At 40.0% G+C, this 144,179-nt stretch overlaps 2 protein-coding genes across 5 annotated transcripts in view; both read left to right on the top strand.

Annotated features, from left to right (window-relative positions):
- The window catches only part of cpe (carboxypeptidase E), a 28,456-nt gene extending 296 nt beyond the window's left edge, over positions 1–28,160 (top strand). Inside the window, exons 1-9 of the mRNA XM_062026687.1 lie at positions 1–93; positions 21,016–21,212; positions 21,302–21,469; positions 22,982–23,099; positions 23,181–23,363; positions 24,945–25,084; positions 25,174–25,273; positions 27,259–27,377; positions 27,443–28,160. The exon at positions 1–93 is cut by the window's left edge and continues 296 nt beyond it. Coding sequence (XP_061882671.1) covers positions 1–93; positions 21,016–21,212; positions 21,302–21,469; positions 22,982–23,099; positions 23,181–23,363; positions 24,945–25,084; positions 25,174–25,273; positions 27,259–27,377; positions 27,443–27,541 — 1,217 coding nt within the window. The 3' untranslated portion in view covers positions 27,542–28,160. The remainder of the gene's footprint in view (positions 94–21,015; positions 21,213–21,301; positions 21,470–22,981; positions 23,100–23,180; positions 23,364–24,944; positions 25,085–25,173; positions 25,274–27,258; positions 27,378–27,442) is intronic.
- Positions 28,161–60,626: 32,466 nt separating this feature from the next.
- On the top strand, positions 60,627–142,457 carry tll1 (tolloid-like 1). Of its 4 annotated transcripts, XM_062026683.1 has the most exons (21): positions 60,627–61,029; positions 93,313–93,423; positions 93,508–93,588; positions 97,748–97,924; positions 97,998–98,115; positions 100,838–101,016; positions 105,414–105,519; positions 111,559–111,683; positions 113,514–113,629; positions 113,724–113,826; positions 115,016–115,132; positions 115,217–115,362; positions 115,712–115,907; positions 118,438–118,563; positions 120,086–120,246; positions 120,331–120,511; positions 126,486–126,611; positions 129,259–129,386; positions 134,855–135,068; positions 137,930–138,180; positions 140,991–142,457. In XM_062026683.1, exons 1-21 carry the CDS (start codon positions 60,861–60,863, stop codon positions 141,123–141,125), a joined length of 3,066 nt encoding a protein of 1,021 aa, XP_061882667.1. In that variant the 5' UTR covers positions 60,627–60,860; the 3' UTR covers positions 141,126–142,457. The 4 variants fall into 4 exon arrangements, with proteins under 4 accessions (XP_061882667.1, XP_061882666.1, XP_061882669.1 ...); XM_062026682.1 differs by having other exon boundaries at positions 120,086–120,511; XM_062026685.1 differs by lacking the exon at positions 60,627–61,029 and adding an exon at positions 84,692–84,801 and having other exon boundaries at positions 120,086–120,511.
- The last annotated feature ends 1,722 nt before the right edge of the window (positions 142,458–144,179 follow it).

Below are 144,179 nucleotides of genomic sequence, written 5' to 3'. Positions count from 1 at the left end.
CCATCACACGCATATACACCATCGGGGAGAGCTTCGAGGGCCGGGAGATGCTGGTTCTGGAGATGTCGGACAACCCTGGCGCGCACGAACCAGGTCGGTCCATTTTTTTTTTGTTTTACCAAAGTTGTCATTTTGGTGCACCTTGCATCGTGACTTGCACCTTTTTTTTTTTTTTTTTTTTTGCGCATAGCACAGGTGGCTGGCATTGGGTGGGATGCAGAGCGCAGGTGCGCTCTTATTTACGCAAAAACCGTGCGTAAAAATGGAGATTCGTAGAATAAAATATTTAAGAAGCCAATAGATCAGTTTGGCAAAGCCGCCATTTTGCTGGTCGATGACAATCTCTTGCTAGTAATCTACACTGGTGAGTGTATTAAAAGACACGCAGACCTGTGCTATTATTATAATAATGACTCTGCAGTCGCCATTGCTCCTATAATGCAGCTGTAATAATAACCCATAATTAATCACACCATTAGAGGAACAAGACATATATATATATATATATATATGCACATATATATGTATATGTATATATATGTATATGTATCATATATGTGTGTGTGTGTGTATATATATATATATACTGTATATAATGTATCTATATGTGTATCATATATATGTGTGTGTGTATATATATATATATATATATATATATATATATATATATATATATATATATATATATATATATATATATACACTGTATATAATGTATCTATAAATGTATACATATATATGAATATATATATACACATATATATACTGTATATAATGTATCTATAAATGTATACATATATATGTATATATATATACACATATATATACTGTATATACTGTATCTATATGTGTATCATATATATATATGTGTGTGTATATATATATACTGTATATAATGTATCTATAAATGTATACATATATATGTATATGTATGTATATACACACATACATATACTGTATATATATGTGTATCATATATATGTGTTTGTGTATATATATACTGTATATAGTGTATCTATAAATGTATACATATATATGTATACATATGTATTTATATGTGTGTGTATATATATATATATATATAGTATGTATGTATACATATATACATTGGGGCGGTATAGCTCGGTTGGTAGAGTGGCCGTGCCAGCAACTTGAGGGTTCCAGGTTCGATTCCCACTTCCGCCATCCTAGTCACTGCCGTTGTGTCCTTGGGCAAGACACTTTACCCATCTGCTCCCAGTGCCACCCACACTGGTTTAAATGTAACATAGGTATTGGGTGTCACTATGTAAAGTGCTTTGAGTCACTAGAGAAAAGCGCTATATAAATATAATTCACTTCACTTCACTTCACTTCACATATATATATATATATATATGTATACACACACATATATATATATATATATATATATATATATATATATATATATATATAGTGGTTAGAGTGTTTGCCCTGAGATCGGTAGGTTGTGAGTTCAAACCCCAGCTGAGTCATACCAAAGTCTATTAAAATGGGACCCATTACCTCCCTGCTTGGCCCTCAGCATCAAGGGTCGGAATTTGGGGTTACATCACCAAAAATGATTCCCGGGCGCGGCCACCGCTGCTGCTCACTGCTCCCCTCACCTCCCAGGGGGTGATCAAGGGTGATGGGTCAAATGCAGAGAATAATTTCGCCACATAATGTGTGTGTGACAATCATTGGTACTTTAACTTTAATATATATATATATATATATATATATATATATATATATATATATATATATATATATATATATATATATATATATATATATATATATATATATATATATATATATACATATATATAAAATAGACGTTCAGCGAAGTTAATACCCCATATAATTTGTGGCTTTATTATTTTGTAAAACGGACCAAACTCGCCACAAAATTGACTACAACAAGATTGGTTTTTCAAAAATAATTTTAAAGATTCAAAGATGCCATCAATCCCACGTGGGATGCTCGGGCCCCGAAGAAGCACCCACGGGATCGGCGCCTATGCATGTGTATATATATATATATATATATATATATATATATATATATATATATATATACATATATATATATATATATATATATATATATATATATATATATATATATATATATATATATATATATATATATATATATATATATATATACATATATACAGCCGTGGTCAAAAGTTTACATCCACTTGTAAAGAACATAATGTCATGGCTGTCTTGAGTTTCCAATAATTTCTACGACTCTAATTTTTTTGTGATAGAGTTATTGGAGCACATACTTGTTTGTCACAAAAAGCATTCATAAAGTTTGTTTCTTTTATGAATTTATTATGGGTCTACTGAAAATGTGACCAAATCTGCTGGGTCAAAAGTATACATACAGCAATGTTAATATTTGGTTACATGTCCCTTGGCAAGTTGCACTGCAATAAGGCGCTTTTGGTAGCCATCCACAAGCTTCTGGTTGAATTTTTGGACCACTCCTCTTGACAAAATTGGTGCAGTTCAGCTAAATTTGTTGGTTTTCTGACATGGACTTGTTTCTTCAGCATTGTCCACACGTCAGGACTTTGGAAAGGCCATTCTAAAATCTTAATTCTAGCCTGATTAAGCCATTCCTTTACCACTTTTGACGTGTGTTTCGGGTCATTGTCCTGTTGGAACACCCAACTGCGCCCAAGAGCCAACCTCCGGGCTGATGATTTTAGGTTGTCCTGAAGAATTTGGAGGTAATCCTCCTTTTTCATTGTCCCATTTACTCTCTGTAAAGCACCAGTTTTATTGGCAGCAAAACAGGCCCAGAGAATAATACTACCACCAACATGCTTGACGGTAGGGATGGTGTTCCTGGGATTAAAGGCCTCACCTTTTCTCCTCCAAACATATTGCTGGGTATTGTGGCCAAACAGCTTAATTTTTGTTTCGTCTGACATTACATGGACAAAGATAAGACCTTCTGGAGAAAAGTTCTGTGGTCATGACTGTATATATATATATATATAAAAGAGACAAACTACATTTCTATCCTTTCCAGTATTTTATTGAAAAAAACCAGCATACTGGCACCATACTTATTTTGATTATTGTTTCTCAGCTGTTTGTAAATGTTGCAGTTAATAAATAAAGACTTATTTTAAAAAAAAAAAAAAAAATTTTTTTTTTTTTTTTTAAAGCCTCTGCGCATGCGCATAGCATAGATCCAACGAATCGATGACTAAATTAATCGGCAACTATTTTTATAATCAATTTTAATCGATTTAATCGATTAGTTGTTGCAGCCCTAATATATATATATATATATATATATATATATATAGAACTTGAATACACCTCACGGTGATGCTTGGACACGTCATCAGTGATAAACCCGGGGTCATAGGGTGTTTCGGGTCTTTAATCATCAGACACCCTCGCCCGGGCGACCCAGCCGGGGGTGATCAGACCCCGGCCTGTGTCCAAGTAGCGCACCACGGATCCAGCCACGGATCCAGCCACCGGGAGGCCTTTTCTGCGGCCTCTAGGATGTTCTTGGTGGCTTTTCTCGACTGCAGTCCTCTAATGCCAAGGATTCTGAACACACGCTGTAGTGAGTGACCAGCAAAACCTCTGCACCCAATCTCGACTGGTTCACAGCGGGCTCTCCAGCCGTTACTCCGACACTCTACAGTGAGCTCAGCGTATTTGGCCCTCTTTCGCTCATTTGCTTCGTCAATTCGCTCCTCCCAGGGAACAGTCAGCTCGAGTAGCACCACTTGCTTGGTTGACTCCGATGTTAACACCATGTCTGGGCGGAGTGACGTGGAAGCGATATTGGCCGGGAACTTGAGTTGCCTTCCCAGGTCAACATGGAGCTGCCAGTCACGAGCGGTGGCCAGGAGCCCTCCTGAGAAGTTGGGCTGGCGGCTTGCCTTCTGTCCTGCTCTGATGAAGGTGATTGACTGCTTCGGGGCGGCCTGGGACTTGCTGTTTTGTATCGCTGCGCAGATAGAATCCGCCAGGGCTTTTAAAACTTGGTCGTGGCGCCAGCGATACCGCCCCTCCCCTAGTGCCTTTGGGCAACAGCTCAGGATGTGCTCCAAGGTGCCCCTCCTCTGGCACAGTTTACACTCCGGAGTGTCTGCTAGGCCCCAGATGTGCAGGTTGGCGGGGCATGGGAGGACATCGTACACAGACTGTATGAGGAATTTTGTGCGCAGAGGTTCAGCTCTCCAGAGCTCTGCCCAGGTGAGTTTTCGAGGTTCTGCATGCTCCCACCTTGTCCACGCCCCTTGTTTGGACATGCTGACCATCCGGCAGCAACGTTCTTCCTCCACCTCTGCACGGATCTCCTCTTGGACCAGTTGGCGCTTCTCCTTGCCACGGGCCCGGTCCCAACGTGGCTTTGGAAAGCTGCCGAGGCCTGCCCTTCCCCTTGCCACAGTACCCAACAAGGTTTTGTGCCTCAGCCGCGCCTCTGCTCTGCTTACGGCTTCTTGTGCCTGCCACTTCCTCCCGGTCTTAACAACAATTCCTGCCGAGGCGACCTTGACATCTGCGGAGTCTCTGTACATCATTACCTCTCTGGAGCGGGTGACTTTGAATTCCTCCAACAGTCCCCTGAGAGGGAGCTGCAGCTTGGTGGAATGGCCATAAAGAGCAATGCTGCTTAAGGACCGAGGGAGCCCCAGCCATCTCCTCAGGAACTGGCTGATGGTCTTCTCTAGTACCTCAACCGTTGTCATTGGTACCTCGTAGATTAACAGAGGCCAGAGTATTCTAGGCAAGACTCCGTGTTGGTACATCCAGGCTTTAAACTTTCCTGGGAGACCAGATTTGTCGATGGCTGTGAGCCATGAGGTCAGGTTGCTCTTTGTCTGCTGCAAGGCCACTGCGTCCTTCAGGGAGCTATCATAGATCTTGCCCAGGCTCTTAACAGGTCTTTCGGTCACCGTTGGAATCAAGTACCCTCCAACTGTAAAGCGGAAATGGTCGGCCACTTTACCTTTCTTTAGGACCAGAGACCTGGACTTTGCTGGCTTGAAGCTCATCTTTGCCCATGTGATGAGCCGTTCAAGCCCCTGGAGGAGCCACCTGCACCCAGGCACAGATGTGGTCATCACTGTCAAGTCATCCATAAAAGCTCTTATGGGGGGCTGCCGGGTCCCAGATCTTGATTTTGGCCCTCTGCATTCAACCTCCGCAGACTTGACAATCATGTTCATTGCCAAGGAGAAGAGTGACACTGAGATTGTACAACCAGTGATTATGCCCTTCTCTAGGCGGTGCCAGGCAGATGTTACTTGGCTTGAGGAGACTCTTGCTTCGAAGTTGTTGTAGTAGTCCATGATGAGGTTACAGATTTTCCCAGGAACATGGTGTCTTGTCAGTGCTATTTCAACAAGTTTGTGCGGGATAGATCCGTAGGCGTTGGTTAAGTCAAGCCAGAGAGTTGCCAAATCTCCTTTGTTCTCCCTTGCCTCCCGGATCAACTGTGTCACCACTCCTGTATGCTCCAGGCACCCAGGCACTCCAGGTACTCCCCCCTTCTGGACAGAGGTGTCTATGTAGGCGTTCTTCAAGAGGAACTCGGTAAGTCGTTGGGACAGGATCTTAAAGAAAATCTTGCTCTCAACGCTGAGCAGCGAGATTATACGAAACTGCTCGATGTTGCTGGAGTTCTCTTCTTTCGGGATCCAGACGCCCTCCGCGTATCTCCACTGAGCAGAGACTTTCCCTCTCCGCCAAATCACCTTCAAGATCTTCCACAGACGCTTGAGGAGCCGTGGACACTGCTTGTAGACCTTGTAGGGTACACCGCTGGGGCCGGGGACCGAACCAGATCTAGCAGCTTTCACAACTTCCTTAACCTCTGCCAGGGTGGGTTCATCACTGTTGAATTGGGACACTGGATCTGCTGGAGTCACCAGTGCCTCAGAAGGGCCAAGCTCTTGATCTCTTGAAGAGTCACTGAAGGTGGCATTGAGATGATGGTCAATCTCTTCTACAGGGCAAGCGAGGTGACCACTTCGCTTCTGGCCCAAAAGCTTCTTAGTGAAGGTGAAGGGGTTGCCTATGAAGGCGCTTCGCTTCCGTGCCTTTTCCTTTCCCCTCCTTCGGTGCCATTCGGCCCTCCTCAACGTGATGAGCTTCTTTCTTACGATGTTAGTGAGTTCCGACAGAGGAGTTCTCTCCTCTTCCTTGGCTGCCTTAAACTGACGTCTTAAGGATTTGAGTTCTTGCCTCAACTCGCTTATCTTGACTTCGCGCCGATTGAGTTTTGCTGGGTTTCTAGCTGCTCCTTGCTTCTGTTCCACTCCAAAACGCTCACCTCCTATGCTTATTATGAGGGAGCACATGGTTTGAAGTTTCTGGTCAGCGTCACCCTTCGAAATGGATTCCAGGGCTTCATCTACGTCCTCATCCAGCTTGGTCCACTCCTTGCTGTTAGCGACAGGCCACTTTACCCGGCGGTGTTCCGATTTTCTGCTTGGTGGGGGGAAACGTGTTGCTTGGAGGTTCCGGGTACTGTGGGGAGACTCCGGACCTGGCTCCTCCTCCGTCTGACCAGGTTCTGCAGCAGGCACAACAGGAACTGTTGCATCTGCTGCCGTTTCTGAGCGTCGCTTCACTTGTTCCCTCCCATGGCAGGCCATCTTAGTCTGGTGGATCTTCAGACCTCTCGAGTTCTTGCAGACCTTGCCGCATATGCAGACTGCGCTCGTAATCCGTTGTCCATTTGCTTGGGTCATAACCATTAAATCCGTCCTGTTGGGATGCTCATCCTCCCCCCCTCTCGGGCATCCCTGGGGGTATTTTCCTGTAGGGTTCTTCGTAGCAAGATTTGGGTGCCCCCTCGCGGGAGCTGTAGGTCAGGGGGCTGGCCTTCCCTACCCCGGTTGCCGTCTCTCCGGGCTGTCCACTGTCTCTCCAGTTGTCACCACTCTTTTCGTGGACGTCATCCAGCCTTTCCTGGAGGTCACTGGCTCAGCCAGATGTGATAGAACTTGAATACACCTCACGGTGATGCTTGGACACGTCATCAGTGATAAACCCGGGGTCATAGGGTGTTTCGGGTCTTTAATCATCAGACACCCTCGCCCGGGCGACCCAGCCGGGGGTGATCAGACCCCGGCCTGTGTCCAAGTAGCGCACCACGGATCCCCCCTACGGATCCACAGCCACCGGGAGGCCTTTTCTGCGGCCTCTAGGATGTTCTTGGTGGCTTTTCTCGACTGCAGTCCTCTAATGCCAAGGATTCTGAACACACGCTGTAGTGAGTGACCAGCAAAACCTCTGCACCCAATCTCGACTGGTTCACAGCGGGCTCTCCAGCCGTTACTCCGACACTCTACAGTGAGCTCAGCGTATTTGGCCCTCTTTCGCTCATTTGCTTCGTCAATTCGCTCCTCCCAGGGAACAGTCAGCTCGAGTAGCACCACTTGCTTGGTTGACTTCGATGTTAACACCATGTCTGGGCGGAGTGACGTGGAAGCGATATTGGCCGGGAACTTGAGTTGCCTTCCCAGGTCAACATGGAGCTGCCAGTCACGAGCGGTGGCCAGGAGCCCTCCTGAGAAGTTGGGCTGGCGGCTTGCCTTCTGTCCTGCTCTGATGAAGGTGATTGACTGCTTCGGGGCGGCCTGGGACTTGTATATATATATATATATATATATATATATATATATATATATATATATATATATATATATATATATATATATATATATATATATATATAAAACTATTCGAGATTTTAACAACACATCGGATTTTAACAATAATACTAATCCCATACATTTTATTTGATCTGAGAGGTGGCTCAGTAGTGCCCTGAGTCAAAAGAAAATGGTATTTTTGACAAGTCATTCTCAAACAGGCTGCAATGACTACATACAGTGTTTTATTCAAACACATTGTTACTGTTCAAACTAATGTTGTCCCGGTACCAAAAAGTATTTCGATACTTTTCGGTACTACTCTCTACTACTTTTCTAAATAAAGGGGGCCACAAAAATTGCATTATTGTCTTTATTTTTATAAAAAATCTTAGGGTACATTAAACATATGTTTCTTATTGCATTTTTGTCCCTAAATAAAATAGTGAACAACGATTTTTTTCCCGATTCAAAAGGATTCTCTATTCATTCAATACATAGGATTTCAGCAGGATCTACCCCAGTCTGCTGACATGCAAACAGAGTAGTAGATTTTTGTAAAAAGCTTTTATAATTTTAAAGGACAATGTTTTTTTATCAACTGATTGCAATAATGTGAATTTGTTTTAACTATTAAATGAACCAAAAATATGACTTATTTTATCTTTGTGAAAATATTGGACACAGTGTGTTGTCAAGCTTATGAGATGCGATGCAAGTGTAAGCCACTGTGACACTATTGTTCTTTTTTTTAATTTTTTTGATAAATGTCTAATGATAATGTCAATGAGGGATTTTTAATCACTGCTATGTTGAAATTGTAACTAATATTGATACTGTTGTTGATAATATTCATTTTTGTTTCACTACTTTTGGTTTGTTCTGTGTCGTGTTTGTGTCTCCCCTCAATTGCTCTGTTTATTGCAGTTCTGAGTGTTGCTGGGTCGGGTTTGGTTTTGGAATTGGATTCCATTGTTATGGTATTGCTGTGTATTGTTTTGTTGGATTGATTAATTAAAAAATAAAATAAAATACTAATTTAATAAATAAATAAAATTTAAAAAATCTATTTTTTAAAAATGAGAATCGATTCTGAATCGCACAGCGTGAGAATGGCGATTCGAATTTGAATCGATTTTTTCCCACACCCCTAATATATATATATATATATATATATATATATATATATATATATATATATATATATATATATATATATATATATATATATATATTACATATATATATATATATACAGTATATATATATATATTAGTCGTCGGATTTGCGGCCTCATGTTTTGGACGCTCGGGTAAAGAGAGGGGCGGAGCTTTCTACCGATCACCACCTGGTGGTGAGTTGGCTGCGATGGTGGGGGAGGATGCCGGACAGACCTGGCAGGCCCAAACGCATTGTGAGTGTTTGCTGGGAACGTCTGGCAGAGTCTCCTGTCAGAGAGAGTTTCAATTCCCACCTCTGGAAGAACTTTGAACATGTCACGAGGGAGGTGCTGGACGTTGAGTCCGAATGGATCATGTTCCGCGCCTCTATTGTCGACGCGGCTGATTAGAGCTGTGGCCGCAAGGTAGTTGGTGCCTGTCGTGGCGGTAATTCTAGAACCCGTTGGTGGACACCGGCGGTGAGGGATGCCGTCAAGCTGAAGAAGGAGCCCTATCGGGTTCTTTTGGCTCATAGGACTCCTGAGGCAGCGGACAGGTACCGACAAGCCAAGCGGTGTGCGGCTTCGGCGGTCGCGGAGGCAAAAACTCGGACATGGGAGGAGTTCGGGGAAGCCATGGAAAACGACTTCCGGACGGCTTCGAAGCGATTCTGGACCACCATCCTCCGCCTCAGGAAGGGGAAGCAGTGCACTATCAACACCGTGTATGGTGCGGATGGTGTTCTGCTGACCTCGACTGCGGATGTTGTGGATCGGTGGAGGGAATACTTCGAAGACCTCCTTAATCCCACCAACACGTCTTCCTATGAGGAAGCAGTGCCTGGGGAATCTGTGGTGGGCTCTCCTATTTCTGGGGCTGAGGTTGCTGAGGTAGTTAAAAAGCTCCTCGGTGGCAAGGCCCCGGGGGTGGTTGAGATCCGCCCGGAGTTCCTTAAGGCTCTGGATGCTGTGGGGCTGTCTTGGTTGACAAGACTCTGCAGCATCGCGTGGACATCGGGGGCGGTACCTCTGGATTGGCAGACCGGGGTGGTGGTTCCTCTCTTTAAGAAGGGGAACCGGAGGGTGTGTTCTAACTATCGTGGGATCACACTCCTCAGCCTTCCCGGTAAGGTCTATTCAGGTGTGCTGGAGAGGAGGCTACGCCGGATAGTCGAACCTCGGATTCAGGAGGAACAGTGTGGTTTTCGTCCTGGTCGTGGCACCGTGGACCAGCTCTATACTCTCGGCAGGGTCCTTGAGGGTGCATCGGAGTTTGCCCAACCAGTCTACATGTGTTTTGTGGACTTGGAGAAGGCATTAGACCGTGTCCCTCGGGAAGTCCTGTGGGGAGTGCTCAGAGAGTATGGGGTATCGGACTGTCTGATTGTGGCGGTCCGCTCCCTGTACGATCAGTGCCAGAGTTTGGTCCGCATTGCCGGCAGTAAGTCGGACACGTTTCCAGTGAGGGTTGGACTCCGCCAAGGCTGCCCTTTGTCACATATTCTGTTCATAACTTTTATGGACAGAATTTCTAGGCGCAGTCAAGGCGTTGAGGGGATCTGGTTTGGTGGCTGCAGGATTAGGTCTCTGCTTTTTGCAGATGATGTGGTCCTGATGGCTTCATCTGGCCAGGATCTTCAGCTCTCACTGGATCGGTTCGCAGCTGAGTGTGAAGCGACTGGGATGAGAATCAGCACCTCCAAGTCCGAGTCCATGGTTCTCACCCGGAAAAGGGTGGAGTGCCATCTCCGGGTTGCAGAGGAGACCCTGCCCCAAGTGGATGAGTTCAAGTACCTCGGAGTCTTGTTCACGAGTGAGGGAAGAGTGGATCGTGAGATCGACAGGCGGATCGGTGCGGCGTCTTCAGTAATGCGGACGCTGTATCGATCCGTTGTGGTGAAGAAGGAGCTGAGCCGGAAGGCAAAGCTCTCAATTTACCGGTCGATCTGCGTTCCCATCCTCACCTATGGTCATGAGCTTTGGGTTATGACCGAAAGGACAAGATCACGGGTACAAGCGGCCGAAATGAGTTTCCGCCGCCGGGTGGCGGGGCTCTCCCTTAGAGATAGGGTGAGAAGCTCTGCCATCCGGGGGGAGCTCAAAGTAAAGCCGCTGCTCCTCCACATCGAGAGGAGCCAGATGAGGTGGTTCGGGCATCTGGTTAGGATGCCACCCGAACGCTTCCCTAGGGAGGTGTTTAGGGCACGTCCGACCGGTAGGAGGCCACAGGGAAGAATCCCAGGACACGTTGGGAAGACTATGTCTCCCGGCTGGCCTGGGAACGCCTCGGGATCCCCCGGGAAGAGCTGGACGAAGTGGCTGGGGAGAGGGAAGTCTGGGTTTCCCTGCTTAGGCTGCTTCCCCCGCGACCCGACCTCGGATAAGCGGAAGAAGATGGATGGATGGATGGATGGATGGATATATATATATATATATATGTATAAGTAGTCACCTATTACACAGAGTTGACACAAAGTTTTGTCTTTAAATATATACAGTATAAATCTGTGTTGGCCCTGTGATGAGGTGGCGACTTGTCCAGGGTGTACCCCGCTTTCTGGGATAAGCTCTAGTCCCCCCGCGACAAACAGTAGGAAATGGATGGATGGATAAACAAATATCAACTTTGGACTTTTTAGTCTGCAGCCCTTGGTGGAAAAAGTTTGGAGACCCCTGGGTTAAACATGATTCTGAAGTGAGTACTAATACAGACTATCTTTTATTTCCTGTGGATGCAAAAGACACTGATTTGGTGGAATTGTCCTTTGAACAACAGTGGATTATCTTGTAAATGTGAGTGTGAATGTTGTCTGTCTATCTGTGTTGGCCCTGCGATGAGGTGGCGACTTGTCCAGCGTGTACCCCGCCTACCGCCCGAATGTAGCTGAGATAGGCTCCAGTGACCCCAAAAGGGACAAGCGGTAGAAAATGGATGGATGGATTATCTTGTTCAACTTAAATTAGGTCAGCGTTAGCTCCTTAAACATTGTCTTTTGTGTCTCCTGGTGCACATTAAGGTGTAGTTTTTTTCCACATATAGCGTGTTTGTGTAGATAAGCCCGTCAGAGCGTGGCGGTCGCACGCAGGCGTGAGTCACAGTCGTATTATCGCCGAGGCCTTCATCGCTTCCAGGCGAGTTCCTTCCGCTTCCTCCCCCCTCCTCTTTCCCCCCTTGTCTCCCTCATCTTGCACTTCCAACGTCTGAGGCACGACTTCAAAAAGGGGGGAAAAATGACAGTAACGCGGCCTTCAAGGCTCCTATGCCACTCGCTCTGCCCTAAGGCGGTGGCGGAAATAGCGGTTGCCATGGCAACAGATCGGCTTAGCGCGGCTGAGCCGACCGTGGGCTTGCGGTTGGCTCGGTCTGGCGAGGGACCGGCGGCCCTGAGCTGATGCATCTGTCGGTGAGCGGCCATCTGTCAGGGGCTGTTACACTTACGCTACAAGATGGCAGCTTTACGGCTAACGCTAGCAAATGTTGACATGTCAAATATTACTCAACACGCTGTTTGTGTCCTTCTAGGATTACTCTGGGGAATAGCACCCCAAAACTACAAGGCTCTTGGAAAACATTGGCTTCAACGTTTTTCACCAAAATACAGTAGTGCAGAAGGATTAAGTAGGCAGATGTTTTATTTAACAATTTTTTTCAACATTACACACAGTTTGAACAGTAACACTGTCTTCGAATATAGGAAAATAAAACACTAAATAGTAGGGCTGCAACTAACGATTAATTTGATAATCGATTAATCTGTCGATTATTGCTTCGATTGATCGATTAATAATCGGATAAAAGAGACAAACTACAATTGTATCCTTTCCAGTATTTTATTGAAAAAAAACAGCATACTGGCACCATACTTATTTTGATTATTGTTTCTCAGCTGTTGGTACATGTTGCAGTTTATAAATAAAGGTTTATTAAAAAAAAAAAAAATTGCCTCTGCGCATAGCATAGATCCAACGAATCGATGACTAAATGAATCGCCAACTATTTTTACAATCGATTTTAATCGATTTTAATCGATTCAATCGATTAGTTGTTGTAGCCCTACTAAATAGTGAATCAAAATCTTTGGCGCACCACTAGATGGAGCCCGCGTACCACTAGTGGCGCACTTGCCACAGTTTGAGAATCATGGCATAGTTCAAACACAATCTACTGGTTGATTGTATTTAAAAACAAATCATATTCCCTTTGGAACTAATGGAAATATAGTTAATAATCTGTTCCAGGGTCAAACTGGCACCTTCATAAAACCTTCATTAACTGCTCAGACAGTGTTAAGTCATATTTTTTGTGTAAAAAACAAAAACAAAAAAGAGAAACATGAAAAGACTAATTAACTACCAGTGTCCTCCAGTCTGCAATACCTCTGATTTAAACATTGGCACGAACAGCTGTGGCTGTAGGCAACCCCCTTTTTTTGTTTTTAATTAATTAAGAATTTACAATCATCAACCGACGTAACGTACATTATTTAATCAGCAGAAAAGAGAGTTTTGCATTGTAATGGATTTAAATGGGTGTAATTTAGAATTTTTTATGGTTCGTGGATGTTTTTTTTGTAGTATCCAAAATGTTCACCGAGCAGGTTGTGCCATGTGTGACCGTGTAACTTTTTGCATTGGTTGCCTTTTTTTTTTTTGCGCCATGACTAGGGAAGGTTGTCTGGATTGGGTCATATAAGTAATGCTGTGCTACATTCTCTTCAGGTCACAATTCTGGTCAAGTTGTCCACAAGCTGGTAGCAAAGTTGTAGCAATAATGTTGTCAGGTATCTAAAATGAATTAGAAAACACCCTGCGGGCCAGATTTCTTATTAAACCTCAGACGTTTCGGGGGCCAAATTGAAGACGCCGGCGGGCGGCTGTAGTTAGGACACCCCTGCTCTATAAGATATAAGAGTTACACTTTTTCAATTGAACTACTGAAATACATTTAATATTCAAATATGTTCCTCCTTTGTTCAGCTCCACTTGTACATACAAGTTCTCCCCAAGCGAGCTTTTCTTCCTGTCACTCCCACACAAGAAAATTGCCAAGACTTGCTCACAAAAAGTGTCTCAAAGGTTGTTAGCAGGCAACAATTGTATGTAATAAAAGGGAATAAGGAACTATTTTAGATATTGTGTTGATATTGTTACAGTGTCAATTAGAGATGTCCGATAATATGGGACTGCCGATATTATCGGCCGATAAATGCTTTGAAATGTAATATCGGAAATAATCGGTATCGGTTTCAAAAAGTAAAATTTATGCCTTTTTAAAACACCTCTGTACGGAGTGGTACACGGACGTAGGGAGAAGTACAGAGCAGTTGCGTCTCCCAGTCATACTTGCCAACCCTCCCGATTTTCCCGGGAGACTCCCGAATTTCAGTGCCCCTCCCAAAAATCTCCCGGGGCAACCATTCTCCCGAATTTCTCCCGATTTCCACCCAGACAACAATATTGGGGGCGTGCCTTAAAGGCACTGCATTTGCGTGCCGGCCCAATCACATAATATCTACGGCTTTTCACACACACAAGTGAACGCAACGCATACTTGGTCAACAGCCATACAGGTCACACTGAGGTTGGCCGTATAAACAACTTTAACACTGTTACAAATATGCGCCACACTGTGAACCCACACCAAACAAGAATGACTAACACATTTCGGGAGAACATCCGCACCGTAACACAACATAAACACAACAGAACAAATACCCAGAACCCCTTGCAGCACTAACTCTTCCGGGACGCTACAATATACACCCCCCCGCTACCCCCCAAACCCCGCCCCCCCAACCCCGCCCACCTCAACCTCCTCATGCTCTCTCAGGGAGAGCATGTCACAAATTCCAAGCTGCTGTTTTGAGGCATGTTAAAAAAAATAATGCACTTTGTGACTTCAATAATAAATATGTCAGTGCCATGTTGGCATTTTTTTCTATAACTTGAGTTTATCTAATTTGGAAAACCTTGTTACATTGTTTAATGCAGTGGTTCTCAAATGGGGGTACGCGTACCCCTGGGGGTACTTGAAGGTATGCCAAGGGGTACGTGAGATTTTTTTTAAATATTCTAAAAATAGCAACAATTCAAAAATCCTTTATAAATATATTTATTGAATAATACTTCAACAAAATATGAATGTAAGTTCATAAACTGAACATCAAATCTGCTTTGCTCTGATTAGGGGGTACTTGAATTAAAAACATTTTCACAGGGGGTACATAACTGAAAAAAGGTTGAGAACCACTGGTTTAATGCATCCAGCGGGGCATCACAACAAAATTAGGCATAATAATGTGTTAATTCCACGACTGTATATATCGGTATCGGTTGATATCGGAATCGGTAATTAAGAGTTGGACAATATCGGAATATCGGATATCGACAAAAAAGCCATTATCGGACATCTCTAGTGTCAATAGCACTCACCATAAATCCACTTTTAAAGATTACAGAAACTATATGTCTTCAGCATCAGCCAATCTCACTCATGGATGATTAATATTCGAATCAATATCTGATCAAAATCTGTCTTTTTTGTGTTTTTGCACTCGGGTAAATTACTTCCTCGCGGCCCACACGGGTCAATTCATAAGGCACGACCTAATGAAATGCCATATGTAAATCTGCCCTGACACAGATAATATCGCTCCCTTTTACGTTTTTATGCTCATTCAGCGCTAACAATAAGAGTGACGCATGAAGCGGCAGTGATTGTGTTTTCACGCTGTCTCGCATAGTGTCGAACAAGCCCCCGCACCCTCACACCCCTCCTGCTCACTCAGGGTTGCCACGGTGACTCCGGATGTCCCCCTGGGAAACCTTAATGGCAAGCTGCCGTGTACAAAATGACACCTTGATGTTTGAGTGGGAAGTTAATAATAACATTAATCTAATAAACACTGATCATCAAAGATTGTCTATTTGACAGGAGCGTTGCTTACGAGTCAGCAGCAAGCAGTGCATAGACACATTTTCCTCAACAAAAATGCACAGGAGGAAGTTCTGCCTTTCCTCAAACATAGATGGTCTATTTAACAGAAGAGCCAACAGTCAAAGATCCTCTATATCTGTGGTTTTCCAATGATATGTTATATAAAGTTAATAAACACAATATTGTACATGATATGTTATATAAAGTATATAGACACAATATAGTACATATATTATATAAAGTATATAGACACAATATAGTACATATGTTATATAAAGTATATACACGATATAGTACACGTTATGTTATACAAATCAGTGGTTCTCAAACTTTTTTCACTAAGTACCCGCTCAGAAAACACCTGGCTCTCCAAGTACCACCATAGTGACCAACATTAAAACACATTAGCATAGTAGGCCTAAGTATTCATTAAAAACAAGGCAGAGGTTTTGCTGAATAAGTACATGTAATATTTTGGCCACTGGAACGTTACACACGGTTTGAACAGTAACACTGTGTTTGAATATAGGAAAATAAAACACTACTTTCATCAAGTGATTCTTTGGTGTACCACCAGTGGTACACGTACCACAGTTTGAGAACAACTGATCTAGATTGTGCACGTACTACACTTCGATTTACATCAAAACATTTGTAAATAAGTTATCGGTCTTGAGAAGCAGAAGGTTATTGGCTTGAAATAAAATAATCTTTACTAAAATGCTAATTGCCTATACATTTAATACAAGTTTTGATATGGTGAGTTTAACCCTGGAACAGATTATTTTTTAGAGATGTCCGATAATGTTTTTTTTGCCGATATCCGATATTCCGATATTGTCCAACTCTTAATTACAGATTCCGATATCAACCGATGCCTCAAAACAGCATATGGGAATTTGGGACATGCGGTGGGCGGGGTTGGGGGGTGGGGGTGGGGGTGGGGGGTGTAGCATCCCAGAAGAGTTAGTGCTGCAAGGGTTTCTGGGTATTTGTTCTGTTGTGTTTATGTTGTGTTACGGTGTGGATGTTCTCCTGAAATGTGTTTGTCATTCTTGTTTGGTGTGGGTTCACAGTGTGGCGCATATTTGTAACAGTGTTAAAGTTGTTTATACGGTCACCCTCAGTGTGACCTGTATGGCTGTTGACCAAGTATGCTTTGCATTTACTTGTGTGTGTGAAAAGCCGTAGATATGATGTGATTGGGCCGGCACGCAAAGGAAGTGCCTTTAAGGTTTATTGGCGCTCTGTACTTCTCCCTACACGGCGGCGCTTTAAAAAGTCATACATTTTATTTTTTGAAATCGATACCGATAATTTTGATATTACATTTTAAAGAATTTATCCGCGGATAATATCGGACATCCCTAATTATTTTTATTTCCATTATAACTTATGGGGAAAATAGTGTTTAAAAATAAGGACTTGTGCTGCTTCTGCATGGAAAAATGAAACATCTTAATGTGCAGGCAGGAAACCAACCATACAGCCTAAATGTATGTATGTGTGTGTGTGTGTGTGTGTGTGTGTGTGTGTGTGTGTGTGTGTGTGTGTGTGTGTGTGTGTCTTGGTCAGCTTTCCCGGGCCTCCAAAGTCTGTAAAAAGCATTGGAGCGGCCCATCTCACGACAGAAGGAGTTCATTGTGGCTTTGCAATCATTAGAAGCTGCTCACTTTTAAGGGGGAGCCAAATGGAAGGGTTTAAAAATAACCAGACCGCCAGATGTGCTCACTCCAGAAGCCGCCAGGATGGAGTTAATTAGTTGCAGTAACAGCCAGTAAGTAAAACACTACACGTTAGGTACAACAACAACAACATCCAGTGCAGACACTGTGCTTTGCAGCCCTACATAATACATAATAATATGACACATAATAAGTGTCATAATAAGTGTCATATTATATAATAATATGACACATGATAAGTGTCATATCATATAATAATATGAGTTAGCTGATACACAACAGCTAAGTACACATAGGCACACAAGCTAGACATAATAAGTGTCATAATATATGATAATAGGACACATAATAAGTGTCATAATAAATAATAATATGACACATAATAAGTGTCATAATACATAATAATATGACACATAATAAGTATCATAATACATAACAATATGACACATAATAAGTGTCATACTAAGTGTCATATTACATAATAATATGACACATAATAAGTGTCATAGTAAGTGTCATATTACATAATAATATGACACATAATAAGTGTCATAGTAAGTGTCGTATTACATAATAATATGAGTTAGCTGCTACACAACAGCTAAGTACACAATAGCACACAAGCTAGACATAATAAGTGTCATAATACATGATAATAGGACACATAATAAGTGTCATAATACATAATAATATGACACATAATAAGTGTCATAATACATAATAATATGACACATAATAAGTGTCATATTACATAATAATATGACACATAATATAATAAGTGTCCATAATTGAACAATATTGTGGTCTAAAACAGCACATTTAGTATAAAATAATTATAGCTGCATATTACTTACACAAACAAAGTCTACAAAGGAAGAAGTGTATTAGAAAGTATCCAGTAACAAACGTGTCCGCATCATTCAACTTGGTCACATTAGGGAATTATTGTGACTATTTGGCCAATTACCTCTTCACTTCAATTTAAAGACATCATAAGTCCATTCCAGACAGTTGATATTCAATAGGTTAGTGTTTTTCATACCTAGTGTTGTTCTCTGTCTGACTAATTTCACTTGATCAAACATTTTCTAACATTCCAGACTACAAAATAATAAAAGGATGTACAATGATTCCTGCTGATATCGTATTGGATTAGTATCGTTATCGGCCAATGCTCCAATGTCGGTATTATGTTGGAAGTGAAAAAGTTGTCTTTCTCGAGACTGCCAGCAGGAAAATGTTTTTCTCGGATGTAAGAATTGTTTTTAAAAATGTTTAGTTTTCTTACCTGACGATCGGCACTACGCTGTTCTTGTCACATCACGGATAGATGTTTACCCAACACAACGCAATTTGACACCGGTATGTATCTAATTATATCCAATTCTTTACAAAGGCTCGTGGAGAAGAATGCAGATTTAACCCCAGAACTTCAGATTTGTGGAGTATTTAGTTGAAAAAAATGTAGTTTTAAATGAAATGGGTATGTTCTCTTTAAAAAAATATGCTAATATTGTACAGTATGAAAGAGCTCTCAGGATCTATGGCCACAATGATATGTTACATGTCGCCCACAGGAGTTCTTGACTGATTCACAGCGTTAGGCAATGGAGTCCGGTCCGGTTTTGGACTTGTCGCTCAATTAGCCACAGCGTTACTCAATAAACCTTGCAGCGTCTCTCCCTTGTCGTCCAAATGAAGTTGTGAATCTGGACTGTGACCGTCAATCCCGTTTAACCTTTTAGACGGATGAGTCAGTCGCCGCTCGAGTGGTCAACACTCAGCGTGGGATGGAAGAAACCGTCCTCTTAGCCACGGGTGTTAGTCACTGAGGGTCGCACGCTGAAAAATCTACGCATGCGGAGGCCATTTTGGTAATTTTTCATTTTTAAAACCAATACAATATATACTGTAGACTTTTTCTTTTTTACTTTTAGGGCTACATTTGGTACCTAGGACTTAAAAGGGTCTGAGTCAGAAAACTGCTGAAAATAAGTCATATATTAATATTTTCAATCTTTAGAATACATTTCGATCTCTCCGTCTGTATGAATTATTATTATTGTTTCTCTTTTATGCCCTTTTTGTCAAATACAACCGTTTTTTAAATTTTTTTATGGGGATTTTTTTTTTAAAGTGGAATATTTGATGTGAAGAAATTGGAGCTTTAAATAGGTCAAACTCATGACAACATTGATTTTGATTAATTAATATTTTTGAGCAATGACAGTTTTTAGAGAAAAACATCCCACTATAATGATTGGAAATGTTTTCACTCATAAAAGTGTAAAAAATACATTGTTCATAAAAAAAACAAAAAAAACCCGTTTTACTTTTAACGCTTAAATCTCCAGATCAACTTCAGATCTATCCATTGATATCAAAACATTTTTTTGTAAAAAAAACAAAAACATACAAGCTATTTTTATGGCAAAAACAGAAAATATGGAGCATTTAATGTGACTTACTTGGATCTTTAAATACAGTAGGCCTATGATTCATAGCAACATTGATTTAGATCCATCCATCCATCTTCTTACGCTTATCAGAGGTCGGGTCGCGGGGGCAGCAGCCTAAGCAGTGAAGCCCAGACTTTCCTCTCCCCAGCCACTTCGTCCAGGTCTTCCCGGGGGATCCCGAGGCGTTCCCAGGCCAGCTGGGAGACATAGTCTTCCCAAAGTGTCCTGAGTCTTCCCCGTGGCCTCCTACTGGTCGGATGTGCCCTAAACACCTCCCTAGGGAGGCGTTCGGGTGGCATCCTGACCAGATGCCCGAACCACCTCATCTGGCTCATTCATTATTTTATTTTGATCAATGACAGCTTAAAAAATTGCACTAAAAGTCCTGGAGATCCAAATGGACGTGTTAAAAAATGTCATATGAAGAACACCTAAACACCTAAAATCTTCTTCAGATCTATTTGTCAATTATAAGTTATTATATATGTATATATATATATAATATATAATTTATCTAATATATAGTTTATAATTTTTTTTTGCCCTTTCTGGCACCAAAAAAATTTGTTTTTTTATATGGCAAACACACAAAATATGCAATATTTTCCCCAAAAAAATATTGAACACTGAGTGAAGCGTTTGAGTTATTTAATTTAATTACATTTCTTTTTGAGCACATTCAACAATACCGCGATATTAATGATATCAGTGATATGACACTTTCATACCGTTACATCCCAGCCTCACATAGACAAGTCACCGGTAGTCGCTAGAGTCGGCAGGTGTGTGGTCTATAAAAGCAATAACCACCAGGGTCTAATTTCTGCTGCGGCTGTAGGCAACCTCCCTCCCGATGCTGTTTTCTTTTCCATCCCCTCCACAAGATGGCAGAAGCTACATTTGAAGTGTCGTGAGTGTTCAGCACCCATGCACTTTGTCCAGCTTTTTCAAATGTTGTTTACAATCGCTAGGAATGCTGACTCAGCAGTTTGCTCCTTTTACAACATTGGTTGTGTTGCTGCTGTGTTGTGCAATATAACAAAGAAGGCTTTCTTCCCATGCACTCCAAATGAATGAGCCTCTCTCCATAAGCTAATACAGAGAGTGTCCGTGTGTGCAGGTGAGCCGGAGTTTAAGTACATCGCCAACATGCACGGCAACGAGGCGGTGGGCAGAGAGCTGCTCGTCTACCTGGCCCAATACCTGTGCAACCAGTACCAGCAGGGCAACGAGACCATCGTGGACCTCGTACACAACACACGCATCCACATCATGCCCTCTATGAACCCCGACGGCTTTGAGAAAGCCGCCTCGCAGGTGACCTTGGCAATGTTATTAGCGACCCTGGCGGTGCGTTCGAGAGCGCGTGCGCTCACTTCGGTGCTCTGGTTCTGTTGTCTCCTCAGTCCGGGGAGATCAAGGACTGGTTTGTGGGCCGCACCAACGCCCAGGGCGTAGACCTGAACCGCAATTTCCCCGATCTGGACAGGATTATCTACGTGAACGAGCGAGAGGGAGGCGCCAACAACCACCTGCTGCAAAACATGAAGAAGTCTGTGGATGAAAACACCAAGGTAGCAAATGTAGTAGTAGTAATAGTAGTAGTAGCTGCATACTTTACTTTGAGCTATTTTTTTTTTGTTACTTGTAACACAACAGAAAGAAGAAAAAGAAGCTCTAATGCATTTAAAATTACGTAAAAAAGTGATGTAGTATGCAGTTATAGTTATAGTCAAGAGTGCCACATGCTTCAAAACCATGTGATCTTCAACCAGCCAATCAAAAAAGGAAAGTAATAATAAGGCAAATGTGGTAATTCAATAAAATAAAGCAAAGTACATGGTGGTTTGTAATCGGTATTATTATTAATGTTATTATTGACTTGTTTTAAATGTATTATATTTATTTAGAATTGTTTTATTTTGTGAAAAAATTTAAAAAATAAACATAAATAAAAATACAATAAAAATAGTTGTGGTCTATTGTAATATTTCAAATAAAAATGAACTTTTGTTCATATTTACCTGAAAAAGCTTGCTTTTTATAATGCTTCTATTCGTTTATACAAGTGATTTTTTTTAATGCAACCATGTGGACTAAACATGTTGAAAGTTAAAAAAACAAAATCCTAGTAGTTTATTGCAATTTTTAAAAATTATAATCATTTCAAATTGCATTCATATTTACGCCAAGAAGCTTGCTTTTTTTTTAATGCTTTCATAATTTTTTTTTTGTATTTTTTAATGCAACCATATGGACTAAATAGTTTGAAAATAAAGGAAAAGATAGTCGTGGTTTTTGGCAATTTTGCCAATAATAATCAATTAAACTTTTATTTTTACCCAAAGAAGCTTGCTTTTTGAACAACCATTGCAACCATTTGGACTAAATATTCTTAAAGTAAAAAAAAAAAAAAAATCCTAGTAGTTTATTGCAACAAAAAAAACAAAAAAATCAATTAAAATTCTATTAATTTTTACGCCAAGAAGCTTGCTTTTTTAACGCCTTTATTTTTTCTTCTAGTCATTTTTAATGCAACCATGTGGGCTAAATACTGTAGTTTGAAAATTTGAAAAAGATAGTAGTGAATTATTGCAATTTGCCCAATAATAACCAATTAAAGTTTTAATCATATTTACCCAAAGAAGCTTGCTTTTTTAAATGCTTGTATTTTTTTATTCTAGTAATTTTGAATGCAACCATGTGGACTTAATAGTTTGAAAATAAAAAAAAGATAGAAGGGTTTTTTTGTGTGCAATTTTTCCAATGATAATCAAATAACGTTTTATTCATATTTACCCAAAGAAGGTTGCTTTTTTAATGCTTTAATTTTTTTCTTCTGGTGATTTTTAATGCAACCGTGTGGACTAAATATTTTGAAAGTACAGAAAAATTAGTAGTGGTTTATTATAATTTTTCAAATAATAGTTACTTAAAATTGTACTAATATTTACCTGAAGAAGCTTGTTTTTGTTTGTTTTTTTGTTCCAGTGATTTTTTTTAATGCAACCCTGTAAATGTTTATTTTACTGTCGTTGCTTTATGTTTGATATCAAATCAAAGTTTAATTGTGTGTGTTTTTACAGCTGGCCCCAGAGACCAAGGCAGTGATCCACTGGATCATGGATATTCCCTTCGTCCTCTCTGCCAACCTGCATGGTGGAGATGTGGTGGCCAACTACCCGTATGATGAGACCCGCACTGGTACATACAAAAAACAACACACACATTTGCATACTACAACAGAATAAATACACAGGTTTTGCTAATTTGTTCATCCTGTAGGCTCCGCCCACGAGTACAGCGCCAGCCCTGACGATGAAATGTTCAAGTCCCTGGCGAAGGCCTACTCCGTTTACAACCCCGTCATGTCCGACCCTCAGAGAGCGCCCTGCCGCAAGAACGACGACGACTCCAGCTTCAAGGACGGCATCACCAACGGGGGGGCCTGGTACAGCGTGCCAGGGGGTAAGAAATAATATATTACATACGTAAAGAAACACGGCAGCAGCCTTGTGGCGGCGTAGCGAGCGAACAGCACGAACACGAGGTGCATTCACCGACATCGGGTCGTTTTATTTTTCCAAGCAAAGATTCGTGACCCACTTAAGACCCACCAGTTGAAATCTTTACGTTAACAAATGTTTTTCATTAGTCAGTGACAATATTAATATAATAATAATGATGATATTATAATAATATTGACAATAATAACTAAAGATAATAACAAAATAATATTGTTGCTCTTCTATGAAAAGAATGCCCCTCCAAATGTTATTTTCTAATTAATAATAATAATAATAGTAATAATATAAATAACAATAATGATAATAATATAGTGTTGCTCTACTAAGAAAAGCCTGCCCCTCCAAGTGTTATTTCTAATTAATAATTATAATAATAGTAATATTATTAATAATAATAATATAACATTGTTGCTCTTCTACGAAAAGCATGTCCCTCCAAATGTTTTTTTCTGATTAATGATAATAATAATTGTAATATAAATAATATTAATAATACTAATACAACATTGTTGCTCTTCTACGAAAAGCATGTCCCTCCAACTGTTTATTTCTAATGAATAATAATACTAATAATATTAATAACAATAATGATAATAATATAATGTTGCTCTACTAAGAAAAGCCTGCCCCTACAAATGTTTTTTTCTAATTAATAATAATAATAATAATAATAATAATAATAATAATAATAATAGTAATGTTATTAATAATAATAATATAACACTGTTGCTCCTCTACAAAAAGCATGTCCCTCCAAATGTTTTTTTTTCTAATTAATAATAATAATAATAGTAATAATAATAATAATAATAATATAACATTGTTGCTCTTCTAAGAAAAGCATGTCCCTCCAAATGTTTTTTATAATGAATAATAATAATAATATTAGTAACAATAATGATAATAATATAGTGTTGCTCTACTAAGAAAAGCCTGCCCCTCCAATTTTTTTTACTAATTAATAATAATAATAATAATAATATTAATATAACATTGTTGCTCTTCTACGAAAAGCATGTCCCTCCAATGTTTCTTTTTTCTAATTAATAATAAAAATATTATTTAAATATTTTGCCCTTCTAAAAAAAATCGAATTCATAAAATAATATTGTTGCTCTCCCAAAAATGTCCATGTCCCTCAAAATAGTAAAAAAAACACATTTATTTTTATCGGATGAAAAAAAAATTGGTGTTACAGTATATATTTTCTATTAATTCAAAATGATTGCTATTATTACTATACAGAATTTCATTTGTCAATATTAATTTTAGAAATGCGTGTATCTCAACTGTTTTTTTTATTGTATGTTAAAAAAGACTCAAAGTCTGAAGATACATTTTTCTTTACACTAAAACAAAACAGTAAAAAATATACAAACATCTGATTATTATTTTCATATTTTATTTTTAAAACCAAAAAAAAACGTGTTAGCGTTTCTACCGTCTTCATTAACAGGTGTTAAAAGAGTGCTGCTGCTGTGTTTGTTCACAACTAATTAGTGTCATCAATGTTGTTGTGCAGGAATGCAGGACTTCAACTATCTCAGCAGCAACTGCTTCGAGGTCACGCTGGAGCTCAGCTGTGACAAATTCCCCAGCGAGGACTCGCTCAAGAGCTACTGGGAGCAGAACCGCAACTCGCTGGTCAACTACATTGAGCAGGTCAAACACCTCGCTGGGAATATGAATATTGGATGTGTTAACGCTATCGATACATGTGTGTGTGTGTGTGTGTGTGTGTGTGTGTGTAGGTTCATCGCGGGGTTAAGGGCTTCGTGCGAGACCTGCAGGGCAACGCCATCACCAACGCCACCATTTCCGTGGAGGGCATTGACCATGACATCACCACAGGTGTCAGCCAATTAAAGCTGTCCATATATTGTACTGTTTACAGTCATTCAATACAGGAACATATCAGACGCTAAACCAATAGTATGTTGAAACTGTCATTGCACAAAGTGTTCCGATACAACCTTTTCACTACCGACACGATACTAATATTGGAGCCGATCCGATATCAGCAGGAATCATAGTGCATACTTTTAATAGGTTGTGGTGTGGAATGGTACAAAGGCTATTTATTATTACTGGCCTGTAATGGACTTATGTTGTCTGTAAGTTAAGGTGGGGTGGTAAGTGTTTGTCGGGACACAAAAATTCATGATGTTAAGCTCGTAGTGTGAAGGATGCGGACACGTTTGTTACTGGGTACTTCCTAACACGCTTCTGCCTTGGAAACTTTGTATGTGTAAGTAATATGCAACTATAATGATTTGGTATTTATTTTTATTGACAAATGCGCTGCAATATTGTTCAATTAAGAACACTTATACATGTCTCGCTTGTGTGCAATTGTGTGCTAAGCTGTTGTGTATAGAGATGACCAATAACATGGAACTGCCGATATTATCGGCCGATAAATGCTTTAAATTGTGATATCGGAAATTATCGGTATCGATTTCAAATAGTAAAATGTATGACTTTTTAAAACGCCGCTGTGTACACGGACGTAGGGAGAAGTACAAAACGCCAATAAACCTTAAAGGCACTGCCTCTGCGTGCCGGCCCAGTCACATAAAATCTACGGCTTTTCACACACACGAGTGAATGCAAGGCATACTTGGTCAACAGCCATACAGGTCACACTGAGAGTAGCCGTATAAACAACTTTAACACTGTTACAAATATGCGCCACACTGTGAACCCACACCAAACAAGAATGACAAACACATTTCGGGAGAATATCCGCACAGTAACACAACATGAACACAACAGAACAAATACCCAGAACCCCTTGCAGCACTAACTCTTTCAGGACGCTACAATATACACCCCCCGCTAGCCCCTACACCCCCCCCCCAACCCCGCCCACCTCAACCTCCTCATGCTCTCTCAGGGAGAGCATGTCCCAAATTCCAAGCTGCTGTTTTGAGGCATGTTAAAAAAAATGATGCACTTTGTGACTTCAATAATAAATATGGCAGTGCCATGTTGGCATTTTTCCCCATAACTTGAGTTGATTTATTTTGGAAAACCTTGTTACATTGTTTAACGCATCCAGCGGGGCATAATAATGTGTTAATTCCACGACTGTATATATCGGTATCGGTTGATATCGGAATCGGTAATTAAGAGTTGGACAATATCGGATATCGGCAAAAAAGCCATTATCGGACATCTCTAATTGTGTACCTGCTGGCTCGTAGTAGCTTCTAGCCTACCATGTTGAAATTTTTTTTTTATGACTTGACGAAAATACAAGAAAAGACCAACCTTGTGTGCTCATTCGAGGACATTTGAATGTTAACTCAGATTTTATATGCAAGCGGATACAATCTGATACTTGATCTGATGTCGGACCGATATCAATATACATTTCGGACACCACTAATATAGTTACAATTCAAAACTGGACAGTGTGTGATATAATTTTTTTGTTTTTTTCTTTGTTTATTATTCTATTTGTATTTAATTCCCTTTTTTTTCCAACCCTGCATGTTTTGCTGCTATTTGCTATTATAGTCTCAAATGTCATTCAAAATCATGGGGAAACAGCCATGTATAAAGTGGGTGTTTGTCTCCATCTTGTGGACACAGCTGGTATTGTTGCACAATACAGCAGAGATTCTAATGTAAAAGGATCTATTTGATAAAGGTATTGTTGAGAATGGCCTAATACCACTCTTCCATATCGGCCGATACAAATACCCATCTGACACCGATACCACTCTTGTTTTTTCTTGTACTTTTCCTAATATAGACATGAAAAAACCAAAAACAATGTTCTAACAATACAACAAATATTGCGTAATGACACAATTCTCTCATGTTTGCAGCCAAAGATGGCGACTACTGGCGCTTGCTGTCTGCAGGAAACTACAAAGTGGCCGCCTCCGCTCCGGGATACCTGACCGTCATCAAGAAAGTGGCCGTTCCTCCCAGCCCCGCCACCCGCGTAAGTAACCCGGCGTCCAAACGGGAAGACGTGTGAGGATGACATCACCATTGTGTGTTGCTCAGGTTGACTTTGAGCTGGAGTCTCTGGTGGAGAGGAAGGAGGAGGAAAGGGAGGAGCTGATGGACTGGTGGAAGATGATGTCGGAGACGCTCAACTTCTAAACACGTCCTCCTGCGTCCTGTCTTTCCTTTCCCTCTCTGGCATCCCTCGCTCCTGTCCTTTTTTTCTTGTTTTGTTAGTCGAGGTGACCACCGATACCCTGCAGACTGACGGACACCAGGCAGTAGTTGATTTTTTCGCCCTTCGTGTCGATTGCTGTGGTATTTTCTTGTTTTGTCGTGACTCGTAACCATGGCAACCGACCGTATAACCCATGAGAGGCTCCCCGATGTTGTTTCACACATGCACACAATAGAGAAAATAACACAAAAAGGTTTAAAAAAACAAAAAAAAACGTACTCTCAATGAGGCTTTGAGCACAGAATGACTTATTAAAAATATATTCAACTATTTATCAACGTAAACATAGCAAGAAATGTGTTTTTTTGTAACACCTAAAACATTCCTTTGTAAGTTTACTACACACACACCCTTTAAGGAACTGTGAAACTTTTTTTTTTTACGTTGTGTGCTTTCCATGAATCTGATTATTATAACGATTTGTGTGTGCGTCATAACCGCAGAGAGAAGAATAACTGAATGTATAACTGTTCAAAACATGTACTTAAATAAGAATGGAACTGATTAAAAACAATTAAAGTCCCTCTTTATGTTGTCAAACTGTGTGTGGTACACTTTGTTGTTGTTGTTTTTTTAAATATCAAACAATTGTTTCGTTGAAATGACATAATGCCTTCTACTAATAATCATGCCGATTGCAATGCTATTTAAGAAGGAAAGGTCTGAAATTAAAATAAAACGCACAAATAGATTTAATTAAATTTGTTAAATATACCTATATATTGAAAATATATGTATAAAATAACATGGATAATAGTGTATTAAATATCAACCACAATATAAAAGCATGTATTTAATTTCATAGTGTTGTCAGTGCTTCTGAAATAGTGTAAATTGTTTAATATACATATATTATATTTTAATGACTATTTACATTGTAGATTGTCACTGAAGGCATCAAAACTATGACACCTGTGAAGTGAAAAGTCTTTCAGGTCTTGAAGCTCATCGAGAGAATGTCAAGAGTGTGCAAAAGCACACAAAATCAGCGCAAAGGGTGGCTATTTTGAAGAAACTACAATGTAAAACATGTTTTCAGTTATTTCACCTTTCATTTCACCTTATTTCACATGTGTTCATTCGTAGTTTTGATGCCTTCAGTGACAATCTACAATGTAAATAGTCATGGAAATAAAGAAAACGCATTGAAAGAGAAGGTGTGTCCAAACTTTTGGCCTGTACTCTATGTATTACTATAAATGTTCTATTCTTGCCACAAACATGCTTTTTGTTTTGCACAATAACTTAAAATAAGCAACTTAAAATTGGTGTTGTTTTTTTTGTTTCATAACATGTCATTTATTTCAGGGTTTTCACGAGAAAAAAAAAATCTCACTTTTTCCTAGCTACAGTGTTCAGAAACATCATATACTGCATTAAGATATAAAATAGTTCAGTGACGAGCTTGTAACTCAAAATACTCGTATCTCAAAGTGACCTTACACATTGAAATACATCAAATCAATTGAATCTGTGTTTGGCCCATCCTAAACACCCCCATTTGTACATATTACAAGTCTTTTAAAGAGAAAAACTAACTTTTCGATTAATCAATCAAAGTCTATTTAATCACAAGTGACACAAATGGCTGCACATGAACTCGGGCAAGGAAAAACTCCAAAAGTCCAAGATGGGGGGAAAAAGACGAAACCTTGGTAAGGGCCCGCAGATGTGGGGACCCCCTTACTGGGTGAGCGGCTGCAATGGATGCCAAGTGGGTACAGTTATTGAATTATTCCTGATAATCTGAGAGTCCAGTCCATTGGGGGCTAGCAGAGGGTCATAGGAGGTCTTCGTCCATGTTATTGAAGAGTGTTCCACCCCGGGTCACGACTTAGAACAGCTAGCGCATCATCTAGACTGGTACCTCTCCAGGGATTCTCCGAAATAAAGGAAATATTGTATGGAAAACACGATAATAGAATGTAGTACAAACAACTACAGTAGTTTTATGTAGTACAGTCGTCCCTTGTTCATAACGGCTAATTGGTTCAAGGCCTGACTAGTGATTAAAATATTTTATTAATAAATCCAATATTTTCATAGTTAAAGTGTTAAAGAAACTCTTTATGATCTTCTAGTGTCAAATACATTTTAGCTCAGGGCCCACATGGAGGAAAATCAATTCCCAAGTAGGCTGGACTGGTAAAATATATGCACGATAACTTAAAAATAAAGACAACGTCAGATTTTTTATTTATTTTTTGCTTTGTTTTGTTTAAAAATAGCCCAAGCACATTCTGAAAATGTATAAATCATAATTTTTTTTACACTTACATCTAGGGCTTAATATGATTGTATCATCATTTGTCGTGTTTTATACTTTCCGAATAAATGATGTGATCATGTTCATCAATCAAATAGGTGGAATTGAGTGTGGCAGAGTTTTAAAACGCTCCCACTGGTGTTGATACTTAATCTATCAGAAGATGAAATAATTGATCATATCAAAAAAATTCATTACAGGATGTTATTAATGTCATTTTCTCATTTTTGTCAACTGATGTTCTGGTGGAGGGAACAGTGATAAAGTCATCTAAAATAATTTGTGTTAAAAAGGGGGCAGATAAATATAAGAATAGTATTCTTCCATATATGTATAATAAAATTAAAGTAAAATATATATATAGCTAGAATTCACTGAAAGTCAAGTATTTCATACATATATATATATATATATATATATATATATATATATATATATATATATATATATATATATATATATATATATATATATATATATATATATATATATATATATATATATATGTGAAATACTTGATTTGGTGAATTCTAGCTGTAAATATACTCTCCTCTTAACCACGCCCCAACCACGCCCCCCATCCCAACCACGCCCCCCCCCCCCCCTCCACCTCCCGATATTGGAGGTCTCAAGGTTGGCAAGTATGACTGCATATGACTTGTATATATGCATTTTCATGAAAGGAATAAAAAGAAATGAAATGATGACATCATGTGGGAAAAAAACTTGTGAAATTGGACTAATTTCATTAATCACACATGAAGTTAGAAGGGGATATTATTATACATATCATTTAAGCATATTTATGTGTGCACAGAAAAAGCGTCCCCCTTTCATAAGTACAACACGAAATAGACAAATCATCAAAAGCATTTTTTGGGGGGGGAGTTGAAATGTCACAGGTTTCATTACTAACAACATCTCTGACAAAAAAACATTTGTATAATTACTATCACTAATAAGCAGTTTAAGTAGGTAGTGTCCCAGTGGTGTGCCAGCAAGGCCTTCTCTGCTGGCCTAACATAACCAGAAATCATGATCATAATAATTATTATTATTTTATTTACTTTCCCTAAATATTTAAAAGTATTCATATTCTCTTCATGTCATATTATGTTCCTTACAGTGCTGTTCTCTTTAGTTTTAGTTTGTATCCAATCAGAATTCAGCTAGGTTATGTTGCCATGCTGTACCAAATCTGCCAGAGGCCTTCAGAATCAACAATGCGGGCGTCTGTGCATTGTAAGTGAACGGGGACATACAGTTGATAGACAATTGTGACAGCCAATCAGATCACGAGTTGTTGTCAGTAAGGCCTTCTAGATGGCCTCACGTTGAACGTGACGTTTACGCGTCCTGTGATTGGATACTCATCGGGACCGATAGCGGGTGAATTTGAGAACACATAGAGTTGATAGACAGTTGCGATAGCCAATCAGATCACAAGTTGTTGACAGTTGCCTATCTAGGTAGCCTGATGTTAACGAGACTGTAATTGGATACACACTTGTCACTCCAAAGTGAGTATCCAATCACAAGTTGCAACTTCGCAGGAAGCAGGAAGTGTTGCACCGTAGCCAGACCCGGATAGCAGAGAAGGAGACCAACACGCTGATTAGGTGGCAGATATATATCTGCAAGGCCATTTTCAAGAAGGATATTTAAAGAGAAACTACATCTTGTGAGACGATGTCGGCCAACCCCGGAAGCTAGCTCAGCTGTTCTGGCGATCAAATGCACGCCATTTCCACTCGAGTAAGCCGACGACGAGGGGTACCACTGGCTTATACAGCGTCGAATGGGTGCTACAAACTGTGAGTTCAAATATTGTATTTTTTCACTTTTAATATATTTTTTTGCCATTTTAATGTTGACGGTACCACATAAGATATGTTTTAATTGTTTTTTAAACGCGCCAGAAAATAACCTGTTTTGTACAATGTTAATGTGTTTCAATTGGAGATGTCCGATATTATCGGCCGATAAATGCTTCAAAATGTAATATCGGAAATTATCGGTATCGGTTTCAAAAAGTAAAATTTATGACTTTTTAAAACGCCGTTGTACGGAGTGGTACACGGACGTAGGGAGAAGTACAGAGCGCCAATAAACCTTAAAGGCACTGTCTTTGCGAGCCGGCCCAGTCACATAATATCTACGGCTTTTCACACACAAGTGAATGCAAAGCATACTTGGTCAACAGCCATACAGGTCACACTGAGGGTGACGGTATAAACAAATTTAACACTGTTACAAATATGCGCCACACTGTGAACCCACACCAAACAAGAATGACAAACACATTTCGGGAGAACATCCGCACCGTAACACAACATAAACACAACAGAACTAATACCCAGAACCCATTGCAGCAGTAACTCTTCCGGGACGCTACAATATACACCCCCCACTACCCCAAAACCCCGCCCCCCACCAACCCCACCCACCTCAACCTCCTCATGCTCTCTCAGGGAGAGCATGCCCCAAATTCCAAGCTGCTGTTTTGAGGCATGTTAAAAAAAAAAAATGGACTTTGTGACTTCAATAATAAATATGGCAGTGCCATGTTGGCATTTTTTGTCCATAACTTGAGTTGATTTATTTTGGAAAACCTTGTTACATTGTTTAATGCATCCAGCGGGGCATCACAACAAAATTAGGCATAATAATGTGTTAATTCCACCACTGTATATATCGGTATCGGTTGATATCGGAATCGGTAAGTTGGACAATATAGGAATATCGGATATCGGCAAAAAAGCGATTATTGGACATCTCTAATTGTAATACATAAATAACACTTAATTTAGGACTTAAATATGCAGGATATGCTTTTAACCCAAGTGGACTTCTTGGTATCTCCTTCCAGCTGTTTCGCCGTCAAACACACCATCAGCAGCTTCCCCATATTTTCATGGATAAATGCCTGACGCCCTTCTTCTTCTCGATGGCGCACGTTTGCAAAGTTGCTATATACTTGCACTGCCTCGCCAAGTCGGCTTGACGCACGCCTCGTTCGTATCTTTGAACGATTTATTTCTTTAATTCCATGGATATCCTCCGCTCCTCCTTCTCAGTACAGTCTCTGACACTCACGTTCTCCGTTCCCGTGGGAAAGCTAATGCTAACGAGTAAGAGTGGATGTTTAGAGCGACAAACTAGGAATCTAAAGAATACAAAAACAATTAGCCAAAAGACAGCTTCTATCCTGAAAAAAAAACATGATAGGAGTACTTTGAAGTACATTTTTACACACATAAATGTTTACTTTTTAATAAGTAGTCCCAATGCTTCACCACTTTTAGTCCAGCTTATACTAAGAAATGCTGACTCAGCTCTTTTTCGACACTGGATGCCAGCTCTGCAGATCAATAAGCCGCATAGCTTCTTAGCGATACTGCTGCTACTATTAGCATATTATCATCAATATCATCGATCTGGCTTTTTTTCCCCCCAGCCTTGGGACGCTAAATGGTATTAAAATGTATGCAGTTAGTCAGTGAGGACCGGTCCAAAAATCGATCCCATTGATACCAAAGGTGGTATCAGTAACAGATCGATACTGTTATGATGAGACTGATAGTCCTCGGTTCTCCATTATTCACTTGGTATCGGATTGATACCGATATTTGCAATAACCTCTCCGCTCGGGATGGTCTCCTGCTGGCCCCACTATGGACTGGACTCTCACTATTATGTTAGATCCACTATGGACTGGACTCTCACTATTATGTTAGATCCACTATGGACTGGACTCTCACAATATTATGCTAGACCCACTCGACGTCCATTGCATCCGGTCTCCCCTAGGGGGGGGGGGGGGGGGGGGGGCTCTCCAAGGTTTCTCATAGTCATTCTCATTGACATCCCACTGGGTTGTGAGTTTTTCCTTGCCCTTATGTGGGCTCTGTACCGAGGATGTCGTTGTGGCTTGTACAGCCCTTTGAGACACTTGTGATTTAGGGCTATATAAATAAACATTGATTGATTGATTGATTGATAACTATCCACTTAAATGTCGATCCAGTCAAGCGTTTTTCTGAGGTCACAGCTGTCATTACAGCGTACATCCTGCAGAGGTCTCTAGTTAGCTGATTAGCTGACAAATCAACGGAACTATTGAGGGTCCGTGCAGGGCCCCATTGAAATTGCTGTGTTTTTTCTTTTCTTCAAACGGCTTTTTGAGGCCCTTAAAATGCACGGAAAGTCCCCAAAAACTTTATACTTTGGGGTCCAAAAAATGAAATTTTCAAAATTGGCTCTCTAGCGCCACCTTTAAAATTTGACAAAATTAGCCCCTCTTACCAATTTCGCGTATCGACAGGAAAATTTTGAGTCACAGTTAAAATTACAGATCCTACACATAGAGGTGATGATAAATTGCGAACAAATTTTGCCTACGCCATAAGATGTGGGCGTGGCCTGGCGCCAAACATCGCTCCGATGACTCGCCACACAACTCGAAACGTTAATAACTCGGCTCCGCAAATTCAGATCTTGATCTTATTTGGTAGAAATGATGATGATGACACCCTGAAGTGCCCGATGGGTCAGTACCTGTTCATGCCTACTCGAAGTGGGCGGAGCCTAGTGGCGAAAACTGCCCCAGGCCATCGCCAATCTAACTGTCATTACTGCACTGTAGGTGATCAGAGACGGATACTAAACTGATGGGTGATGATAAATTGCAAAAATTGTTTTGCCAATGACAGGATGTGGGCGTGGCGTGGCGACAAACTTTGATCTGAAGGTTCGCCACAAAACACGAAACGTTAATAACTCGGTTTCGCACGTTCAAATCTTGATCCTAATTGCTACAAATGATGATGACAATGTGAAGTGGCTTCATTTAATTTAATTTAATTTTTTTATTTAAATAAAATAAAATAAAATAAAATAAAATAAAATAAAATAAAATAAAATAAAATAAAATAACATTAAGTACAATTAAATACAATTAAATACAAGTAAATAAAATTTAATAAAATGTAATACAATTTAATAAAATTACATTTTATTACATTTTTATTTATTTTTTATTTATTTATTTATTTTGTCCTGTCCAGCTTCTTAGGCAAATCATATAGTTGATGTAGATGCCCATATCGGCTGTGCAAATTTACTTTACAAAAGAGAAGTGTGGGATACTTCTCTTGTTGCCTAATTTGTATTTGAATTTATTAAATAAAATACAATAAAATAAAATAAAATAAAATAAAATAAAATAAAATAAAATAAAATAAAATAAAATAAAATAAAATAAAATTAAATTAAATTAAATTAAATTAAATTAAATTAAATTAAATTGAATTAAATCAATTTTAATTTAATTTAATTTAATACAGTCAAACTTAACATTTTAACAGCCAGGTTTTTGTTGAAGAAAAACAACATGAGTGATGGTTTGTTAGCAAGTTTTTTTTTTTTTTTAAATATGTGTAGCAAAGCCTCTTTTATTTAAAACTTAAAAGCAAGCGTTTGAGCACCTTGCGCAAACAAGTGGAGGAGATGATCGACTTTTCATATTTGACTGACATCAATGTTTTCGTCACGTCCTAAAATAAAATAAAATAAAATAAAATACAATTAAATTAAATTAAATACAAAACGCTTGCTTTTAAGTTTTAAATAAAAGAGGCTTTGCTACACATCTTTAAAAAACAACAACCTTGCTAACAAACCATCACTCATGTTGTTTTTCTTCAGCAAAAACCTGGCTGTTAAAATGTTAAGTTAGCACTGCCCCAGTGTGTGCACCTGCGCAATCTCGTCCTTCCAACGTGCACATTGCTGGAAGGCAACAAAGCTTCCATGCAGAGGGGACTGCGAGAGTTGAAAGACAAGGAGGAAATTAGGACGAGAAAGAATGCGAGTGGAGTGAACGGCATCAAAAAGGAGGATTTCCTCTCGTGGGCCTCAGCTTGACTCCTGGCTGTGAAATATTCCCTGTACTACGATGGCGGGTCTTTAGTGTGGAGGACACTTTAGCGCTTGGCTTGTTTACTGCACACAAAAATACCAAGTCACATGTAAATGTCATTAAAAAATACACAAATTCACTGTAAAATTGTTGCATATTTTAGACACTGCATCACCTTAGGTTGTGCAGGACACTACGAGACAGAAGTTTTCTTAACACGCTCGTAGTTGACTTTGTTCTACAAGATCTTCCAAAAATATACGCACTTTGAAAGATACAGTTTGGTGAAATGCTGTATAACTTTTGAAATGATCAAAAATGCAATCTAAGGACATTTTTTTATAAGACAACTTGTTATTAATGTATTTTAATGAATTAATTAGGTAGTTTAGTTTTTGAAAAACATTTTAATGTTATACTAGTGATATTTTTTAACACATGTCCCTCTATGATGCTGGCACTCAGCTTAAAGGGTTGGAATTGGGGGTTAAATCACCAAAAATGATTCCCGGGCGCGGCCACCGCTGCTGCTCACTGCTCCCCTCACCTCCCAGGGGGTGATCAAGGGTGATGAGTCAAATGCAGGGAATAATTTCTCCACACCTAGTGTGTGACAATCATGGGTAAATAATTTAACTTAATTATTTGTATTATTTTAATGCATTACTACGATAATGATTATGCTTATGATTGTAGTGATGATTGTGTGTGTGATTATGACTACTTAATTTATTTATATCATTTGAATTTTTTTTTTTATTTCAACCAAATTTCCAACTATTTATTTGTATTATTGTATTATTCTTGTTGCATCAAAAATTTAATTTAATTCATTCTAAATTCCTTTTCAGCTATGTATTTGGATTATTATATTAACAGATTATTACTATTATCATCATCAAATATTATGATTATGATTATTATTAGTAGTAATTAGGTTAATTATATCAATAATTTTTAAGATATATCAAAATGTGTCAATACAACATTTATATTTTAAGATCAATTAGTAATAATAATAATAATAATAACAATTGATTAATTACTTAACATATAAACTAGAACTTTATAATATTATAATGATAATGATAATAATAATTATTTTTATCATTACGATTATTATCATATACACTTATATAGCACTTTAGTCCACTGGTTATTTTTAAAGTGATTGGATTTTATCATAATTAAATAATTAATTGATTAATTAATTGATATGTATATAGTAAATAATTATCACACATATTAATTGTATATTATTAATTAATTGATAATAATGACTACTATTATCATGCCAATACATTTTTTATAATAATAATATTCATTATTATCATTCTAATGTAATTTTTTAAAAATAAAACCCTAGATACTCCAGATATTTTAGTTTTTATATATAATATTTATCTTTAAGTTAGGTGGTTTTTTTTATAATTTAAAAAGGAAAAATGTTTACATATATTTGAAAATACAGTAATTTGTTGTGTGTCATTTTAGACTGAATTTGCTTTCTCTAAAGCTTAGTCACTCTAGTCAACTGAATCGAGTTGAAAATAAAGATAAATACTGTGCCGATTTGAAGGATATTGGAGGAAAACAAACATTAAGAATGCTTGCAAAATCTGCCAACCACAGCATTTGTATGTATGGAGTCTTGGACGGCTTGTGTGTGTGAGTGTGTGTGTGTGAGTGTGTGTGTGAGTGTGTGTGTGTGTGTGTGAGTGTGTGTGTGTGATGTAAATGCTGCTGTGGTACTTTCAGGGATGCACTGATCGATAAAGTCTTTAAATAGGGACACAAATACCTGCACACAGCATTAATCTCAATCGCTGGATCCTATTTAAGAGGCGGGCGTTTTTTTGCTGATCAGGCGGATTGCAACACAAAAGTTTCACAGTAAAAGTTTGTTAAGGAACAATCACCAAACATTTGTTTAAAACATCACAACATAGCATAGCAACTTCCAGATAGCTTGCAAACATGCCCCCTAGTGGCTGGAAGCAGTGAAGCTGATGGACATAATCATGAGATTGGATGATGCATGTAGGATCTGACCTTTCACCTACAGAACCTTCGAGAACTTTCTTGAACATGAAATGGAGAACCAGGAAATGTCTTCTGTCAATAAAAAACAAGTATTTTATGCTATTACTATTGTGTACTGTAGATGATTGTAAAGTAATGCTGGTTTTGCATTAGGGGCAGTGCCCCACCTGGTCCGAAAAGATGGAGCTGTTTTGTTTTTTTTACAGATCATCGATATGTCATTATCAGTCAAAATGATTAAAAACCCATAAACTTTTAACGCTCACAGTGCTGTTTTTACTTCCTCCATTTTTTCTTGTCTGATCATGACGACGTTCCTTTATCTTGCTTTGTGGGGCAGTGTAGCCCTCTGACCCGTATTGCTATGGCAACATGATCCTAGTGAGTTTGACGACTAGTGTAGTGTTTTTTACACTATGTAGTAGGTTTCTCTTGCCTTTTTTAGAAGTCTGAGATGTGACAGTAGTGTGCTACCTTGAAAAAGTCACATCGTTTTGCCGTAGGGGCAAGTTTGGCAGTGCCCCACCTGATCCAGGAGGTGTCGCTGTGGCTTACAAATAAATTGCCATGCAAACAGGCTAGTAAGTGACTTGAATAGTCTCGTGTTTTTGTCTTTATGTCTTGGGTTTGGACTTTGTTCAAACTCAGAGATGTGCATTTTGTTTTTTACCTCGAAAGAGATAATTCATTTTGCTATAGAGAGGGCAATTTTGGCAGTGCCCCGTCTGATCCAGGAGATAGGACTGTGGCCCGATTTGAAAAAAAAAAAGCTCATAAACTTTTATCACTCACAGTGCTGTTTTTACTTCCTCCATTTTTTTTTGTCTGATCATGACGACGTTCCTTTATCTTGCTTTTTGGGGCAGTGTAGCCCTCTGACCCGTATTGCTATGGCAACATGATCCTAGTGAGTTCGACGACTAGTGTAGTGTTTTTTAAACTATGTAGAATGTTTCTCTCGCCTTTTTTAGAAGTCTGAGATGTGACAGTAGTGTGTTATCCCTAAATAGTGAAATAGTTTTGCTATAGGGGCAAGTTTGGCAGTGTCCCACCTGATCCAGGAGGTGTCGCTGTGGCTTACAAATAAATTGCCATGGAAACAGGCTAGTGAGTGACTTGAATAGTGTCATGTTTTTGTCTTTATGTCTTGGGTTTGGAGTCGGACTGTGTTCAAACTCCGAGATGTGCATTTTGTTTGTTACCTCAAAAGAGATAATTAGTTTTGCTATAGTGAGGGCAATTTTAGCAGTGCCCCGTCTGATCCAGGAGATAGGGCTGTGGCCCGATTTGAAAAAAAAAAACCAACCCCATAAACTTTTATCACTCACAGTGCTGTTTTTACTTCTTCAGTGTGTTTTCTGTCTGATCATGACAACGTTCCTTTATCTTGCTTTGTGGGGCAGTGTAGCCCTCTGACCCGTATTGCTATGGCAACATGATCCTAGTGAGGTCGACGACTAGTGTAGTGTTTTTTAAACTATGTAGTAGGTTTCTCTTGCCTTTTTTAGAAGTCTGAGATGTGACAGTAGTGTGTTATCCCTACATAGTGAAGTCATTTTCATGTAGGGGCAAGTTTGGCAGTGCCCCACCTGATCCAGGAGGTGGCGCTGTGGCTTACAATTTAATTGCCATGGAACCAGGCTAGTGAGTCTTTGGTCTCGGGTTTGGACTTTGTTCAAACTCAGAGATGTGCATAGTGAATTAGTTTTGCTATAGTGGGGCTCTAAACCAGGGGTGTCAAACCTACAGCCCGCGGAAAGGTTTTATCCGGCCCGCGTGATGAGTTTGCCAAGTACTAAAATGAGCTGCATTTTTTTTCAATGAAAGAAACTGCTGTTCTAAATGTGTCCACTGGATGTCACAATAGCAATTCTGTTAGGACTAGCAAGAGGTACAAAGTAAAGCGTGGCTGTGGCTCCTCTCCCTCGACCCAAATGAAACTTAAAACCTGCCGTTTTATGTCTTCTGCTTCGAACACATTGTAATACTGAAATTTCATGACATAGTGAATTTGCAAACAGCTAAAATTATGCACAAAGCAAACTATAACCTGCTACCCAAGAATATACAACAATTCTTCTCAAAAAAAGAAGAGAACTATAATCTTAGAGAAAAACGTAATTTAAAACATTTGTATGCACGTACAACACTTAAGACCTTCAGTATATCAGTATGTGGAATTAAATTATGGAATGGATTAAGCAAAGAAATCAAACAATGTACTAATATGATACACTTCAAGAAACTCTTCAAACTTAAAGTGTTTACAAAGTACAAAGAAGAAGAACCATGACAAACATTCTCAATTTATTTCATCCATTCATCCATTCATTCATTCTTAAATCTTACTTATCTCATCGTATGAAATATGACTTACTTCACCAATTATTATTATTAAATTAATACTATTATTTATTTATTTATTTTATTGTGATTACTTATGGAGTTTATTGTGAATAAATTGGGAACAGGAAGTGAACAAAAAGTTTTAGCAACTGTTATGTAAAGAAAAGGGGTAGAATTAAATAAGCTCTGCTTCTTCCTACTCCTTTTCGAACATGTTGAAAAGAGAAACTGGAAATTGTGATGTATCATGTTGTATGCTTGCATGTTCGAAATAAACTCAAACTCAAACTTGGCACCCTTACGCCCCCATAATGTCTCTGTCAAAAACGAGAAAAACGGAACCCTTTTGAATAGTTTTTACCTCCGTTTCTTGAGTTAGCACTGTATTGATACGTGGACATGACAAAGGAGGTATTTGATACCTAGAAGAGTTTACATGTTGTGTTTTTTGTTCAATCCCAGAAAGACTGTGACTTGAAGTTTAATCCTGGCTTTGTAGATACACTGAGATCAAGTCTAAGCTCATTGTGTTTTTGAAACTGCACCAATTTCTTCAGAATTTTCAACAAACTTGAAGTGTTTTGTCCAAAGGATTATTTGTGATTTGTACGTTTTCAGAATGTGCTTGTTCTATTTTTGGCCAAAGTAAAAAAGAAAACAACCTGTAGTTGTCTTTATTTTTAAGTTATCATACCATTCCGGCCCACTTGGGAATAGATTTTCCTCCATGCGGCCCCTGAGCTAAAATGACTTTGACACCCCTGCCCTAAAAAATAAAGTAGTTTCACGTAGTGGCAAGTTTGGCAGTGCACCACCTGATCCCGCATGTGGCGCTGTTGCTTACAATGTAACTGTCATGGAAACTTTGCATTGTAGTGTTTTTTTCGCCATTTTTGCTTGGGTTTGTTTGGACTTTTTTCAAACTCTGAGACATGCAAGTAGTGTGTTTACCTTGTATACACACTTGGAATACTTAAGCCAGTGTTTTTCAACCACTGTTGAAATACACTGATACAGTGATACAGTCTGGTGTGCCGTGGGAGATTATGTAAAATCACCTAATTGGGTTAAAAATATTTTTTGCAAACCAGTAATTATAATCCGCAAATGTGCCGTTGTTGAGTGTCGGTGCTGTCTAGAGATCGGCAGAGTAACCGTGTAATACTCTTCCATATCAGTAGGTGGCAGTAGGTAGCTAATTGCTTTGTAGATGTCGGGAACATGGTTTGTCGTGATCACAATATGCGGGAGGCAGTGTGTAGGTAAAAAGGTATCTAACGCTTAAACCAAAAATAAATAAAAGGCGAGTGCCGCTAAGTGGCGCAAAGAAAAGGCATTGAAGCTTAGGGATGACTAAGCAAAACGAAACTAAAACTGAACTGGCTGCAAAGTAAACAAAAACAGAATGCTGGACGACAGCAAAGACTTACAGCGTGTGGAGCAGACGGCGTCCACAAAGTACATCCGTACATGACATGACAATCAACAATGTGCCCACAAAGAAGGATAGCGACAACTTAAATAGCCTTGATTGCTAAAACAAAGCAGGTGCGGGGAATAGCGCTCGAGGAAGACATGAACCATCCATCCATCCATCCATCTTCTTACGCTTATCCGAGTTCGGGTCGCGGGGGCAGCAGCCTAAGCAGGGAAGCCCAGACTTTCCTCTCCCCAGCCACTTCATCCAGCTCCTCCCGGGGGATCCCGAGGCGTTCCCAGGCCAGCTGGGAGACATAGTCTATCCAACGTGTCCTGGGTCTTCCCCGTGGCCTCCTACCGGTCGGACGTGCCTTAAACACCTCCCTAGGGAGGCGTTCGGGTGGCATCCTGACCAGATGCCCGAACCACCTCATCTGGCTCCTCTCGATGTGGAGGAGCAGCGGCTTTACTTTGAGCTCCCCCCGGATGACAGAGCTTCTCACCCTATCTCTAAGGGAGAGCCACGCCACCCGGCGGGGGAAACTCATGTCGGTCGCTTGTACCCGTGATCTTGTCCTTTCGGTCATAACCCAAAGCTCATGACCATAGGTGAGGATGGGAACGTAGATCGACCGGTAAATTGAGAGCTTTGCCTTCCGGCTCAGCTCCTTCTTCACCACAACGGATCGATACAGAGTCCGCATTACTGAAGACGCCGCACCGATCCGCCTGTCGATCTCACGATCCACTCTTCCCTCACTCGTGAACAAGACTCAGAGGTACTTGAACTCCTCCACTTGGGGCAGGGTCTCCTCCCCAACCTGGAGATGGCACTCCACCCTTTTCTGGGCGAGAACCATGGACTCGGACTTGGACGTACTGATTCTCATCCCAGTCGCTTCACACTCGGCTGCGAACCGATCCAGCGAGAGCTGAAGATCCTGGCCAGATGAAGCCATCAGGACCACATCATCTGCAAAAAGCAGAGACCTAATCCTGCAGCCACCAAACCGGATCCCCTCAGACATGAAACTGCTACAGGAAAACATGACACACAGGAAAACACCAAAAAACTCCAAATAAGTCACGGCGTGATGTGACAGGTGGTGACAGTACACTTACTTTGAGACAAGAGCTATAGTGATGCATGCTTGGTTATGGTTTGAATTTCTATCCAACAATTGCGAGAACGACTTTTTATTGTCAATATCGGCTACTGAGTTTCATTTTTCAATGATTCCTGCTGGTGGTGTGCCTCTGGATTTTTTTCAATGAAAAAAATGTACCTCGGCTCAGAAAAGGGTGAAAAACACTGACTTAAGCCATAGGGGCAAGTTTGACAGTGCCCCGCCTGACCCTGTAGATGGCACGGCTGCAAAAAAAAAAAAAAAAACTAAACTTGTAACACATTCTTGCCAACCTTGAGACCTCTGAATTCAGGAGATGGGGGGAGGTGTTGGGGGCGTGGTTGGTGGGGCGGGGTTGAGGGGGCAGGATTGTGGTGCAGGCATCATACCCCTTCCCCTTCGAGCTGTCCTGGATGAAATTAAAATAATTTTTCCAATCATTTTGGAACTTGCAAGCGTATTTCTTTTTCTTACTCGTCGTCACCATGTCTCTTCTTCATTCTTCTGCTTCGTCTCCTTCTTGTTGTGTGTGCAGTTGTGCACTGAGCTGAGATGTTATTGTAGCGTCCCGGAAGAGTTAGTGCTGCAAGGGGTTCTGGGTATTTGTTCTGTTGTGTTTATGTTGTGTTACGGTGCGGATGTTCTCCCGAAATGTGTTTGTCATTCTTGTTTGGTGTGGGTTCACAGTGTGGCGCATATTTGTGACAGTGTTAAAGTTGTTTATACGGCTACCCTCAGTGTGACCTGTACGACTGTTGACCAAGTATGCCTTGCGTTATCATTAAACCAGTTAAAAGATCATATAGCGTTTCTTTACATCTAAGAGTAAAGACCATTGTTAAACCCGTCCAACGCTGCATTATTATGTGATTGGGCTGTTTATATAGAGGAAAAGTGGATGCCTGGACAGCATGCGGCTGTTAAGGGGTGAAGGATTCAGGAGAGAGAGGACGCTAAAGGCAGTGCCTTTAAGGCACGCCCCCAATATTGTTGTCCAAGTGGAAATCGGGAGAAATTCGGGAGAATGGTTGCCCCTGGAGATTTTCGGGAGGGGCGGTGAAATTCGGGAGACTCCCTGGAAAATGGGGAGGGTTGGCAAGTATGTTGTAACACTTTCAGCGCTGTTTTTACTTCTCAAATGTATTTTTTGTCTGATCAGCCACAGTTTGACCCTGCAACGGGTTATCTCTATTTCCATTATTTTTTATGGTTAAAAAAAACAAAACTGCTCCTGGAACGTATCGCGTTCGACCTCGGAGGCGTATTTTGGCGTTTGTGTGTGCGGGAGGGGATTTGCGCGGCGGTGCCCGAGGGCGGTGGACAGCTTGCTGGTTGGATTGATTGAGTGACGTCAGCTCGGCGCTCTTACCTACAGTACCTCTGCTCCAGGGCAGGATTAGCAGGGACAGCGTTCTGCTAATCCCCCCCCCCCACCTTGGAAGAACTCTGAGTGGTTGTGGCCATCGTGGTGCTGCTGCTGGTGGTGGTGGCGGTGGCGGCGGGGGGGGGGCAAGGTGGCGGTTCAAGAGCGGTACCAGTGCGATACCCCCCAGCCCATTACCGCCCCCACTATGCGTTCCCCCTCCTCCGGGGCTGCCAGGATGCGTTTGAGTGAGGCATGATGGGACTGTGCAGGTAAGCTGAGGAAGAAGGGTGGAAGGGGAGGGGAGGGGTGGGTCAATATGGCAGCCGCCTTTATTTACGTCGTGTTTTTTTCTGCTGTCGTGTGGCCTACGAGCGCGCGTGGCGGGAGATTATCGCCGCTCGTTGACAACTTTGAACCACATAAAAGTCTGGCGCGGCGGACCTGAGGTTCCATTTGTGACCCGCTGCTGGTTTTCTGTTGGCCGGCTGCATACTTAAAGTCATGTAATATTGTCAAAAATCTTTAACCACTGCCTGTGTGAGAACGTCACGAGTGATAATTAATATGATATGTGGCATTGTGGTTAGAGTGTCCGCCCTGAGATTGGTAGGTCGTGAGTTCAAACCCCGGCCGAGTCATGCCAAAGACTATAAAAATGGGACCCATTACCTCCCTGCTTGGCACTCAGCATCAAGGGTTAGGTAGGTAGGTCTTTATTGTCATTGCACGAGTACAACGAAACTTTGTTTTCAGCACAAAAGTTAAAGTTAAAGTACCAATGATTGTCACACACACACTAGGTGTGGCGAAATTATTCTCTGCATTTGACCCATCACCCTTGATCACCCCCTGGGAGGTGAGGGGAGCAGTGGGCAGCAGCGGTGGCCGCGCCCGGGAATCATTTTTGGTTATTTAACCCCCAATTCCAACCCTTGATGCTGAGTGCCAAGCAGGGAGGTAATGGGTCCCATTTTTTATAGTCTTTGGTATGACTCGGCCGGGGTTTTTTGAACTCACAACCTACCGATCTCAGGGCGGACGCTCTAACCACAAGGCCACTGAGTTCAAGATTAGACAAAACAAACAATGTACAGGGTTACAGAACAGGAACGCTGATGGGTCGCCACAAGGCGCCCCGTAAAAGATGGGGAAAAAGGTAAAACGCTGGGGGAGGATGAGTAAAAAAATACAATCTAGACTGGGCTCCTAAGGGGGCCCAGTCTGGAGTGGGAAAAAACCTCCATAGCAAAGCACATATACATATTACAACGTACATCTCGAGATATCTAGCAACAGAGGGAAGGGAGTGCGAGGTCATGATGGTAGGCCGCAGCTCTCAGGCGCTGACCATCCATTCATCATCCCTATGGGATTTGTGTCGAGGGCGTTGGATTGGGGGTGGGGTGTGTATGTGTGGCGTATATTTTTGTGGATGCATGTTTGTGTTTAAGCCCCGTAGTGTGTCTCTGTTCCGCGGCCTTGGTGTTCTTGCCAGTCAGTCCAAAGTCAACAACAACAACAGGTGTGTGTCCATGAGAGACAAGAAGGGAGTTTGTTGTTCCTTCGCTTTGTTAGAATTGGGGGTTAAATAAAAAAATTATTCCCGGGCGCGGCCACCGCTGCTGCTCACTGCTCCCCTCACCTCCTAGGGGGTGATCAAGGGTGATGGGTCAAATGCAGAGAATAATTTCGCCACACCTAGAGTGTGTGTGACAATCATTGGTACTTTAACTTTAACTTTAATTTTAATGATTGATAAAAAAACAAAACAATGAAAAAGTTAAAAAATGTTTTTGCCTTGATTGGATATTTAAGAATAATTAAACACAATGTTTTAATTTGGGCACATTATGATGTGATTTATATTGTATTTGATTTTTTTTTATTAATTTCACGTCATCTATTTTATTGTTTTAAATTTTTGCTATTATTTTTTATGTACAATTTAATGTGTTTTAATTTCATTTAAGATGCTTTAGAGGTAGGTTGTTGCCTTTCAGAGCTGTCCTTTGAAAAGTGCATTATTATGTGCCGTACTGGGTCAAATGCAGCGAATAATTTCGCCACACCTAGTGTGTGTGCAACAATCATGGGTACTTTAACTTTAATGATTGATAAAAAACAAAAAAAAAACAATGAAAAAGTTACAAAAAAAATTAGCCTTGATTGGATATTTAAGAATAATTAAACACAATGTTTGAATTAAACACAATGTTTTAATTTGGGCGCATTATGACGTGATTTATATTGTTTTTGATTTTTTATAAATTTTATGGCATCTGTTTTCTGTTTTTCATTTTTGCTATTATTTTTTATGTACAATTTATTGTGTTTTAATTTCATTTAAGATGCTTTTAGAGGTAGATTGTTGCCTTTCATGAGCTGTCCTTAGAAAAATGCATTATTTATGTGCCCTACTTTGGTCCACTGCTCGTTTTAAATGTTTTACAAATAAAGTTGGTTTAAATTTGATAAATTGGTCAACTTGAAAAAAAATCAATAAAAAAAATTGCCGTCAGTCATTTATATTTATAATTGCCTTTATTTGACAAAGAAAAATAACATAGTTAAAAAAAGATTTGGTTTCGACTGGAAAACGACTTTGTTAACACACACTCAAACAACAGAGAAATTGTATCAGGGGCAGAGCCACCACTGGCTACATTGGGGCCCTAAGCACAATTTTATTTTAAGGCCCCCACCTATTCCCGTGTTTTTTTTCCACACTTTGTTAATTTATTTAAAAGGATTTTTATACCTTTTTTTTAATCCATTTAGAATTTCATTTGATGTATGTTTTCAATGAAAACACACTCATAGAAAAAAAAATATTCAATAATAATTTTTACATTAAATCCAACAAATTTAGCACATTTTTTTTCTAAAAAATAAAATACCATAATTAAAAATTTGATATCACTATATCTGGCTACAAGTCCAGCGCTAATGCTGCGCACCATGAGGTGCAATGAGAATGTATGGGAACATTTGCCATTTTATTTTTATCAGTGACGAAGCAGGAAGGGGCTTGGAGTATGTTTGCAGTAAAATGTCATACGACGCGCCCTGTCATTCATTATTTGACATCTTACATTAGCTTATTTACACAAAACGGTCGCCCCGATGGATGGCAGGGCCCCACACACAGCCCTAATCAGGTGTGGAGCTCATAGCAAAAACAATACAATAATTTGAAGTTAGCAGAGGATTTATTAACAGCAGATGTCACCTGTTGCTAGGCAGATTTCCTAAGGTTGACTCATTCGCTGGTTGCTTGATTTAGGGCGGGGGTCAGCAACCCGTGGCTCTCCACCATCTTTAGTGCCGCCCGAGTGGCTCCATGGAGCATTTTTAAAAAAGGATTGAAAATGGAAAAAGATGGGGGGAAATCATTTTTTTGTTTTAGTATGTTTTTTGTTTAAGGACAAACATGACACAAACCTTCCCAATTGTTAGAAAGCCTACTGTTTAATATGTGTGTGCGTGTATGCTTCACTGATGAGAGTATTTGGTGAACATCGCTTCGTCCTACTAATTTCGGTGGTTCTTGAACTCACCATAGTGCGGACTGTGACGCAACAGTTTGTTTACATGTAAAATCTTCCACTCCTTCTCTGTCTCATTTTGGCCACCAAAAGTTTTATGCTGTGCGTGAATGCACAAATGTGCGCTTTGTTGATGTTATTGACTTGTTGGAGTGTTAATCAGGCATATTTGGTCAGTGCATGTCTGCCAGTTAATCAATGCTAACATGCTATTTAGGCTAGCTGTATGTACATATTGCATCATTATGCCTCATTTGTAGGTATATTTGAACTCATTTAATATCCTTTACTTTTATCCTCTTTGTATATAATTTAGATTTGCATGTCTCATGACACATTATATGTATTATAATATATATATATATATATATATATATATATATATATATATATATATATATATATATATATATATATATATATATATATATATATATATATATATATATATATATATATATATATATATATATATATATATATATATATATATGTTGTTCCAGACCACAGCAAACATTACGTAGCCTGCCAAAGATTGTAATAAATGTATTAAAAGAAGACAGCCTGCTGTTTCCTTTAACTTGGACACACACATCTATACCTTTGGCCATTGAAAGACAGTAATTTCCAGGAGTTATCTCACCTTCTGAGTAGCCTCTGATTTACTAATGGTTTCTAATGTTGTAAAAATGTGTAGAATAAATATTACATTTCAACATTTCTGTCAACGAAACTTTGCTTCAGCCTACGACATACAGTCTAAGGCTGCAGCTAACGATTATTTTTCTATCGATTAATCTATAGATTATTTTTTCGATTAATCGGTTAATCTATAGATTCTTTTTTTCGATTAATCTATAGATTATTTTTCCTTTTACCGATTATTTTTTTATTCAAAATGAAGATGAAAAAATTAATGTAGGCCAGTTTTTTCGAAAGGCATGGCTTTTATTTACAAAAAAAAAGAAGTATGGCCACTCAGTCAACATTGACAACAACATGACTAAATATTCTGTAACAATGTAAACATTTAAAACTTTTAACCTTTAACAAAATTAAAAGTAGCTTATTTGCTTTTTAATGTGCAAATATAAAAGTCAACATCCAGTGCAAATCTTAATATTCTGCAATAGTATAAGCATTTCAAAAGTAAAAGTATTGCTTATTTTGCTTTAAAATGTGCAAAAATAAAGATAAACATCCAATACAAAAAAGTGCAAAACGAAATATTCTGTAACAACAGTGTAAACATTTCAACAAAAGTGAAAGTATTGCTTATTTGCTAAAATGTGCAAAAATAAAGATAAACATCCAATACAAAAAAGTACCAATCTAAATATTCTGGAGCACTGTAAACATTAAGTATTGCTTTTAAAATGTGCAAAATAAACATCCAGTCCAACACAGTACACAATAACCAATTCTACTCATTCCAGTGAGTGACTAACAGTTGTAATGAAGAAAGGTTAGCATGTCTACATGCTATGCTTATTTTCTTGTTTACAATATTCCCAGCAGCTGAAAATAGGCGCTCAGAAGGGGTCGATGTGGCTGGAACTGAGAGGTAATTAGCCTTCACCTCAAGCCAGGACTGCGAGTGAGCTGAGCTGCAGTTTATATTTCTAGAAGGTCAACGGGCTTATAGTGATGTTACTAATAGTTGACTGGGAGGTGTTTATTATCATTTGGAGAGAGTCCGCTGCCTGATGCTCACCTGCTAAACACCTATCTGCTCGACGCTGAAGCCCTGACTACATGCGCTCTGAATACACACTGCTGATTGGCTGATAATGCTTCGTGTGTACCAATCAGATGGTTGTGTGGGTGGGACAATGCTGCGTGCTGAGACAGAGGCAGGAGCGAAGCAGCTTGTTAAGACTTTAGCAGCTAAAGTTAGCTTTAGCTTAGAAACTCGTTCGGTACACCCCCGTACCGAACCGAAAGCCCCGTACCGAAACGGTTCAATACAAAACACGTACCGTTACACCCCTAGCAGATACAAATAACACATTCATGTTTTTGTGTAATGATGACAACGTATGCTCACGCGGACGATTGACTAGTTGATGGTTTTCTTTTCAAATGTTCGTTCATAGCCGTTGTGCTGCTATGATAGGCCATTTACGCTCGACACAGTGTGCATACAACAACATTATTAGGCTGTGTATTGAAATACTTCCACACTTTTGACGACTTTTGGCGTGATTTTTCCCCCTCGCTCGCACCGCTCGCATCGTCTGCTTTGATCGTCTGCTTTGCGCTTTGCCATGACGGTAGTGTGACGTAAATATGCGACGCGTCGACGCACAAAAACGGCGTCGACGTATTTACGTAACCGATGACGTCGACTACGTCGACGCGTCGTTTCAGCCTTAATACAGTCATTTTGATAGTAGGCTATTATAGCTAAAATAGAGACACTTACGTCATGTGTTGCCTTCATTATAAGACTTATATACAGCTTTTAATTTTTTTGCGGCTCCAGACAGATTTGTTTTTCGTATTTTTGGTCCAATATGGCTCTTTCAACGTTTTGGGTTGCCCACCCCTGATTTAGGGTGTCTGACTTTTAGAAAACGTGTAGGATGGCTGTTGTGTTGAAATCAATTGTCCCCATCCAAAAAGTATTGTTATATGTCACCATGGAGGCCGTTATGGCTCTGATGCGGCTATTTTTTCAAAATTCCTTTGGGAAAGAGACTGCAGGGAGATTTATGGAGACGACTCAGAAAGACACAGTGAAAGAAACAAAGACACTGGCGAGACGGACATGGAAAGAGGCACAAAGAGAAACACAATAAACACACGCAGAGAAGGTCACACGTTTATATGACATGCTGACATGTGTCTCCATGTCAACGTCTCACGACACGTGTCTTTGTTGTGCAGTCTTCATCGCTTCTTTTCACACGGAGATTCAAGCAAACATGGGCTTATCACAGCCGCAAAAGTAATATTTATCCGCCGGCGCATTTCACACAGAACCCAACAAAGCGGGACACAGAGTGCTGTACAAAAAAAATATAAGAGAAGAACACACACACACACACACACACACACACACACACACACACACACACACACACACACACACACACACACACACACACACACACACACACACACACACACACACACTTGTATTTGTTACCTACTTGAGACCTCCTAAAAAGCCTACCTCTTTACGACCACCCTTTCTAGACATATAAAGATTTGTATTTACAACATTAAATATATATACATACTATGCCAATATAAAAAAGCTTGTTGTGAAAAAATAGTTGCAATTTCAAACTTTGAATTTTAGCAGTACTATAAGAAAAGTCGTAATTTTACTCAACGCAAGTCAAAATTTTTACAAGAAAAAAACATTTGTGCAATATTATGATAAAAGTTGGAATTTTACTCAATAACAGTCTCAATTTTACAAGAAAAGCTTAAAAATGTGGCTATTTTATGAAAACAGTCGCAATTTTACACGACAAGTCACAATTTTATAAGAAAACTTTAAAATGTTGGCAATATTATAATAATAATAATTGGAATTTGACTTTGCAAAATTGTGACAAAAGTCATAATTTTACTCAAAAAAGTTCACTATTTTACAAGAACAAAAAAACAAGTGGCAATAATGTGATAAAACTCAGAATTCTATATGACAAATGTCGCCATTTTGCATTAAAAAGTAATCATTTTGCATTAAAAAATAATTATTTTATGAGCAAATATTGTAGTATTACAGAAACAGAAAGAATATGAGAAATTGTTCCCAATTTTATAAGAAAAAAGTCGACACATTGTGAGAAAAAGACTGCCTTTAGTAAAGAAGGGTAGAAATACAACAACACACACACACACACACACACACACACACACAGGCGTACACACGCACACACACACACACACACACAAGCGTACACACACACACACACAAGCGTACACACTCGCAAACACACACATACACACTCTCACACACACACTTACACACTTACACACACACACAGACACACTTACACACACACTCACTCACATAAGCGTACACACAGGCTCACACATACACACACACACACACACACAAGCGTACACACACACACATAAGCGTACACACACAAGCGTACACACACACACTTGCACACACACACAAGTGTACACACACACACAGACACACACACACACACAAGCGTACACACTCGCAAACACACACACAGACACACACACACACTCACACACAAACACACACATAAGCGTACACACACACAGACACACACACACACACAAGCGTATACACACACACACACACACACTTGCACACACACACACACACACACACACAGAAACACACACACCCTCAAGCATACACACTCGCAAACACACACATACACACACTCAGACACACACACACTTACACACTTACACGCACACACACTTACACACACACTCACACACCTAAGCGTACACACACACACACACACACATACACACACACACACACAAGCGTACACACACACTTATACACGCACACACACACACACACACAAGCGTACACACACACTTATACACGCACACACACACACACACACACAGGCACAGACACACACTTGCACACACACAAGCGTACACACTCGCAAACACAAACAGACACACACACACTCACACACACACACACACATATAAGCATACACACACACACACACAGACACACACACACAAGTGTACACACACACACACACACACACTTGCACACACACATACACACAAGCGTACACACTCGCAAACACACACATACACACACTCTGACACACACACACTTACACACTTACACTTACACTCACAGACACACTTACACACACACACACTCACCATAGGTGGATTAATGACCGGGCCTACCGGGCCCAGGCCCAGGGGGCCAGAGGCCCCAAGGGGCCAGGCCAACTTGGCCCCGCGGCCGCGACCCAAGCAACACTACTTTTGCAAAAATAATAATCTTAAGCCCCAAGGGGCCAGGCCAACTTGGCCCCGCGGCCATGATCCATAGAGGGTAAGAGGCCCCAAGGGGCCAGGTCAACTTGGCCCCGCGGCCGCGACCCACAGAGGGCCAGAGGCCCCAAGGGGCCAGGCCAACATGGCCCCGCGGCCATGATCCATAGACGGTCAGAGGCCCCAAGGGGCCAGGCCAACTTGGCCCCGCGGCCACGACCCACAGAGGCCCCAAGGGGCCAGGCAAAATTGGCCCCGCGGCCATGATCCACAGAGGGCCAGAGGCTCTCAATCATTATTATCAAAGCTAATTCTCAAATTGGATGGATCACACAACCTCACTCACATATTCTTTATCAATTATTAAAGGTTGTTTCTGAATTTTGATCACAGAACTTAATGCAAATATTCTTGATTGATTGACAAAGCTCATTCTCAAATTTTGATTACACAACCTTACTCTGACAAATTATCATTATCAAAAAGCTCTATCTCGAATTTGGATCACAGAATCTCACTCAAGTATTCTTAGCTGTGCCCCTCCCCCATCAAGTCTTTCATAAACCGGTCTGTTCTTTTAGAATCTCCTCATTTGGTATTTTGAACTCGTGAGAGACTGCTCAAAATTTGGTTTCCTTTCCCTCAGTTCAGACTCAGAGATAATTTGAAATCATTCAACAAGAAGTTTAACGCGCGCACACACACACACACACACACTTGAGTTGAGCATTACTTGGAAATTCTTATATTTTCCATTTTGCTGTTATTATCAGCATCTTCCCATTTTGTCCTTTTCTTTCGAGAAAGTTTACAGTCTGACATTTGTCACTGCTGTCAGTTAATAACTTTTTGGTCTTTGACCCATTTTGTCATTTTCTCGATTCGATCGTCACTGACCACTCTCTCCTGTCTGGCAGACATCGTTGCTGCCATCATAGCTAGCAAGCTGCCTGCAGCGGGTCATCCCTATGTTCCCCGTCCCTATGTTACCCGGGTCCTATGTTCCCCTCTACCGGGGAACTAAGGACCCTTTTTAAAAAAAAGGGTTCTATGTTCCCCGCTGCGGGGAACGTACAACACTTTTTCCAGAAAAGGGTTCTATGTTCCCCGCTGCTTCCAATGCGCGACTAAGTAAGACGCACGCAGACACGCATGACAGAGACGCGTTTAAGTTGTCGAAGGAAGGAAGTTCGCGTTTGAGTTGCTCTATCTGCTGCCGCACGCCCTGTGACAGGTTAGGTTTAGGGATGGTTTTGGTCAGGGCACAATTTCGCCAAAAAAGTGCTCCACAACGCCCTGTGACAGGTTAGGTTTAGGGATAGTTTTGGTCAGGGCACAATTTCGCCAAAAAAAAGTGCTCCACAACGCCCTGTGACAGGTTAGGTTTAGGGATGGTTTTGGTCAGGGCACAATTTCGCAATTTCGCCAGATACAATGCAGGGAACATAGGACCCTTTTTTAGAAAAAGGGTCCTAAGTTCCCCGGTCGCATACAAAGACCCAGGAACAACCGGGGAACATAGGACCCGGGGAACATAGGACCCGGGGAACATAGGCACGCTCCCGCCTGCAGATAGCAACATTTTGGTGTCCTTTGGGAAAATATTTAGAAAGAAGACAAAATTACACACAGTTGTACAACTATTATCTTTATGATCTTTTTTTTGTTAGTTTCTCTGTTACTGTGTGTGGCCAATTAAGCGACTTTTGGCCATACCTGGCTGGTGACATTTAGCGACTTTCTGGTTGATGTTAAGATTAATAATAGCAACAGTTCTCTTCATCTTAATGCAATTTATTGTGTCTGTCTCTCCACATTTTGCCATTAGGTACTTTGAGCTCTTGTTGGTCAGTCACTCTAAGGTACATTGTTGCTGCCATCATAGCTAGCAAGCTGCCTGCAGATAGCGACATTTTGGTGTCCTTTGAGAAATATTAAGAAAGAAGACAAAAGTACAAGACATTGTACAATTACTATCTTTTTAAAATTATTTGTTTCACTGTGTGATTGACCGACTTTGCCGCTAGATTTCGCGTCTTTTGGCCATACCTGGCTAGCGACTAAAAACATCATTTAGCGACTTTTTGGTTGTGAAGATAAGTGGTAAAAGCAGATCTTCCTGTTGGTCTTCCCACATTTTGCCATTTGGTACTTTGCACTCTTCTTGGTCACTCCAAGGCATTTGTCCCTGCCTTCAGCTAGTCACTTGGCTCTTTTGGAATATATTTCACTGTAATTGGCTCTCTCTCTCTCTTTCTCCTCAGTACAAATCAGCCTGTTCCCTTGCCATTCATCACTGACCACTCTGCTCTCCTGTCTGTCAGACATTATTGCTGCTTGCAGATAGCTTGGGGTCCTTAGAGAAAATATCAGAAGAGAAAAGTACACAATTATCTTAATTATCTTTTTTATTCAGTCAGTCCTTCAGTGAGTCCCAGTGTGTTGGCGATTAAGCAACGTTGGCATTCAATTAGCGACTTTTGGCCATACATGGCTGGCGACTCAAAAAACTAGAAAAAAAGTACAAAAAGTTGTACAATTAATATCTTTATTATCCTTAATTCCCCTGAATCCTAGAGTGTGTTGCAATTAAGCAACTTTGCTGCTAGGTTTAGCGACTCTTGTTTTGGGCATACCTGGCTAGCGACTACAAACATTATTCAGCAACTTTTTGGCTGTTAAGATTAACGTTAATAAATTAAATCCTAATACAATTTATTGTGTTGGTCTCGCCATCTTGCTATTAGGTACTTTGAATTCTTGTTGGTCTCTGCTAAGGTATCTGGCTGTTGTCTTTGCCTTCAGTTAGTCACTTGGCTCTGGAATATATTTAACTGTACTTGGCTCTCTCTTTCTCCTCAGTACAAATCAGTCTGTTCCCTTGCCATTTAGACATTTTCTTGATTGGATCATCACTGACCACTCTGCTCTCCTGCTGTCTATCAGACATTGTTGCTCCCATCATAGCTAGCAAGCTGCCTTGGTGTCCTTTGTGAAAATATTTAGATAGAAGACTAAAGTGCACAAAGGTGTACAATTATTATCTTTTCAAAATATTTGTTTCACTGTCAGTGTGATTGACCGACTTTGCCGCTAGATTTCGCGTCTTTTGGCCATACCTGGCTAGCGACTGAAAACATCATTTAGCAACTTTTTGGTTGTGAAGATAAGAGGTAAAAGCAGATCTGCCTGTTGGTCTTTCCACATTTTGCCATTTGGTACTTTGCACTCTTGTTGGTCACTCCAAGGCATTTGTCCCTGCCTTCAGCTAGTCACTTGGCTCTTTTGGAATATATTTCACTGTAATTGGCTCTCTCTCTCTTTCTCCTCAGTACAAATCAGTCTGTTCCCTTGCCATTTAGACATTTTCTTGATTCGATCATCACTGACCACTCTGCTCTCCTGCTGTCTATCAGACGAATCAGTTGATTCTCTGCTCTCAATTGTCTATGCTAGTAAGCTGTTATTCTCTGCTTTGGAGTGTTGATGCTGGGTTGCTAGTTTTCTAAATCACCTCACACACTTGAAGGAAGCAGCACCGATCATAAACACACAAACAAACTCACACACACACACACACACACACACACACACACACACACACACACACACACACACACACACACACACACACACACACACACACACACACACACACACACACACACACACACACACACATAGTTGGTTTATCTGTTGTGATAGGCAAAGAGCCAATGTGCAAAGAAAGAAGGGAAATATGGATCATAAACGTTTAAGTGGAGGAGCTAGAAAAAAAATTCAGCAAGAAAAGAAAAAAAAGGAATCAGTTTTACTTGAGAGTGTTCCAAATATCTCCAGCTTCTTCAGTACAAAGACATCTGCTGAAAGCAATTCTATAAATGCTACTGCAAATTCAGCTAAGGTTAGCAATGCACCTGAGCTAGCATGTAGCTCCCAAGATCCTGAGACCACTACAAGTGTAGACACTGAACCAAATGCTTCTGATGCTTATGATTCAACCAATTCAGCAGTAGCCAGTTGCTCGGATGAATGTGAGGTCACTGCACCTCTGGACAGCATAGAAAATGAGCTGAATCTTTCTTCAACACCATCTACAGTGACAACTCTACCTAGTGATCCCGCTAAATGGGCTGAGACCCTCACTGAGTCAATGAAGGAAGTTCTTATTCAAAGAGGTGCAAAATCATTTCACAACCGTCACAGCCATTATCCAGCTTCTGTGAGGAACAGTGGGCTAGGAGGCAAAACCCGATGCCTAAACAATGAACATTTTACTTCACACTTGCCCAATGGACAACGAGTACAAAGAGAGTGGCTGATGTACTCTCCCTCTACTGGTAATGTTTACTGCTTTGCATGCAAACTGTTTTCCCCAAAAACGCATTCTTTTGTGACAGGCTATTGTGATTGGAAACACTCAGAAAGATTTGGTGAACATGAGCGAAGTGCTGAGCACATAACCTGCATGCAAGCAGTCTTGAACCGCGCCAAAGGTGCCACAGTTGATGCAGACCTGTTCAAACAGTTTCAGGCAGAGAGCAGCTATTGGAGGCAGGTGTTACAAAGAGTTGTTGCAGTCATTAAATTCCTTGCAGAAAGGGGCCTTGCATTTAGGGGTAAAAATGAATCGTTAGGGTCTCCTCTCAATGGGAACTACCTTGGTATTCTGGAGGTCCTGGCTGAATTTGATCCCTTTCTAAAGGATCACATCAGAAAGTTTGGGCAGATGGGTCGAGGTAATACCTCATATCTGTCCTCCACCATTTGTGAGGAATTCATTGAATTGATGGGTGCAAAAACCAAACAGGCTATAGCAGATGAACTGCAAGCAAGCAAATACTACTCTATCATTGTGGATTCAACCCCAGATTTATCTCATGTGGACCAATTGACATTCATATTCCGTTTTGTTAGCAAAGAGGGCAGTGTTGTTGAACGCTTTGTGGGTTTTGAGCCCATTACTAGCCATACAGGTGAAAGTTTGGCTAACTGTGTCATGTCTGTGTTGGAAAATCTAGGGTTAGAGCTGTCAAATTGCAGGGGGCAGGCTTATGATAATGCCAGCAACATGTCAGGGAGGTATAATGGGTTGCAGGCTCACTTAAAGAAAAGCAACCCATTAATACACTATATTCCATGTGCAGCTCACTCTTTGAATTTGGTGGGAGTCAACAGCATTGACAGATGTGGAAATGAAGTCTCTAAGTATTTTGACTTGATTCAGTCTATTTACAACTTCACAACTGCATCCACACACCGATGGGACAGGGTATTTGGCAATTCCAACATAGATCTCACACTTAAAGCTTTATCCAACACGCGTTGGAGTTGCCGTGCAGAATCTACCAAAGCACTGTGGCAGAACTACAGTAAAATAAAAGCAGCACTACAGGTTATTTCCACTGATGACACAGAGAAACGAGACACACGAACTGAAGCTGACAGTCTAGTGCGGAAGCTGGATTCACTTGAGATGGCCTTCATGGCAGGCTTTTGGGACACTGTTCTGTCCAGATTTCAGGCCACAAGTCTGCAACTTCAAAAAGCAGACATGGACCTTGGTACAGCAGTTAGATTGCTGGAATCTCTGCGCACCTTTGTTCTCTCCCAAAGAGATCTATTTGATCATTTTGAGCAGAAAGCCTTAAACATGTTGGGTGGCACCCCATCTTACAGGGCTGAACGGACGAGGAAACGTAAAAAGTTTGCTGATGAATCAGCATCCCCAGATGTTGTGCTTGAGGGAAGGCAACTGTTTCAAATAGAGACATTTATTGCCTCTATTGATCAACTGAGTTCAAGCCTTAATCACCGTCTGGAGGCCTACAAACATCTGAACAATTTGTTCAGTGTCCTTTTCTCTTTGGATACAGAGTCCAATGCTTCAGTCCTTCACAAGGCCAAGATTCTCACTGAATCATACCCATCTGACCTCAATGAAAGTCTTGGACAGGAGCTTATACAGTTCAAATCTTTTATACAGCTCAACAACACTGATGAGGAGAGGACCCCTTCAGGACTGCTCAAAACAATAATACATTTTGGACTACAGCCTACGTTTCCTAATACATACATTGCGCTACAGATTTTTCTCACTCTACCGGTCAGTAACTGTGAGGGAGAACGCTCATTCTCTCTTTTGTCAAGAGTAAAAAATGAGCTGCGCACAAGAATGACTCAGAAAAGATTAAATGCGTTATCTCTAATGGCAATTGAGAGTGAGCTGACAAGAGAGTTGGACTTCAATGATGTGGTGGATGATTTTGCAAAATTGAAAGCACGAAAGAAACCCCTTGCTTAAAGGTGCACTGTGTAAGATTTTTAGGTTATTTCCAGAATTCACCCATTCACTAATGTTAGGCTACCTGTTTTCATGAATACTTACCACCACCATAAAATTCTAAGTATCCATTATGACTTGGAGAATTGCACTTTTGCCATTTCTGGGAAGTGTCACCTGGATTGTGAAGATAGGATTGACTTTAGGCAGAAGCTTGGTGCTTTCTCTGGCAAACTGAACCTCAAGCTTCATTCTCTGCAGCTTTGCATTCTTGTGCAGACTTTCATCCACAAGGAACTTTTCAACTTCCCCACTATCGTGAAGGGGCCATCAAAAGATTTCAGTGTGTCCAGCATGTCTAGTCTCTTACTCTCCTTTCTTTGAGCCATCTCTTGTTTCTCATCTGCCCTACTCTCGAATTTTGCCTTCATGAATTTACTCCAGTTGAGTTCAACCTCCCTTTTTGCTTGTGCTGCTGCCTTGAAACCTCTGAAGCTCCTGGCTCTTCTGTAAAATTATTGACCTATTGACTGCGTTCAGTGTGCCCAACTTCTTCAGTTTGTAGTCCACCTTGCCACATTGTCTCTCCATCCCAATGTTGTGCACAGGGGTGCCATCAATGTTACTAGCCTGTTCACTGACAGGGTCCATTGGGAAGGTCTCCTCATCCATCCTCTGCCTGGCCAGGACAGTCTTCAGATGGGGCAGCATGAGATCTGTCAGCTGCTTCACTTCATCCAAGTATTCGGCAGCCACGTCTGACACTGAGTTCAGGACATGTCCAGTGCCTGTCCAGCCACTATAGCATTCTTGGAAATGGGCTATCTTGACCTGCATGCAGCCCTTGTACCATGAACTGGCCTACACCTTTCTTTGTGGTGCTCTCCGATGCATGTTATCATTTTACCTTTCTCCTTCTCCTCAAGCTTAACCACAAATAGATACAGACTTTGAGCCTCAATTTGCTGCACAGCTGCCGTTATGCCAATGTGTTTTCCTAAGATATTATTTTATTTTTAATGATAGAAGGGAGGAAAAGGGGGCAAAAATCATGTCCGATTTAGTTTTTTGGGTGGGTTGGGGGGTTTATTTCATGATAGCTACCAACTTCCAATACATAATATCTCTCAAATGACCCAATGCACCATCACTGAAGTGGGCGTAATCATTTTCAAAAATGTTTATTTTTAGGCCATTTATCCCCTCCCCCTGTGTCTGTGTGAAACCTGTGCTTGTCAGTGTCTGTGTGGTATACCTAATAGTGTGTGTGCAGTATGTGCACTCTTCTGTACAGTACAGTGTGCATGTCTGTTCACAGTATACAGTATTTCTTGCATAGTGCGTGCGTGTGTGTGCGCCCACACGCGCGGGGGGTTGAGGGGCCAAGACCATGTCAGGCCCAGGGGGCCAAAATTTCTTAATCCGCCCCTGACACTCACACACATTAGCGTACACACGCACACACACGCACACACGCATAGCATACACACACACATACAAGCGTACACACACACTTACACACACACACACACACACACACACACACACACACACACACACACACACACACACACACACACACACACACACACACACACACACACACACACACACACACACACACACACACACACACACACACACACACGTACAGTAGATAGAGAGAGAAGAGTCTTGGAGCGGATGTTTCCTACACTTGGCCGTGTTGCCTTCACGGACCTCTTCCCCGTGTGTGTGTGTGTGTGTTCCACAGCGGCAGCCTCACCTGCGGAGCCCCCAGAAGGACACTTTCTTCCTGACGCACCGGGGACATCCTGATCACCTCCGATCATGGACGGCCCACGGACAGCCTTCACCACCGTGAGCGACAACGAGTCGGTTTTACCGGAGAACACGTCCTAGAGACAACCAGGAGGAGCGGACCGGCGAGCGGCATACTATTTCTCAGATGGACCGCAGGACTTTGTCCGCCAAGATGCGCTGGATCACGCTGCTGCTGGCCGGGTGGACTTTTTGGGGCAAAGTGGTCTTCAGCGCGGACTACGACGATGCGGACTATGACTACTATGAGGACGAGAGAGCGGACACCATCGACTACAAGGACCCTTGTAAAGCTGGTGAGTCCACTTCACTAAAAAAAAACAAAAAAACATTTTTTTTTAAATCTTGCACTTTTTTGCCCTATACGTGTGTACGTGTGCGTGCGTGAGTGCGTGTGCGTGCGTGCGTGCAAGGATGCCACCTTCCTTCAGTGTTGTCCCGCTGCACTTTCACCTTTGCACCTTGCTTCAACCGCCTAAAAAACGCACTTTTAAACACATTTTCTTCCAAATACAAAGTTGTCTCTCACTACCACGCAAACGCATGTTTTAATTTAATCCCATAAATATTACAACCCAAAAAACACCTTTGCACATATTAGTTGAATGTATTTATCGCAGCAATGCGCACTGAACGTGCCTGGGTTGTGCGTAAAGCGTGCTGTAAATGCACCTAATTTCGTATTTAAAGCTTACATAAGCACATTTCTGTTCGTTACTAGCATAAACAAACTCTTATAATGCCACCAAGTGAACTAGTACTTTTGCACCCTTCATGTATTAGGATTAAAATCGATTTATCACAGCTGCAAGGTGCTGCAAAGCTTAAAAATGCGCATTAATAGTACTTGAATTGTGCATAAAGTGTGCTTAAGATTGCTGCAGCAAAACATATGTTTGTTTGTTGATAGCACACTAAATTGTCCTTTAACAACACATTTGCACCTGTGGCAATATTACAAATGACTTGTCCAGAGTCGGGACCCGGGGTGGATCGGTTGGGGCCGTCTCCGCTCGGGATGGTCTCCTGCTGGCCCCACTATGGACTGGACTCTCACTATTATGTTAGATCCACTATGGACTGGACTTTCACAATATTATGCTAGACCCACTCGACGTCCATTGCATCCGGTCTCCCTAGAGCAGGGGTCACCAACGCGGTGCCCGCGGGCACCAGGTAGCCCGTAAGGACCAGATGAGTAGCCCGCTGGCCTGTTCTAAAAATAGCTCAAATAGCAGCACTTACCAGTGAGCTGCCTCTATTTTTTAAATTGTAATTATTTACTAGCAAGCTGGTCTCGCTTTGCCCGACATTTTTAATTCTAAGAGAGACAAAACTCAAATAGAATTTGAAAATCCAAGAAAATATTTTAAAGACTTGGTCTTCACTTGTTTAAATAAATTCATACATTTTTTTACTTTGCTTCTTATAACTTTCAGAAAGACAATTTTAGAGAAAAAATACAACCTTAAAAATGATTTTAGGATTTTTAAACACATATACCTTTTTACCTTTTAAATTCCTTCCTCTTCTTTCCTGACAATTTAAATCAATGTTCAAGTAAATTTATTTTTTTATTGTAAAGAATAATAAATACATTTTAATTTAATTCTTCATTTTAGCTTCTGTTTTTTCGACGAAGAATATTTGTGAAATATTTCTTCAAACTTATTATGATTAAAATTCAAAAAAAATATTCTGGCAAATTTAGAAAATCTGTAGAATCAAATTTAAATCTTATTTCAAAGTCTTTTGAATTTATTTTAAAAATTTTGTTCTGGAAAATATAGAAGAAATAATTATTTGTCTTTGCTTGGTCCAATTTGTTATATATTCTAACAAAGTGCAGATCGAATTTTAACCTATTTAAAACATGTCATCAAAATTCTAAAATTAATCTTAATCAGGAAAAATTACTAATGATGTTCAATAAATTATTTTTTTAATTTTTTCAAAAATATTCGAATTAGCTAGTTTTTCTCTTCTTTTTTTCGGTTGAATTTTGAATTTTAAAGAGTCGAAATTCAAGATAAACTATGTTTCAAAATGTAATTGTCATTTTTTTGTGTGTTTTCTCCTCTTTTAAACCGTTCAATTAAGTGTAAATATCATTAATTATTAATAATAACATAGAGTTAAAGGTAAATTGAGCAAATTGGCTATTTCTGGAAATTTATTTAAGTGTGTATCAAACTGGTAGCCCTTCGCATTAATCAGTACCCAAGAAGTAGCTCTTGCTTTCAAAAAGGTTGGTGACCCCTGCCCTAGAGGATGGCGGTCACCCACATCTGCGGTCCTCTCCAAGGTTTCTCATAGTCATTCACATTGACATCCCACTGGGTTGTGAGTTTTTCCTTGCCCTTTTGTGGGCTCTGAACCGAGGATGTCGTTGTGGCTTGTGCAGCCCTTTGAGACACTTGTGATTTTGGGCTATATAAATAAACATTGATTGATTGATTGATGACATGGTAAATGGGTTATGCTTGTATAGCGCTTTTCTACCTTTAAGGTACTCAAAGCGCTTTAAAACACTATTTCCACATTCACTCATTCACGCACTGATGGCGGGAGCTGCCATGCAAGGCACTAACCACGACCCATCAGGAGCAAGGGTGAAGTGTTTTGCTCAAGGACACAACGGACGTGACAAAGATGGTAGAAGCCGGGGATCGAACCAGGAACCTTCAGGTTTCTGGCATGGCCACTTTCCCACATCACAGCTCGATGGGCATAGAAATCCACCTTCAAAGTGCTTGAATTCGGCAAAGATCTTGCATAAAAAACACATTTGCCTTCATTTAATTTAGTATTGCTTCTTCAAAACATATGTTTGCTTGTTTGCATTCCATATCTTGTGATATGGTGACATATATTTGATTAATAAGCATTTATGACTAGTGAGGTGCTACAAAACGTAACAATATGACGCATTTTAAAGGTACATTTTGCCTTAATTTTGTTTTTAAATCTTCTGCAAAACATATTTCTGTTTCTACAATGTTTTATAATGCATTGCACTAACACATTGTTACATTATTTGGGATAATATGCATGTATCTCAGTTACAATGTGCTCAAAAACCATGAAAATCCACCTTAAAAGTGCTTAAAAGGCACCTTTTCCTTTATTTATTTGTATTGCTTCTCCAATGTGAGCGCAGTGTTTTTCAACCCTTTCTGAGCCAAGGTACATTTTTTTCAATGAAAAAATCCAGAGGCGCAAAACCAGCAGAAATCATTGAAAAATGAAACTCAGTAGCCGATATTGACAGTAAAAAGTCTTTCTCGCAATTATTGAATATGAATTCAAACCATAACCAAGCATGCATGACTATAGCTCTTGTCTCAAAGTAGGTGTACTGTCACCACCTGTCACATCACGCCGTGACTTATTTGTAGTTTTTTGGTGTTTTCCTGTGTGTAGTGTTTTAGTTCCTGTCTTGTGCTCTTATTTTGGTGGCTTTTCCTCTTTTGTTGGTGTTTTCCTGTAGCAGTTTTATGTCTTCCTTTAACGCTATTCCCCGCACCTGCTTTGTTTTCACAATCAAGACTATTTAAGTTGTGCGGACGCTATCCTTCTTTGTGGGGACATTGTTGATTGTCATGTCATGTTCGGATGTACTTTGTGGACGCCGTCTGCTCCACACGCTGTAAGTCTTTGCTGTCGTCCAGCATTCTGTTTTTGTTTACTTTGCAGCCAGTTCAGTTTAACTTTCGTTTTGCATAGCCATCCCTAAGCTCCATTGCCTTTTCTTAGCGGCACCTTCTTTTATTTATTTTTGGTTTAAGTGTTGGATACTTTTTTACCTGCACACTGCCTCCCGTATATTGTGATCACAACAAACCATGTTCCCGTCATCTACATAGCAATTAGCTACCTGCTGCCACCTACTGATATGGAAGAGTATTACACGGTTACTCTGCCGAGCTCTAGACAGCACCGACACTCAACAACGGCACATTTGCGGATTATAATTACTGGTTTGCAAAAAATATTTTTAACCCAATTCGGTGAAATTACATAATCTACAAAGGCACACCAGACTGTATCTCACGGCAGACCAGTGTGCCGCGGCACAGTGGTTGAAAAAACACTGATATAGCACATAGCATCCCATTTCTTGTCACATATTGACATATTTGTATCAATAAGCATTTATCACTGCTGTAAAACGCTGGAAAAGTGGGAAAATCCATCATAAAGTCCACAAGCATCTATTATAATGTATGCATACTGTACACATCCCTTTTTAAAGATATCAAATAACGCACCTGTTTATGTTTTGATGAATAAGCATTTATTACAGTTGTGCAAAAATAATGAAAATCATTAGTGAAAGTACTTAAAAAGTATTAAATAGCCTGTTTAGAGTGCCTACTGTTGCATTTTAAAAATGTGTTTTGCATTTAATTAATCTGATTTAATCTTGGAATGACTTAAAAAGTGTTTGAAAATGTGTTACAGGCACAATTTCATTCATTGTTTGTGTTTTGTTGCATAAAAGCATCCCCTTTAATGCAACACAGCAAAATGATGTTGTGTGAGGAGGAATATAAAGATGCTCCATAGCCTATGATGTTGTGTGAGTGTGTGTGTGTGTGTGTGTGTGTGTGTGTGTGTGTGTGTGTGTGTGTGTGTGTGTGTGTGTGTGTGTGTGTGTGTGTGTGTGTGTGTCGTGATGTTAAATCAACCATCAAGACAGATGAGAAACATCTGGACTGTACACCACCAAAACATGTGGGGATGCTCTCACACACTTTTAATGACAGGCTGTGGAACATCACAAAGCCTCTCCATATTCTGTGTGTGTGCGTGTGTGTGTGTGTTTGTGTGTGTGTGTACTGTATTTACATCATAAATGAGGAAAAACAACCTTTTCGCTTCCTGTAAAAGAAATGGTCAGGCGTCCCAATACTTTTGCCCATTGTGCTGTACTAACAACATGTGAAATGATCAAGCATCGGCTGTAATAAAACCAAAGTTTTGCACATATTCCCATGTCGGGGTAATATAATCCCATTTTGCGAGCGCAGTAACGTCAATAAAAATGCAAAGATGAGGGGCGGCAACGTGCTAAAAGACAGCTGGAGACGTAAAGTGGGGCGGCTACGGGACTTGAAGGTAACCTCAGCGGGACAACAAGCAGCAAGAGTGTTACTTTTGGTCATCGTGACGAGAAAATCATTTTACAAACATTCTGGAGGCGGAGCTTGGAATCAATGGCTTGTCGCAGTGAGGTTAGCATGGATCAGACCTGGGTAAATTAAGGGCCCGGGGGCCACATGCGGCCTGTTAAGCTTTTCAATCTGGCCCGCCGGACATTCCCAAAAAAATTTTTTAGATCTTTAAGATGGAAACTGTAGCCGCCATTATGATGTGCAGTGATGTTTTCAAATGACCATAAGTCTTGAACTATACAAAGTATATTATCGGCCGATAAATGCTTTAAAATCTAATATCAGAAATTATCGGTATCTGTTTCAAGAAGTAAAATTTATGACTTTTTAAAAGGTCACTGTACGGAGCGGTACATATCCGGTAAAACACACAGATGTAGGCACTCTGGACTGTAGCTGTGTGCCTTCATTGTTTTTGTAGCTGTTGTTTTGAGGCATGTTTTAAAAAAAAAAAAAATAATGCACTTTGTGAAAGTCAAAGTATAGTATTTCCCATAGTTGTAGTGGGTATCAGGATTATGTCAGGGAGATCATGTCCCAAATTCGAAGCTGTTTTGAGGCATGTTAAAAAAATAATGCATTTTGTGACTTCGATAATAAATATGGCAGTGGCATGTTGGCACTTTTTTCCATAACTGGAGTTGAAGTTGTTCTCTTATTTTGGAAAACCTTGTTTTTGATTGATTGATTGAAACTTGTATTAGTAGATTGCACAGTACAGTACATATTCCGTACAATTGACCACTAAATGGTAACACCCCAATAAGTTTTTCAACGTGTTTAAGTCGGGGTCCACGTTAATCAATTCACGGTAAAGTTACATTGTTTAATGCATCCAGCGGGGCATCACAACAAAATTAGGCATAACAATGTGTTTCAAGTTGTTGCTCAGATTAAATCAAATAAAACTTTTCTTCTACATATAAAAAGTGCAACATTAAACAGTTTCAAGTCAACTCAGTCTCAGATTAACTTTTCTTTTTCCCCCCAGCCTTTAACCCTGGTGACTTTCACTCAATCTTCATGTTTTTAGTCAGAAAAATCAGTTTATCCACATTTTCTGCAGAAAGAGCAGACCTGCTTGCAGTTAAAATGTCTCCAGCTGTGGAAAATACCCTTTAACTGGGCACGGAGGTAGCAGGTATGGCGAGGTAGTGCCTGGCTAACTTGGCAGTAAGAGGATATATGGGCTCATTGTTCTTCCACCACAGAAGTGGGTCAAAATCTAGTTTCTAATGCAATATGGACTTAAATCTGCTGCTATAAAAACATCAACGGCATTTCTTATTGCTTTAGCCCTGCCTGACTTGCCGAGGAGAAGCTGCTTGAATGCGGTGGGAGCTTTGTTTGTTCGTCTTTCTCTTCGTTGAAGCGATGTTATCCATTGTTGTATCGCACCGCAAAGCCCAAATGTTCCCAAACGGGAGATCTTAACGAGGCAGGAGGGTCTTCCAGCTCTGGCTTTTGCATGTTGTAGTAGCCCGGTCGTTGCTAGCATGCCGTGTGTTGTGCCTCAGTGTGCATTGTTTACACAACGTGCAGTGCGCTACTTAATATGTCCGTGTGGAAACTCGTTTGGTACACCTCCGAACCGAACCACCCGTACCGTAACGGTTCCATACAAATACACGTACCGTTACTCCCTTAGTTGTCAATATTCAGTGTTTTATCGTTCATAGTTAATATTGTAAATCCCACATTCTTTATTTCCATGTACATTCTGGGTGTCTCATTCAGTAATAAAAAGGAAAATTCCATTCCGTTTTTTAAGGCGGTCTGTCATAACGTTTTTAGCTTTCAATCAGACATTACTGTGAGGTTTTGTATTAGCGTTCCTAAAAATAGATTTATTTTTTTTCCAGAAGTGGATGAAAACAGAAAGGAAGCAGTTGAAATAGGCAGAACAATGGTGCCTTCAAGACCAATTTTAAGAAAAGGAACTAAAAACGCTCACTCTGTGTGTTCACTGCAATTTGTGAGCGAAGGATATGGAGGTTAATTTGTTTCTTTATTATAAAAGTGTTTTTTTGACACTGAATTTATGTAACTGAATTTTTTGCATTTGAATTTTGTGAACTGAATTTTTTACATCAAATTGTGCTTGACAATTTCATTGGAAAAAAAATCAGTGTTTTAAAATTCATTGTAAAAAGAATCAGTGTATATAAATTCAGTGTAAAAAATTAATTGTATAGAAATTCAGTGTATACACATTTTTACACCGAATATTTTTACACATGCATTTTGCTGAAAAAATAATAAATTCAATGAAATTGTCAGCGTAATTTAATGTCAAAAAATTCAATTCACAAAATTCAAATGCAAAAAATTCAGTTACATAAATTCAGTGTGGAGAAAAAAAAAGCTTTGTAATAAAGACACACTCCATAAAGGACTTCTCTGCCCCACGAAAAAAGGGAAAGAAATAAAAACAGACTCAAACGGTACTAAGGAAATAAAGCCTTATGTCTGATTGGTCTGTAAGACAGTGTTGGATCACTGTTGCAATTTTTTTTTTTAAACAGGCAAAACACATACAATTGTCAATTATACAGTAGTTATTTTTTTGGCTGCTGTGTTTTGGATTTTTCGCACTTTTGGTAGTACCATAAAGTCGTCTGCCGCCACATCGCGCCTTCAATATTGCGGTTTTACTTTATCACAAATTTGTTTATTTCTTTTTAGCGTACTCTACGTATTTATGGCTTAAATTAAGCATTTTCAAGCATAAATATGGCCAAATGAACTAGAAATATCAATACTACAGTAGCATCGTGTCCCGATACAACTTTCTCACTTCCGATGTTGGAGCTTGAGTATTGGCCGATACTGATATTGACCCGATACGCTATCAGAACAGTAGTGTAGAATAAAAATCAAAATCGTTTGATCAGGTGAAACACAATGGAATGGATCAATATTTATTTTCAAATGTCTGGAATGGATTTATGCTGTCTTTAGGTTGAAGTGGAGTGGTAATTGTTTATTTGGGTACACCTACTGGCCAGAATAAGTTACATTTGTGACAAAGTAAGTTGAATGATGTGGACACGTTTGTTACTGGATACTTTCTGACACACGTGTGCCTTGGAGATTTTGTATAGTTATAAGCAACTATAATTATTTGATACATGTTTATATTTACAAATGTGTTGCTTTAGAAGGACACTCATTACATATGTCTAGCTTGTGTGCTATTGTGTGCTTAGCTGTTGTGTAGCGGCTGGCTCCTCGTAGCCTATAGACTACCTTTAGTAAATGACTTGACTAAAATTAGGGATGTCCGATAACATCGGCAGTCCGATATTATTGGACGATAAATACTTTAAAATGTAATATCGGAAATTATCGGTATCGGTTTCAAAATTATCTGTATCGGTTTCAAAAAGTAAAATGTATGACTTTTTAAAACGTCGCTGGACGTAGGGAGAAGTACAGATCACCAATAAACCTTAAAGGCACTGCCTTTACGTGCCGGCCAGTCACATAATATCTATGGCTTTTCACACCCACAAGTGAATGCAAGGCATACTTGGTCAACAGCCATACAGGTCACACTGAGGGTGCCTGTATAAACAACTTTAACACTGTTACAAATATGCGCCACACTGTGAACCCACATCAAACAAGAATGACAAACACATTTCGGGAGAACGTCCGCACCGTAACACAACATAAACACAACAGAACAAATACCCAGAACCCCTTGCAGTACTAACTCTTCCGGGATGCTACAATATACACCCCCGCTACACCATACCTCCCGCCCACCTCAACCTCCTCATGCTCTCTCAGGGAGAGCATGTCCCAAATTCCAAGCTGCTGTTTTGAGGCATGTTAAAAAAAAAAAAAGCACTTTGTGACTTCAATAATAAATATGGCAGTGCCATGTTGGCATTTTTTTCCATGACTTGAGTTGATTTATTTTGGAAAACCTTGTTACATTGTTTAATGCATCCAGCGGGGCATCACAACAAAATTAGACGTAATAATGTGTTAATTCCACGACTGTATATATCGGTATCGATTGATATCGGAATCGGTAATTAAGAGTTGGACAATATCGGAATATCGGATATCGGCAAAAAAGCCATTATCGGACATCTCTAACTAAAATACAAGAAAAGACCGAAATCCAAAATCAATATCAGATCCCAGACACCCATAGTGACCGAACCAATCAGAGCATGCTGTCTAGTACCGTGGCCACTGATTGGCTCAGCCTCATGCAACGTTACAATATCTGATGAATTGAGTGTAAAGATGACTACTGGGTGGTTTTTCATGTTCAGACGGCTCTCTGAAAGTTAAAAAAAAACACGTTTAGAAGGTTGAAAACAGAGTGTTTTTAATGCTCTCCTCATGAAAATATTCGATATGTAATTAATAATTCCTACTTATCGAAAATGCATTCATCAAAGTCAGACTTGGAGCCAATTAACAGTAGTAGTAGTAGTAGTGGTAATGCATTTGTAAAGTTTCCTCATGTTTGCATGGCCTATTGTTGCTAGGTGGATTTCCAATGGGGCAGAATGACTTGTGCCCCAAAGCTCCAGTTTCATGGGCTTTTGATCAGCCTCTCCACTTGTTCCACGCGCACAAGTGCACGTGTGTCTTTCTTGTTGTGAATAGGGCGCTGACGAGAGCGTCCACCAGCTGAGTGACACACACATTCCTCACATACCCGAATGCAACAATCTGACAACCTCTGGCTTGTGCGCACTCTTCATGTGGATGCTCAATCCTGGGACTTTAACTACTTGTGTGTGTGTGTGTGTGTGTGTGTGTGTGTGTGTGTGTGTGTGTGTGTGTGTGTGTGTGTGTGTGTGTGTGTGTGTGTGTGTGTGTGTGTGTGTGTGTGTGTGTGTGTGTGTGTGTGTGTGTGTGTGTGTGTGTCTGTGTAATGCCGGGAGACAGTCAGTCTACATATGTTGGATGAACGGAGAGGGTTAAAAAAATAGAAGCCATGTTTTTATTTGAGTGAGAGAGCGTACATAAAGGTTGCATTGATACTGATATGTTTGCATTTCTGCACGTATGCATGCTTTTTTTTAAAGCATCCTTTTTAAGGCACCGTGCTGAATATATAAATGAGACTTTCTGCACAATGTTGACCTCAAGTTGTATTTGTTAAAAAGGTATTACAGTACTTCATTTGGCTTCTCAATGTCACTCGACCAGGAAATGTATTCTTGGAATTCTGCACATTCCATCACCTGCAATGGAAGTGTGAGTTTAGCACAGGATGTACCAAAACATGCATAATATGTACCCATAAATACGTAAGGTACCATCACATACAGTATTTAAAGCAATGTCTCTACTAGATGTACAAATACATGCATGATTTATACTAACATGGGCTATATATGTACTAATATTGTACAGTATTGTACAGTATGTATACCAAATACCCATGCACACGTAGTATTATGGTCCAGCACATATCTTGTATGGACCAATACAAGCTGTATTGGTACCAGTGCATACATTATACCTACCAATACTTACCAATACATACTATTGATGCACCATATATACTCTATTTTCATAAATGCATACCGTATGTACCAATATGTGCAGTTTAAGTGAACATGTGTGAGGCATATGGATCAATACATGCACTATATGTACTAAAACATTGTCATTCTGTACCATTTCATGCAGTACAGTGTATATACCACATTTTGAGGTAAATCTAAGAATATGTCCGATATATGTACCAATGATACAGTAAATCTACCTTTATTTACAGTATATTCATCAATACATGAGTATGTGTACTATTTAAAGCAGGGTATGGACCTTCTATTAATAATAATACATGCACTATATGTACTTTACCTATCCATGCAGTATGTGTTCTAGCTCATGCAGCATTTGCACCAAATAAAACATGCGGTATAAGTACAGTACCAATATATTCAGGATACATACAAATTATCCAGTAAATTTACCACTACATTTGTACTGTATATGTACTAAAAAATAAAGTGTATGTACTAGTTTATGTAGTATATATACAGTATATAAATATATGTATGTATATCAATGCATACTGTATATGTACCAAGTATATGTACCAATTGATGTAGTGAATGGACCAATACATACAGTAAATGTACCAATGCAGGTACTCAGTTTGTACTATACAGTATGCATACTGTATATGCACTAATCCATGTAGTATATTTACTGCTAGTAAATGCATTCTGTAAATTTGTACCTGCATATTCAGTATATGTATCAATAATCCAGTAAATTTACAACTACATATTGTATATATACCAATCGATAAAGTACTTGTACTACTTAAAGTCATGTATGTATCAATACCTACAATTTATGGACCATGCTTGTGATATTTGTAAGCACTATGTATGTACTAATACAGTGGTTCTCAAACTTTTTTTTTTTTTACCAAGTACCACCTCAGAAAAAAATTGTCTCTCCAAGTACCACCATAATGACCAACCGTAAAATGCAGTTGCGTAGTAGGCCAAATAATTCATTAAAAACAAGGAAGAGGTTTTTATTTCAGAAGTATATTTATTACTTTTGGACACTGTAATATTACACACAGTTTGAACAGTAATATTGTGTTGAATTATAGGAAAATAAAACAGTGTATTTCAATCAATGGATATTTTGGCATACCACTAGATGGAGCCCGTGTCCCACTGGTGGTACATGTACCACAGCTTGAGAATCCCTGCACTAAAGCAGGCAGTATATCCCGTAGCAATGCATGTGATATATGCACAAATACATACTGTATGCACTAATACATGCAATATATGTACTATTACATGCAGTATACGTACTAATGCATGCAGTATATGTAGCGTGATGGACTGTATGCATAAATACATATACTGTATATGTAGCAATATATTGAATATATGCACAAATACATTCAGTGTAGGCACTAATACATGCGGTATATGTACCAATAAAAGCAGTATATGAAACAATGCATGTGATATATGCACAAATTCATACACTGTAAGCCCTGATACATGCAGTACAAATGCAGTATATGAAGCTATGCATGTGATATATGCACAAATACATTCAGTGTAGGCACTAATACATGCAGTATATGTACCAATAAATGCAGTATATGAAACAATACATGTAATATATGCAAAAATACATACACTGTAAGCACTGATACATGCAGTATAAATGCAGTATATGAAGCAATGCATGTGATATATGCACAAATACATTCAGTGTAGGCACTAATACATGCAGTATATGTACCAATAAATGCAGTATATGAAACAATGCATTTGATATATGCACATATACATACACTGTAAGCCCTGATACATGCAGTATAAATGCAGTATATGAAGCTATGCATGTGATATATGCACAAATACATACAATGTATGCACTATACCATTGCAGTATATGTACTGTATTAATACATGCAGTATATGAAGCAATACATGTGATATAAGCACAAATACATACCGTGTATGCACTAATACATCCAGTATATGTCCTGTAATAATACATGCAGTGTATGAAGCAATGCATGTGATATATGCATCAATACATATTATACATGCACTAATACATTCAGTATATGTACTGTAATAACACATTCAGTATATGACACAACACATGTGATATATGCACCAATACACACAGTGTATGCACTGCATGTACATATACGTGCAGTATATGTACTAAGACATGCAGTATATGCACTAATACATACAGTATATGTATCGTACTAATACATGCAAAACATGTGGCAATGCATGTGATATATGCGAAATACATACACTGTATGCACTAATATGTGCATTACATGTATTAACACATGCAGTTAAGGAAGCTATGCATGTGATATATGAACGCACAAATAACGCTGTACACACAAATACTCACAGTGCATACACTAATACATGCAGTATATGTACTCATACATGCTGTATATATAGCAATGCATGTGGTATATGCAATGCTCAAATATATATACTTATGAAATAATACATGCAATATATGCTAATATATGCAGTATATGTAGCAGTACAGTGCATGGGATATATGCACAAATGCATACAATGTATGCACTAAAACATGCAGTAAATGTACCAAAATATGCAGTATTATATACTACTGCATGAGTAAAAGTTGCGGTGACATTTGCTGCACTCATGCTCCAAAGATCAATTAGAGTAATTTGATTGGAGCTTGATTGTATTTCATGTTTTTAAAGAGTGTTTCCCTTGCTGCCATGGCAACACGTTTGATGGCATTAAAAGCCTTAAGACGTGGAAGCGCGTCTCATTCCAGGCGTGACCCCGTGGCATCGTCCGACTGGTTGGTATTCCGCCTCCTGTTTTCACTGGGAAAACACAACGGGAATATTTGGCGGTCTGCTTATCTCCTCCGAGTCCCGCACTGCGAGACGGGAGAACACACACACACACACACACATACACACACACACACATGCACACACACACACTTCCAGGCCTTTGTGAAGCGATTTCCCTACGCGGACACACACACAAACACACACTGGTAGAGCTCCCTCCATTCACCCGCGCTTATCTCTTCCTGGTTGTCTGCATCCTGCTGCTCAGCTGGAGATGACACACACGGGCTCATGCTCACATACACAACACTCCGCGGTCATTCATGCTTCCTTCCGAATCACGGCACTTATAAAGTGCTCACACACACACACACTCCAAGTGAAGCTGCGGGAGGTTCCTTCGCAGAGAACAAGTGCTCCTTCCAACACAACACACGTGCACGTAGTGAGTTTAGTGTGTGTTGAAGTGTCGATGCAGTAGTCTTCATGCAGGCCATACCAGGCTTGGAACATGAGAGCATCAGAGGTCATGTTTGCACACGTTTGCATCAATTAAATGAAGAACAGTAATAAAGTAACAATAATGTGTATAGAGCAGTGGTTATTAACCTTGTCGGAGGTACCGGACCCCACCAGTTTCATATGCGCATTCACCAAACCTTTCTTTAGTGAAAAATATATATATATATATTTTTTCGAATTCAAGACAAAGTTACATGTTTTTTTACTGGTGCACAAAATGAACCGTGCATGAACATCACCTTGTTCAAAGAACAAAACCAACGCAGTGCATGAACTCACAACAAATGACACACCTGCGAATCAGTGTGACTTCCGCTGTTGCCTTTGAGAGACCAGTTCAGATATCCTTGGCAAGTGCCACTCTCATGTCATGTTCACAGCATAGTCTGTTCCGTTTCTTCGTTTTTATGTCCAGCATCCTCGAAAAGGATTGCTCGGAAAGATACACTATATTGCCAAAAGTATTTGGCCACCCATCCAAATGATGAGAATCCGGTGCCCTAATCACTTGGCCCGGTGTATAAAATCAAGCACTCAGGTATGGAGACTGTTTCTACAAACATTTGTGAAAGAATGGGCCGCTCTCAGTGATTTCCAGTGTGGAACTGTCATAGGATGCCACCTGTGCAACAAATCCAGTCGTGAAATTTCCTTGCTCCTAAATATTCCAAAGTTAACTTTATTATAAGAAAACTGAAGAATTTGGGAACAACAGCAACTCAGCTACAAAGTGGTAGGCCACGTAAACTGACAGAGAGGGGTCGGCGGATGCTGAAGCGCATAGTGCAAAGACTTTCTGCGCAGTCAGTTGCTACAGAGCTCCAAACTTCATGTGACATTCCAATTAGCCCACGTACAGTACGCAGAGAGCTTCATGGAATGGGTTTCCATGGCCGAGCAGCTGCATAAGCCATACATCACCAAGTCCAATGGAAAGCGTGGGATGCAGTGGGGTAAAGCACGTTGCCACTAGACTCTAGAGCAGTGGAAAAGCCTTCTCTGGACTGATGAATCACGCTTTTCCATCTGGCAATCTGATGGACCAGTCTGGGTTTGGAGGTTGCCAGGAAAATGCTACATTTCGGACTGCATGGTGCCGAGTGTGAAATTATGGTGTGGGGTTGGTTTTTCAGGAGTTGGGCTTGGCCCCTTAGTTCCAGTGAAAGGAACTTTGAATACTCCAGGACACCAAAACATTTTGGACAATTCCATGGGATGGCACTTCAAGTTCATATGTGAGTAAAGGCAGGTGGCCAAAAACTTTTGACAATATAGAGTATGTTGTAACAAATGGTATAAAAAAATTCCAGGGCTTTCTTTGCAATAACTGGATACTTTTCCATTTGTCGACACCAAAACGTTGAGAGTGTTGTTCTGAAGAGTTGCTGTTGAACCTGGCTCTGCTGAATTTCAATGATTTCGTCGAGGTATTCATCATTGACATTTGCTGTCTCAACAGCAAACGGGAACGGCTGTCTCACCCATGCTGGATATGACTTTCTTGTGGGGAAATATCCGTCGAGAGACTTTGCAAGCTCATCTAAGTGCGTGGCAATTGTTTGCTTCAGTTCCATGGGTACAGAAATGTCTCTGATTCCAGACACATCTTCGATCTTACTTACGCAGTCGTCCAGAAGGGGAAAGTTTGCAAAGTTGGCCGAGGCTCCGCCAAACCCCTGAGGCCGACTCACCTTGGGTTAGATCGGACCCAGGTTAAAAACCAATGATATAGAGCCTCAAGGTAATGACGACTCTTCAATGTATATGATGTCTAAAAAACGTGTACTTTGGGCTAGCCCACTGCTTTTCAATCATTTTTAGTCACGCCTCCCCTTGTGGACTTTTTTTTTTCATGCCCCCGCCTCAATGAATTATGATTGAGAACCTGATAATATTTATTTATACATCCGTACAAACCACTCTGTTGCTAACACCAGCACCTACATGCCACCCAGCTGAAAACATATGTATTGTTCTTCCCCCACACACACCCGTGCATACGTTAGATTAGTTGAAGATTCTAAATTGTCTTTATGTTAACAAAAAAACGCAGGTTACGTTCATTGAAGACTCTTCAATGTGTTTGATCTCTAAAAATGTGCGTACATTAGATTAGTTAAAGACTCTAAATTGTCTCTATGTTTATGAAAAATTCAGGTTAGGTTTGTTAAAGCCCCTTTAATGTGTCTGATGTCTTAAAAAGTGCGTACATTAGATTACTTAAAGACTCTACATTGTCTTTGTTTAACGAAATCATGCAGGTTAGGTTCTTTGAAGACTTTTCCATGTGTTTGATGTCTAAAAAAAGTATGTACGTTAAATTTAGTTAAAGATTCTAAATTGTCTTTATGTTTACAAAAACATGCAGGTTACGTTCGTTGAAGACCCTTTAATGTGTTTGATGTCTTAAAAAGTGCATACGTTATATTAGTTAAGGACTTTAAATGGTCTTTATGTTTACGAAAACATGCAGGTTAGGTTCGTTGAAGACTTTTCAATGTGTTTGATATTTTAAAAAATGCTTACGTTAGATTAGTTAAAGACTCTAAATCAGGGGTCACCAACATTTTTGAAACCAAGAGCTACTTCTTGGGTACTGATTAATGTGAAGGGCTACCAGTTTGATACACACTTAAATAAATTGCCAGAAATAGCCAATTTGCTCAATTTACCTTTAACTCTATGTTATTAATAATAATTAATGATATTTATCTTTGTGGAAACACTGATCATCTTAATGATTTCTCACAATAAATATATATAGAAACAGATATATATCAATATGCAACACTTTATTTGTATATTTTCTCTAAGTGCACATTTTTCAAATTGAACATTTTCAAATGATCACTTCTAAGACAGTCTTGTGAAATCACAATATCCCATTTTAACTAGCCAGCCACTAAACATTTTTAACAAATCATGAATTGCTTTGCACCATGTTTGTACAAATAATAACTCATGTAAAATACAAAAGTCAACTCTCAAATTTTTAAATAAATCATGTCACACTTTGAACTGGACACCAAATCTGTTATCTGTTTCTTTGTCAGTTAGTGAAGACCAAGTCTTTAAAATATTTTCTTGGATTTCCAAATTCTATTTGAGTTTTGTCTCTCTTAGAATTAAAAATGTCGAGCAAAGCGAGACCAGCTTGCTAGTAAATAAATACAATTTAAAAAATAGAGGCAACTCACTGGTAAGTGCTGCTATTTGAGCTATTTTTAGAACCGGCCAGCGGGCTACTCATCTGGTCCTTACGGGCGACCTGGTGCCCGCGGGCACCGCGTTGGCGACCCCTGTTTTAAATGGTCTTTATGTTTACAAAAACATGTAGGTTAGGTTCGTTGAAGTCTTTTCAATGTCTTTTATCTCTAAAAAAAAGTGCGTACATCACACTAGTTAAAGACTCTAAATTGTCTTTATGTTTAGATAAACATGCAGTTTAGGTTCGCTGAATATGTTTGATATTTTAAAAAATGCGTACATTAGATTAGTTAAAGACTCTAAATGGTCTTTATGTTTGCGAAAACTTAATATATTTTATCTCTAAAAAATGTGTGTACATTAGACTAGTTAGACTAGTTAAGACTCTAAATTGTCTCTATGTTTAAGAAAACATGCACGCTCAGTTCGTTAAAGACTTCAACGTGTTTGATATTTTTAAAAATGCGAACGTTAGATTTGTTAAAGACTCTACATTCTCTTTATGTTTACAAAAACATGCAGGTTAGGTTCGTTGAAGTCGCATTTTACTGCGCGGATCGTTCTCCCAAGATGCAGCGGGAACTCTGGAGGCAAGGTGCAGGTGAGACAATGATTTATTGTCCATGAAACATGCAAAAATACAAAAAGACAGAAAAGTGTGCCGATAGCGTTGGAGCTATGGCGAAGCTTAGCACAGGAACAGGAATCAAAGATCGTAGAGTTACTTAACGTAACGTATTGCATGGAAGCAAATAGAAGTCATCGTCACTGTTGCGTAGTGCAAACAAGAAAGCCAGACTGAGCGTGGCAAAAAACGGGAATAAGTAGCTCTCTGACTAGTGCCCGGCAGCAGGTGAGCGTCCCGAACACTAATCAGAGGCAGGTGAAACTAGTCAGCACCCATGGTAACCAAAACACACAAACTCAAGGGTGCTGAAAACAGAACTGAGGCGGTCAAACTAACAGAACAAAACATGATCCGGGCAACGGATCATAACAGGTCTGACATTTATAAAAACGCATACAGTACATTGGGTGTGTATGCTCCAGGTGGTGATCAGTCCTCGGTTCCCAGCAGGCACAATACATTGACACAACGTTGATTATACATACATGTCCTTTAAAACTGACTTTGAAACATCCATCCATCCATTTTCTACCGCTTGTCCCTTTCGGGCTTGCGGGGGGTTGCTGGAACCTATCTCAGCTGCATTCAGGGGGAAGGCGGGGTACGCCCTGGACAAGTTGCCACTTCATCGCAACGTTGCAAAATAGTTGTATTTGTAAATTGAGACAACGTTGATGTCTACTGTTGGATCCACGTTTTTGGTTGGGAAATGACCAAATTTCAATGTTCAAATCAATGTCGCAACCTGACATTGAATAAACGTCGTCAAAAAGTATGCTGTTTCAACGTTGTATTTGTGTTGTAGAATATTGGTTGGGAAATGACCAAAATTCCATGGTCAAATCAACGTCAGAGCACAACATTGAATAAACGTCGACAAAAAGCGTGTTGTTTCAACGTTATGTTTGAGTTGCTCGACGTCAGGACCTAATTCAACGAGTTCTGAACGTTGTTTTAATGCATTGTGCCTTCTGGGTTTACCACGCCTCTAATTAAGTGTGCTGGGATAGACTCCAGCATGTCCCCCTAATCAATCATGGTCTATAAGGCTTCTGAAAGACAAAACCCAGCATGCAAAGGTATGAACGTACTTTGCATTTGAAGCCCATCGTGTTCGTGACAGTCCCCCTTCACCACCCCTTGCTACCGAGGAGGAAGGAAACCACAGAGACGTGCGCTCGTAGTGTGTGGTTGTGTGTGTGCGGCACAACCCACGCTCGCGCTCATATTATATTAAACAGGATTTTCCCGAGCAGAGTGCGGCTGCCACCGAGCTTCCGAAGTCTTCCTCAGGATTCCCGCCTCAGCACAAACACTGCGGCCCAATGTTTTGTTTTGGAAGCGTCATTGTTCCGCAGCGGGTGAGGGTGGGGAGGGGGGGGGGGGTTGTGGCATGGAGAACTACGCATGAGTCAGCGCTTTCATCAACGCCACTCACCTGCCACGCGCCGCTCAATTATTCAATGTGTGGAGGCTTTCATCTCACCTGGCCTTTACTAAGGGTTTTTTTCAAAGGTGCCATTAGTAGCAAAGTCACCTTCTGCTCGCAGTCAATATTGTATTATTTTGTTGCATTATTGTGTTGCTATGCACACAATATTGCAGCCAGACACACACACACACACACAGTGAATATGGATTTTTAAAATGTTTTTTATTTAGACAGAGCACCTACTCTTTACTAAATATTTTTACATGTATGTATGCATGTATGTATGTATGTATGTATGTCTTCCAATGAGGAACCAGCGCCTGGGGACTCTGTGAAGGACTTTCCTTCTGGGACTCAGGTTGCTGTGGTAAATAAGAAGCCCCACTGTGGCAGGGCCCCGGAGGTGGAGGAGGTCCGCCCGGAGTTGCTGGATGCTGTGGGGCTGACTCGGTTGACAAGTCTCTGCAGCATCGGGGACGGTGCCTCTGGATTGACAGACTGAGTTGGTTGTTCCTCTACCTAAAAAGGGGATCCGGAGGATGTGTTCCAATTATCGTGGGAGCACACTCCTCAGCCTTCCTGGTAAGGTATTCAGGTGTACTGGAGTAGAGGATACGCAGGCCAGTCGAACCTCAGATTCAGGAGAAGCAGTGTGGTTTTCATCCTGGTCGTGGATCTGTAGACCAGCTCTATGTACAGTATATTCTCGGCAGAATCCTTGAGGGTGTATGGGAGTTTGCCCAACCAGTCTAGATGCGTTTTGTGGACTTGGAGAAGACATTTGGCCATGCTCCTTGGGAAGTCCTGTGCTCAGAAAGTATGGGGTATCAGGTGACGGTTTGATACCTATATTATCGGTGTCAAAGCTTGTTCCGCATTGCCGGCAGTAAGTCAGACTCGTTTCCAGTGAGGGTTGGACTCCGCCAGAACTACCCTTTGTCACAGAGTCTGTTTCCAACTTTTATAGACAAGATTTTCTAGGTGCAGTCAGGACATTGAGGGGATCCAGTTATTGTAGGTCTCTGGCTTCATCTGGCCAGGATCTTCAGCTCTCACTGGATCGGTTTGCAGCTGAGTGTGAAGCGACTGGATGAAAATCAACACTTCCAAATCCAAATTCATTGGTTTTTACTCGTAAAAGGGTGGAGTGACATCTTCAAGTTAGGGTTGAGATCCTTCCCCAGGTGGAGAAGTTTGAGTACCTTAGGGTCTTGTTCACAAGTGAGGGAAGAGTGTATCGTGAAGTTGACAGGCAGATCGGTGAAGCATCTGCATTGAGGGTGGACACTTCATCGGTCCGTCGTGGTGAAGGAGTTGAGCTGGAAGGCAAACCTCTCAATGTACCGGTTGAGCTACGTTCTATCCTCACTTATTGTCATGAGATTTGGGTTGTGATCGAAAGGATAAGATCACGGGTACAAGCGGCCGAAATGAGTTTCCTCCGTCGGGTAGCGGGACTCTCCCTTAGAGTTAGGGTGAGGAGCTTTGTCATTCGGGAGGAGCTTAAGCACATGGTATTTGGATCTTAATAGATCAGGCCATACATGTACTCTGACACATACGTTAGGGTTGGGTTGAATAGATTTCAATGTTAAGAACAATGTCTTCCCTCACTCGGGAATGAAGCCCTGATGTACTTGAACTCCTCCAACTGGGACATCTGGTCAGAATGCCCTTCCAACTGATAGGAGGCCACGGGGAAGACCCAGAACAAATTGGAGAGCTAATGTCTCCCAGCTGACCTTGGAACGCCCAGGGATCCCCCATGGAAGAGCTGCATGAATTAACTGCTCAGGCTGCTGTCCCCACCGACCAGAATTAGAATAAGTGGAAGAAGATGGATGGATTGATATGGAGATAAATTAGGGCTAAAAGTTTTGTAATTAAAAAAATATAATCTTTTTTTTCTAAGATGTCTGTCGTAATTCCATGAGCCTCTCAGTTGATGGCACACACCCTATGTGAAATTTGTGCCAAAAGTCTGAATCTGGAAACAAAGGGATTTGAACCTGAAAAAAAAAAGATCTGCAACTGAAAAAGAAAACACAAAAAATGTGAAAAACAAGATTTGAATCTAAAAAAACAGAGGCTCAAATATCAAAATTTACAAGTGAAAAATAAAGATAATGAATCATTTCAAATGATTACCAGAATTAATCATAATTATATTTGACTTAACAACATAGTCTGCACTCATTTTTATTTTGAATACACAGATGTATTTTTCAAAATGATACTTCGAAACTTGTTTTTTTTATTCAAAAGTTATTTTTCAAGTACAACAGTTTTGGCCCTACTTTAATTTAGCTCTTTATGTATGAAAACTACGTTAAACCTCTCTCAGGTGACTAATACTCAAATATTGACAAAAAAACAAAACAAAAATAAAATCTAATAGTACATAACTTTAATAAAAATATTTTTTAAATAAAAAAAATAAAATGTAAGGTAATAATATAGATAATTTTAACATAAAATGGGTGACAGAGATGCAACCATTTGTTTTATTTTATTGTATTATCTATTTATTTATTTTTGTGTTGCAACATTAATTTAACTTTATTTATGAACTGAATAAAATGTGTGTTTTAATCATGCATTTTCTTTCAATGTCATTCATTACAACCAGATTTAATTATAAAACAAACAGTTTTCATAATCCAACATAAAACCTCACAATGGAAATGAAAGGCTCACTAAATCGAAAGGATCACGCTGAGCTTATTTTTCCTGGTGCAGGCTATGTGTTGCAAGGCAAACTTTCTCGTTGGCCCATTGAAGCTTTAGTGCCTCAAAACAGCACAACAAGGACAGGGAAAGTTGGCAGAAACAAGGAGTCCCACTAAGAAAATAACCTTAACAACAGCGGCCTTAGAGATCACGAGACAAGTGAATTGAAGCAATTTGTGACTCTGTATTAAGTATAAAATGCATACTGTAATCAAAGCAAACCTAATACGCAAAACATTTTTTATGCCACTTCTCTTTAAAGGTGCCATATGTAGTAATGTGGCCAGAAATAGTACTGCAATCAGGCATATATTTCCCCCGTTAGCCTATATGTTGATGTGTCATTGACCGGGCTAGCATGCTAAGCTACACTAGTGTGATGGTGCTTCGCTCCTAAGCATTGGTTGCACGAACATACTAGCTTTGTTAGACAAAATCATAGACTGTATTGGACAGTATAGTTTACATACGGAATGTACATTTCCATTTATTACAAGTTATAAGAAAAAGTAAATGCCTGACTTCCCTATCAAGGAGGAAATTAGCAAGTTTGGCGTCAGATCAAAAAATCTTCTCCGCCTTCAATCGTCTCCATCTTTCAAAGGCATCCCCGATACAAATCCTCGTTTTGTTCCTGGCTTTGTCATGAATAAGTTGAGAATCGTAACGACGCCTTTTAAATTTACTAAGGTCTGACATGTTTACTAACTTTACCAGTGGCAGTAGCTCGACGAAGAGGGCGGTGCGTAACTGGCAACCTGGATGTGATACACTCACAGACTTTTTAATTGGTCAAGCGGAGGAGGGCGGGGCATCGAAATGAAAACAATAACAAGATTTCGGGGCTGTAAATCTAATGTTGATATGAGCATATCCCGGCTGAACTACCTTTATCAGTTATAAAGGTATTCGAAAAGAACATGATTTATACATGTCTTTTGACATATCAGGGCCATTTAATGATGACTTGACATGGAATTATTACATTGTTCGTCCTTCCAGCTTGGAGTGTCTCACTCAGTTGCATCACGTTCTGTACTTTCTGCACTTTTTGTAACTCTTAGGGTCCGAGCTGCTCGCTGTCGGCCATTGCCGTGCACCGCTGCTACTGCCACGGCTCACGGCGGCTTCACGTGGATCAAGCAGCTTGCACAGTGATTACTTTCAGGGGGAAAATCCTCAAACGGGGCAAGAGATAAGCTCTTTTTAATATGACGCTACCTTCGCCGTCAAATGCGCTGCGATAATAACATTATATTATTGCACATGGAAAGGCACATGCAAACATTTTGCAGCGTGACCTTCTATTTCCCCCGTGCTAGCTCCAGTGGGCGAGTTGAATTTCCCACAGCTGTACGTGCACATGCGCATCAAATGCATTGACATCATCATGAGAGGCGATAAATGTGATTGGTGTGGGAAAAATGGACGTGTTCTCTTTTGTTATCGCCAATCATTGCAGGCATCGTAACACACAGCAAAGGTTTACTTTCCCACTTATTAGTCTTGAGCTGAACAGAATGAAATAAAATTGGGGGAAAAAAGCCTTTTATACAACCTTGGCAACATTTTTTAGAAGTAATGTTGTATAAAGGCACAGCAGATGGAGGACACCTTTAAGTGCTGAATATTTCATTACTGTCTGAGTGATTGTGTGTGTATTTCTCACAGTCAAAGGGTTCACTTCCAGAAATCTCACATCAATTGAGGTCACCACTATATAATAAAATGCACCAATGTCCAGAAGTCCTCTTTTGCTTGGACATGTAGTTTGAAGCTAAATGAATGGGAAATATTTTTGTAAAGTAGCCGTATTAAAAATATTCTGCTTTTGTAATCGGTCGAAATAGCTTATTTTCTATAACAAATTGATCCCTTTCACTTGTATTTATAATGTTTTCAACCAGACGTCAGCAGGGGGCGCACTGCTCATTGCATTATAAATATGTGTCTGACTAAACAACAGAAGAAGTAAACATAGTCATCGTAATGGAAGTACTACACGAAGCGCTCCTCGTCTTTACTTGTCAACAGGTAAACATAATGTAAACTAATCAAGTATTTAAAGTCCACAGTACATGTTTCAGTGTGTATATGGCTGTGTTGTTCAGAAGTGGACGCTCTTGTGGACCGCAGGGTTAACAAACATGGCGGATGCTAATTAGCCTAAATACATGTCTTCCTTCCTTGTGTAACAAAGTCAAAACCAAAATGTGTTTTTCACCTGTTTGTTAAACTCAAAGGGTCGCACTGTGTTTGCATTTGGTAGCAATTTAATTCAGCAATAAAAAATAAACAGCTTTGTAAGTATTCGAAATGAAGATTTCTTATGCTAACGTTAATTAGCAAAAGCGGAAATTCGCTAAAGCGCGACTATTAAACTAGTTTCGTTTTGTGTCGCTTCCGGTTTTAATGTAATTTCAAAGTAAAACCGTGTCGTAATGCTAGCTAGTCGAAGTAAAACTAAATGAGTAATGTTATGATGTGTTTCAGTTTTGTTATGTTATTCAAATGAATGTGCAGGTAATGTTAAGTGACAGCGATGAACTGTATAGCTGGGTTGTAGTAATCACATGACATAGAGCATTGGTTCTCAACCTTTTTTCAGTGATGTACCCCCTGTGAACATTTTTTTAATTCAAGTACCCCCTAATCAGAGCAAAGCATTTTTGGTTGAAAAAGTAAAATACAGCACTATGTCATCAGTTTCTGATGTATTAAATTGTATAACAGTGCAAAATATTGCTCATTTGTTGTGGTCTTTCTTGAACTATTTGGAAAAAAGATATAAAAATAACTAAAAACTTGTTGAAAAATAAACAAGTGATTCAATTATAAATAAAGATTTCTACACATAGAAGTAATCATCAACTTAATGTGCCCTTTTTGGGGATTGTAATAGAGATCCATCTGGATTCATGAACTTAATTCTAAACATTTCTTCACAAAAAACGAAATCTTTAACATCAATATTTATGGAACATGTCCACAAAAAATCTTGCTGTCAACACTGAATATTGCATTGTTGCATTTCTTTTAACAGTTCTTTTTGACAGACATTTAAAAAAAATCTCACGTACCCCTTGGCATACTTTCAAGTACCCCCAGGGGTACGCGTGCCCCCATTTGAGAACCACTGACCTAGAGTCACATCCGGGCACTTCCAGGTTTCAGGCAATGGTCAGAGTCCCTTTAGGCTACTGTTTATTTACCTGAATCAGTGCAGATTTGGGTGTATTTAGAAAGGTTCCATCCATTCATCCATTTTCTACCGCTTTTCCCTTTTGGGGTTGCGGGGGGTGCTGGAGCCTATCTCAGCTGCACACGGGCGGAAGGCGGAGTAGGGGCCTACACCTTGGACAAGTCGCCACCTCATCACCGGGCCTATTTTGAAAGGTTTAAAGGCAAATATATAAGCGATCATGAAAGAAGTCCAGGGTGTACCCCGCCTACCGCCCGAATGCAGCTGAGATAGGCTCAAGCACCCCCCGTGACCCCAAAAGGTGCAAGCAGTAGAAAATGGATGGATGAAGAAATTTGTATTTTAAATGGTTTAAAGCAAGGGTGCCCAAACTATGGCCCGCGGGCCGAATACGGGAAGTCTCAAGTTTTTTTGTTTTCATTTGTTCGACCACTTCTATGTTAGCTACCTCTCTTTGTTTATAATGTCTATTTTTTGCTGGTTCTACTCTCTATTTTATGCTGCCCTTTTTTTTGGCTGCAGTTGTTACATATACTGTAATACGGTACATCAGGGGTGTCCGACTCATTTTAGCTCAGGGGCCGCAAGGGAAATCTGTGCACACGCGGACCGGACTATTATAAATCTCAGCATTGAAACTAAAAAATAAAGACAACTTTAGATTGTTTTACTTTGGCCAAAAATAGAACGAACACATTCTGAAAATATTACAATAAAAGTATTGAAGAAAATACCCGGCAGCAGTAAAGTTTAGATAAGGGGTCTCCAAACTACAGCCCACGGGGCGAACACGGCCCGCCAGCGTCCAAAATCCGGACCGCGGGAAGTATTTTTTAAATTAATTTGGCCTTTCTAATCTATATTCTACCGCTTGTTACTCTCGGGGTCTCCTAGTCGCTCAGGCAAATCATATTGTCAAAAAATGCATTTTACCATCGATAATGTGACATCACGCTCGCGCCACAGTGTCGGGCGAGCGGGCGGCAAGTGCGCACTCTTTTAGTCAATTAGTGCGTGAGAAATATGCGGCCCCCGAGTCAAAAAGTTTGGGGACCCCTGGTTTAAAGTATTTATAATCATCAAGACGTTACTGCTCACTTCAACCTCACTTCATCTGACACTCACGGTATTGAGAGAAGAAAATAAATAGAGGCACATCATGTCTTTACATCTGGAGGGGTCCACAAATTAAGCATTGATCGGTGAAAGACAAAGGTAGACTTATTCGCCAATCGCTAAGTAACGTATTTGATTGACATAACAAGTGCTGTGCTGCTGTGATCGTGACGCTAATTGATTTCCTGCTGAATATTTTAGTCTCATCTCCAATTCATGGCTGCAGTTGTTTTTATGGTGTGAAGTTCATATTTTGTCTCATTATTTATCTATAAATGTCAAGGTTGTTCAGCAATGTTTGCTAGCGATATCAAGATTATGTATATGCTGTTGAGCCTACGAGAGATTTATTCATCTAGTTTATTAATACTATTAAGGACATTTTCTTCATGATAACAAATATCACCAAAGACGCTATAATGTGGTCATCCAGGTCGAATAAAGGACTTGGCTTTCCTGCACAACAACAACTAAGCTTTTAGTTTCTGTTATGAAAATGGACAATTAACATATGGTAGATTGGTCCAATAAATACAATAATTATTACTAGAACTTAACATGACATACATTTATTTGCACGACCAGGTCTTTCGTTATATTTAGGCATAGCAACCACAGGAGAACACAAACTAATGTGATTTCTTGTCTTTTCTGTACGTTTAATTCTGCTATCAAACACTACTAAAAAAATAGAGAATAAACTCGATTGCATCACAGAAAGTTTCTACATTTTTAAACAAACATTTTACAAAGCGATCCGATTGTATTCCACAAGATGATGAAAGTGATATTTTTAAGAGCCATTTCCTTGGACGCACTTTCGTTTTTTTCCCTGACTTTATTACCTCTATGAAATCTCTTTCCTATCTACCCTTTTAAGCGACTGGAACACCCAAGAATAGAACAGAATCTTCTGCTCAAACTCTACACTCACTCTCACTTGTTGTAATGCTACGATCAAGCTGCTTGACTATTGTCTGAGCCGTAACAACTATCATGTAAATTGAGCCTCGAAGAAGGAAAACGGATGTGATGTCATACACAACCCACCTATAGAGGTAGTTTTATTGTGAAAAGAGAAACAGTTGCCAGTGGAAAACTTTAGCAGAAGTAATGCAGCAGTCTTTTTTGTATTGTGAGCAATGTTTTTAAAATTATTTTAAAAAATGTGTTTCTCTCGGATGAGCTTCTCATCATTTGTCTATCTTTTGTCAGTGGGCTTGCTGTAGGAAAAGTGGCGCTGGACTCATATATGGGAACAACAGCTTCCCACTTTGTATTGGTGCAGTGCCCCTGCTGAAGGGCAAACAATGCGGCCCTGGTCAGCATGCTGCTGCAGGATTACTGGGAGTGTTTTTTGGGATCAATACATTTCCTCTTGCATCTCCTTGCCTCACTGTCCTCAGCCTTCATCTTCTTCAGCCACAAGTTTGACATTGTGCTATTTACGGCAACGCGATGGATTTATGCGATGAAAACAATCAATGGGGCCCAACTTACAACTCCTCGCGTTTTGTGCTTGTGTCAGCTTCTTTTTCTCTGGAAAACTTTTAGTTGCTGTTTTTTTTCTCTTTAAAGCTACTGCATCTTGGTTTTACTGGTAAAATATTTGCACCGCAGAAGCACAATCCTGCTATGCCTCCTGGGGTCATATTGTCATAATTGTGTTTGTTAGCACAAACTCACTCGTGATCCGTAATTAATGTGTCAGTGGGATTTGATATTTTCCATGCAACAATGACACTAAGTCAGGGGTCGGCAACCCGCGGCTCCGGAGCCGCATGCAGCTCCTTGACCACTCTGATGCGGCTCAGCTACATACATGCCGACCCCCCCCGATTTTCCCAGGAGATTTATGGATCTCAGTGTCTCTCATAGATTACTCCCAGGGAAAAAATAATCCTATTTACACTCTAATTACTAAATAAAGGGCGTGCCCTAATTGCACTGCAGTAATTGTCCTCTATAGCATTTACATACAGCGTACCAGTCCAGCCACATGTTGCATGTTGTTATTACTTGCACACACAGGAGACAGCAAAGCATACTTACTCATCAGCCACACAGCTTACACTGACGGTAGCCGTATCAAACAACTTTAACATTGTTACGTTACAAATATGCGCCACACTGTGAACCCACACCAAAAAAGAATGAAAAACACATTTCTGGAGAACATCCCACCGTAACACAACATAAACACAACACAACCATTACCCAGAATCCCATGCAGCCCCAACTCTTCCGGTCTACATTATACACCCCCGCTACCACCAAATCCCCCCACACATCAACCCCCCCCCCCCCCCCTCCGTGCGTTGGTTGAGCGGAAGAGTTAGGGCTGCATGGGATTCTGGGTATTGGTACCGTCAGTGTAAGATGTGTGGCTGCTGAGGTAGTACGCCTTGCTGTCACTTACATGAGCAAGCTGAAATTGCATTCTACATGTGGTTGAGCAGGTACACTGTTAGGGCAGACTGTAGAGGGCGCCAAATGCAGTGTCATCACGCTCTGATATTCGGGAGTCTCCCGGGAAAAATGAGAGGGTTGGCAAGTATGGCGCTATCAAGCGCCATTCATTCAAAACTCGCGGGCTGCACTAACATCAAATTTCCACATTAAAGTGCGTGCCGGTGTGTGTGTCGGAGACCCCTGGTTAACATAGCACAAAGCATTTAAGCTTTGTGTGCGGTGTTTTTCATTTTAAATTTAAAATTTTTTTTTGTGGCTCTCTTTACTTTCTTTAATTTGTGAAACTTGCCAAAATGGCTCTTTGAGTGGTAAAGGTTGCCGACCCCTGCACTAAGTGGAACATAATGACACGTTTCCCACATCCGCTGGTCTCCATTTGCGTTATTACCAACTTATTTTACATCATTATTGATGTTTTTTGTGTTTTGAATCCCTTAAGGAGGGCAACGAGTGTGCTTCGCAAATCATACGATGATGGTTATCATGTGTGTAGTTGTTGTTGTTGTTCAATGTTCAGGGAGGGATCCCAGTGAGGTAAAGAAAAATAGAGGAATTGAAAAATATTCAAATTCAAGTGGGCCCTTTTGAAGTTAAGGAGGTTTTACCATTTTTAAGATGCTTTGGAAGGCAATTTCTACATATTAATTCTGTAAAAATGCAAGAAAACCTACCAATGGTTTCTATTTATTAGATGCAAAAAACTGAAAACCAAACCTCCTTTAATAGTTAATTAGTTTTGTTGAGAAACTGTCTTTGCCATATCAATATTCGCCATTCCAAGAATGTACGACATCCATGGTTTATTTAATGAGTTTAACGTTTTGTCTGATTTGAGAAAATCTCTTCACTACATCACTGAAAGGCATTTCATGAATACATAAGATATGATGGCTATATTTGACAACGAATATTGTAATGGTAAAAACTAAAATATACATCGTAAAGTCATGGCTGTAAGATTGCATTCATGGTATCTGCTGCAAGTTTGTTTGTTCAATTATATCATAAAGCTTTTTATTTCATGTAATCTTAATAAATTCATGATTATACTGTAATGGTGGTGGTGAGATGAAGGAGGCAGAATGACTGTGCACAAGTCAGCCTTTTATTTATTTTCACAAAACAAGTATTGTATATAGGCAGGAACGCAACACACTGATGAGAACAGCTATTCGAACACTTACTCGTTTTTTCTTTGCGCCAAGACACTCTAACCATAAGGCCACAGCTAGCTTGCCACTGTGCACTGGAAAGCGTGACAAACATCACACATGGGCCAGTTAAGAATAGAATAGAATAGAGTAGAAAGTACTTTATTGATCCCTGGGGGAAATTCAGCACCACAGTTCGCTCACAATAGACAATAAATACTATACAGCATTATTCACATGTGAATAATATAAATATATTATACATATATTCTACATTTAAGTGCAGTCAAGAAGGAACATATGCATTATACAGTCTGATGGCTGTCGTTCTGTGTTGCATTTTGGGAGTCTGAGCCTTCCACTGAACGTGCACATTCTCTCCGCCAGGTTTAGTAAGTATAAACCGTTTAGTTATATTGTAAAACTTAAAAACGTTGCTTGGAGGGATGAATGAAGAATCCATAGGAGTCGATACACTATGGACGTCTAGAAGACTGAACGACACTTCGGTTGAAATTAAAAAAAAAGTGCTGCCGGTAAATGAAAGGACACGGCAGCACCTGCAGTGAGCGAACGTGTCCAAATACAAACAACAAAACACACTCTTAGTGTTTTTGCCTTTTTTTTTCTATAAAATTATTTTGATTATAGCTGCAAGCGAAGAAAAAAAATGAAAAATTAGCCGCTTTTAATTAAAAAAAAACTAAAAGGAATAGAACCACTGTTCAAAAGCCCACTATTTTGCATGTTTTGTGTTTCTTCACTGATAAGAGTGTTCTGGCGGGTGTTAACCATTTTTTTTGGTACCAATACAGCAGTCAATAATTCAGCAGTCTTTGAACACACTGTAAAAACGCCTCTGTGTTATATTGCTCTGAGTATGTATCGATTAGGATGTAACAATAACATGGTTATTGTGACCAATTAAAATCATTGTTATTGCAGTATTGTTGAATGTGATCAAAAAGTACTTATACACGCACTAAAATATTTTTACAAAATTATTATTTTTTCTAAATAACTAAAATAGATAGACACACTTTTAGGAAATACCCACTATTTTGCATGTCTATGAATGTTCTCATTCATCCAGGTCATTGTCATCTCAGGACATTCAATCGATCGCAACTGGACTGTTTGGTTTGTTTTAGAAGATGTTTCGCCTCTCATTTGAGTAGGCTTCATCAGTCCGTGTTCATAAACTTAGATTAGATATTTGTTACTTGTTGGAGGCTAAATTGCAGTCTATTTTGCATGTTTTTATGCTTAACTGGTAGTGTTTTAGTCTTAGTATTTTATCTATTTTAATGGCTAAGTTTTTATTTTAAATCTTGATTTGTACTGTAGAACTATGAGATGTATTTAAATGAAAAGTGCGTAACAAATACAATCCATTATTCAGCTGTCCTTGAACGCACTGTAAAAAACATCTCCATCCCTTTTCCTGTGAGAAAAGATCGATCATCATAATTCCGTGCTAAGAGAGCAGAGCTTGTAGCTTCAATGTGCACAATTGAATAACTTAGTTGCTCAGACAGTAATGTTTTTGCATTAGTTTACATTGGGGTATGTTGTTTCATAATGGGGAAAGACGTTAATGTCTCTTGTTTTTATGTTAACATTTAAGGTAGCGCGCTAGCGAAAGTCCGTCTGTGAGTTTATCAAATTGCTGCTATCAATCACGGTTTTTTGATCATTTTATTTGAAAATGGTTCTACCACGGTTATCAATAATACCGTTTATGGTTACATCCCTATGGTCAATTCATATCAATAAAAGAATGAAACTATCCGTTGTTCACCATCACAAAGCTCACTCCACCTTTTTAATGTGCGCTCTATTGCAGCTGCTGTGCAGAAACAATGTCCACATTTTAAAATGTTTATTTATTACACGCAAACGATTAAACAAAGCAATCGATGAACCGTTGCAGCCCTAGATGTGATTACTCCCCCAAACGAATAGTTGCAGCACTAAGGGGAACACTGCATGTATTGACTTACATTGTATTGTTTTTAGCATATTTAGTTAACACAATGTATGAAAGTGGCCTCTTTCCATCCTTTTTAATTTGCTGCAAAAAGTGTGGACACCATTGAATTAAAGAGGCGAGCTCTGACCTTTTTAGTACTGCACTGAAAAGGAAATACTTTGTAGTTTGGTACTGTCGACAGATGCGTTCAATGCGGCGTGGTTTTTGTAGTTTTCCCACAGGGAGAGTAGAGCAGGCAGCATGTACAGGGGGATGATGTGGGATGTGGGAGCAATTCAGGCAACCAGCAGTGGGGGCGGAGGAGGAGGAGAGGCAGGGACATCGGGGGCAAAAGGCTTAACACATGGCCTGATATCGAACCATTGTAAGACCACCGTAGTGCTGACAGGGTTCTGGCTGATGTCCAAAACAACTTTCTACCATGACTGCTCATTCAAGTGGAGGATAAATGTGCCTTTTTTTTCCAGGATTAGAAGGGCCCAGGTATATTCCCAAGCCGTGAAAGGTCAAGTGTCATTTAGGAATACTCATTAAAAATGTCAGAGAAATGTGCATATTACCTCGCTGCCCCAAAATTGACTGTGCATTAACGCTGGTTTCGCTTTTTGCAGCTGCGTTTTGGGGCGACATCGCGTTAGACGAGGAGGACCTGCGCATGTTCCAGATTGACAGGACGATAGACCTGTCGCAGCACACGCACACACACACACACCCCCTACTGGGTGAGTGATGCATTGTGTTTTAATCGTTCAGCGGTGCGCATGCTCGGTTGTGACGGTTGATTTTGTTGTATGTGAATGTGCCAGGAGGTCTGTACGAGCATGAAGTGTCAAATAAGAGAGGGTCTTTGTACCTGCTGCTGGAGAGGATACGGCATTTCGGTTTGGGTAAGGTGATGCTCACACACTCATTGACCACACTATTGGGCAACTTAATTAGATCTAAGTGCCGTTTGATAATGCACAATTTTGAATGATACTTTCAAAAAGTATTTATTTATAAATATGTTTATTATTTTGCTTGTTGCATGTGCAAACGCCCTGCATCATACTGACAGTTCTAATATTTAAGCTCAATGCTCTAAGATCCAGAGTGGCGTTAATAGACATCAAATAAGTAAATAAAACATTATAAAAAATCTCTGAATTTGCGCATTTCTCTGTCCAATGTGATGAGATGTGGGATCCAGGATGTGGGTTCTGACCAGTGCTGTCATTGAGGTTTGTGCAGCCCTTCGAGGCACCTGTGATTAAGGGCTATTTAAATACTCTTTGATTGATTGATTGGTTGAGATGAACCCCAAAGTGAATCAGCATAGGGCTGGGCGATAAAACAATATCAATATATATCGCGATAGACGCATAATCGATAACAATACAAAAATGTGTTCGATAAAACGTTGGAGATTTTTTTTTTTCTTCTACGTTTGAAGAAACCGGAAGTTGCAAAGCAAGGTTGGTTGCATGAACAAAGGCACTCGCTCTCTGGTAACTGAGCAACGCAGGAAGTGATCACTGATCAGTGGGAGTGACATGATAACAGCCTATCAGGTAACAATATCATTATGGTTGGGACACCTTGTTGTCTCGCGGTTGATTCTTTGCATGGGGTGAGAAGAAAAAGTAAAAATGAGTGCTGCAGAGAGGGAAGAAATTTTGGATATAACAGGAAAAGTCACCTCGGCAGTATGGCTGTTTTTTTTGTTTTGTTTTTTTAAACGGACCGTAGTCAGACCAATGTGGTCTGTAAATTATGCAAGGCGCTCGTCCCCACCAAGAGCGGTAATACCACACCACCTTAGCTGCGCTCACCCTTTAGAGCACAGCTGTAACTTCCTGGCAGAAAATAGTTCTCAGTTTTCTCTATGTTTACATTTTCACACTATTTTGTTACCCATTATTAGGCATTTTCTTACATATTCCTTATTTTTGCATCTTCATTTTAAGAGGTTATTGTTAAGTGTTCAATGTGGTTTTAGAATTGTTTACATTGTTCCAAATGTTTCACTTCCAATAGGATTTCGATATTGAAGCCTTGGTCGATACTGATATTCATCCATTGATGAAAATAAATTATTAAAATAGAGAACAATGGTAGGTATAAAAACACTAACCATTTTTTTAGGGATGTAACAGTATTCTAAATACTGCCATATTTCGGTTTTAAAGTCTTCTCAATAATACCGTGACGTGTGATGGTATCAAACGAAAACTTGGTGAGTTTAGTTTTTTCTGGTGTTTTAGCGTTGCCCGGATCTGTAAAAGAACTGCATCTCTCAGAATCCTCTGCGCAGCATGGGCCCATCAAGGTGGACTGTAAGCAGGAAGTGAAGTGTGTTCGTACTCGTCGTAGATAATGAGAATTGTTTTTTGGACCTTAAATCTGTCCATAACTAGTTGAGTTATGTTGCTAACAGACAGACAAGCACAGGCCAAAACGTAACCTCTTTGGCGGAGGTAAGAACGTCTGCTTTCTGGCAGAGCGAAGCGCGCAACTTTCGTTTGAAGCATTTCCAAGTCTACACAGAGCCAGACGGTCTAGTCGCACCGCCTGCTATACATCTTCAATCCAGCCATCCATTTTTCAACCGCTTGTCCCTCGATGTTGTGGAGGGCTGGAACCTATCCCAGCTGCACTCTGGCGGAAAGCAGTGCTGGACAAGTCGCCACCTCAAACCGTCACACTGAAAAAATATTTGAAGCCAAACATAAGTTTGTGAGTTATTCACATAATTAAGAATTATATTGTTAGTTTACTTTTCTGAGAAACAATGTTTGCCAGACTGATATAAAAAAATGACCATTGTAGAGGACACTGCTTCCCATAATGTAAAAGTTAAAAGACACTAAAGCGTACATTACTGTTTTACACTTGTTTACACACTGGATGTTTACATTGTTAATTTAAAGACATCAACTCTTAAGTTATTCTTAAATGAAATGCTTGAAATAGGAGATGCTCCTAAACAAATGTTTGCACTTATAGAAACTTGTTTGTAGTAATAAATATGACTAAAACATGTTAACATTATGTGTGTGTTCAATTACAGTAAGTGTGTTTATCCTAAACATTCCTGACACTTCATTTTACACACTATGGCATTTTTACCAAGCTAATTTTTTGGACATATACCGCAACGATATCGTATTGTGGCCTTAATAATGTGATAATATTATACCATGAGATTTGGTACCGTTACATCCCTTCTATTTATTAATAACTATCTCAAATGGACTTATTTTTTTAAGTTGTAGTGGAGTGGTAATTGTTTTTGGCGACACCTAGTGGTCACAATTTATCAAGTTAAACTCACGATGCAGTAAATTGAATAATACGGACACGTTTGTTACTGGATACTTTCTAATACGCTTCTGCCTTGGAGACCTTGTATGTGTAAGTAATTTTCAACTATTATTTGATACTTGTTTATATTGTCAAATGCATTTTTAAACTGCAATATTGTTAAATTAAGGACACTTATTATGTATCTCTAACTTGTGTGCTGTAGGCACGGTTAGAGCTTGTGCCACACTGCGAGAAGGTCCACAGTTCGATTCCTGGACTTTTTTAGAGTTTGCATGTTTTCCCCATGACTGCATGGGTTCTCTCTGGGTACTCCGGCTTCCTGCCCACCTCCAAATACATGCACCTGGAGGTAGGCTGGAAACACTAAATTGGCCCTAATGTGTGAATGTGAGTGTGAATGTTTGTTTGTCTGTGTTGGCACTGTGATGAGGTGGTCACTTGTCCAGGGTGCAGCTGGGATAGGCTCCAGCCCCCCTCCCCCCCACAGCCCTAAGAGGGACAAGCTGTAGAAAATAGATGGATGTATGGCTTGTGTGCTATTGTGTGCATAGCTGTTGTGTAGCTGCCATCTACCTTATAGCCCAGACCTGGGCAAATTAAGGCCCGGGGGCCACATGCGGCCCGTTAAGCTTTTCAATCTGGCCCGCCGGACATTCCCAAATATTTTTTTTAGATCTTTAAGATGGAAAGTGTAGCTGCCATTATGATGTGCAGTGATGTTTTCTAATGACCGTAAGTCTTGAACTATACAAAGTATTTCAATGGTTGGAATCTGCACTTTTGGATGATATACCAGTTACTATGGTCATCTAATTAGTTACTATGGTCATCTAATTAGTTACTATGGTCATCTACATCACATCAGCTCAGACAAGGCACCAAACAGTGTGGGCGGGAAGCCTTTCCACAGACGCGGAACGAGATTTTCACCAAAAAATTCTAAAACTTAGTGATATATCAGATATATCAGATTGTAGGTGGGTTTATTTTGTGCCCTTTGCGTTCATATTTCACTGTTTGTTGTATTTTTGTTGCGTTTCCCTTGATTGTAAAATATGTCGATCGAAAAAGGGTGTGGCATTCATATGTTGTCAATATCCAGTGTTTTATCGTTCATAGAAAAATGAAAAATTCCATTACGTTTTTTAAGGCGGTCTGTCATAACGTTTTTAGCATTCAATCAGACATTATTGTGAGGTTTTGTATATTAGGGTCCCTAAAAATAGATATACCGGCCCCCAGACACATTTTGTTCTCTAAATGTGGCCCCTGAGTCAAAATAATTGCCCAGGCCTGTTATAGCCTATCATGTCTACCTTTTGTAAATTCATAAAATACAAAAAACGACTCATCTTGTGTGCTTATTGGAGGACATTTAGATGTTAACTAGCTTTACACAAGTAAACACGCTGCAGTACTGCTTGTATCTGAGCGCCTGTATCCTAGCCTATATTGTACATGCAAGCCGATATAATCCAATACATGTTTTTTTTTAATGATATCTGATTAATATCAATACCGGATCTAGACATCCCCTACGTAGCATTAACTCAGCTCAGAAGGATTAGAACATATTTATTAAACACTGCCAAAAAAGACTAATTAAATTCCTCATGTAGCCCTAATTATTACAACAATGTTGCCAGATGTTGAATCAAGTCTTGAAGGCCCTTCAACACAATAGTCTGTGGTGAAGTGTCAATAAATGACGCGTTACCAAATTCCATTATGGTTTTTCAGACTTTCTTCCCCTGAAAAACTCCAGTAAGGCAGCTTCCAGTCACAGGAGCGAAAGCGGGAAAAGCGTCAAGGCGGGAAATGCTGCCAAGAGTCGCTTTCCTCGAGCGGCCACATCCCGAGCAGAGAGGATCTGGCCTGGGGGAGTCATTCCCTACATCATTGGTGGGAACTTCACTGGTAAGCAATCAAGTTATGAGTAATAAAAGACACAACAATAAAGTCATACATTTAAAGCATGTGTTTTTTGCAGGTAGTCAGAGGGCAATGTTCAAGCAGGCCATGCGTCATTGGGAGAAACAAACATGTGTGACGTTCATCGAGAAGACCGACGAGGAGAGCTACATCGTGTTCACCTACCGACCCTGCGGGTGAGTTTTTGGAGCAACGCTTTGTGTGTCTGTGTGCAGTAGTGACCTTGTCACAGCGTGAGACGATACGCTCACTCAACAATGGCTCCGCTTTCCTTCCTGTCCTGCTCCTGTTTCCACATCCCGCCAATCACACGGCTGGCCTCTAAGTGTTTGTAGGTTTTTCTATGTATGTGCAGGGGTTGACTTCACTCACTACTCATAACAATAGCCTCTTTACATAGAGATCCTGCAAAATCAGTTTTTACACAGCAAAGCGTCCTAACCTTGTGGTCACGTAATGAGGTGCATGAGCGCCAACGTCTGGTGTGGAGTATGAAACACGGTGGTACCTCAACATAAGAGCACCCACATTTAAATGTTTTGAGATGAGAGCTGTCTCTTGGCTAATTGGTATGCTTTAATTTGCAAGCAGAAATTTAACTTACAGGCTATTAGTTGGTGTAACGAATGCCGTAAGATCCGCCCAAAACATCCAGTCTTAATCACTAGCATTAGCTTGTAGCTAGAGATTGACTCAACTTTGTTTTCCGACCATGAGAAGGAAAAAAATTAGTGTAAAAGGAAAAAATGGATGATATTCATTGAATTAAATAAAGTACCGTATTTTCCGCACTATGAGGCGCACCTAAAAATCTCCAATTTCCTCAAAAGCTGACAGTGCGCCTTATAATCCGGTGCGCCTTATATATGGACCAATATTGAGCCACAACAGGTCTCGCAACTACGGTAACTACGCCGACTTAATTTTCCCCCTTCTACGGCTGCTTACCGTAGAAGAAGAAGCAGTTCTTCTTCTACAGGGGAAAATGAAGTCGGCGGCTGCTAACCGTAGTTGCGAGACCTAAACTTTATGTAAAGACCCAAAAATCGCTCCTATTAAGAGACACGCTTACGACGCAGAGTTTAAACTCAAGGCGATCAGTCACGCAGTAGAACACGGGAATAGAGCAGCAGCGAGAGAATTTAACATTAACGAATCAATGGTGCGGAAGTGGAGGAAGCAACATGATGACCTGCGCCAAGTAAAGAAGACTAAACAGAGTTTCCGAGGGAACAAAGCGAGATGGCTACAGTTGGAGGACAAACTCGAACAGTGGGTTGTTGAACAGAGAGCAGCAAGTAGAAGTGTCAGTACAATCACTATTTGTTTTGTTGACATTCCCTTTAGCGCAGCTCCATCTAATGGATGCATAACGTAACCCCAGCCTCTACTGTAGCGTCTATTCTATGCGCCTTATAATGCGGTGCGCCTTTTATATGAACAAAGTTTTAAAATAGGCCATTCATTGAAGGTGCACCTTATAATCCGGTGCGCCTTATAGTGCGGAAAATACGATAAATAAATAATCAAAAACATGACCAAGCGTGTTGCTAACTTGGCAAAACAATTTCAGCGTATCACTGCGAGTCTGCACCATACTGAAGCAGAATGAGTCTAATTCCAGCCAAAAATGTTAAAATAACATCTAAAAAACTGACATGTATCCATGAAAATATTGAAAAGCTGGTTGATGGTGTGTTAGATGAAGAAAAAGCTCTAAGGAGATAAATGGAAGAGGTAAATGCTGTACATTATTGTTACATTACTTCAAAAACCTACTGTAATTGTTAGTCGTACATTGTATTGTTTTTATACAATATTTATTCTCCAAAAGGCATTAGGGATGTAACCATAAACAGTATAATGACAAACAAACGATAAAACTCCCAAAGGTTAGTATTACTGTTTTAAATTAAAACAATCGTAAAACCGTGATTGATAACATTTTGATAAACTCACGGACTGATGACATTGCTCATTTACTGGAGAAGCAAGCTATCGCTAGCCAGCTTAAATCCTAACAGTAATACAAGAGGCATTAATAATGTCTTTCGCCATTAAAAAAGTAGATTGTGAGGCCCTTAAACTCCCACTTCTGTCACAACTCCGAATTCGAGGTTGGAGGCATTGATTTTTTAAAAATACCGGTTTTTTTTCTTAAGATTTTAAAAAATGCTAATCTTTGCAGACTTACAAGCGAGTTGAGGATGTGTGTATATGTGAACTGATGCTGACGATGCCCGCCGACCCGGGCTCCGTGATAGGTTGGCCGCATCGGAGTTTAGACCCTTTAATCGGATGTATAAATACCCTGCTGCTTGGATGTGCGCCGTGTGTGAGAGCGAGACCACAGAAATGCGAGCAAAAGAGAGTTACAGTGCATGATTTAGTTGCACAGATCACACTGCACTTTTCCACTGTTTTCAGTTTGCACGGATGAATAATTGATATATTTGCCGCGGAAACAAGTCCATCTCCTCCAGTGACTCCTGATCCCAGCTCCCGGGATAACTTAAATCAGATTTGTTAGCCTGGCACGGGTATCTCAGCTAACCAGAAAAAGGAAAACGTTTGTGTGTTTGTGTGTGTGTGTTTTATACCGAATGTGTGTGAGAGTGTGTGCTGCCATCAGCGATATGCGAATTCTCACAGCTTATTCTCTTTGAGTTATGAAACCGTGGCGCTATCGGGAGCGCTGTGTGTAAATAAATCCCGCAGCTTTTCCTCTGCTGGATGAAGTACGAGGCAGGAAATCCTGACTGTGTGTGTGTGTGTTAATGCGAGTGTGTGTTCACTGATGCTTGTTCCACTGCCAAATGTGTAATACTCACACCCCCCACCCCCCACCCCACCCCACCACCACCAACACACCATTACCTTCCTGCCAATCCTTCTTAGGTGTTGCTCCTATGTGGGTCGCCGCGGCAACGGGCCCCAGGCCATCTCCATCGGCAAGAACTGCGATAAGTTTGGCATCGTGGTGCACGAGCTGGGCCATGTCATCGGCTTCTGGCACGAGCACACGCGGCCCGATCGCGATGATCACGTGACCATCATAAGGGACAACATCCAGCCAGGTGAGCTACCCAAGATGCATCTGGGTCTGCATTGGGGATAGGCATGATAAATCAATCAGTTGATATGTAACCCAGAGAAATTTGTTGTAGCTACGTCTTCATATAATACATTCCACTAGGTGGCGGCAAAAACCCCATCAGTACTAATTCAGCACTAAAGGTGAACTGAACTTTTTGGGGAATTTTGCATATCATTCGCGATCCTTATGTGAGACAAGCACACATGTTTTGTTTTTTCATTGCATTCTAAATTGTAAATAAACGCTAGCAAAAGTCAGCTAACAATGCAGCCAGTGGGAGTCGCTCCTTTCCGCCTATAAAGTGCTCTGATAAACCTCTATCAATGTTTTATATACACACTGTAAGTATTTCAATCAATCAATCAATTCCTTTATTGTCATTGTCATAATAACACTTAAGTCATACATGTCAACGAGATTTTGTTTGAGCTTTGTCCAGCGGCATAGAAACTGCATTGAAGTGCAGGTTGACCATAGTTCACAGTTTAGCATTGTCAGGAAGATGGCGAATAGAGGGCGCGTGGGGGTGGGAACAGTCAGATGTCTGATGGGTGTTACGTTGATGTTGCAGCAATGCAGTGTCCAGAGCACAATTATTGAGGTGGTGAAGAGTGAGGTAATGAGATGGTCCGGGGCAGCAAAGGGGCAGGCTGTTCATTTAGCAGTCTCACAGCCTGGGGATACAGACTGTGAGACATTCTGGTGGTCCTGGCGTGAATCGATCTATACCTTCTTCCAGAGGGTAGCAGGTTGAAGAGGCCATGTGCTGGGTGGTATCTGTCCTTCAGGATGTTGTGTACTCGCTTTAGGCAGCGAGTTGTGTACATGGCACTCATCTCTGGGAGTATCGTCCTTGTAATTTTCCCAGCCGCTTTAACCACTCGCTGGAGGGCCTGTTGGTTCGCTTTAGTGCAGCTAGCAAACCATACTAAAAAGCCGTAAGTGAGGACACTGCTGATGGCACAGTTGTAAAAGTTAACCATTGATTTCTGCGGAATGTTTGTGCATTTTAGTTTCCTCAAAAAAAAAAGACGTTGTTGGGCCTTTCCGACTGTAGAAGCAGTGTTAATGTCCCAGCATAGATCTTCTGTTATGTTCACCCCTAAGAATTTGAAATGCTTGACCCTTTCTACTAGATTGTTATTAATTAAAAGTGGAGGGTGTTTGCTCTGCCCTTTCCTGCGGAAGTCTACAATTAGTTCTTTGGTTTTGTTAGTGTTAAGAACCAAGTTGTTGTTAGCACACCATGAAGCCAGCTGTTGGACCGCTGCATTGTGTGCTGTCTCATCATTGTTGCTGATGAGCCCAAGTACTGTGGTGTCGTCGGCATATTTGACAGTGAGATTGGATGTTGAAGAGGCTATACAGTCATGTGTGAAGAGGGTGAAGAGCACAGGGCTTAGCACACAACCCTGTGGAGCGCCGGTGTTGATGGTGAGCGTGGCAGAAATGTGCTCGCCTATTTTCACATACTGTGTGCGATTTGTTAAAAAGTCCAAAATCCAGTTGCAGAGGAAGGTGTTCAGACCAAGGTTGTGAAGCTTAGATCTGAGTCTGTTTGGCCTTATTGTGTTAAATGCTGAGCTGAAATCGACAAAGAGCAGTCTTGCATAAGTGTCCTTAAGCTCAAGATGTTTCAAGAGTCTATGGATTACAATAGCGATGGTGTCTTCGGTTGATCGGTTCTTCCGGTACGCGAACTGATATGGGTCAAGGGATGGTGGTATTGCCTTTTTAATCCGTTTTAATATCAGTCTCTCCATGCATTTGGCAGGTATGGAGGTGAGTGCTACAGGTCTGTAGTCGTTTAGGCATGAGATGATGGCCTGTTTGGGGATGGGAATTATTGTAGCGGTTTTAAAACAGGCAGGGACCCAGGATGTAGACAGTGACAGATTAAAAATGGAAACAAATACATGCGTCAGCTCGTCCGTGCAGTGCTTAAGCGCACGGCCCAGAACGCCATCAGGTCCAGCTGCTTTCCTTGGGTTGATGTTACGCAAGGTGAGTCTTACTTCGTGCGGGCTGAGGACTGTGGCCGTGTCGTCGGAGGAGAGGGGGGGCAGGGGGGGCAGTGCTGAGTCTGTGTTTTCCTTGTCAAAGCGGACATAAAAATGATTCAATTCCTCAGCTAAGATGGCGCTGCCTTTCACTGAGGAAGAAGTTGTTTTTTTAAAGTTTGTAATTGCTTTGACACCTTCCCACACCTGCCTACGGTCTGAGTTATTTAAGCAATCCTGGAGTTTATTATAATGGTCTGATTTGGCAGCATTGATCCCCTTCTTTAAAGCAGTCCTGGCTGAACGGTAGGCATTTGGATCGCCTGATCTAAATGCCATGTCCCTCTGTTTGAGTAACTGTGACACTTTGTGTGTCATCCAGGGTTTTTTATTTGGTAACACACGGATTGTTTTAAATGATGTAACACAATCTACGCAGAAGGTAATATAGTTCAGCACAGTTGAGGTGTATTCGTCCAGAGACTCACGCGAAATTGCACGCTCGTCTCTAAATATGTCCCAGAGAGTGTGATGAAAACAATCTTGGAGCTGATGGATAGCATCTTCTGGCCATGTTCTTATAGTTTTGTTGGTAATTCCAGCAGTTCTGATTTTGGGTGTGTAACGTGGGTGCAACAGAAGAGAAAGGTGGTCTGACATGTCTAGATGGGGATATGCATGGGCTCTGTATGCATTTGCGATGTTTGTATACACTTGATCCAGCGTTTTCTCTCCCCTGGTTGCACATATAACATTCCGGTGGTATTTAGGAAAGACACTTTTTAAGTCTGCGTGGTTGAAATCTCCCGCTGCAATGAGAGCGCTGTCGGGGTGTGTGACAAGGCAATTGTTAATGCTGTCATGTATGTGTGCTAGCGCAAGCTTCGCATTAGCATCTAGAGGGAATATACACTGCACAGATGTAAACAGCGGCAAACTCCCTAGGGAGATAGAATTTATGTAATGTAGTAAGAGGCACATTCATAATAACATGTCATATTTACATATTTTGGTTGTTTTCAACATACGGCGGCGTACGCATCACAATATTCGCTTTTCCCTTCAACAACAATGACACTAGTACGAAGGTATGACAGACTTCAAGAGACAACAACAACTACTTTGGGACAAATGATGATCCAGAACTTTATATTTTTGAGCCTGAATATATGGAGGACGAGTTACACGTTTTAGAAGCTGTGTGTTAATCAGATCCAGCCACACTAAGCATCATGTAGCATTATTTGATAATTGATATACAAGATCTACTAACATAATAAAACAATCACTTGCTGTTCTATGTATGTATGTATGTATGGCAACAACCTACTATGCAAGTGAGAGGCACGATATATAATCTAGAATTAACTTTCACCAGCTCAGAGGCCACGCAGCAGCAGCAGCTCAGTATTTCAATACTTTAACTGCGTGAGCTTATTACCGGTAGCTCTCTGAGATCCCGGCGTTGCAAAAAAAAATTGCTCCTTGACTTTAGTGCTTAAAATAACATTATCGCTAATACTTGGTTAATTTTCAGGTCACGAGATGTAAATGGAGCATTGTTGGCGCAGTTTTTGGATGTTTTTTTAGAGGGCTTTATGGCCGCAAAAGATCCAATTAGCTGTACTTGCCATATTTTACGACTTACATTATACAAGACATATGTGTTCTTGTCTTACATAAGGATTGTGAATAATTGGCAAAATAAATATAAAAAAGTGCAGTTCCCCTTTAAAAGGATGCCATAAAAAATCTAATTAATGTGAAGATAACAAAGGAAAGTGTGGGACAATTTATTTTTGCCAAACCTTATAGCCTCTACGTTAAACTGGCGGTGAATGGAGTTTGGCAAAGTTAGCGCCTTGTGGTCTAGACTCCCTTTAATTCAGCTTACATTGATTTGCTGATTGGCTCAGGGAAATCACATGGCTCCACTGCCTTATCATGAAGCATGCAGGCCAATTTGGATTTAAGATTAAGTAATCAAACAATGGTTCATGAAGATATTCTGTAGTATTGTATATTATAGTACAGTATAATATTGTGGTGTGGAATTATGTTGATGCACAAATACTGTCATCACTTGTCATCACTCACAATACAAAAAGGTGTGTAATCGTTGTTCAATTCACACTGAAAGCCGCTGTTTTGTGCGAGTGTGAATGAGGTTTATAATAACTGCCAACTCACCTGCAAAGACCCCTGATCACACCACTCACCAGCAAGGTAATAGTCTGACAGCAGGTGTTGAATAGCAGAGGAAATATGTTCTTTTCATTAGGAACTTAGTGGATTTAGTGGGATTTTAGTAGAAAGCCTACTTTTTGCAAGATTTTTTTTTGCGCATGTGTCTTTATTGTCTGTGTGCTTCACTTAGGTCAGGAGTATAACTTCCTGAAGATGGAGCCAGGGGAAGTCAACTCTCTCGGGGAGCCATATGACTTTGACAGCATCATGCACTATGCCAGGAACACTTTCTCACGGTAAACGCCCAATACACCAAGTATCGCACAAAAGTGAGGACACTCGTCACATTTCAGACATCCATTTTATTTTAGCTCCTCAAGGGACAATACCATAGACCAGTGCTTCTCAAATAGTGGGGCGGGCACGGTTAGGTGTCAGAGGGTGCCTGACAGGCAAGGGACTTTCATTCAGTATTAGCGTCTCTTTTTATTCTTAAACAATAAACAAGCCTCCAGCTAGGTGGCAACACTGCTATAATTAATCAACAGGAAATATTGGGAGACCGGGCTTTCTGCTCCGCTGCTCCCAGTCTGTGGAACGCTCTCCCTGACCACCTGAGGGCACCTCAGACTGTGGATGATTTTAAAAAAGGCTTAAAAACCCATCTTTTTAAAAAAGCCTTTTTATAGATTTGTATAGATATGCATGCTGGTTCCAGCTGTTGGGCTGTTTCTGGTTTTATATTTTATTTGTTTTTAATATCTTTTATTATTATTATTATTATTATTACTATTTATTTTTTTTTACACTTTGGCACTTTGAGGTTGTTTGCTCAACGTAAAGTGCTTTTTACAAATAAAATCTATTATTATTATTATTATTATTAAATATGACCAAGTATACATACATAACTCTTGAGTTTACCGGTTTTGAGAATATAAATAACAGGGCTCGAATTTAACCACGGCAAAAGCCGCGGCCGCCCTTGTCACTTGCCGTAATGCCCTAGAAAATTTACCAACATCGACGGCAAGACCATGCCGTGACCGCCCTTGACTTTTTACTTGTTAATGGATGAGGGATGTAACGGTAAACGGTATATTGATAATTCGCGATAAAATTCCCGATGGTTAGTAATACCGTTTATTTTTTTAATTACCGAAAACCCGTCATTTATTAATGCGTTTTAGGCAACACAAAGTCACTAGCGTCGTTTGGCTTGATAATCATGGCGGACAAGCTACACGGACTTTGCTCCGGAGATTTCCCCTCAGAGTAAACGGAGCCAAGCGCTTGTTTTAACTTCATTTTCCCTCGCTTCCCGGAGTGCGTTTAGATGGCGACAGGTGTGGACAAAATTGGAGACAGGCGCACTTGTCCCCACACTAAAAGTATACAGCGAAGGAGGAAACTATTTGATGTAGGGCTGGGCGATATATCGATATACGCGATGTATCGCGTGTTTGTCTCTGTGCGATATAGAAAATGACTATATCGTGATATTCGAGTATACGTTCTCACGCAGTTGCTTTTAGCTGCGGGGCATTAAACTGCTTGCGTTTCTCACTCTTTCCTGTCTCTCCTTCTCACAGAGACTGAAACAAGCACAACTTCTTACATACGTCACATACTGTCACGTGAGCAACGTCACACGCTCCCGCGGAGCGAGAGGTAGCGACATGGTAACGTTAGCTGTGATGGTAACAGCTAACGGTGTGGTTTGAGTGGTAATACGAGAAAAAGAAGGTGCGAATCTGGTAACAAATGGAGGAATAATTAATTCCCAAGAAAAACAGCACGGGGTCCATCGTCTGACGGTGGTTTGGCTTCAAGCGGGAATATGTATTTACATCATCATTCCGTGGCACACCAACTAAATGCCGAAGCAACTATTTCCACATCAACACCGTAGGACATATACTATTTGATATGCAGCTCATTTTTATGTGACACTTATTGAAATATCTTGTGTCATCATGCACAAAAGTGCACTTATAGCTTGTTTTAAAACGTCTCTGACAATTTTGCACTTTCTGTTTTGAAAATGACATGAATGTTTGTGCCACTGCTTAATAAGTGTTTATTAAATACATTTTTGCTAAATTGACTTAGTTGTGATTTCCCTCTCTGCATGAAAGTTTAAAATGAGCATATATTAATGCAGTATGAACAAGAATGTTTTAATGTAGACACATAGAATCATCATACTGCTGTGATTATATGTATCTAGTGTTCATTCAAGGCTAAGGCAAAATATTGAGATATATATCGTATATCGCGATATGGCCTAAAAATACCAAGATATTAAAAAAAGGCCGTATCGCCCAGCCCTAATTTGATGTCACTTTTATTTTCTCAATACAGAGTCCAGCCGCCCCTGCCTCGAAATAATATAATGTTTGCCTTGGTGCCCTTCCAACTTGCCTTGGTGCCCTAAAATATGAGCCCTCCTTTAAGGCAACATTTGCCTTGACTTTATAAAGTTAACATTCGAGGCCTGAAATAAGCGGTGCAAATAATAATAGCGTCCTCTGCCGCTACTCGTTCAGAAGTTGCACAGTCCATCTTGACGAACTTGTTTTTATCTGGTTTATAAGTACAAACGTAAAACGTCCATTCAAAGTAAACTGATGATTCTGAATGATTAGTTCCAGTGTAAAGAAAGCTGTCAATGTTGTATTTGTCATCACTCTTTACAAGAAGGTAAATATCTAAACAACGACAGCTCCGGTTGCTTCTTTAGGACACACTGCTCTTTAGTGTTTCAGAAGAGAATTACACGTCTGGTGCCAGCCCCCATTGAAGAGCTATAAATCAAACAAGGCGCTATAAATCAAACAAACGCGAGCTATGGGACGCAAGAGTATGTTCCAGCCTTGTTCCATCCCGCAACACGCGCGGGAACTGTATCCTTGTTAAATAAAACCTCTGCCTCGTTTTTAATGAATAGTTAAGCCTACTTCACTACCGCATTTTATTGTCGACATTATGGTGGTACTTGAAGAGCCAAGTGTTTTCTGAGGTGCTATTTGGTGAAAAAAGTTTGAGAACCACTGTCTTAGTATTCAGCGTGCCGTTGAAGGGTGTGTTTTGGATCCTAATGTTAGAAAACTGCCATGCGACCCAGGTTTTCCTCAAAGAACCACAGCTCCCCGGTGCCAACAACACTCATGCTGGTCCAGACCATGATGCAACTTGACAACAAATGAAACCAACACACAATCATTCTGTTAATTTGTGTTGCTAGCTGTGTGTTGACTCAATTTCAATGGATTGTCGATCTATACTGCTACACAAGCTTTTCCATGACTACTTTAAAGTGTATTAAGAGTATCGTCCCTTTAGAACACTTACTTAACCATTGGGCCGAGGCCCTTTGCTGGGCTGTGAGTCACCCCTAGATTGCCGCCAAAAAATATCTGTTTCTCAGCTGTGGTTTGTATAAGCACCAGCAGTACTCAGTTGTAATACACTTTTTCACCCCTTGTGGCGAGAAACAAACAGCTGAGGTTGGGGCTAAAGTCATAGAGAAGTTTCTTAAGCATAAAAAATGTTGACTAAAGTTGTGACGTAGTATTTTCCTTTGCACTTAAATTTTATTGACAGTTTAGTTAAGAAACATATGGTAAATGGTAAATGGGTTGTACTTGTATAGCGCTTTTCTACCTTTTTTAAGGAACTCAAAGCGCTTTGACACTATTTCCACATTCACCCATTCACACACACACATTCACACACTGATGGCGGGAGCTGCCATGCACGGCGCTAACCAGGCCCATCAGGAGCAAGGGTGAAGTGTCTTGCTCAAGGACACAACGCACGTGACTAGGATGGTAGAAGGTGGGGATTGAACCAGTAACCCTCAGATTGCTGGCACGGCCACTCTCCCAACTTCTCCACGCCGTCCCTAAATGATTCATTTAGTTAATTATTTAGTCTATTTTTGTCAGTTATTTATGAGTCCCTTATCATGCAGTATATTTACTTATTTTTCTGACCTAAACCTAAGGTTTATTTGTTTAATAAAAAAACAATCTTTGTAATTAACACAGGGTTACATATCATTTGACAAGGTTGTAAACTGTAAGTAGCAGGCATGTGTAATTTCCGGAAATCCACGTTATTTTTACCATTAATTTTTGCGTCAAACTATAATTTCTGCGTTACTTTAAATTTCAATATATCATTTCAATAAAAATATGATCCAAACAAAATTTGTTGAACGCTCGCCACAGCCGCAGGTACTCGCTGTTCCTCTTGCCTAGGACGGGGAGACGATCAGGAATGCCGAAACAAGCTCGCCCGCTGGCTAACCCCAATACCTTACTGTGCAATATTACCCTTCGAGTGCAATACGTCCGACACTGATTGTCATTACTTTATTACTCCAGTACTCTTGTTTTGTTCTGTATATTGTACAGTTTTTTGTATATTGTACAGGATTGCTTATTGTTTTTATTGGATAGTAGTCTGTTTATTTCAATTCTTATTTTTTATCTTGATTACTTATGTGATTTATTTTTATTCCATATTTGTTTCCACTACCGCACTTTTAGTTGGAGTCCTTAATCTCGTTATATGCAAATATAATGACAATAAAGTCCTTTCTTTCTATTCTTTCTTCTAGCAAGCTTACTTGTTGCGCCCCTGTTTACTGTTGAAGCCACAACATTGAAGGCTGCTAATCATATTTGAATGAGTACAGTCGGAACTCTGTCAGTTCCGAACCAGTTGTAGTTATAGAGTATTTATTAGTAGCCAGCGAGAAGGTATATTTTTGAAGTGACGGATTGTAAACAGAGGTCACAACACCGGCAGTATATTACCTGAGGGGGCGTGGCTACAGGATAGTGTTGCTTAATGGGCAACTTTTTCTGAGTTCTTTGAATGCATTTTATAGAATTTTACATTAGATTTTGATGATAATGTGAGTAAATTATCTACTAAAAAACTTAAAAAATATGTGGTACATTACATGGGACATATAAGTGTCAAAAAGATAGCCAAAATAGGTTGGAAGATGACAATAAATCTTAAGGTAAAATATGCACCTAAATGTAAGAAATGTATTTTGGATTTTCAAAATATTTTTTCAGGGTTTGCGTGCCAGCACTTTGTGCTGATAGAAATGTTCTTTTTTTTTATCAATGTTCCTCTTTTCCTCAAAGGGTGCTCACAACTTTGAAGTAGGTTAAATATTTATTGAATACAATTAAAATCAAGAGTAAGATAAAGCGTTAATGTTTGAGTGAGCCCCGGGCTCCTCTACAGTAGAAAAGTTGGGCCCCGAAGTCAAAAAGGTTAGAAACTCTTGCTTTAGAACAGTGTTTTTCAACCATTGTGTGCCGCGGCACACTAGTGTGCCGTGAGATACAGTCTGGTGTGCCGTGGGAGATGTTCTAATTTCACCTATTTGGGTTAAAAATATTTTTTGCAACCCAGTAATTATAATCCGCAAATAATGTGTTGTTGTTGAGTGGAGATCGGCAGAGTAACCGTGTAATACTATTCCACATCAGTAGGTGGCAGCAAGTAGCTAATTGCTTTGTAGATGTCGGAAACAGCGGGAGGCAGCGTGCAGGTAAAAAGGTATCTAATGCTTAAACCAAAAATAAACAAAAGGTGAGTGCCCCTAAGAAAAGGCATTGAAGCTTAGGGAAGGCTATGCAGAACGAAACTAAAACTGAACTGGCTACAAAGTAAACAAAAACAGAATGCTGGACGACAGCAAAGACTTACTGTGGAGCAGAGACGGCGTCCACAATGCACATCCGAACATGACGTGACAATCAACAATGTCCCCACAAAGAAGGATAAAAACAACGGAAATGTTCTTGATTGCTAAAACAAAGCAGGTGTGGGGAATAGCGGTCAAGGAAGACATGAAACTGCTACAAGGAAATACCAAATAAAGAGAAAAAGCCACCAAAATAGGAGCGCAAGACAAGAAATAAAACACTACACACAGGAAAACAGCAAAAACTCAAAATAAGTCACGGCGTGATGTGACAGGTGGTGACAGTACACCTACTTTGAGACAAGAGCTATAGTGATGCATGCTTGGTTATGGTTTAAAATCATATCCAACAATTGCGACAATGACTTTTTTCTGTCAATATCGGCTGCTGAGTTTAATTTTTAATGATTTCTGCTGGTGGTGTGCCTCCGCATTTTTTCAATGAAAAAAATGTGCCTTGGCTCAAAAAAGGTTGAAAAACACTGCTTTAGAAAATATACTATAATAAAAGCGCTTGCTGAAACATTAGGGATGTACTCACAAATATGTTATTTTGGTTAACATTCTTTTGAAAATGGTGATTTTGTTTGCACTAAAGGGGGATGTTCCTCGACACCATCCTTCCATCCAGGGACGAAAACGGAGTCCGGCCTGCTATTGGCCAGCGGACCAGACTCAGTAAAGGAGACATTGCACAGGCAAGGAAGCTCTATAGATGTCCAGGTACTGACATATATTGACTATGGTGCCTCCAGTGGGTGTGTGTGCGCGTGTGTGTTTGTGTTTAAGATGACCTCACTGGTCACACAAAATCTATCCTCCTGGAGGTGAGAAGTTGAGTCATTTTGTTTTTTTTATTATGTGATGCGACCATTTCTTTTTGCAAGGGTGTGAGTGTGTGTTTGTCACACATTGTGTTGCGGTCACTTCCTGAACACGTTTTGGCATTCCTCCGGTTCCCAACTAGCCACTCTGACGTCAATAAGGGTTGGATTTGTGGCTTAGGTTTATGATCTCAGTTACGGTCATACTGAACACACGCACACCCACAAGAATATGTAGTTCAATAACATTGTGTTTATCTGTTCATTACTCAGTTTGTTTGTCTGCAATACTTACCAGCCTCTCACTGATCAGTGTGGAATCACCTAATATAAAAACAGATTGAGTCATTCCTTATATTAAAGCCCTCGAAGATGGATTTCTAGATGACTTAAATTATTCTGTCAATAAAACTTCATAAGGTGAAGTGAGGGCCAAGAAACATGTTTTTGCTTAAAAAAACGGTTACATTTTTATTATGGCCGTCAAAAATAACGAGTTAACTCGTGGTTAATCACAAAGAATTAGCGCATAAATCATGCATTTGATCTATTTTAATGGCGAAGCTTTAATTGTTTTAAATGTTAGTTTGTATTGTGGCGCTTGAAGACTTATTTAAATGAAAAGTGCGTCACAAATAAAATGTATTGTCCCCCCGCGACACGACCTCTGATAAGCAGAAAAAGATGGATGGATGGATCTTGTTGTGGGGCAGACAGGGTCATACATGGACACGCATCCTCCGCTGTTGCCATTTCTAATATACTTCTGACTTATATCTGTCAGTAGACGCCATATGGAAAACTACAACAAAGTGGGCGGGGAGAAGATGCATTCGAAGTTTAAGCAGTAAATAAGACCGCCCACAAAATGGCGTATCCCGATGAGGTGGTCAGAAAGTGGCTCAAACGGTCTGTAAAACAATCCATGCACAATTTTGACCAAAGAACCACCATTAGGAAGTGTTTTAAATGTAGAAAACAAATCATGATTCAACCCCTTTAAGTACTGGTTCAGGCATCGTTTAAGTACCATCACCATTTTAAAAGTACTGATTTGGTACTAGTATTGGTTAAAATGTAAACTATACACATCCCTAATGCCCGAGAGCGTCACACAATTTTAACAAGATCTTTTTAATATTTTCGTCCCAACTTGAGGAAGTCCATGAAACTTGCTGGTGATCGCTGCTCGGTACCTTTTTCTTAAAAATGGTCGCCAGTTTGAAGCTGGATTCTCCAATTTTCATCCAATGAAATCCTATATCCAATTCATGGTGCATGAAACGTTCAAAGGGTGCTGGAAGGACAAAATACTGGTAATAAGGAATTCCCTAAAACAGCCTAATCTGCATTTTAAGAGAGATATGAAGGGACATGGCGCATGGATACAAGTGATGATACTTGTGATGATTTGTCATACAGAGAGCTGTTTGATATTTCAACCTCATGTAGCAAATTGAACTTGGCTTGCCCTCGTTTTACACAGGGAAGAGTGAGTCAGACTGAGGACTAAAGCTGTATAAGTATATTATTATTTTAAAAATGTTTTTCACAAAAGTGTAGCTCTTTTAAGCCTGTTCTTTCTGCGGTTTGTTTTAAGCTCCTAACTAATTTGTTTTTTATTTTCTTTCGAAGTCAGTTCTCCAGTCCTAACTAACAATTGCCACACGGAAAGCTTACAGATGAGAAAAAAGTACCATGTAATAATGTAACATTGTCTGTCTTACAGCATGTGGAGAGACGCTCCAGGATTCCACAGGCAACTTTTCCTCTCCTGGTTACCCCAATGGATATCCTTCATACACGCACTGTGTGTGGAGGATATCAGTTACACCTGGAGAAAAGGTGCATGCACAAACTGAACAGCAGCAGCAGCAAAGACTTGAAAGACCTCAGAAGTGCTACCGTTCTGTTTGTCCTTCTTTGTGGTTTTGTCCAGATTGTTCTCAACTTTACCACCATGGATCTGTACAAGAGCAGCCTGTGCTGGTACGACTACATGGAGGTCCGTGATGGCTACTGGAGAAAGGCGCCTTTGCTGGGTGAGGGACAACAACAAACAACCTTTTTTTGTCGCATGGTTGCACCATTAATATTACGACGGCAAAAATGAAACACTTTACAAGCAATGTATTTTATTCATACCCATATCCACAAGTTATTTCATATTCTAGAGCAGTGGTCCCCAACCACCGATTGGTACCAAGCCGCACAAGAAATTAAAAAAAATATATATATATATATATTTATTTTTTATTTTTTATTAAATCAACATGAAAAACACAATATATACATTTTATATCAATATAGAGCAATACAATCTGCAGGGATACAGTCCGTAAGCACACATGGTTGAGTTTCTTTATGAAAAAAAAAAAAAATTGTATTATTTTTTTTTAAATTTCACCCCCCGACCCCCCAGCCCACCAACCCCCCCTGTCTGTGGGACACATTTTCAAGCGTTGACCGGTCCGCAGCTACAAAAAGGTTGGGGACCACTGTTCTAGAGTATATGTAGTAATTCTGAATTGTGCGTTATATAACTTATTTATTGTTACTGAGCTCATTACGGTAATTAGGAAAGGAGAGTAAGTACAGGAAAAGCTTGTGCTTCTTCCTACTCCTTTTTTAACTTAATTAAAATTCATCTATGAATTGCTTGCTTGTGTTTTAATTTTGTTGTTTGTCCAAATAAAGTCAAGTCAGTATATAAAATGTCTTTAGTTTTTCCTTTATTTATAATAAATATTTTTATTGTGTTTTCCAAACATTAATTTATTTGGCGCTACCTTGCTCATAAACACATAACGCAACTGGTCTGCCAGAGCATAAGAAGACAAAGCACGAGGGATTTGTTTTGCCAACTTAAAAAATGTGTCACTATATTGTGAGTAATTCGAGCCCTCTAGATATTATATTTTTTTTAAAAGCGACTAGTGACAAATCTGGTGAAGAGACTGACATGAAAGTATGTATCGCTCTTCTTAGTGGCGGGTGCTGCTGTGAGCCCTTCCTGCATCTGAAAGCATTTACAGGCAGCTGTTTGTAATATTAATAAACAAAAACAACAAAAAAATAGAGACTGAACAAAGTTCATTTGTAGTTCTAAACATATTTGTTTTGCTTTTCATGTTTTTTACTACTTCATTATTTAACGTTTGCCACTTTCTTCCAATAATCTCTTTATAGATAAATCAAAGGTCTTATCAAGTGTGTGTGTGTGTGTTACAGGCAGGTTTTGTGGAGACAAACTTCCTGACGTCTTGACCTCCACTGATAGCAGAATGTGGATAGAGTTCCGTAGCAGCAGCAACTGGGTGGGGAAAGGCTTTGCTGCTGTCTATGAAGGTAACCTCTTCAGCGTGGAGTTTTTGCACACACCCTGACATAACAGGATGATGACAACACGTCTCTCTCGTCTGTCCCGTGCAGCTATCTGTGGTGGGGATATCAACAAGGATTTGGGACAGATCCAGTCTCCCAACTATCCCGACGATTACAGGCCCTCCAAAGAGTGCGTGTGGAGGATCACCGTGTCGGAGGGATATAACGTGGGCCTCAGCTTTCAGGCCTTTGAGGTGATTGTTTTCCCCTCATCATAGTTTTGGGGGATATAATGCATGGTCACAGAGAAGGATGAAAGTCTTAAAGTTCCATGAGTCTGCGAGTGAATGTCTGGGTTACATTTCATGCTTGAAAATGTATCAAGGTGTTGCGCGTGCTTGTGCACATTATTGTGTGTTTGTGTATGGACTGTCCATTTTTGTTTTTGTTTTTTATTAAGTCAATCATGCAAAAATACGTCCATGTGTGTACTTTAATAAAATAATATCATTATGATAATGACAACTAAAAATAATTGTCATTATAAAATGTGTTGCACTGCTAACAAGGCAATATTATTTATTTATTAAATCTTTCTGGTAGATTGAGCGACACGACAGCTGCACCTACGACTACCTGGAGGTGCGGGACGGCCCGCTGGAGACAAGCCCTCTGATCGGACGGTTCTGCGGGTACGACAAGCCCGAAGACGTGCGCTCCACCTCGCACACTCTCTGGATGAAGTTTGTCTCAGACGGGACGGTCAACAAGGCAGGCTTTGCGGCAAACTTCTTCAAAGGTAGGCAGTTTTTCATGCTGGATTAAGTTACATTGCAACGTTTGTAAGTGTCACATACAGCTGGGCGATATGGTTGAAAACTATCACGATATAAGTGTTTTTTATCGATCGATAATTATTGATATTTTTTATGACCCATCGAAACCATGACTAGTTGAAAAATATATTGCCGTAATTCTGGACTATAAGCCGCTACTTTTTTCCTACGCTTTGAACCCTACGGCTTGTAAGAGGGAGCGGCTAATTTATAGATTTTTCTTCGCTGACTGCAGTAATAAAAATTATTTGATAAAAAAAGCAAAAACACTGAGAGGTTGTTTTATTATTCGTGCTATGGCTTTATCTTTTGGAAAAATTTGCTCACTGCAAGTGCTGCAGTGTCTTTCCATTTATCTGTAGTGCTTTTTTTTCTCCAACTGGAGTGCTGTTCAGTCTTCTAGCCGCCCATAGCGGTCTACTCATATAGATTCTTCATTCATCACTCCTAGCAACGTTTTTAAGTTTTACAGTATAACTAAAACTGTTTATACACACGTCCCACGTGTGATGTCTACAGGAGTGTTTTCATGCATATTTGTATGTGCTATCGTAATGTAATGATGCTAGCGGCGTTAGCATGAGCTAATATACTAACACGTTTACGAGTGTCTGTGTTAGTATTATTTACTTACAACAACATTATTTTGTATTGTTTTAGTTTCACAAATTCCTCAGTAAACTCACCAAAACGTCACTGTGGAGTTATTGAGTCTGTTTAGCTGATTCGAGAGCTAGCTTCCGCAGCTAGTTGGCCCATGACGATGACTTCTGTTTTGTTTGATCAGCCGTTTTACTGCCGTGTCACAGATACTGTTTGGAAACAATTAAGGGATGTAAATAAACATTTACTGAATCTTACTTTGTGAATAACTCATGTTGCAACGTATACATCTGCGGCTAACATATGAAAAAATATTTATTTCTTCTAAAGTGTAGTGGGTGCGGCTTGTATCTCGTGTGCTCTATAGTCCGGAAAATACGGTAAATATAAACATTTTTATTTGTTATGTAACTTTCTTCTGAATATAATCCCCTCGGCTATAAAGGCAGAAAGGAAATGAAATGTCTACACAACCTTGGAAAACACTCAAACAATCAATGTCAACAAAATTCTAAAATCACATTGAACACTTAACAATAACTCCTTAAAATGACGGTGCAAAAATAAGGCGTACGTTAGAAAACATTAATAAATTGTAACAAAATAATGCAAAGTGTGAAAATGTAAACATAGAGAAACCTGAGAATAACTATTTTCTGCAGGTTTAGTGACAGGTAAGTTACAGCGATGCCCTGAAGGGTGAGCTGTGATAAGATGTTGTGGTATTACTTACTGGTCTTGGTGGGGACGAACACCTTGTATAATTTACAGACCAGATTTTTTTGAAAATCCAAAAAACTGGCATACTGTCGAAGTGACTTTTCCTGTTTTATCAACAATTTCTTCGCTCTCTGCAGCACTCATTTTTACTTTCCCTTTTCACTCCATGCAAAGAATCAACCGCGAGACAACGGGATGGCGCAACCAAACATGATAGTTGATACTATTACCTGATTGGCTGTTAGCGTTTCACTCCCACGGATCTGTGATCACTTCTTGCTTTGATCAATAATCAGAGAGCAAATGATAAATGGGTTATACTTGTATAGCGCTTTTCTACCTTCAAGGTACTCAAAGCGCTTTGACAGTATTTCCACATTTACCCATTCACACACACACATTCACACACTGATGGCGGGAGCTGCCATGCAAGGCGCTAACCAGCAGCCATCAGAGGCAAAGGGTGAAGTGTCTTGCCCAAGGACACAACGGACGTGACTAGGAAGGTAGAAGGTGGGAATTGAACCCCAGTAACCAGCCACACTCCGATTGCTGGCACAGCCACTCTATCAACTTCGCCACGCCATGCAACAAACCTTGCTTTGCAACTTCTGGTTTCTTCCGACAAAGAAGAAAAAAACCAAAAACGTTTTATCGAACAATTTTTTATTAATATTGATTGTGTCTTTTGTGATACATATTGATATCATATTATTGCCCAGCTCTAGTGTCACACAAGTGCTAAGTTAGCTATTTTTACAATCATGACATAAACCATCCTTAAATATATTAAACATTTATTAAATTACCAATCAGCTTGGAATCAGCTTAGAAACATCTTCCTATTCATAAGAATGAGGAACTTTTGACCAGTATTGAAGGGTATAGACAATAAATAAATACATGATTATTGATTCATGAAAACTAACTAAATTGTTTATTTGTTGACTTAATGTTTGTGTTTTTATATTTATATAAATATAATTATTTTATATTTATTTCTGCTATTTACATTTATTTTAACACATCCTTTTTCTTTTTTATCATGAATAAGAAGATGTTGGACATACCATTAGCATCAATTTATGTGGTTGCACTTCATCATGTGACCCCAAACTGTCTTCGCCACTTGGCGAGAAGAAATCATGTGGTTATCACGCTTATCTTCAGAGGAGGACGAGTGTGCCAAGCCGGACAATGGCGGATGCGAGCAGAGGTGTGTCAACACGCTGGGAAGCTTCAAGTGCGCCTGTGACCCGGGCTATGAACTAGCGCCCGACAAAAAGAGCTGTGAAGGTAACACTCGGCCTTACTATTGTTTGTTTGTGTGCGAGTCATCAAGAATTACAACCCAGTGCGCTGCGTTATGTCGTAATAAAACACTTTTTTATGACATGACCGCCTAGTTCCAGTGTTGCAAGCACTGTAAAGGTCTTTTTTAATCCCACAAATTAGATTTACGACTGCTAATGACCCACATACTTGGGGAAACAAACAAACTACTTGTGAGGCACACACATGAAATGCTCTTCCGGTAAAATGTTCACAATTAATGTTTTTTTTCTCATAATTTTTTGCACAGCTCTGGTTAGTCTAGAGGAAGAAAGATGTACAAAAAGCAGATAATCTGTTAAACCATTATTTAACTCATAATTGAACCTGTAAAGTCATTTGCAATCGTTTTGCTTAGATTAATAAAAGTAATAGGGGAAAATTGTCCCCATCTTAAAACCTTCATTGACTTTCACATATATTTTCTCTTTTTTTGCATTTGTACGTGTAAGAATAAGTTAACTGCTTGAAAACAATACTATGCTACTCACCCTTAACTTTGATAACAAAGGTGGCATGTAAAGAAGTGCATTAGAGGCACTTTTTTAACATTCTTAACTGTTCTAAAAGTGCAAAAAGACATTAGCCGCTAAAGGTGGGAATCTTTGGCCATCTCACGATACGATTTGATTCCCAATTTTGGGCGGATTATTTGATTCAGAAGCAATTATCGTTTCAGCCCGAGTCTCGTAATATATTATTTGGTACATCAATTATTTTAAAACTTTTTCCAAACGGGTTACAGGTCACCAAAGCTCGTCTTGGCTGCTGACGTTTGACTTAAACGCACGAGAGTTGGCCTAAAAAAGGTATTTAAAAAAAAATATTTTTTACATTTTATTTACAAAAATCAGACTGTTAATCAATCTAATAAAAGAAAATAGTGCAACCCAAACCCTTTCCTAGGTTTACAATACTTAGGATAGAAATTTACAAATCATTTGAGAAAACTATAATAAAAGAAAAAGGAAAACCAGAAATGTATTAAATCAGCTATACCAATAATAATAATGTCAATAATAATGTAGTTGTTTATTGTTTTTATTTCAAAAATTGATTCTCAAAAATCATAAATCGATTTGGAGTAGGAATAAATACAAATTGCGATTTGAATGTGAGTAAAAAATTTTGAGCACCCATGTTAGCCACTGTTCAATTTTCAAAACAAAAGAAGTAAAACTTGATTTAAAAACACAACTGACAAGCAAGTCCCTTCAAATTATTTCTCAACTGACTTAACGGCGTACAATGCGGGTCTTCTTTTTGTTAGTGTTGTCCACACGACATGACTACATTGTTCTGAGCAGCCACTATGTTTACTTGTGGTTGTACGGTTATCATTGCTATTTTTGTCTTCGCCATCATTGTTACTCTTTTTTTGGTCGCGTCAGCAACAAAACATTTAAAAAGCCAAAGAAAATGCATAAAATGACGTGCATTTGCCGGATTTTAGGCCCTAAGCTGTCGTTCGTTGTAATGCTTGCAGCTGCGTGTGGCGGCCTCCTCTCCAAGCTGAACGGGACCATCAGCACCCCTGGGTGGCCCAAAGAGTACCCCCCCAACAAGAACTGTGTGTGGCATGTGGTGGCCCCGACCCAGTACAGAATCTCCATGCAGTTTGAGGCCTTTGAATTGGAGGGTAACGAGGTGAGCAGAGCTCTATTCTCGTGCCCACTAGAGACACCTAGTGGAGGTGCGTTGTCAGGACCGTTCACTTTGTGTTTTCCACAGGTGTGCAAGTACGACTACGTGGAGGTGCGCAGCGGCCTGTCGCCGGACTCCAAGTTGCATGGAAAATACTGTGGCACCGAGGTCCCTGAAGTCATCACCTCTCAGTACAACAACATGAGAATTGAGTTCAAGTCAGACAACACCGTGTCCAAAAAGGGCTTCAAAGCTCTTTTTTTCTCAGGTAACACTTAGCATAGCATGGTATTGCAAAATATGACCTGACATTGCATTGCAGAGCATAACAAAGACAGTGCGAGGGTACCTAATGTTATGGCCAATGGGTATACAATATGTCTGTGTCCCGGACCTCCTCTGGTTCCCGGGTCACCTGCATCCACCCTCTCTCCCTCAGACAGGCCGGCGCCGTGTCGACATCGTTTGTTTGTGTTTGAGTCCTGCCGGGACATAAAGCGTGGCCACGTCACCGACAGGCAGGCGACCTCGCCAAAGGTCCAAGGTAACATGGCCCTGCCGTCAGCATCCATCGATTGGGCTCCTGGACCGCCGTGTGGTACATGCGCTGGGAAACCGATGAATCGGTCTTAATGGATCATCGTCAGATCCATTATTCTCCTCCTGAGGGAAAGTTGCTCTGTTCCATGTCCATACTTCATAATAGAACAGTGTCCAAATATTAGAGGAACAAGTTGTAATATAAACGACACAGTAAATATTGAAAAAAGTTGTATTCCATCAGGAAAAATGTGGTTTACTGAAGTTGTGATATTAAACTAAAAGAAAGATACACTTACCTTTTTATCTCTGTCGTTTCACAACTTTACTTTTGTAAGTTTACTTGCATTTTGTCCTTGGAAAAAATATGACTTTATTTACGTGATATAATATTACAACTTCTTTCTTTTAATATTGCGTCTTTATTCTTTATTACTAATTTTTTCCCTCAAAATGTTTTCTTTTTAGTATGACTCTAACATTACGACTTTATCTTGAATTTACTACATAGTACTACAAATTTGTACCACACAATGTATTTTTTTAAAGTAGATTAAAGTGTAGTTTGTGCACACCTGCCTGAAGTTATGAAATACTCAAAAAACAGTGGATTTGACAAACTGTGTATTTTTGTCCTAAAAGCCAGTATCTTTAACAATAATAAACATTAAAATTGCAGATTGCTTAAACCTGTCCCCGGCAAACTTTTTGCACTTTTTAAACGCCACTGCAAAATAAACAAGCCCATTGCCTTTCTTTGCACTGGCTTTGGGGTAGCTTATTTAGCAGCAGGAGTCTTCCTAGGCTCTAAAAAAACCACAGTCGTAGCGACGCTAGCGTTTCAGGTGTCTGATAAGGCGCTCAATGTTTTTTTTTCCTCGTGGGATGTATGCGGAAAATTTACTGCAAATATCACGTGAAATGTTTTCTTCTGTAACAGTGAAAAAGTCCCACATGCTCAAAGCCATGTTTGGTTACCATACATGAGTAGGAGAAAAGGAGCGCTTAATTTACTCACCATAACCTACCTACTGCTCAATATAGGTAATGCAGGGGTCACCAACGCGGTGCCCGCGGGCACCAGGTCGCCCGTAAGGACCAGATGAGTCGCCCGCGGGACTGTTCTAAAAAAAAAAAAAAAAAAAATTTTTTTTTTTAAATTTTTTTTTTTTTTTAAATTAAATCTACATAGAAAAAACACAAGATACACTTTCAATCAGTGCATCAACCCAAACAACCTCCCCCATGCACACTCATCCACACCCACTCACACAAAAGGGGTTATTTCTTTCTGCTACCAATATTCTGGTTCCCACAACATAGACAACACATCTGCAAGGGACACAGTGCCTGAAGCACACATAATTGTACAGGCTGCTGGTCCACTAACATTTTCATTAATTACTATTTTTTATGTAATTATTTTTATATTGTTTTACTTTCTTTTTTATCCAAGAAAATGTTTTTTATTTATTTATCTTATTTTATTTTATTTTTTAAAAAAGGGCCTTATCTTCAACAGACCAGGTTGTCAATGAAATTAGATTTGTTTAAAGGGTTTTTTAAACCAGGCCCAGTCCAGATAATGTCCAAGTCGGACTCAGCAACACACACCTTCATTCATGTACACAGAAAAAAATTAGGGAACACAATAGATTGCATATAATTTATAAACAAAATTACATTTTCAAAATAAGCATTTATGTCCAGGTCACTCAAGTTAGGGAACACAACAACAGATATCATATAATCTATAAACATAATTATACTTTCAAAATAAGCCTTTGAGGACTTCTCATCTTTTTTTTAAATGTTTTTTGGCATCATTATCGTTTTCAACCATGTAACTTTCTAAAGTTAGAAAATACTGAATAAATGTTTTAAAGAAAGTAATACTAAGTGAATATCTGTTTTTGGCCTTAAAAATAAACATTTTACTGAGTAGTATAATTAAATTGACTAAATCATGATTGTCAATGAACTCTCCTAAAATAACAGAAACCACATTAAGCTTCATAAACAAACCAATACTTAAACACATTTTTTCAACTTCCACCCAAAACAAAGACACAATATGACAATACCAAAACAAATGCAGGGTGGATTCAGGCTCCTGACAACAAAATCGGCAATCATCTGACTCTGTCATACTCCATAATTTTAACATTTTCCCTCTGGGTAAGAAGTTATAAATAATTTTAATTTGAAAATAACGATTTTGCACATCGATAGTGGTTTTATAGATTACCGGTAGTTTGAATATGGCATCCCATGGCAACGGGCAGTCAAAAAAGTCCTCCCATTTTCCATTTGTGTTGTATGAGGCAGCCTTCAAAGATTTCTTTATTAAATAAAAATTATATATTTTTCTATTTATTTTAGTTCCTTTTTGCCAACTAGAATTTCTTATTAGAGGTTTACAAACTAATAATTTAGTAGTTCCATAATTAATTATTTGTTTCCATCTTTTCCCAATTACTCCAGTTAGTTGATAAAATGAAAAGCTTGAACAAGCATCACCATACATAGCTCTAAATTCATCATACTTCATAATTTTACCATTGTCATTGATAATATCATTGACAAAAATGATTCCTCTTTCAAACATATTTTTCCAAAAGAAAGGCTTTCCATCTATTACAATATTAGAGTTCATCCATATTAACTGCTGCAAAATATCGTCTCTTTTTTCTGGCACATAAAATTGAAAACACCACTATGAGTGGATTGTTTCCTTTATGAACCCCGCCATGTTTCCCAGCAGACTCTCTGGGAGGGGATCACTTGTAAAAAAGGATACAATTTCTTTTGATACAGTACATGTTTTTTGTCCAACAGGACATTTGTGTACCACTCAATGTTTAAATACATCTTTGGAACAATTGATGCTTTTAAAGACAGACACATAGCTTCAAGGTTGAGAAGTTTCAGGCCCCCATATTCATACTCTTTGTACAAAACCTTTCTTTTAATCTTTTCTGGTTTGCCGTTCCAGACAAAATCGAAGACCCTCCGCTCATAAATCTTAAAAAAGTTTTGTGATGGAGCTGGTAATGACAAAAACAAATAAATAAATTGAGGAATAATTAACGAGTTGGCAATAGACATTTTACCATACAAGGTTAGGGATTTCCCTTTCCATAACTGCATAATTTTGTCCATCTTTCTTAGTCGATTATCATAATTTACTGAGCCTAGATCTTCCAGATTTTCTGGGACAACAACACCAAGTATGTTAACTGGTCCATCTGTCCACAAAACAGGCACTTTGCATTCCATTCGAAAGGACGTTCCCTTTAGATTTCCGATCCTTAACATTTTACATTTATCATAATTAAGCTTAAGGCCAGATTGCTGTGAAAATATGTCCAAAAGATTAAGAAGATTCCGCAAACAATGAGGAAAAATCTTATCTTTGTGAATCAGCCTTTTCTGACATGAACTTCATCAAGAACAAACACAGAACACGCCTCAGTGATGCACATCTGCAAGACTCACTCAGAGTTGCAGTGTCAAGTTACACACCAGAGTACAACACACTAGTTAACAGCATGCAATGCCAGGCTTCCCACTAACTGACAAAGAAACAGTTAACAGATTTGGTGTCCAGTTCAAAGTGTGACATGATTTAAAAATTTGAGAGTTTACTTTTGTATTTTACATGAGTTATTATTTGTACAAACATGGTGCAAAGTAATTCATGATTTGTTAAAAAATGTTAGTGGCTAGCTAGTTAAAATGGGATATTGTGATTTCACAAGACTGTCTTAGAAGTGATCATTTGAAAATGTTCAATTTGAAAAATGTGCACTTAGAGAAAATATAAAAATAAAGTGTTGCATATTGATATTTATCTGTTTCTATATGTATTTATTGTGAGAAATCATTAAGATGATCAGTGTTTCCACAAAGATAAATATCATTAATTATTAATAATAACAGAGTTAAAGGTAAATTGAGCAATTTGGCTACTTCTGGCAATTTATTTAAGTGTGTATCTAACTGGTAGCCCTTCGCATTAATCAGTACCCAAGAAGTAGCCCTTGGTTTCAAAAAGGTTGGTGACCCCTGGGGTAATGCGTTTTGTCTTTTTTATCGGTTATTTTAAAGGTAATACACCAAGAAATAAAAAATGTTCCATATAAAATCATAGAAGTTAAATTTTAAAAAGTGCACGAGAGGCAATTTTTAAAAAATAAAATAAGTTAGCCACTGGGGCAGCACGGTGGGACAGGGGCTAGTATGTGTGACTCACAATATGAAGGTTCTGGGTTCGATACTGGGCTCGGGATCTTCCTGTGTGGCGTTTGCATGTTCTCCCCGTGACTGCGTGGGTTCCCTCTGGGTACTCCGGCTTCCTCCCACCTCCAAAGACATGCACCTGGGAATACGTTGATTGGCAACACTAAATTGGCCCTAGTGTTTGAATGTGAGTGTGAATGTCTGTCTATTTGTGTTGGCCCTGTGATGAGGTGGCGACTTGTCCAGGGTGTACCCCGTAAGAGACAAGGGGTAGAAAATGGAAGGATGGAAGTTAGCCACTGTTACATTTCACCAGGCACTTCTATTTGGCCTTAACTATGAATGGTGAGTCGCTTCACGTACCGTACAAACTTAACTTACTTCTATTATTATTGTCGATATAACCGCACGACTCATAAATTAAGAATTTGGACTTAATTCTCGTCAATAAGCAAAATTTTTCTCTTCATGTTCCTTTTTTTTCCCATAATATTACGACTTTTCCTTGTAAAATTAATGCCCTATTTGTGTACTTTTTATTGCCTTCATTGTGGCCCTCTTTCTTTTTTTTCTTCTTTTTTTTTAAGTGTGTTCTTTTTTGCATCCGGTATGAATTTTTAACATCCCCAATGTGGACACACGCTTCAGTTTTATTATGAAAATGGGACATTGCTATGACTTCCCTCAGTGAAATTACAACAAATATCGAATCATTTGTTGGTTTTGGATAATTCTCTTCTCTTTATTGTGGTATCAGACAGTCGGTTGCGCGTGCGTGCATGCGTGCGTGCGTGCGTGCGTGCGTGTGTGTGTGAGCTACCTATGTAGTGTGTCGCTGATTGCAACGTACACAAAATGACACATTCAGATGTGTTGTGCACGTGTTCACAAAAAAAAAAAAAAGAGTGGCTGAGCGACAAGCTTCCAGAATAGCTTTGGACTGGCGAGCGGCCCAAAGCTTCAGGGAGGTCCCTTCGACCTCCCTCACAGAAACACACTCACACACACACACGTCTAATCCACGTGAGCGTAAGTGTGCGTGCACGTGGACACCGTGTGCTTGACCTGAGGATTGCTACAATGGACAATGTGTGTGCCATCAGTGGTAAAGCTTCTTAGACAGCGATACAGTGAGACCGGGCCTACAATAACACTATAATACCACATCAGACACACACATCACAGATACTGTACAGACACACTCCATGTGTGCAATTATTACTATACCACCTTGCTTTATTTCTGGCCTCTTTATACAAGCTTGCCTTTTAAACTAGCTGCCATCTCTCATACTGATAGTCCTAAACTTTTTGTAGTGTGTAGTCTCATCATGGGCCGTTTTTAATAGCGTTTTCCTTCTTCCACTAACCGGTCCTTGAACCTCTTCCCTCCTCTTCGTCCTCCATGATATCTGACCTCAGCACCGACGTGTGATGTGCGCTTCTGTGTGTCCCCAACAGATAAAGACGAGTGCAGTAAAGACAACGGCGGCTGCCAGCACGAGTGCATCAACACGGTGGGCTCGTACGTGTGCCAGTGTCGCCACGGCTTCGTGCTGCACGAGAACAAGCACGACTGTAAGGAAGGTGGGTTGCACGCACACTGGCACGCCCACTGGCAGCAGCATCAGCATCATCACCACGGTTACCACTACAAGCAAAACATTGCGCATCGAAACGGCCATTATTATCAATACGCAAACTACAACAACCGGCTGGACCTCTCCATTTGAAGATGTACGCTCGCTGGCCACAGCATTAGGTACACTTGCACAACCTATTGTCATACTGTACATCAGATCATATATGTATACATGAAAATACATTTTTCAACATTCAATGCAATAAAAAAACATTTGGAACTGTTTTTTATTTTGGGTATAAACATTTTTGCTTGTTTACTCGAAACCCAAATACTGAAAAATTTAAAAGTACTCGAATAAAGTGAAAAGTACAGTCATAATATAAATAAATTCGTAATATTAGAGTACTGAAAAGGCTCGGCATGTTAATAGAAATGTGTTTTCTCCTGACTCTTCTTGTAACTTAATTTTTTTACAAAATATGTTTTTATTCTCCTAATATTGCAACTTCTCCTCTAACTACCATTGTAGAGTTTCCTTAGCAATCCGTTTCAAAAGTTCAGCCAGAAAAGAGAATTGTAATAAAAACCAAAACAATGTTTCCAATAAGAACACCGTGTGGATCCAATAATCTGTTCCAGACACCCAAAAATATGAATACAAACACGTTTTGCAGAGAACAATTATAATGTTACCTGCAGAAAACAATGTGAAACACACATAAATGACGAATGAAATAGATAGGTCAACATTTACCATCACTTTTACGTTTTTTGAAGATAAGTAAGGCAACGGTGCACTTTCATACTTTGCTACCTAAATTATTATGTACATACTTAAGTTCTTGTGGTACTCTTGGGCTAAATCTTAGTTTGTTTGATAAATGTTGTCCCGTCTCATTTGTGCTAATATGTCAATAAAGTTCTGTCAAATAGTGTTTGTCACCTGCTTTATTAAAGGGCTATCACTCACAACTTTCTCTGGCCCCATGGTGGCTTATTTTGCATTCGTACTTAATTGAAAATTATGCAAGGAGTCACTACAACAGACTTTTGATCATAATTGTTTTCAAATGTAATTATATAAAAAGTGGAACGTACAAAAAACAAAGTAACACTGTAAAATGTTCTCATACAATGTTTTATTTCTTTCCATTTTCATACGTTTTGAACTATACACAAAATTGAGACATTCCCCCCTACTTCTCTTACTTTATTCCTATATTTTTTTGCGAATTGGAATACATCTCCACTTTAGTCTTGTAAAAGGACATCTTTATACTTATGTATTAGAAACATAATATTTGATGGGTACTATCACACAGCTCACACAAAAAATGTAAACCCACTATGCTGGACCACTGAATTTGTGTAACCAACTCATAAATGTCTCACTGGGCACATTAGGTGCATATTGTGCTTCCTCTTTGCATGTGTGTGTTGTTGCAGTTTGTGCACGAGTGACCCCCGTATATAATCTTGCACAATCATGCATATTTTGTCCCTCTTTGTGCTTTTTTTATTATGTGCGTGAGACCCAGTTTGACCTACAAACCTTGCACTGTCATGTAAATCCATCAAGTCATGTCATCACAATATTTGGTTGTCTGTGAGAGGTGCATGTTTGTGTTGCGTGTACCGTGTGCTTTAGGAGTCGTATGTTAACACTAATATTGATCATTTTGACTTTATTTCTGTAATTACCGACTCTTGTTGTCCTATATTTTGATTGTGTGGATGTTGCATGTCAGACTTCACATTCACTCTCATCACCATAGTCTTGTAAAACATCTTCTTTTTCTTTTAATAAAGAAAGGTCTCATTTGAACTCTTCTTGTTTGTCTTTTGAATGCCTTGACATTCTCATCGATTCATATTGCAGTTCATTTACTGACAATTGCACATTAGCAATCTTCGAAGTCAGATTTTTCTTTTGTTAGCCTGTGTTAGCATGCTAAGATACAAAAGCTTAAAATCTTGCTGTAAAATCCTGTAATCGCTTCTTTGTTGCCGTGGTGATCTTGAATCCTGCCTTTTTTTGCGTTAGTGAGGGCATTGGCTTTAGTGTTCAGAGTTGTCATTGCAACATTTGCCCAAAATTTGTTGCACTGAAACAAGTTTGAAGACACTAATTACCCTGTTAACTTTGTGTTAGCGCTTTAGAATTTTTACCTAATTTACCTTTCACAACAGTAAGATGAGCAGAAACCGTTATTGCACTACTGCAGATCCATCACTGACAATGTTTCTGTGCATCACAACATGTGATGCTAAAGATACATAATACGCTTCCTTAGTCAAGATAGTGTATGATATGCTGCTTAAGTCAGGAAGAAGAAGAAAAACATAATTGGAGCCAAGATTTGCACGATGAGGTAGACAAAATAGACAATGTCTGCCATTACTTTGTCTGCTATTAGCTAACTTAAAAAAACATGTTGTGTATGTTCAATGATGTATTGTTCCAAGTGTTAATTTAACACTGAACTTGTCAGCGGGATGTCGTGCTTTTACAAATATCTCTTCGCTTGGCGCTCTCGTTTCTCTGCTTCCTGTTCCCTCTCCATTTCCTTTGACCTCTTCCTGTGCAGCCTTGATTTTTAACTTCCTCTGCGCGCATGTGTATGAACGTGTGTGTCTGTGTGTGCGCAGCCGAGTGCGAGCACAAGATCCACAGCCCCAGCGGGACCCTGAGCAGCCCCAACTGGCCCGACAAGTACCCCAGCCGTAAGGAGTGCACCTGGGACATCACGGCCACGCCGGGACATCGTGTCAGGATAGTAAGTGGCCTTAAAAGCCTTCAAACAGTACACCTAAATTGACTTTTGGTACCCTTTTTCCCCCCCACTGAGAAATAATTTAATGGTTGCATGTGTTCATGCGTTAGAGAGAGACCGCAGGCTTTCACCATCTGCGCCCCACCACCATCACATCTCACTGTTATGTGTGCATTTAGCCTGCAAGTGTGCACACGTGCATACTTTTATGCTAGCTCAAATCATGTGCCAGTAGCTCATTTTCTTCAGGCCGACTGCAAATGTTCATTTTTGTTCTGATTAGTTGTAAGGATGTTTGGGACATTTTGGGATAGAGATATACCTCATTTTCCTTTACGGAATTATTTAAGTTTGTCAATCTATTTACAGTAGGGATGTCCGCTAATACCGGACTGTTGATATTATCGGCCGATAAATGCTTTAAAATGTTATATCGTAAATTATCGGTATCGGTTTCAAAATGATCGGTATCTGTTTCAAAAAGTAAAATGTATGACTTTTTTTAAACGTCGCTGTGTACACGGACGTAGGGAAAAGTACAGAGCGCCAATAAACCTTAAAGGCACTGCCTTTGCGTGCCGGCCCAATCACATAATATCTACGGCTTTTCACACACACAAGTGAATGCAAGGCATACTTGGTCAACAGCCATACAGGTCACACTGAGGGTGCACGTATAAACAACTTTAACACTGTTACAAATATGCGCCACACTGTGAACCCACACCAAGCAAGAATGACAAAACACATTTCGGGAGAACATCCGCAACGTAACACAACATAAACACAACAGAACAAATACCCAGAACCCCTTGCAGCACTAACTCTTCCGGGACGCTACAATATACACCCCCCGCTACCCCCCACCCCCTCAACCCCGCCCACCTCAACCTCCTCATGCTCTCTCAGGGAGAGCATGTCCCAAATTCCAAGCTGCTGTTTTGAGGAATGTTAAAAAAAAATAATGCACTTTGTGACTTCAATAATAAATATGGCAGTGTCATGTTGGCATTTTTTTCCCATAACTTGAGTTGATTTATTTTGGAAAACCTTGTTACATTGTTTAATGCATCCAGCGGGGCATCACAACAAAATTAGGCATAATAATGCGTTAATTCCACGACTGTATATATTTCGGAATCGGTAATTAAGAGTTGGACAATATCGGATATCGGCAAAAAAGCCATTATCGGACATCTCTAATTTACAGTATATATTTTTATCTCTGTATCCATCTGTGTGTACGTGCTGACATCTTGGTTTTCCCCTTATAAATGAAGATGTTTGCTTTTTGAAAATAGGAGATATTATATGTGTGAATATTTGGACAGCTAACTATTAAATTCGATTCCGATGCCTGGGGGGGGGGCGATTCGATTCACAATCGATTTTCGACTTAAACCGATTCTCACAATGTACTATTTGGTATAGTAATTATAATATCACTTTTTCAAGACAAGTTACAGGTTAGAAAAGCTTCTTCTGGTTGCATGGAGATTCCCCCAAAAATTATTTATTTTTTTGCTTTAGAAAAACGCCTTTTAAAAAGTCGGGCATTTCCCCCACTATCTCGTGCTGGAGTCACAGGAACACATTGTGACCGCAATGGATGGCAAAATGATTGCCTAGATAAATTAATAGACGTCCTCACAAATGGGAATATTAATATGAAGCATTAAAAAGTGAATTTTCTGTCATTACCTCCATCTTTTTTACATTGTTGAAATCAAATGTTCAAATTTGTAGTGAAAAAGTGAATAAAGCAGGTTTTTTGGTAACGCTAGCTTAATACATGAAACCCCTGTTTTTTATAATAAATACGCAGTTACCTTGTTACATATTTACAAGTAGCAAATCCTCGATGTCTACTAACACGCTGCCCTGTACTGGTTTGGAAAATTGATGCATGCTTTTACTAGAAGAGAGGATACTTTATTGTTGGTTTTTTTGTTTGGTTTTTCCAAATATTACAATATCTTTAAAGCATTGAAAATCTGAGAGGCGTTTCTATAGGCGGCCAAAACATCAACAACCTGAGATACAACACTGCACTACTTGCTGACATTGAAAATGTTCTGCAAAACCTATTGCATACCATCAACAATACAGGAAAAATACATGGAATGAAAATGATTGCAAAAAAGACCAAGAGCATGCATATTACAAGGAAGAACATTAACATGCCAATGTTAATGTTACTGTACATGTCAATTCATAGAAAAATAGATGGTGAAAACATTAAACAAGTTGAAGAATGTACGTACTTAGGACAGACCATATCAATGGAGGGATCATTTGAGAAAGAAAATGAATGTAGAATAGCCACAGCTAAAAGGGATTCAGTAGTATATGCACAGTTTTAACATCAAGGAAAATAGTCTTGCAACCAAGGTTCAGAAAACTTAAAGGCCTACTGAAACCCACTACTACCGACCACGCAGTCTGATAGTTTATATATCAATGATGAAATCTTAACATTGCAACACATGCCTATACGGCCGGGTTAGTTTACTAAAGTGCAATTTTAAATTTCCCGCAAAATATCTGCTGAAAACGTCTTGGTATGATGACGCTGCGGATGTGACGTCACGAGTTAGACAGGACATTTTAGTCCAGCACCGCGGCCAGCTTAAAGTCGTCAGTTTTCATCGCAAAATTCCACATGATTCTGGACATCTGTGTTGCTGAATCTGTTGCAATTTGTTCATTGCATTATGGAGAAAGAAGCTGAGCAAGCAAAGAAGAAAGTGGAGTATTTTGCGAGGGAAGTCAGCAACACAACACAGCCGGTGTTTCATTGTTTACATTCCCGAAAGATGCAGTCAAGATCGAAGAACTCGGACAACAGAGACTCTTACCAGGAGAACTTTGACTTCGATACACAGACTCTTACCAGGATTACTTTGATTTGGAGACGCAGACGTGGTAACGTGAGTACGCAGCTGCGCTTCCAATCATTTGATCGCTTGCCCGTACGTGCGTGTCACGTACGTAACTTTGGGTAAGCTTTATGAACCTTGGGTTAGGTGAACGGTCCTTTGGGCTGAGTGATTGTGTGTGTTGTGCAGGTGTTTGAATTGTATTGGCGGGTTGTATGGACGGGAGCTAGGAGCTAGCATAACAAACACCTAGGTGTTTGTTATGCGGGATTAATTTGTGGCATATTAAATATAACCCTGGTTGTGTTGTGGATAATAGATATATGTCTTGTGTTTATTTACTGTTGTAGTCATTCCCAGCTGAATATCAGGTCCCACCCGCCTCTCACAGCATCTTCCCTATCTGAATCGCTTCCACTCCCCACTAGTCCTTCACTTGCACTTTCCTCATCCACAAATCTTTCATCCTCGCTCAAATTAATGGGGAAATCGTCGCTTTCTCGGTCCGAATCGCTCTCACTTCTGGCCGCCATCAATGTAAACAATAGGGAACTTTGCGGAAATGTTCAACTGACTACGTCACGCTACTTCTGTTTTTTTTTGTCAGATACCAAAAGTTGCGATCTTTATCGTCGTCGTTCTCTACTAAATCCTTTCAGCAAAAATATGGCAATATCGCGAAATGATCAAGTATGACACATAGAATAGATCTGCTATCCCCGTTTAAATTTAAAAAATTCATTTCAGTAGGCCTTTAAGTGATATGTAACATTTCAGGGCATTCAGTCCATCGCAACTGGACTGTTTGGTTTGTCTTAGAAGACGTTTCGCCGCTCACCCGAGTAGGCTTCATCAGTTCACGGACTACATCTGACCAACCTAAGTCTATGAGCATGAACTGATGACGCTTACTCGGATGAGAGGCCAAATGTCTTCTAAGACAAACCAAACAGTCCAGTTGCGATCGATTGAATGCCCTGAGATGACAATGACCTGAATGAATGAGAACATTCATAGATATGTAACGTCTACTTTATTATATGGATCTGAATCCTTGACAATAACTAAATCAATTGCAAAAAGATGTGGTGTATACGTAGAATATTAAAAGTATCCTGGGAAGAAAGGAAACCCAATGAAGAATTCCTAACAATGGCAAACCAACATAGAACACTATTAATCAACATTATGGAAAGGACAAACATGTTCTTTAGGCACACAATCTGACATAATCTGTTTTAAACTCAACTTCTAGAGGAGAAATAGAAGGGAAAAGGTAAATAGTAGGGGTGTGGGAAAAAATCGATTCGAATTCGAATCGCAATTCTCACGTTGTGCGATTCAGAATCGATTCTCATTTTTAAAAAATCGATTTTTTAATTTAAATTAATTTTTTATTTTTTTATTTTTAAATGAATCAATCCAACAAAACAATACACAGCAATACCATAACAATGCAATCCAATTCCAAAACCAACCGACACAGCAACACTCAGAACTGCAATAAACAGAGCAATTGAGGAGACACAAACACGACACAGAACAAACCAAAAGTACTGAAACAAAATTTAATATTATCAACAACAGTATCAATATTAGTTACAATTTCAACATAGCAGTGATTAAAAATCCCTCATTGACATTATCATTAGACATTTATTTTTTAAAAAAAGAAAAAAAAAGAACAATAGTGTCACAGTGGCTTACATTTGCATCGCATCTCATAAGCTTGACAACACACTTTGTCCAATATTTTTACAAAGATAAAATAAGTCATATTTTTGGTTCATTTAATAGTTAAAACAAATTTACATTATTGCAATCAGTTGATAAAACATTGTCCTTTACAATTATAAAAGCTTTTTACAAAAATCTACTACTCTGCTTGCATGTCAGCAGACTGGGGTAGATCCTGCTGAAATCCTATGTATTGAATGAATAGAGAATCCTTTTGAATCGGGAAAAAAATCATTTTTAAATCGAGAATCGTGTTGAATTGAAAAAAAAAATCGATTTTGAATCGAATCGTTACCCCAAGAATCGATATTGAATCGAATCGTGGGACACCCAAAGATTCACAGCCCTAGTAAATAGGAAGACCAACATCACAACATGGAATAATAAATGCTATCAGGACTGTAAAATAACAGCTCAAAACCAGTGCTACTGGCGAACCATGAAATCCAACCTTCAGTGAGAAGATGGAACGAAATGATGATGTTTTTACTTAGACTTTGTCAACCAGGTGATTTTTATTCAGTCTGTTGTCTCCTCACTTGCCCTCCACCGCTGACACGTTGTCAAAATTGTCATTAGTGGCCATTTTAATCGACGATAATCTCACATCGCTTATGCAACCGAAAAGACGTTAGACCATCACTTCCGACAAAGCATGTGTGTGCACCTGTGTTGAATTTGCACACGCAACTGTGTTTATCTGTAACCTTGGTATTGGCGTCAGAGGGGGATACTTTTAATACAACAAATGTGGAAATAAATTTGAATTTGTTGAGACATACACAAATCTGTGTCTCATCTAAGCTTTAAAAACCGCAACAGCAGCAACAATAACGATTCTTCCTCCTCCTACAGGCCTTCAGTGAGTTTGAGATCGAGCAGCACCAGGAGTGCGCGTACGACCACCTGGAGGCCTTTGACGGGGACACTGACACGGCGGCCATTTTGGGTCGTCTGTGCGGCAGTAAAGTGCCCGATCCGCTTGTCTCCACGGGCAACAGAATGTACCTCCGCTTCATCTCTGATGCCTCGGTGCAGAGGAAGGGCTTCCAGGCCTCGCACTCCACAGGTAACCATGGATAAATGTCTCCCTCTAGTGACGATTGTGTGTCTGGTCAGTAAGGTATCACGCCAACCTCTCAAGCTGCTAATTTACCCTAAAACAGCTATATTTTTACGTCAATCTGTAGTTTTGACTGTATATAAATTATGATTTATTGTCACAGAGTAACACTTTGGTGTCTATCATAAGTTGATGGTTGTTTTTTGTTTACCTCAACACCTTGAGAACTCAGAACACTACGTCCCATGTTGGGTCTGCAACCCACAGCTCTGTTTGTGATCTTGCAATATTTTGTCTATCGAAATGTACGTAATACCCCCTATGCGTCAACTTTTTCTGCCAAGCAATTGTATTGTTTTTAGTGGTCAACCCCAGGTAAAGTAGCAATGGAAAAATCAAAAAGAGAAGCATTTCTGAACATTTAATGCTTCATGGACAGATTCATTTGTGTTCACTGTTGGCGAGGTTGGTTCACCTGTGTGCTTAATATGTGGGGAGAAAATGGCAAAAAACACAAAATGGAAATACATTTCCTGGACAAACACACAGCATTCGCGGAAAAATACTACCGAGCTGTAGATGAACGAAAAAGAGCAGTTTCGGATTGATTGATTGATTGATTGATTGAGACTTTTATTAGTAGGTTGCACAGTGAAGTACATATTCCGTACAATTGACCACTAAATGGTAACACCCGAATAAGTTTTTCAACTTGTTTAAGTCGGGGTCCACTTAAATTGATTCATGATACAGATATATACTATCATATATACTATCATCATAATACAGTCATCACACAAGATAATCACATTGAATTATTTACATTATTTACAATCAGGGGTGTGGAGGGGGTGGGGGGTAGGATATGGACAGCAAGTAGTGGACATATAGAGAGAAAGAGAGAGAGAGAGAAACAGAGCAAGAGAGAGAGAGAGAGATCAGAAGGCATAAGAAAAAGTATCTGCATTTGATTGTTTACATTTGATTATTAGCAATCCGGGGAGGGTGTTAGTTTAGGGTTGTAGCTGCCTGGAGGTGAACTTTTAGTGCTGTTTTGAAGGAGGATAGAGATGCCCTTTCTTTTATACCTGTTGGGAGCGCATTCCACATTGATGTGGCATAGAAAGAGAATGAGTTAAGACCTTTGTTAGTTCGGAATCTGGGTTTAACGTGGTTAGTGGAGCTCCCCCTGGTGTTGTGGTTATGGCGGTCATTTACGTTAAGGAAGTAGTTTGACATGTACTTCGGTATCAAGGAGGTGTACTGGATTTTATAGACTAGGCTCAGTGCAAGTTGTTTAACTCTGTCCTCCACCTTGAGCCAGTCCACTTTAGAGAAGTGGGTAGGAGTGAGGTGGGATCTGGGGTGGAGGTCTAGAAGTAACCTGACTAGCTTGTTCTGAGATGTTTGGAGTTTGGATTTGAGGGTTTTGGAGGTGCTGGGGTACCAGGAGGTGCATGCGTAATCGAAAAAGGGTTGAACGAGAGTTCCCGCCAGAATCCTCAAGGTGCTTTTGTTGACCAGAGAGGAGATTCTGTAGAGAAATCTTGTTCGTTGGTTAACCTTTTTGATTACCTTGGTTGCCATTTTATCACAGGAAAGGTTAGCCTCTAGAATGGAACCTAGGTAGGTGACCTCATCTTTCCTGGTGATAACAATGTCACCCACTTTTATGGTGAAGTCATTGACTTTCTTAAGGTTGATGTGGGACCCAAACAGGATGGATTCTGTTTTACCCAAGTGGATGGATAGCTTGTTGTCAGCGAGCCAGGTGCAAGTTCTACAGAGTTTAGCACTAAGGATTTTCTCCACCTGTGACTTGAACTGCTGTGGAAAGCTGATCAGAGCATAAATACTTGCTGAGTCTTAATTCTGTCTAGTGTTTGATTTCATAAATGCTAGATAGGCTCCAGCGACCCCGAAAGGGACAATCGGTAGAAAATGGATAGATGGATATAGCATAAATGTAAGGCAACTAAAAGTAGTGTTGTCATTTTAGGGATTAAACCGAGTTTGCGGCTCTAGGTGGGTTTTATTTGGTTTGGAAATGGGCTCAAATGGCTCTTTGTATGCTGAAGGTTGCAGACCCCTGTCCCAGGTGTTATGTTGCGGTCAGTTTATTTGTTTCTTAAATAAACAAATAAAATTTGTAAGTTAAATAAACTGTCCAAAAAATTAAAGAACAAATACAAATAAAGCCTTACAGTCTACCCCAGGGCAGCTGTGGCTACAAATGTAGCTTACCACCACCAGGTGTGAATGAATGATGGGTTCCCACTTCTCTGTGAGCGCTTTGAGTATCTAACAATAGAAAAGCGCGATATAAATCGAATCCATTATTATTATTATTATTACCTCTTTATGACTTTAGCTCCAGACTTTTTTTGTTTGATATTCTCATTACTGCCACAAGTGGTAGACAATTGTATTACAACTGAGTACCGCTGTGGCCCATAGAGACCACAGCTGAGAAACAGATATTGTTTGGCAGCCCTATGGTTAAGAAACACTGCTCTATGATAGGCGTCCTAAAGATATTAAAAACATTTAAATTCAGTTTTACACATTAAAAAACAAATACAATATTGTACAGCATCTTTAGTTGCAGTATGTGAATTGACTTGTGAAACAGCGCCCTCTGCTGGATTTGGTGCTGCAGCACTCTTTTTCTCCTGCTGATAACACCATCAACTTTTTATTGAAGTTACCAAAATCAATCATTCCCAACCACAAATATGCGAGTATCTGTGTTCCCTTACCCTTCTTGTCACCATTTTTACATCCTGGTGACTTCACAAGTGGAACGTTGGATTCACACGTGGCAGATTTGTGCAACGCCTCACGAGCGACCTCTTTTCCCCCTGCAGAGTGCGGAGGTCGCCTGAAGGCGGACGTCCGCCAGAAGAACCTCTACTCGCACGCCCAGTTCGGCGATAACAACTACCCGGGCCACAGCGACTGCGAGTGGTTGCTGACGGCCGAGCAGGGCTACGGCATCGAGCTGAGCTTCATCACCTTCGAGGTGGAGGAGGAGGCCGACTGCGGATACGACTACATCGAGCTCTACAACGGCTACGACGCCGACTCACACCGACTGGGTCGATTCTGCGGCTCAGGGGTAAGTCAGTCAGTCAGTCAGTCAGTCAGTCAGTCAGTCAGTCAGTCCCGCTGTATGGGAGCTAGAGTGTACATCCATCGCCCTGTTACATCACCACTTATTACCTTTCAGTTACCTGCTTGTAGACTGAGCTCTTTTCTATAAGGGTCATCTTACTAGTGATTTCTATGAGTGTTTATCATACTAGTCATTGTACTAGTTATTTCTATAAGGGTTATCATACGAGTAATTTCTATTAATCAAAGTTTACTTATATAGCCATAAATCACGAGTGTCTCAAAGGGCTGCACAAGCCACAACGTTATTTCTATGAGGTTATCTTACTAGTTATCAGACTAGATATATCTATGAAGGTTTATCATACTAGTTATTTTACAAGGGTTATCATACTAGTTATCATACTCGCTATTTCTAAGAGGGTTTATCATACAGTTATAAAAGTAGTTATTTCTATAAGGGTTGTGATACAAGTTATTTCTATGAGGTTGCCATGCTGGTTATCATACTAGATATTTCTATGAGGGTTCATCATACTAGTCATTGTACTAGTTATTTCTATAAGGGTTATCATACGAGTAATTTCTATCAATCAAAGTTTACTTATATAGCCCTAAATCACGAGTGTCTCAAAGGGCTGCACAAGCCACAACGTTATTTCTATGAGGTTTTCTTACTAGTTATCAGACTAGATATATCTATGAAGGTTTATCATACTAGTTATTTTACAAGGGTTATCATACTAGTTATCATACTCGCTATTTCTAAGAGGGTTTATCATACAGTTATAAAACTAGTTATTTCTATAAGGGTTGTGATACAAGTTATTTCTATGAGGTTGCCATGCTGGTTATCATACTAGATATTTCTATGAGGGTTTATCATACTAGTCATTGTACTAGTTATTTCTATAAGGGTTATCATACTAGTAATTTCTATCAATCAATCAAGGTTTACTTATATAGCCATAAATCACGAGTGTCTCAAAGGGTTGCACAAGCCACAACGTTATTTCTATGAGGTTATCTTACTAGTTATCAGACTAGTTATTTCTAGGAAGGTTTATTATACTAGTTATTTTATAAGGGTTATCATACTAGTTATCATACTAGATATTTGTATGAGAGTTTATCATAATACTTATAATACTAGTTATTTATATGAGGTTATTCTGGTTATCATACTAGTTATTTCTATGAGGGTTTATCATATGAGTTATTATACTAGTTATTTCTATAAGGGTGATCAGAGTAGTTAGTTTAATGAGGTTATCATGTTGGTTATCATACTAGTTATCATACTAGCTATTTCTAAGGGGGTTTATCATACAGTTATAACACTCAATATTTCTATAAGGGTTGTGATGCAAGTTATTTCTATGAGGTTACCATGCTGGTTATCATACTAGATATTTCTATGAGGGTTTATCATACTAGTTATAATACTAGTTGTTTTTATAAGGGTTATCATACGAGTTATTTTTGTGAGGTTATTATGCAGTTATAATACTAGTTATTTTTCTAAAGGTTATCATACTAGTTATTTCTATGAAGTTATCATGCTGGTTATCATACTAAATATTTATATGAGGGTTTATCATACTAGTTATAAAACTAGTTGTTTTTATAAGGGTTATCATACTAGTTATTTCTATGAGGGTATCATAATAATTATTTCTATAAGGGTTATCATACTAGTTATTTCTATGAGGTTATCATAACAGTTATTTCTATAAGGGTTATCATACTGGTTATACTTGTTATTTCGATGAGGTTATTATACTAGTTATCATACTAGATATTTCTATGAGGGTTTATCATACTAGTTATGTATCTTACTAGTTATGTATATGAGGTTATCATACTAGATATTTCTATGAGGGTTTATCATACTAGTTATAATAGTAGTTGTTTCTATAAGGGTTATACTAGTTATATCTAGGAGGTTATCATACTGGTTATCATACTAGATATTTCTATGAGGGTTTATCATACTAGTTATAATACTAGTTGTTTCTATAAGGGTTATCATACTAGTTATACTAGTTAGTTCTATGAGGTTATTATACAAGTTATCATACTAGATATTTATATGAAGGTTTATCATACTAGTTATCTTACTAGTTATTTATATGGGGTTTGCTGGTTATCATACTAGTTATTTCTATGTGATTATCATACTAGTTATCATCCTAGCAATTTCTATGAGGGTTTGTCATACAGTTATAATACTAGTTGTTTCTATAAGGGTTATCATACAAGTTATCAGAATCAGAAATACTTTATTAATCCCAGAGGGGAATTTCTGTGAGGTTACCATTCTGATTATAATGTTAGTTATTTCTCTGAGGTTATCATACTAGTTATCATCCTAGTTATCATACTAATAATGTATATGAGGTTTTTATACTGGTTATCATACTGGTATTTTTTCTGAGGTTATTATCCTGGTTATCATTATAGTTATACAAGAAATATATATGAGGTTAACATACTGGTTATCATACTAGTAATGATATTGGTTATCATTGGAGTCATTTCTATGAGGATACCATACTAGTTATCATACTAGTATTATCATTTATGTGCGGTTATCATACTAGTCATCATAGCTAAGTGTTGACATGGCATTCAGCTACACCAGGCGCATGTGTGCATGTCTTCAGCCCCGCCCCACCTAACTCAACCCCCCCCCCCCCCCATCCCACACCTCCCACTGACCGCGCCCCCGTACCCCCCACTCTTCCTCCAACCCCGCCATCCACCCTAAGGCAAAAAAAAAAAAAAACGACTTCCTGTCTTCCGTCCTTACAGCCCAGAGAGGGACTCTACTCTCCCAGCGACGCCGTGCTCATCCGTTTCCATAGCGACGACACCATCAGCAAGAAGGGCTTCCACATCCGCTACTCCAGCGCCAAGTTCCAAGAGAGCCTCCACGCCAGGAAATGACCCCCCGACGCCCTGACACGCCCCCCACCCCCACCCCACCATCGCCACTTTTGACCTCAGCGAGAAAGCCCCGTCACGAGGGGCGGAGTCTTTGACGAACGCAGATGACTCTCCCTCCGCGTGGAAGGGGACGCCAGTCGGGCCATATTTGGACGTCCCGCGGGTGGAATATAAATATATATTTTGGAGGACGTCAAAGCTGCTCTTTGGACACGAGGAACTAAAAAAACTCATTGTAGCATTTTCCTCAACTACGAGCACATTTTTATTTTCCGCTCGGACCAACTCTCCAAGCAAACATTTTTACCGCCTTGTGTGTCGGAACTGACCATTTGTGTTGACTGTGTGTGTGTGTGTGTGTGTGTGTGTGTGTGTGTGTGTGTGTGTGTGTGTGTTTGTGTGTTTGCTGACAAATGACCTCCGCCAAGGCAGAACATGTCCGATAGATAACAGTTCCACTCCAATCCTGTAGGTGGCAGTAGTGCACTTTCCCTCCTCACCACAGCACCATCTGCTGGACCTGGTGGGTCACTGCCCCCCCCGCTTGGCTACATCGCATGCAGAATAACAGCGGAAATATGCCAGATCTGCACCAAAAATGAATTCTTTCTTCGTCCTTTCCACAAAGTTCAGTGGATTTAGTGATCTTTTTCTTTTTTTTTTTTTTTTTTTTTTAAATCTTCTGCCGTTACGTGGAGATGACGACGTAACATCGTTCGCACTTGGTGAAGGAAAGAAAGGAACGGGAAAATCAATGTGAAAGCCTTTTCCGCGGACGTCCCCTTCCTTTTGAGGTATTTCCGTGGACATCGGAAGGGAATATCCGTCCTCGCCGTCCGCAAAGGAGACGCTCCCATTGGTGCTAAATACAAACGCTGAGTGAGGGCTGGCGACGCTGTGTAGTCCTGTGGAACTACTTCATTGCCTTAGTACTCAACGGATGCCATGTCTTCTTTTCTTTTGTCTCCATGCTTTTGCCGTTTGGGGGGGAAAATAAGAAACCAGGCGACATCGATGGTGCATGTGCAGCGTTTTGTAGCTTCCAACCCAAACACTTTTACGTCCCAGCCCAAGCGCTGTTCCTCCCTGTGTACTATATGTGAGTGCGTTATAGATCATGTCAAAAGTGTGTGGGTGTGTGTGTGTGTGTGTGTGTGTGTGTGTGTGCAAGTGGAATGAAGAATCGCCCTCACGTGCCAAGCTCCACATGATCCAATGTCTTTTATTACTATTATTAATATTATTATATTTCCTCGTCTGTGACGCCGACATGTCCTACACCTCCCCTGCATCATTAAAAATACACACAGGTTCAAAACCACCGGCTGTCTTTTAATTCAAACCCAACAAACCTGCGGATGACCCCAAGTCCTACAGACCAATCTCGTTGCTGTGTGTCCCTTTTAAAATCCTGGAGAGGATGATACACAGCCGAATTGAGCCAGTAGTTGACTCACAACTTCCGAGGGAACAGGCTGGCTTCCGTCGGGGCAGGTCTACAGTGGACCAGGTAACCCTTCTCACACAAGATCTCGAGGACAGCTTCCAGGCCAAAACCAAAGCTGGGGTGGTACTACTGGACCTGACTGCTGCTTACGATACCGTCTGGCACCGTGGACTCCACCTGAAGCTGCTGAGAACAATCCCGGACCGTCATATGGTCAACTTCATCATGGAGATGCTGTCAAACCGCAGCTTCATTCTCCAGACCAGTGATGGCCAGCGCAGCAGGCTCAGGAGGCTGAGAAACGGGGTCCCACAAGGGTCTGTCCTCTCACCGATGCTCTTCAACATCTACATCTTTGACCTACCGGTGACGACATCTAGAAGGTATGGATACGCGGATGACCTAGCCATCATGCTACACCGGCCCACATGGAAGGCGGTTGAAGAGGGTCTCAATCAGGACATGGACGTCCTGGCTGCCTACCTTCGAAGCTGGCGACTGCAGCTCAGTAAGGGAAAGTCTATATCAGCAGCATTCCACCTCTGCAGCAGGGAAGCAAGAAGGGAGCTGGAGATCTTAGTGGACAACAAACCCTTGGAGTTCCAGCAGGCCCCAAAGTACCTGGGCGTACGCTTGGACAGGACACTGTCCTACAAACAACATTTGGATGAAGTGAGGGCTAAAGTAACAGCAAGGGTCTCACTCATCCGGCGCCTAGCTGGTACAACCTGGGGGGCCTCGGCCAAGGTACTACGTATCTCCACACAAGCCCTCGTATTCTCTGCAGCTGAGTACTGTGTCCCAACCTGGTGTAGAAGCCCACATGCCAAGAAGGTCGATACGGCCATCAACAATGCCCTCCGGATCATAAGTGGCTGCCTGAAACCCACCCCCGTGTTCTACCTGCCAGTCCTAGCAGGGATAGCGCCAGCCGGCCTACGGCGAGAGGCCGCTACCCTCGCCCTGGCAAGGAAAGCCCAGGAACACAGCTGGCACCTCCTCCATGAAACCACCACCATGGCAACACCTCCAAGCAGACTCAAGTCCCGCCACCCATACAATCAGGCCGCACAAGAGATGCTTATTTCCATCCCGGAGGATCTGACAACCAAAGCCTGGCTGGCAGCGGAATGGAAGCAGGAGTGGGAGTCAGCAGGACAGACACGCCTACACCATTACATCCAGGATCCTGGAGGTGGCGTGGAGGGAGAAGATCTACCTCGCCGGCAATGGACCCTCCTGAACCGCCTTCGCACAGGGGTTGGTTGCTTCAAAGCGTCCATGAAGAAGTGGGGCCTAACAGACAGTGCAGCGTGTGATTGCGGGGAGCCTGAGCAGACTGCCGACCACATCATCACCACCTGTCCCCGGCATAGACCACCTTCAGAGGAGGGCCTCTTCCAAGTGGGACCTGAGACGAGGGATTGGCTACACGACACGAAGATGGACATATGAAGACGATACACGAAAGAAGAAGAAGAAGTCTTTTAATTCATAACCGTGTGAGGTTTTTATAGCAATATTCTCAGTGGCCTAGTGGTTAGTGTCCGCCCTCAGATCTGTAGGTTGTGAGTTCAAACCCCGAGTCATACCAAAAACTATAAAAA

This window comes from Entelurus aequoreus, linkage group LG18 (assembly GCF_033978785.1).
Source record: "Entelurus aequoreus isolate RoL-2023_Sb linkage group LG18, RoL_Eaeq_v1.1, whole genome shotgun sequence".
Classification (NCBI taxonomy): Eukaryota; Metazoa; Chordata; class Actinopteri; order Syngnathiformes; family Syngnathidae; genus Entelurus; species Entelurus aequoreus.
The sequence above is the reverse complement of the archived record's forward strand: the minus strand, read 5'-3'. Positions and strand labels throughout refer to the sequence as shown.

Coding starts and splice junctions, on each gene's coding strand:
- tll1 (XM_062026682.1), top strand. CDS start 60,861: ATGGACCGCAGGACTTTGTCCGCCAAGATGCGCTGGATCACGCTGCTG. Junction 105,520..111,558: donor GCCAGGAACACTTTCTCACG/GTAAACGCCCAA, acceptor TTTGCACTAAAG/GGGGATGTTCCTCGACACCA. Junction 138,181..140,990: donor GTCGATTCTGCGGCTCAGGG/GTAAGTCAGTCA, acceptor CCGTCCTTACAG/CCCAGAGAGGGACTCTACTC.